The 122,341-nt window shown below is 41.1% G+C and overlaps 4 protein-coding genes and 1 long non-coding RNA gene across 19 annotated transcripts; 2 read left to right on the top strand and 3 right to left on the bottom strand.

Annotated features, from left to right (window-relative positions):
• Window positions 1-2,927: 2,927 nt before the first annotated feature.
• Window positions 2,928-22,773, bottom strand: GTF2B (general transcription factor IIB). Of its 2 annotated transcripts, none has more exons than XM_082766396.1 (7): window positions 22,711-22,773; window positions 20,628-20,734; window positions 11,648-11,781; window positions 5,436-5,582; window positions 5,170-5,299; window positions 4,524-4,805; window positions 2,928-3,407 (listed from the first exon to the last, which is right to left on the bottom strand). In XM_082766396.1, the coding sequence occupies exons 1-7, from the start codon at window positions 22,725-22,727 to the stop codon at window positions 3,274-3,276; spliced, it is 951 nt and encodes a 316-aa protein (XP_082622522.1). In that variant the 5' UTR covers window positions 22,728-22,773; the 3' UTR covers window positions 2,928-3,273. The 2 variants fall into 2 exon arrangements, with proteins under 2 accessions (XP_082622522.1, XP_082622523.1); XM_082766397.1 differs by lacking the exon at window positions 22,711-22,773 and adding an exon at window positions 22,010-22,209.
• LOC309880933 lies at window positions 16,740-20,574 on the bottom strand. The gene is made up of 2 exons (XR_014318047.1): window positions 18,352-20,574; window positions 16,740-17,090 (listed from the first exon to the last, which is right to left on the bottom strand). It is a non-coding gene; the product is annotated as an uncharacterized lncRNA (long non-coding RNA).
• Window positions 22,774-23,239: 466 nt separating the features above from the next.
• On the bottom strand, window positions 23,240-60,651 carry KYAT3 (kynurenine aminotransferase 3). Of its 6 annotated transcripts, XR_014317997.1 has the most exons (17): window positions 48,234-48,370; window positions 44,775-44,819; window positions 43,835-43,935; window positions 43,496-43,605; window positions 40,615-40,673; window positions 39,255-39,399; window positions 36,142-36,291; window positions 35,439-35,525; window positions 34,155-34,277; window positions 33,945-34,065; window positions 31,106-31,182; window positions 30,121-30,210; window positions 29,406-29,592; window positions 28,828-28,901; window positions 28,328-28,414; window positions 26,068-27,394; window positions 23,240-24,568 (listed from the first exon to the last, which is right to left on the bottom strand). XR_014317997.1 is itself a non-coding variant. In XM_082765654.1 (15 exons), the coding sequence occupies exons 3-15, from the start codon at window positions 43,931-43,933 to the stop codon at window positions 27,332-27,334; spliced, it is 1,362 nt and encodes a 453-aa protein (XP_082621780.1). In that variant the 5' UTR covers window positions 43,934-43,935; window positions 44,775-44,819; window positions 48,234-48,370; the 3' UTR covers window positions 24,594-27,331. The 6 variants fall into 6 exon arrangements, 2 of the variants coding, with proteins under 2 accessions (XP_082621780.1, XP_082621781.1); XR_014317996.1 differs by lacking the exons at window positions 43,496-43,605; window positions 48,234-48,370 and adding an exon at window positions 60,387-60,651; XR_014317998.1 differs by lacking the exon at window positions 43,496-43,605.
• LRRC8B (leucine rich repeat containing 8 VRAC subunit B) lies at window positions 60,649-91,611 on the top strand. 4 transcript variants are annotated; one of them, XR_014317994.1, is made up of 6 exons: window positions 60,649-60,904; window positions 73,975-74,029; window positions 74,738-74,833; window positions 75,489-77,650; window positions 78,648-80,514; window positions 91,597-91,611. XR_014317994.1 is itself a non-coding variant. In XM_082765640.1 (5 exons), exons 4-5 carry the CDS (start codon window positions 75,515-75,517, stop codon window positions 78,918-78,920), a joined length of 2,409 nt encoding a protein of 802 aa, XP_082621766.1. In that variant the 5' UTR covers window positions 60,649-60,904; window positions 73,975-74,029; window positions 74,738-74,833; window positions 75,489-75,514; the 3' UTR covers window positions 78,921-81,824. The 4 variants fall into 4 exon arrangements, 2 of the variants coding, with proteins under 2 accessions (XP_082621766.1, XP_082621767.1); XR_014317995.1 differs by lacking the exon at window positions 91,597-91,611 and adding an exon at window positions 89,258-89,585; XM_082765640.1 differs by lacking the exon at window positions 91,597-91,611 and having other exon boundaries at window positions 78,648-81,824.
• Window positions 91,612-95,125: 3,514 nt separating this feature from the next.
• Window positions 95,126-115,007, top strand: LRRC8C (leucine rich repeat containing 8 VRAC subunit C). 6 transcript variants are annotated; one of them, XM_082765643.1, is made up of 4 exons: window positions 95,126-95,273; window positions 101,306-101,518; window positions 110,220-110,361; window positions 112,556-115,007. In XM_082765643.1, the coding sequence occupies exons 3-4, from the start codon at window positions 110,224-110,226 to the stop codon at window positions 114,824-114,826; spliced, it is 2,409 nt and encodes an 802-aa protein (XP_082621769.1). In that variant the 5' UTR covers window positions 95,126-95,273; window positions 101,306-101,518; window positions 110,220-110,223; the 3' UTR covers window positions 114,827-115,007. The 6 variants fall into 6 exon arrangements, with proteins under 6 accessions (XP_082621769.1, XP_082621768.1, XP_082621772.1 ...); XM_082765642.1 differs by lacking the exon at window positions 95,126-95,273 and adding an exon at window positions 97,899-98,476; XM_082765646.1 differs by lacking the exon at window positions 95,126-95,273 and adding an exon at window positions 98,533-98,845.
• The last annotated feature ends 7,334 nt before the right edge of the window (window positions 115,008-122,341 follow it).

Genomic DNA, 122,341 nt, shown 5'->3' with positions numbered 1-122,341 from the left:
ACAAGGTAGTTAGCTAGGAGCCTGGAAGTGCTCAGAGACCTCTTTGAACCTAGGAATGTACCCCAAATCAGGCTGCTTAGGTGCCATGATTCTTCCCACTAACAGTAAACACCCAGCTCAGAAGCACACCACCAAGAAGGCACGGCTCCTGCTACACCATCAGAGAGTGGCTCTTCCTGCCATCCACCCCCACTAGCCTTTTCCCTTGCTGCTTTTATTCAGGAAATAGGAAGAGAGCAGCCTCATCATCTAGCAAGTGGTTGCCTTGTGTTTAGCTCAGTACTCAGATTGTCCACCAGGAAGTCTCTGGCACCCCAATAATGGGCTCTTTTTGCTGTTCCTAAAAAAACAGCACTACTCACTGCTTGCAGTTCCTGGAGGAAGACAGTCTGGGGCCATGTCCTTAACAGCAAAACGCAGACAAGCAAGCACATGTGCCTGTTCTCCATCTATCAAGTGACCACACAGAGCCAGCTGGCTCCCGTGCCACACTGAGCCTACGAGGACAGCTCGAGTCCCAGTAGAAAGGTTCTCACAGAACAGCATCTCTTCAGCCTCACGTCCAGCCACCACCAGTCCAGTTCACAGCAACTGAGTCCCTCTTCAAAGGCAAGAAGTGTCTGACCTAGATAAAACACACATGAGAAAGTATGGTAGCTTGCCTCAGGGACATGCATAAAGTTTAAACTCAATCTGAAGATACACAGCTATCGCTTGTGGCTTTAAGGAGATTTAAGATGCCAGCAGATGTTTAGAGTGTTTTTTCAAGGAGCTATGACTACTGCCCAGACCAAAGCTGCCTTTGAGTGATTGGAGGCTTCCAATTTGTGACTATTAACAGCAGTCTCTGCTGGACCAAAGCTGCTCTCAGCTTCCGTTGCTATAGCCTCAATCATCTCTTCCTTTATACAATTTCCAATTGACACAAGGTAAGAACACACCTCCCTTTCAACCAGCAGATGCAACATTTGCATCTTCTCCAGCTGAAGGCCTTGGAAGAAACCTGCCCACAGAGCATCCCAAAGCACTGCATTGCCCAAAACCCAGAAGAGGAAGGATGTCACCCTTCAGCACAGGGCCTTCAACGGCAAGACAAGGTGTCACAGCTCCAGAGGTCAGAGGCGATTACAACAGCTACAAGAGTGCAGCAGAGCTCCCAGAAGCCACAGAGCTTCCTTACAGAACAAAAACCTTGCCTCCAGCAGCTTGCACCTTTCCCTGCACTGAGAACTTCTGAGGGGGAACAGCCAGGAACACAAAGAGCTCATTCCTGAAGGAGAAGCTTCTGTGAGAAAAGACAAATTTCTTACCCTCATTAAAGCAGCTTACCAAAGTGGTCATAACTGCCCCAAAATGAATTCAAAGTTGTATTATTTTTTTCCCCTAAAATGCTATACATTAAGTTTAGTCTATCGGGATAAGAAATAACTGTTTTCCCAGAGCATACAGTCCCTTCAAGCATATTCCTCATTACACCTCTTCAGGCTGCAGTCAGTGCCATCTCCACAGCACAGGTGGCACCTGAACTGCCTGCACAAGTGCAGGAGGAGGCAGGGCCCAGCCAGGACAGCGTATCCCTGCCTCTATCTACTATATTCCCTTTTAAATTTCAATCCAGACAGCTTCTGCTGTATGTAACAAACTGCACTCACCCCTCATGTGTCAACTGATCATTCATAATACCTGAAAGCATTTCTAGTAAGAGCATTATCATAAACGTAAGGTTTCAGGAAAAGTACTCCATGTCTTTCACCTCTACATTTCCAAGCTCTAACAGGGCACTTAAGGCAGGACCCTGTCCCCTCAAAGCACCACGCCTGATCCCACAAAGGAGGCTGCAGAAGCATCGCAAACCAAGACCAGGAAAGCCCAGGTAACAGAAAAAGCTGCAACCAAGGTTAAGGAAATAGATGACATTAGAACCCTCCCAACAACAGAAATGCCACCTTTCACATCTGCACCACAATCATTTTTCACAACTGCAACCAACCGCCTCGGTGCTGTAAAACAACTGCACAGCCTTTGTAATTTAAGAAAAAATGGTGAGCTGCCACGTTTCAGTAGTCTCACTTGGCAGAACAGGATTAAAACCAAACCACCAGGAAAACAGCATGGCCTGTTGACAGTCAGTGCTGTTAGCTTTGGACACAAAGCCCTCCCTCTGGATGGCTCAGGACCAGATGTGAAGCAAGCTGACCCCTCAGATGTTCAGTTTGGAAATTAAAATGAATTTGCACCTGTGAGGCAAAATTAGTTCAGGAACCAGAAGACTCCCAGTTAAGGACATTTGTTGCTTTGCACACAAAAGGAACACTGTCAAGAAGCAGCCAGTTTTCGGAGCTATTACAGTTTGGGAAGGGCCGAACAATTTCTGGCCTTCGCTTTTTCGCATCTGATGCATTATTTCACAAGAGTCAAGTGCCCAAGTAGAACATAACAGTGCCAAAGCTTAACCACTGGCCAGCCAGACCACAAGGCAAAAAGACATGTCAGAACATTGAACAGCAGTATCAAAAATACTTTTGATCTTCCTTTGTACGAAACAAAGCACCACAAAATTGCCAGGAATTCAACCAAAACTAAGCCTGTTTTGTCATTACAAATTCAGAGAAGCAAAGCACTAAGACATCAGTGAAAATCAAGGAGAGTCTGATATTTCAATACAAGGTTAGAGACCTTCAGCAGCAGTTGTGCAAATATTCAAACTGCTTTTCACCAACTGCTTGCACTCTGGGTTAAGTCTCCCATAAATTGTAGCTCACTACAAATATTAAAGCCACTGCAGACATTTAAAATTGTGAGGAAGGTGAGCCTTGTGACTAAGTCTGTAAGCATGAAGCTAGCTCAACCATTCTCTGGCCTGCATTCCAGTTCTCAGTATGCAGAACAGCACGTGCACGTCCACTTGGAGTGATATTCACAAGATGTAAGTGTTTTTGGAAAACAGTTTATTCAGGAATTACAGAATATTTTCAATTTTCCAAAATACATTTTACTAGATCCCTACAAAAGAAATCTAAGTAAGTACAACAATATGAAATTAAGTTTGTTGCAAGTCATTAAATATTTACTTCCACTAATATATACATACAAAATGCCACACAACGAGCTTGTTTACCCTTGGAATGTGTGCTGCGTTCTGGCAGTATCCTCCAGTTCCACAACATGAAGACTCAATATTAACACTTTGTACATCCTTTATTATAGGCAAAAAAAAAAAAAATCAGAAGTTTTTCTTTTTGTTAATAGAAATTAAAGGAGCCTTCAGCAATCTCACAGCTGTGGTAGCTTGTCTACTGGGGTATCGAACTTGAAGTCTGCTGGGAAGAGATCAGGAGCCCGAGGATAGATCAGCCTATACGACTGTCTGATCGTAACATCAGCCACACCAGCAATATCACCAATTTCTAAGACAAAAAGCAAAAAAATGATTAACAGTTTTTATTTTGTTGCCATTTTTATTGAAGAAAACAGCAAACACCACCATTTACAAAAGGAACTTAAATTGATTCAAGATTTAACAAAGGTTGAAATTTCAAACCTTGAGATGACTGAAAGCCCCAGCATCATCCCAGGACTCTGCAGGAATATGAGGCATGTATGTGTCAACTGCAGACAGATGTATTCTCATTTAACAAAGACTCTTAAGAGATAATCAAATAGCTCGAGGTGAGCAAGGATGAAGGCACAGTACTGCTTGGGTTCTAGATCACTCTCATGCTCAGGAAACTGCCAACACAGTGAAAGTTCCAGGGACAGAATGAACAGCACTCGACGCAAAACAGAATATCACAACCCAACAGATAAAGACTATTACTTACCTAAAAGAATCTCTCCTCTAAAGGATTGCTAAATTTTTAACATCTCTGATCTGAACTGGACCAGACAAAGCGACAGAACTTCTATCCATGCACCACACCAAGTCCTAATCAAGGCAGCCATTGTTCCCTTCCCTCCCCACACGGGCCCAGTTCTCTTGCAACCCACAGGCCAATCACTGCTGTTCTGAAGCTCAGGAACAGGCCTGAGCTCTTCACTGGCTTTCTAAGGGCTACCCTACCAGAAGAGGATAATGCTGAGGTGATCCATGGCCAAGCTGCCCCACAATCTAGGTGATCTGGGGCTGCCAGAATGATTTGAGACCAGGAATGTAAGCTAAGGCCTCAATACTAGCTACAACTGCCACCGAGTTTGCATTTGGAGTATTTTGTAGCAGCAGAATGCACACGTGCCAACATTAGCATGGGTGAAGTTAAAGTTATGCTCATGTGAACATACTCAAATGCAGCAGAGCAGTAAGAATCCAATTCCTAGTGCCAGATAACGTGAGTTCAGTTTCACTAAGCACAGCTCACCATTCCATTTTTACTGGGGGGAGGGCAGAAGAGACATTCTGGTTTGGTCTCTGCCTCATGCTGCTATAACACCAGCTTACCACTACCTCCAGTGACTTCACTCAAGTTCTACAGTAACCTCAAATTCTCTTTTGAACCGTAAGACATTTGAATACAGTGAAGTTTTACCTTTTTGTGTCCTTTTCTCTGCAGAAGCTTGCGATGCCATATAAATCGCTGCAGCTGCTACGGAGATAGGGCTTCTCCCAGGAACCAAATCTAATTCCACGGCCTTACGGGCAATGTGCGTGGCCGCCATTTGCACTTGTTTCGGAAGACCCAGATTTGAACAGAATCTTGACATGAAGTCTCCAGTTGTAATCAGATCAACACTGGTTTCCAGAGCTTTCAAAATGAGTTTAAAACACCGGCCTATTTCCTTCTTTGAAATCCTGGACACTGCACATATTTCTAAACAAAGAGAAAAAATGAACTTTAGCTTGACAGCTTGCACATACTTACTGCAGAGCTGTTGGTTCAAATTCAGTTGGAAAAGTCCCCAATGTCCTCAGATCAAGCAATATCTTAAATTTCACCGACAATCAGAATGACCCTCAGGTGCCAATTTTTAAATGCATTATCACCAAAAATCCCGTGCCTGAGAGCCTTATGAACATAGCAATTTTTTTCTAGACTGCCTCCACCCCCCAACAAGGTGTACTACAGTGGAGAACAACCAATTCAGCAAAGTCCAGAAATGAGAAAATTACCTTCCTTCAGTAACAATGACTAGATAGTTCACAGCAAAATTGAATCTGTATCACTGAAAGCTTACCTTTAAATGTTCTTGGAACACCCTCTTGCCTACAGGCTATGTAGAGACAAGCAGAAGCAATAGCATCATTACTCCTTCCCTTCAGGCTCTTCTGCTCATACACTTGCTTGAATAAATTATTTGTTCTATCCTTCAAAGCAAAAAGACAAAATTTAATTAACTCTAGGCCACTTAATTAGCAGCAATATCAAAAATTCATGTGCTCATTATATTATGCTAACTAAGTCAATGCCAGAACAATTAAAGAAAGAGAGACATGAACTTACAACTATATTTCTAGGGAGGTTGATTCTGTCTGCCATATTCGTGATTTCTTTAAAAGCGTTCATCATTGCACGATCAGAGCTACTCATAGTTCTACGATTCTGGTACTTTGAATTCCCAAATTCATCAAAACTTGCTGCACCTGTGCCCTGAAAAGAAAAATTTTATTGTCAGTAAAACATAATCAACTTCCTCCTCATTTCAAGAACGAACAAGTTCCAGCTTTATAAATCCCAATTCATGACATTAGGTTGGAACAACTGCACAAATACACGACTGAAGTAAATCATACAATTGAGCACTGTGCCAACCATCACGCTCTATGCGATGCACAAGTCTCGAATCATGAATTGATTTCCAAGGACTACCAATTATGCAAGTATTTTTCTTTCCTAATGTAACAATGGCTTAAAATATGAGCAACACGTAGCCAGCGTATGCATTTCAATACTCCAATCACCAACACTGAGGTCCAAGACTCAGTTTTATGCAACCCATATGTCACTGGGCTACATCTGCAGCATGGCAGACTGGCAATTGAGAAAAACAAAACTTTATGGCCAACCGGAGACCACTTGTTACAATGACAACTCAAATATGGTAGTGAAGACGTGACCCAAGAGAACATCTAAATCAATGACCAATTCAAAACTAATTTGAGGCTTTGCCTACAAGCAGTAGCAAGTGTTCGTTGTGGCAAATGTAAAAACCCATATATTCTGCCTTTACAATACAACCAAAGGACCTCTTAAAAGAAAAGCTTCAAGTCTTAGGAGAAGTAAAAGCCACCGACTCAACCCAGGAGCTTCAAAACAAGGTTCTGACAGGCATTGTCTTGTACCTTGTAACTGACAGTGCAAATCACATACTTCTGAAAACTCCCAACTCTACCCAGCTAAGAGGGTTTAAAATGTTTAAGGTGTTCAATTACTTATCGTGCTGAAATATGCCTTTAACAAATAAAACCATGTCAGATTAGCAATGGCCGATAACAACAATGCAGCCTGTGAGTTCAGGGGAGCAATCTCTGTAATTGCACCACACCCTGGCACCACGTTACTCCCCTGAGCTGCCCAGGCAGAGCCAGAGCACTCATGTCTTCTTTCCCAACCCAAGCTCTCTGGAGCTGCTGCTCTATTTTAAAGCAGCCTCTAATTCCGTCCTCTCCCCTTGGTGTATCTGCACATAATATACGTTCTTTGGCTGACACTAACAGTGCTTGCTCCTTACATTCACTTACACTGTTCCACTTCGCTGTACTGAGGACTCCAGCTACATTCCATTCTCAGCGAACTCAGTGCATCCCTCTGTCATGAAGACCCACATCTCTGGTGCACACATACTTTGGTACTGCTGTGGAAAGCTATGGCTCTAGCTAAGAAACCTCTTTCTCATGTTTCCCTATAGGTTAGCCCCTTGAACAGGCCTTCTATGACAGCTGTTAGATCCCGAGACTGTTCTTGGCTTTTTTCCTACTCCTTCAAACATCCTTGCCAATTAAAGAACCACAGAGAAACAATCCTGGCACCAACACAGCAGAGGGAGCTCCAAAGGCAATCCTACTTCCCTGACTGGGTGAATACCTCCAGCTACGCAAAGGTTCCCAGAAAGGTTTAAAGGTAAACAATGAGCACAAAGAGGGCACAACAGCCTTCAGGCCTGTTCAGGCCTTTAAAGAGCTTTACAAACACATCTGCAGCGCTAGCCCTTTCTTTTAGAACCCATGCCAGAACAACACTCCTCAGCCCAGAACACGTCTCTGGTCAAAAGACTCCTTCCTGGTCATTGCTCACGTTCCTGCTCCCTACAACATTCCCTGCAACATTCACATGCATCACGGCCTCCTGGCCTAGTGCTATGCAGAAATACTTACCAGAATGGCATTTGCTCAAAATCTTGTGAATAATAGAGTAATGGCCGCAGCCAAAGGTCCCCTGTCCCTGTTCATTCAGACCTCACACCAGGTAACCCTTCGGAAACAGTGCTCTGTTCTCGTGCCATGAAGTACACCCTGTCACCACAGGGATTTTCACCAGTCCACCATACAGCACATGAAATATATATATGTTGTTGGTTTTTTTTTTTGTTTTGTTTTTTTAATGTTCTCGTTAACCTCCCCATTTTTAACTTTCTGGTTAGTTACTTTTTCCTTTGAATGTCTGCTTACACGTACCAAACCAACAGTGCAGCCACATGCAAGTACTGCTAGCCAGAGGACTTCACCCTGACTGCATCAACACCTTCCAAGAGTGATTCCAAGAGCGATCCCCAACATACAGCTTGCAACTATAAAAGGGTTGGAAAATACTCTTCCATTTCAACCGCTTAAGTTAAACCACAGCAATTCTCCCTGCATTTGCTATTTAAATGCATCATCTACTTTCCTTCTGAATCCTTCAATTGAGGGACAATGCTTCATTGGCTTCAGCTCCTGACAGCCATGTTAGGAGTCCCTTCCCCTACATGGGCAAAACCAGAAGCCATAGAGTTTTAACTAAAATCCAATAAGCTTTAAGAATTAAGCATCTTTTGGCCGTGTCCTTTATAAGATGTCTACTCAAACCTCAGCAAGAAAGGTGTGAAAGTCAGGAGTTCCAACTTTTTGGCTTTCAAACAGAGCTGAAACCTTCATGCACTATTTTTCTGTCCTGAAAACTGCCTCTAAGACAGCTGGAGTCAAAAACCAGTTCAATAAACAGTGGTGATCTCTGGAGACGCTCAGCGGAGGTTAGGTTTACAGCACTGGCATCCAACAGCTTTGCAGCCTAGCATATCTTCTTTAAGAGCAGAAGGGAGAAATATCTCCAGCATCACCAACTTGAGGCTATCCACAGCACCAAGGAATGCACCCATATCAGGCAGTTTGCTTGCCCAGTATAACCAGCTCATTATACAGTCTGGAGGTAACCATGGATCCTTTCTTCTTTCACATTCATCAGCCCTTGGTATCTTGCCACTGCTTATCAATACGGCACTTTGAGATCCAGGCCACGCCGTCTGACAACATCCAGCTTCCTTTCAGAGGCACCTGATCAAAGGATAGGAATTCTATACTAAGAGAATGCATTAGTTTCCTGTTCAGCCAACCTACATTCTCTTGTACCTGCAGTCACTACAAAAAGGACTAAATTAACAACAAAGCATGACAAAAGGCAACTTCTCCCACAAGATCGGTAGCAAAACTGCAAGTTTTCTTCTTAGACTCCGGGAAAAGGGGCTGATGTATTTAAGCTGCTTGCTCAGTTACTGCTCTTGAATTTTGCATGAAGATTTTAGAAATAACCACGATATCCTGGCAATCGAGTCACGACACCAGACCTCACCACGTCTCCAATTGATCTGCAGCATCACAGAATCAATCGCAGCACACTGCTTCAGAGGCATACAGTTCTGTGTCAATACCCTAAAGATCTGTCTGAAGAATGCCAGCCACTTCCACCACAGCCAGCTATGCTATTCATCCTCCTCTTCACAGACAAATTAATCTTTCTTCCAGCACAGGCTTTTGCTACTTCAGACAGATGGGTCCCATAAGTACTAAAACCAATTAGGAATTAATCCATTTGTACGGGCAGAACAGCCTCTCTCCTGCTGCTAGCAGACACAGACCATGCTCCTGCAGCAGGAGTCCCAGAGCAGGACCTCCTGGCTCCAAAGAGGACGACTAGCAAACCATTCTGAGAAGCAGAACTGACCCCCTTCTTTTACTATTTCAAGTTCCATTGTAACTGGCAAGTGGTTCGGACTCCGTTTTCCCCTATATCCTCAGAAGTTTGCAATGGATGTGTTTTGTTATTTGCTACATATAAAATAATTAATCTTCACTTCTGGCTTTTCCATAACACAGGTTATATTTCTGTTGCTGTTGTTTTATTCGCTTGTTTTGACAATTCCATTGCCAACAGCTCTACCCCAAGCAGACAGAAATAACTGTTTCCTGCCTCATGTGAAAGGCTAAAGGGATTTCAGACACAGACATCTGAAGTCCACTCCAAGCCATTCTAGGAATTGTTGTTAACCAAGAAAACAGGATCTCATCCTGCTTCATTGCCTGGAATTCCTGAAGGCTGTTCTTTGTTCTTTTGGATAGTATTTACCTTCCTCTTGATTACACCAATTTCACTGCTTGACTACTCTACACATTCAGGTCAATCCTCACACCAGACTACTGCTGGTGCAGACTCCGGAAGACTGCTTTAAAAGTGTGCTACTTGCTTGGTTTAGTTATTTTTGCTGCAAAATTCACTCTTCCTGCACTGACAGAAATCTTCAGCATCTTCTGATGAACTATCCTCTTCCTTCCAAATAACTGATGAAGAAGGCAGCTCCTGATACAAAGTTCACATCAGTGAGCTGACATTCCAGAGCTCCTGGTTCAGTGGCAACACAAAGACAGGAACTCTTGTCCAGAACATATCCTGGTTTGTCACAATTTCCTGTAGAAAACAACATCTCTTCTTTGGTTCCTCCCCTTCTAAATGAAATACCCACAGCAAGACAGACTGTACCCCAAAATTCTCCATGGCAGTTCTAGTGCTTGGACATTTTCACTCACAGTTCTCATAAGTTGTATCATGCCTCTGACACACCAACTTCACTGAATTGCACTCTGCTACTGCTAGTTTAGTCACGTCTGTCCTGGGGTGTTCTGGTTTAATGGCAAAGCTGTTTCACTCATTCAATCTTCCTCTCTGATCATTTTTATTTTTTTATTGAAAAAGCAAACTTTCACAGGTGTTTCTCTAGGTCTTTAATTCTCTCATTGAGGCTACTATCACTGTTAGTGATACGGATACAAATGCTCTCTAGTAGAAACATTTTTTTGTCTTCTCCAACATGCAGGTTCTGAGAAGGTCATCCTACCTACCGAATCAAACCAAGTTCCCAGAAACAAACCCTGTATTGGCACAGTCCCAGAAATAAGACAACCCTGTGTGAACCCAGAGCAAACTGGCTCTTTCTCTGCCTGTTTATAAAGGTGCATTTCTGATCTTTACCATAGCTCACCAAATCTATGACAGAAATCCAAGTCCTGAGGATTATAATCTTCATGGATCTATTAAGGAACCATTAAAACTCCAATGACTCATTTTTCCATTAGGATTTATTGAAAAGAGAACTAACATCATTCATAAAGGTGGTAATGACTCTCTCTAAGCACCCACCTGACTGCTACCAGAGTGGTTAATGCGTATATGTATTACACAATTATCTAATTCTTTCTAGGACTGCAAGAAATTCACTCAGTTACTAGAAGATTACCCAAACTTTGCACAGTTTTAAGAAAATAACTATTTCTTTGGCAATCATTAAGTATTACAGGATCCCAATTAATGGCTGAAGACCATCTCCCTAACATGTATGAATATCTACGAAATGGACACTTAAAATCAAATGGAAATAATCTACTAAAAACAGGCTATAATTGCATATGCTCATTTCATTAAGTTATTGGGAAAGATATCAGATGACATCTGTAAAGATTAGACAGAAAGAAACATTCAAGAAATGCACAAATATGAATTTGCAACTTGCAGTAGGAAATATAACAAAGTACAACAATGAAAGCTTGTCTGGGTCACTATTTCATTAAGGGCAGCGTATTTGTGCTATTAATCTTGCTCTCTCTCATGGGAAACATCAGGATAAGTCTGTATCACAAAACTTCAAGTGAAACATGCATCAAGTACTTTCTTCTGCAGCAGTTATGCTATAGAAAATTCTACATTTAGTGCTTTAATATTAACTGAGAGAGAAGGTACAACATGCATGTAGCTCTCAGGTTCTCATCCAATATAGATTTAATTACAAAAAGGTAGCTCGAGTTGGCAGTACAAGCCATTGAGACCCCAAAACTATGTCTCTGTTAATTCACAATTACCTCAAATACACAAAGTATTAGAATGCTAAGTCACAGTATTTGTTGTTTTGTTGGTTGTAATTAAACATTACAACATCAGCTCTTCTATTTATAGCAGCATATCAAGGGGTGGCAACTAACACCACAGCACTTAAAACTCTTCTTGAAGTGTTCAGCCCCTTCCTGCTACCAGCCAGAGCCAGCCCCTGTTACACACCGCTGAAATGCAAGTGTACCATTTAGACAGAACACTTCTGTAAATACATTCTCTGAATAGTTTCGGTATGGACATACAAATACATACTTGACATTAAAATGTTCAAACTCAGTAGAATTTTGTATTTTAAATTTTACCTTGCCAATCATTGTACTCAAGTCACCATCACTCAACAAAGGATTCTGGGTATCCCCAACTCGAGATGGGTCTTTTGTCGCTTTGTCATTGCTGAAAGTTCTCCATTCTGACCCAACGTCTATGACCCGGTCACCTGAGATCACAGAAAGCAATAGTTTGCATTAATGTATTATTCTGAAACATCAAGTCAGGCATCTGAGCCCTCAGTTATAAAAACGCAACCTTTGTCATTTGCAAACAGAACAGTAACTTGCAGGACAATGTACCAAAATGTTTAGGCTTTCCAAGTTAAGTAGAAGGCAATAATAAATAAAAAAATATGCAACAGGAGCTGTATAGAAAAATTAAATATCTAGAGAGATGCATCCAGAACACCAGGAGTTACAGCCATGCCTGACGAATACAACAGGTTATCTTCAATACAAAATAAGAATCAAGACTTTGACTTCCAGCTGCAGCTTATGGTTGCCTATGGACATCCTCAGCGCTTACACAAGTGAGTAAGTTATCTTACATTTTCCAAGTGATACAACTGCTTGTGAATTATCAGGCACCATGTCATCAAGCCGTAGCAAATCAGTTCTGTGTGTGAGCTCCAGGTCCTTGGTACTCCAAAATATATGCGCCACCTCTAACCCACGATACCATTTTGTAGCTCTATTTTGTTCCTTAAGGGAGTTCTTACCCTGCCCAACTCCATTTATGATACTTGACAGAATGAACTCAAAATCCATACACACAACCCTTTCTTAAACTTGAACTACCCCTAGAACTGTATCTGGAAGAGTTTAAATACAAATTCAGAGCAAGCAGAAAAAGCACTAAAGCCCCAGTCTCTGAATGAACGAAAACTTTCCTCGAGTCCTCTCCGATTCATCTAAACATTCCCAGCAGCAGCTATTCACGTTGACAAATATCTCTAATCAACACTCTGATACCAGCAAAAAAAAAAAAAAATCACAATGACACTAATTTAAAAAAATAATAATAATCCTGTTGGCAGTGCAGTTCATTCTATCCGCAGGTCTGGTAAAACCTGCATCTCAAAGGTGAGGTCTCCAGAGCAGTATTACAATACTACAGAGTTTTTAGGAATGCATGTACAAAAAAGCATCAAAAGAACACTTTTTTTGGTGTGTGTTTCGCAGTTAAACAGATTACAGCTCTGTGAAGGAGAGGGTATCAGGAGAAACTTCAATGTAATTGTCACCTCTGCTTTGCTAAACCTGAGGGAAAATTCACTACCTTCCTCAATGCTTACGTGTGTTATGAAGGGAACATTTGCAAGAAATAAACAGCACTGACAGCAAGAAAAACTTCTGGTATGAAGTCCAAATATGAACCCACAAAAGCTGGTTTATCCTAGTGAAAACATAAGCTGTCAGACAAAAGAACTCTCCACCAAACAATGATAATATAAAAGGTATGAAGTGGGGAAAAAATGCAAGAGCAATGGACAGAGCAGTGTAACTGCAAAATTACTGGTGGAAAAAGAAATATCTAATCTGAATCTAAGGAATATTATTCGTAACAAATGATGATGCAAGGAGTATGTTTGAAATTGAAAGGCGTGACTGAACCGTAAGAGATCACCACAGACTAAAAAGAATAAATTCAGATTAGAAGTGTTCTCACCAGTGTTTGTCCACTATACCCACAGCTATGTTCCAACTTTATTTATTTAATGCTCTAATGAAGACCAAGAGAGGTTGTGGAAATACCAAAAGCTAGAAGATCAAGAAGATAGCAAGGGGGCACACATCCATTCTTTCCACCATGAAGGTCTCTGCCTTGCAAGGTTAAATTAGCAGATGGCATGCTCCTCTGGCTCCCGGACTCTCTGTAAATATTTGATTCAGTAATGCTCCTTCTATGGCCTAGCAGTAACTTTACTTTAAGACAACCCCCCCAATACTGTTTACAGCATCTAAAAAAAGCAAAATGTACTTAAAATTCTGGCATGGTATAAATAGAACACTGAGTACAGAGCAATGATGTAATATTTTTTCCACACAAGTGGGAATGACCTAAATGACTCACTCAAGGATCTGCCTCTTGTGAGTTATGAACCATTCCTGCTCTAACAAAAAAGTGTTATATCACTGCCTGCTTTGGCAAACGTATTACAAACAGAGGATTGAGACTACTATTTCAGAGTGAGAAAAGATTAAGCAGAACAAATCGCTGGGTACAAAACATGTGCGAGGATGAGGTATGCAAATACCTTTACTTTGCCAAGACATCTAATATTGCAGAAAAATGGTTCTTCTGTATATTCTGTTTTACTTAAAATATACAGAGATCCTAGGGATTGCATTCCACCTTTCAGAAGGCTTCTATAAAAGTGTGACACAAGCTAGAAATACCAACAAAAATGCAACAAATACGCCAAGTATTTCCACAAATGGAAAACATATTCAACTACAAGCAACTAATTATCCAATTTTACACGCTCAAAAAAGCATGGCATTTACTATTTTTAACTTTTCAAAAAATAAAATTCGCTTTGAAACTGTCCTGTTAGTACAGATGCACTTAAGGCCCACCTGTAAGTGACAAAAACAAAACCTTAATATGCTAAAGTCAGTCCTCTCAGAAGTAGTGCAAAACAGTAGTGTTCAGAGAATGAGCCTTACACACTGCTCACTAAGCTGTCATTTCAAGCTCTGAGCTGGATTTCCTGGGTCATACCTTATTGATTGGCTGTCCCAAAGCACCTGGAAAATGGGTCTGGAGTGGCAAATGCCAGAGTAACAAAAGCTCCCCAGAACCACCACCTAAATTCTCTGCTTTCTCCCATTACTATTATATGGGTTTTGGCAACTGTATCCAGCTATGATTAAGGATGGGAGTGGTTGAATATTCCCTTCACTGCTTCCTTTTGATGCAGTCGTTTTGAACAGAAATAAAATCCACCAGATATGGTGATATTAGGCATATCTTTTCTTAATTTTCAGAAAAGAGATGAGCTCATCCTTTCCTCTCCTGAAGGGACAAAAACACAGTGTACAGGACTGAATCCTTGTGGAAACCCACCTCCAGACTAACAGCACGAAGCATCTTTACGAACACGTGAGTTTTTCTTCACTGCCCCATCTCATTTCATTTTGTTTGCCATTCTTCCAGTATAGAGCTACTCTTTAAAATTACAGTCTGGTTGACTGACATGTGAACCGTATTGGAAATAACCACAGCAACCTTCAGTGACTGGAGTTACCCACCATTGAAAAAATCAGTTAGTGAAACACAAAGCTGCTGTTACTCAGAAGAGAAGACCTCAGACCAAAGTTACTTTTCTTCATAACTGCCAAATGCAACAAGCAACTGCCGCAGAAGTGCAAGAGTAAATTCAGACCAGTATCAAAAATTTAAATGTCATTTTGAACAGATTTTAATAATTAGTTTTAAATGTGTACACATCACCAATTATGTTTGTTTACTTCCTCCCCCAATAGAAAGTGCTTTATGAAAGGGAAGCATTTTCACTTGACAAGCTCTGAACTCAGTTACATATTTTCAGAGAAATAATACAAGCTATTTTAGTGTCACACTCCACTCATGATACATATGTATTTTATTCTCTATTTGCATTTCGCATTTTTTTATATAAATAAAATAAAGCTGCAATCTGAAGATGCTTAATCAAAACAAGTGGGATGAAATTCAAGCCTCAAATGTTATCCTCCATATTCAGTCTTGAAGCAGTTCTGAGAAGTATGCCTTAAGTCTTCTTAAGAGGACTATAACATTAGCTGTACATTAAATCAAGTTACAAACATTAACAATTAGTACTTCAATCTTAAATACAGTATTATATTTATTTGCACTTTAAAATACCTACACCACTTGAACAGAATGTTTGTTTCATTCTTACAGTTAGCTAAGGAATCTGCTGCCATCTAGTGAACATATATATGGAAACACATTTTACAATGTTAAATTTAAAAATTTATAAGAATTATAATTAATTTGTCAGCTCCTTATTAAGGAAAGTACTGACATGCTGAGACAGAGTACAATGAAGAACTTAGGTGGCAGACTACAAACCAAGGAGAATTGTGAAGACTTTCAAGAGTGCCAAGAGACTTGTGAAGAGATTTGTGGAAACTTACCCTGCTTCCAGCAGAAACACAGCTGAAATGGGTTAGACTTAAGACAAACTATTTGAAATGCTTACTGCTAAATGGTAATGGATGGTTCTTTTGGTAATACAAATCACCTATGTAAATTAGGCAGCCACGAATACCCATGCATTCAACTGCTCAGAATTTCTGCAAGTATAAGCATACCTTATAATGAGCTTTTCTGTGGATGCAAAGCAGTTTACTTGCAAGCACAAACTTGTCAAACACTTTTTAGTGCTCTGGACACCAAGTGCAAAAGCAGTAACCAGACGCTAACGCAGCATCCATAACTATATGTTTTTGACTGTTCATGTAACATGTTAAATTAAAATCTTCATTTTTAAATGTTAATAATACTTACAGAAAGAGGTAGCCATAAAAAAAAAAAAAAACACAGAGATATGAAGAAGACTGTCACCATTTTGAGGTATAAAGGTATTAGAATAGCCATAAGTGCCATCTACTGGACCTAAGTCAGAAGTACTTACATTCCTTCACTTACAGGTTGCTCCAAAAAAAAAAAAAAAAAAAATAATAAAAAATTATTTGGTTTATTTTAGAAAAGCAGCATTTATGTACATGTGCAATCAATCTTATCCCTGACAATAGACATCATAACGTGCTGGCAGAGTAACAGTCAGGCCACCAGCCAATCATGAAACCCATTTCATCCTATATTGTGAAGAAAAAAGTATCTGTGGCAAAGTTAAATCTTACCTTTACCACGCAGACTACACCTAAATTTAAGACACACCATTTAGATCTTGAACTCTTGACCAACATTAGCCAACTAATAACGTGTCAATTTTATAACAGCATTACCTCTCTGACCAAAAGCCATTGAACCTTTTTCCCCAAAACTAAGTATTCAGGCACAAATGTCTGAATATAGGTCACAATCTGATTCAAACCTTTAACAAGTTGCTATGCATCCAAAGATTCCCATCAGGTGAAGACAGGCTTCAACTTTTTTTTTTTTTTTTTTTTTAATTTAAGAAGGTTATCCAGGAAGACTCCATACATGAGCTTGTTCTTCTCTATGCCACACCTGTCTCTTGAAGCAGAGGGAGCTAACCAGTTCAAGAAAAACTTACTGCTCACAGCTGCAACTCCTGCATGCTTTGACACAGTAGTTTAAGGAAAGTCCTCAGAAGTACTCCTGCCTAGCCGAGAAGCTACACAGCTGCACAGACTTAATCACCCTCTGAAAGCCAGCTCATCACTTCCCTGCAGCAAGAAGTCAGTGCTTCGTATTCCACTTCTGTTCTGCTTTCTTCCACCCCTTCTGGTATCAGCTGACTTCCAGCCTTTTTACTGCCTAAAAGGTAGCAAGCAAAATATTTACCTGTCAAGGAAGAGGATTTACTAGTTTACTAGCCTGTGTTCTTGAACAAAAGACTTCCCCACCACAAAGTGTACCTGAAGAATGACATAGGGTCAATATTTCTAAATTAACACAGACCTATTTATTCCTCCAAAGCCTAAGAACTGTGTTCGTGAGCTGTTGAGCCAGCACATTAACAATTACTGTACTACACATCCCAGAATGATTTGAGAAATTTAATGAAACACCAGACACACAACAGCAAATAATCTAGGACACACACTTGTCACAATTCAGATTTATGTCAATCCAGAATGCAAAAACACCACAGATAATTGCAATTTAATCTCTGATTGATTTTCATGCAAAAAAAAAAAAAAAAAAGTATCTAATGGGGGAAGTTAGCAAATTCAAAACAGTTACCAGGAAAAGACAAAACACATGCTATGGCAGAAAAAAGCTGCAGTAAGAAGGTAGATGGAAGTTTTTCATAAACAGAAGCTATATTTTGAAGCCACAATAAAACAACTATCAGCTTCACTTAAAATGTTCTTAAAAGATTTGATTACTTTAATGCTGCACAGTGAAGCAGTACGGTTTATTTAGAACAAGTGAAAATTACTGTGCAAAGAAAAAGCACCATACCAGATTTAACTTAAATTTGCACTCTCATTAAGACACTAAGACCACCTGATGAGTACAGAACGACACCAGGTAAAAAACCTTTTCCTGTTGCTTCACTCCTCCCTTTCAGCTACATACCCCATAAATGCAACCTCAGCCATAACACTAGTAGTACTGATTTCACCTCACACTCCCAGAAAAGATAGTTTTCACACTTTGGAATCGATGTACAAGCTGCTTTAACCACAGACACATTGTTTTAAATAACAACAAAAAAACCAACTTTTTCCTCAAATATGTGAAAAATTATTATCTTACCACAAGCAAGAAAAACATCAAGTGGAAACACACTTAGTTTAGTCAAAAGATTCTTTGACCTCATTTCCAGCCAAACTGTACTAAAAATCAGTCAAGTCACATACTACATACTTTATGGCAGTAGAATATGCACACGTTTAGTATGTACCCTTCTGCCACACCAGGACACTCACAGCACTCCCCAGGCACCAAAACCAGAGTATTTTTAAGTGAAACTGGAACATTTCTTTGAACACGGAGTGTATCAGATCTTTCCCTTTCTTTAACCTTTCTAATGGATCCCCTCCAGCGATCTCCCCAACTCTGTACCCACCTCCATCCAAACATACGAGGCAGACCTAACTCCCATCAGCTACACATCCCGACCACAAGTCTGAAGAAATCTGAACACAAATATGTGACTTCATTGTGTAGGAACAGGAAGTGAAATCACAACTCTCTAAGGGGAACCTGCAACAAATGTATAGAAGTTTGACAATTTGAAACAAAATTTTGTCTTCACTTTATACATCCTAGAAAACATCCCTATGCCATGAACCTCAAGAAAAACAGGCATCAACAATAGGAGCTGTTCTTCTCCTTCACTGAATTTCCTAACAAACCAGAAGAAATGTGCAATGTTCACACCTCTGTTTAGCCATGCACTCTTCAATTATTTACCTTCATCTCCTTTAATTAGTTTTCCAAACTAGCTGCTAGATACACCAGCTCATGAATTGGACATATGGAGGAAGACTCAATTACTCAAGGATGGAAAACAAAACAAGAGCAATCAGCACAAGAGAAAATGTTAAAACATTTTAATGATAAATCCATAGAAAGACCTGCTTAAAAAAAATCCATGCTTACAGGAGAAAAAACAAAAACAAAAAACAAAAAAACAAAAACAACAAAAAAAAACACACTTTTTTTACCCTACCAGTAATGTTAGCTCTAAAGAAGACTAGGTTCAGTTTATACACATTTTGAAAATTCAGCTCAGTGAAAGGCTGCATTACTAGTCTAAGGATTTTGTCCAAGAATACCGAGCATTTCAACTAAGAAAAGCTGCAAAGCTACTGAATCAGAAGAGAACAAAGAGCAAATCTCTAAAGCACAAAAACCTTGAGACTAGATAACAAGAAAATATGTGAAAGCAAGGTTTCTCATGTATTTCAAAAGTTCCTGAAAAAGAAATGTAACAACAGGCAAGCAAAACCTTTCCCCCTCTTCTTCTAAAGCGAGTATTATCTTAGAAGTTATGAAATGATCGAGATGGACTTCTAAACTTCGGTTCAACTTCCAGAGTGGCTGTGCCAAGAGCTTAACACAGACCAAATTATTGTAAATAACAGCTTAAGAACATGATAGTATGTTTTAACAGGAAATATTGTTGTGGATATTTGCGTTTTCTAACAGCAGATTTATCATAGTTCATACATTTTCATCAGAATTCACGCAATCTAAACCAGCCTTTCTGTAATAATGCAAGTAACAGTGGAGCTTTTTCAGCCTTTTATATGGGTTCATCATTTTAAATAAAACTGGTACCCAAGTTAAAATATTTTAGCAACTGTTTTAATAAAGCATATGAAAGTTTGTTTTCTGCATGAACAAAAATACGTATTTTAGTCACCTGGCTAAGTTAGTGCTGTATTTGTTGCAATTTATTAAGCCTTTAGCTTCACGCTAGAAGTTGTACAAGAACTTCATTGCAAGAGTAGAACCAGTATAAAATCATTGCAGTCTAGGAGAAAGGGTTATGATGCTATCAGAAAATTTTTGTACTATTGAATTGATTGAATATTAATTATTGAACACACACCCTCAAAGACAGAGTACTTTCTTTTGGTCACCGCATCTCTAAATAAAACTTAATAGACATAAATGATGTTTAAAGAATGACTATAACACAAGCACAAACAGTTTTCCCACAAAGAGTTGCATAAAAATGAATATACAACATATTTTATGATACAATTTTCTCTATCATTCAAATAAAGACAATGCCTAAAAAGCCTTTCATTTTAAATATGCGTTATACTTATAAATACAGTTTAGCCTGTGAAAGTTGCTGCCACATGAAGTAAGTGAAAGAGATCAGTAAAATTCCAGGAGAAAAACTGGATATTTACTTTGGATAGCGTTAAAAGCCTTTGGAGAAGTAATTAACAAATACAAGCAATGATATAAAGAATCATCCTTCAGGGCAGAAGATAACCTAGGAACAGATTTTTTTTTATTTTATAAGCAAGGTATTTGACTAAGAGCTTTGATTACAGTTCTTTTACTTTCCTATCTGAAACGGCAGTCATGATTAAAGATCAAGCACCGGACTAGACAGCACAATATTCTAGCTCAATATTGCAAAATAATTCAAGTTTTCAATCTTTAAAGCAAGTGTTTTTTTCACCATAATGCAAGTTACTAGAAGATAGACAATTCAAAATAGTACGCTCTTAGTCAACACAACATCATAAAAGCAAACATTTAGGTATCAAGAAAAAAGCTTTTAATACTGAAACTATACACCACTCTTGGGGAAAAAACAGAACTACATGCGAAATTTAAGTTACATGGTAAGTCATTAAAACATGAATACCTACTTACCTACTACTAGCCCACACTCAGAACAGATCATATCACCGGCTCTGTAATCCTCTACCAAAATGGAGTCCGGATGGTTTGGACAAGTCACTCGTGGAAGCACATCCAAACTAAGAAAAGGAAAAAAAAAAAAAGCATTAATTCTTAATCATGTTTAATCGAGCAGGTTGCATATCCAAGTATGAGTTCCTCCGCAAAAAAAGAATGATTTAGTAATACTGGATTTACTGTGTTTTGAATCATAGTATGTTAACCCAAACACCTGAACTTCACCTTCTATTCAAAGGCTGTAGCACTACATTTGACAATCAAGACTTCAGGTCATCTTAAATTCCAGAATTTTTGCAACAAAACTCATTATCAGAAACATAAAATGCCTCCAATTAGAACATCAAAAACTTAAATGTAGACATGATTAAGTGTAGTCTAACTCACAGTCTACCACTAAATGAAGGTCCCCAGGAAGTCAGTGGTGATTGCTTCACTCTAAATGACTGTTCCTACTTGTTCTTATCAGACCAATATTATTTATCAGGTTCTCTAATCAGCAAGTAATGCACACATACAACCTTTTTTTTTTTTTTAAAAGACAAAAAGAGAATACATGATTCTGACCTTATTTTTTCAAACATTTAAAGAAAAACACCCATTTTAAATAAAATCAGAACTAGATCATGCAAACTAGGCAAGCCATTACTTGTGAGATCTTCACAGAAAAACCATCAGCTCACAAAAGGGACTGCATGAAAACAAATTCTGAGAACAGGGAACTGCTTCTTGCACACCCATGCACATTCAAGAGCTACAGCAGATATAAAAACCTTCCCATAAAACATTAGCATTATTTAACGCATGCATAAACACAACAACTTTAGTTACTGGCTAGATCAGTGACCAATTGTTTCTAGTCAAATGTTTTAACAGCAAATGGCTCCTTCAAATTAATAGTGACCCCTCAGTAATTCCACTAGAAATGTTTCCTTTAAAAAATAGAACCATCTCTGCTTCCAGATGTAATCATTTACAATTACGTTCAACAAAGCCATTCTCCTTGAGCTGAAAACACCGGATACAGAGAGCGATCGCAAGAAAACTTCTCGCAGGTACTTGCCAACCTAAACGTGACTGTGTCATAAAATGTCTACTCATCTTTTAAACCGTAGAAAATGTCCTATTAAAGAGTTTGGTTAATCTGAGCTTCCCCCTTCCCAGTAGCTCGTTACTTCAGCCTAATCCGTGTACAGCCCCAGCTTAGTTTTCATGTTTTAGGTATTTCTGATATGTCAAAAAGAGAAAAACAACACTCTAACATTTTAACCCAATGGCTCTTCAGAAAACTCCAACCAAAACCGAAGAACAGCAGCAGCAGCATTAATATTAAAAACCTGCGGAAAGGACGTGTTCGTGCAGGCCACTCCGATGTAAACTGCGCTGGAAGCAGCGCACCAAACCCGCCCGCACCACCTCACTTCGCTGCTCCTCTCCGGGCGGCCGGCTCACACACACACCGCTGCTGACAAAGCGCCGTGCCCGGCACCTGGCGCTCGGCGTCATGCAAAATATCAGCGGCGCGGTAAGGGGGAGAAGAAAACCTAAACAGCTTCAGTGAGCCCGAAGAGCGTTGCGTTGAGGCTTCACCTCCACGAACTGCTGCCACAAAGGGGCTTTCCTGTGCGAGCAGTAACCGGGTTACCGGGAGACACAGGGCCGCGGGCCCAGCAGCCGCTCCGCGCGGCGCCGAGGGCGGCAGGAGCGCCGCCGCCTCCGCAGGCCGGCTCCCGGCGAGACGCGGCCTGGGCCCGCTCCTGGCGCGGGAGGGCAGCACCGGGCGAGGCCTGGGCCCGGCCGCCGGCAGCGCTGCCCCTCACACCGCGCCCCCCCTCCGGCACCCCTCCCCCAGCCCGTTCCGCAGGGTCAAGGCCGCGGAGGCCCGGCCGGCCGCCAGCCGGAGCGGCCCCAAGCCGGCCCCGCGGCTCCTCGGCTCAGCGGGGCGCTGCGGCCATTTTGTGCCGCGGGGACGTGGCGCAGCGGCCCCCCCCCCCCCCAAATGGCCCCCCCGCCCCGCCCGGCCCGGCCCGGCGCTCACCGGCTGGTGGACGCCATGTCAGCGCCCGGCCGCAGCGCTGCGTGGAGTCGGGCGGCCGCGCAGCGCTGCCCCTTATGTAGCGCCGCCGGGGGGCGGGGCCAGGCCGCTCGCTACGGGCCGCGCCAGGGCACATACCGCGGTGGGGGGGGGCCTCGCTGACAGGGCCGCGGCGGGGCTGAGACAGCCGGGGGGGGCCGGGGGTTACCCCAGGGGGCTGCTCACAGCCCTGAGGAGGGCTAAGCGGAGTATTTTCCCCGTGGGTAGCTCAAAGGAAATTCAGCAAGGCTGGAAAGTCCTGCTACTACCACCACTATTCACACAACTGCTGGGCACCCTTCTGCTTAGGGCTCTGTCCAGTTGTGGTAGAGTCCCATGGTAAAGGAGACAGAGGAAGAACCTTCACTTAGCCCTAAACAGAGCTTTATTGTGCTTACCAACATATATTTCACTAATAGAAGCAAAGAGGTAGAAATTATAAATGTGTAATAAAATTGCACTTCTTTTTATTCTTGGTGTGAGGGGTAAATAATTCCTGAAACTTGTATTCAACATTAACTTAAATGTCTTACTACATTAAAGACCTGATACAACTCTGAAATTAGTTTAACACAGACCAGAGCCCCCAAACAGCAACCACACCCAAACACACACTTTCAGTTTTCGTTTTAAAACTGGACAGCAGGGTTTCCGTTTGAAGAACGCCCCTGCCCCAGACTACACGGTAGTGTGCACACGCTGAGCTCAGGGTGGATTTGCCAAGAGCCTCTTTTTACTTCAGATAAATAAACAGAAGCTTTAGGATAAAAAGAAGATGAACTACTAGAAGATACGGACACTTAGAAAAATTTAGAATTTACTTTTTCCCCTTTGCAATGACCCTTTTCACAAATCCTCGATAAAACCAAAAGATGAAATAGTACTTAAAGCAGTTGGTTTTTGTTGTTTCCACCTCATCTCCCCCACTAAACACATCTTCCTATATTACATTTCCCTGTAACTTCTGAAATTTGGGTGTAGCTGTCTGCAACAGCTGTACCACATCAACACTGTCAGTCCCATCAAGCTTTCAAGGTTTGTCATGGCTTTTCATATAATCTGTTCTTTGAAAAAGGTCTTCTGCTGACAACCACTGTCAACAGCAGGTCCTTCCTGACCATATTGTCATTAATGAGAATTGAAAGAGTTTAACTTCCAGTACAGAAAGACAATCAGTTTTAGAACTGTTGCAAAAAATACAATAGATCATATCTCAGCACTTCTTTATTTCTTGTCTGCAGCAATTTTTCAAGTGCTTTGTCCCCAAGCAGCCAAAAATAGTGGTTGATACGGCAGATCAGAACAGCACTATTGACAGTCTCAACAACAGACTGTTTTCATAGCTTCTGGAAAGTTCACCTTGCTATCCCCAGCTGTTTCTGTTGTTTCTCATTGCTGTAGTTGCAACAATAATCCTATTTTCAAACCATTCTACTTCACTGGTCATTCTGGGGTTTCTTAAAATTTCATCCAAAGTTATCTCATGGTGGCTACTGTCAGTGATGAAAGCATAATTAAATTGCAATTCTTACATTACTAACAATACCAGCATCATTCCATCAAGAACGCAACGGGATATTCAGCTGCCTTTGTGAACACAATGAATAGTACATTAATGAAAATAAGTCATCAGATCTTACTTGTTTGTCTAAAAGTCCTTTGAAATTGGTTTGTTGATTTATCCAATGTTCATTTTGTTAAAATAGCAGATGTCAGTCAAATGTCTCAAAGGAGCAAACGAAGAAAACAATGGACAGCCAGAGCAGCTGAATTATGCTTGGTACATTAATTCATCTCTGTACTCTATCTTACATGTTCAAACCTTTGATGAAACAAAGAGATTAGCATATTAACAGCACCTGGACAACATGGGAAAAAAATAAAACTAACTGAAGACTAATACAATGGGTCCCATAGCATGAGAAAGTCTCTGGACCTGTACAAAATGCAGAGGTATCTTCAAACATCAGCCACCTGTGTGTCCCCACTCAGATTTGGTGCTTTAGCATATGAGTTATTAGCATACCAATGAAGTGTTTGAAACACAGTAAGATGTAGCAGTAGAAAAACAATTATTTTGCTGTACTTTCCTTAATTTCCTCTTGAGCCCTGCATATCATTTTTCTTTCATGCATATTCTAGACTGATTTTACACGATATCCCATTTGCCAATGAGAGTAATATAAGCAGAGATATTAATAGTCTTGTTGGATCAAGTCTTTTGGAAGCAGAGGGGCTTTTGTTTAAAGGGCAATGAAAACACAGTGAAGAGGTGACTAGAAGAACCCTTGGTACCTTTCTACTTTTGTGAGGATACATAACCTAGTTTTTATGGGTGCTCACACGCTAACAACTATCTCTTTTTGGGAAACCTTAGATAGCACAAACAGGGTTTTAAAAATACTTAGAGAATTGTGTTCTGTAGCTGCTATATTTAAGACAAGCATAATGACAAAAATAACATTACTGGCATAAGATTTAATTGCATTGCAAAGCACTGCTTCCATAGACAAGAAAACAAAATTCAAATATTTATTATTTTGTATCAAATGAGAGGCTAATCAGCTGGGAAGTTTTGATTCACATGATCATAACTGAAAACATTTCATAAAAGACCTACGTTTTAAATTTGCATTTATGCTAGCAAAGATTTGTTTAATGTTATGAGTATTCACTTTTCAATTAAAATAGTAGTCCATCTTACATTTTCTTTGCCCAAATTATCATGCAGCTCAACAGACTTGGGCTACCCCCTTAGTTCTTGCAACACCACAACTCTCTAGTGCAACTTATACAAATGGATTTTAAAGGCCCGGTAAAACAGTGTAAATTTCACAGAAATGCGGTATCTTAAAACAGCATATTCTTCCTGGAATTTCTGGGATTTTGTATAGGAATTTCCATGTGAAATTCATGCTGAAATTTCATTCAAGTCATTTTAATTACTAAATTTATTTTTCTACACAAAGACTACAGGCTCCCTTGAAAGTATCAGGTAACAATTTTCTGGTGAGATCTGGGGAATGGCAGTGCAAGACAAATGAAAAGAGACTACGGAACTCCCAGCTCCTGGCCTCAAAAAGCCAAAGAACTCCCAACAAAGCAGCCTAGCAGCTGTTCTCGCAGCCCAGTTTCCATCCTTTATTTTTAGGCCTTGCCATAGTCACAGACAAATGGAATTCTGCTAGATTCCAGCTCTGTGACCACAGAATAGCTGCAAAAACTAGCTATTGAGTTTGTTTAGACTTTCTACCATAAGGCCTGTGGGAACAATGTAAAATAACATGAAGAACATTAACACAGACTTAAAAGGTTACCTACCTGGATTGCTTCTGCTAGTGGAAAACCATCCAGAGATTAAGAAGATCGGACAGGAGGCAACAATGATAGAATTCTCCACATTGATCTCTTTTGAATCAGTCCTTTATCCACTGAGATTGAAATAGTCAAAAATGGATCTCCATAGCACAATATTAGGTTCATCTCCATGTTCCTAGATCTTAACGGTTTAAAATAAATTTGGTGTGAAGTTACCAATAGCTTTTGTGAACATGCAAAGAGCGGAAAAGGGATTACAGGATTAATTTTCTCACTGTACATCTGATTGTGAAGGAGCCTCTATAGCAAGTTCTTTTATTTCTCTTTGTAGGTTCATGCACGTAGTAAACAAGAGGGTAGACATAAACAAAAGAATTCCTATTCTAGATGTCACTTTTGTAATTTTATTAAGGAATGAATACCTTCCGAACAGCATGAGTACTGAGAGAAAATGAAATAGTGATTATGCAACTTAGCGTTTTATATCTTGCCTATATATAAACACTATATTGATTTAACTCAATCACTTTACCTAAACTGATGCCTTTTGTGCACAGATATGGTAGGCAGGTACTTTGCAGAAATTGCAGAAAGGTACTGCAATTACCTTATTTGTGATGTCTTAGTTTTCCTCCACTGCAAGCTATTGGGTTTCACAAATCACAATGTTGAAGTCTCACCCGTAATTCCTATATATAACCCCACACCAAAATTGTAGAATACCTGTATCATATATTTATTCTTACACAATCCCAGAAATCTTTGTATTTCAGTAAAAGATGTGAATACCACTTTTTTTTTTTTTTTTTTTTAATTAAGGAAAAAATAATTTTGAAAAGACTGAAAATAACTTGTGTTGCTATCCTGGGTCTGTCACCTCCCAGCTTCTGCTGCACCCCCAGCCTGCCACTGGCAGGACAGAGCAAGAAGGTGAAAAGTCCTTAGCTTGATGTAAGCACTGCTCTGCAACAACTAAAACATCAGTGTGTTATCAGCACTCTTCTCATCCTAAGCCAAAACAGAACACCCTACCAGCTACTAGGAGGAAAATTAACTCTATCCTAACTGAAACCAGGACAGCTGCATTATACATTTCAGTAAATCCACATTTTAACTCCTCAGCAGGTGGTAGCACAGTTATTTACAATATCATTAATTCTGTACTGTAAATTATTTAATAATTAAATCTTAAATTTGCAATAAAAAACTCTAGTGTAAGATAATTATACCAGATGGAAGAGTTAATTAATGTATATATATACATATATCAATTTTTCTGTTTAGTCCAGTTCTTCAGGATCACTTCAGCTGCATCCAGTGTGCTGTCTTCCTGCAAAAACATGGAATACCACTATTACTACAAGTACAGAGTTCTTGAAAACAGAGTAGAAGTCAGAATTACATGATCCCCAATCAGTATTTGGCAGTGTCACTTATATCCTGTAAATATCCCAGTCAGTTTTCCCATTAACAGTTATAGCTACAAGTCTATATTAGTAGAAATTAAAGAGTTTGCACACATTCCATCGTGTTAAGTCTGTGACAAAGCAATAGGAGAAACATCTATTAGGGGAGTCAATTTATCAAAGCTTATGCACATCCCCAAAGTCTTTCTTTTCAAGAACAGAAGCAGGTGAAACAGGAGTAAGAAAATGTGAAAAACAAGTGCTCACAAAATGGCAGATGTCAGCCAAGTCACAATTTCTGTTTTCTTCAAAAACAAAAATGGGTGAGATTCCTTCCTGTGTCTTTGTTTTCTTTTGTAATTTGCAGCCTCTGAAAAATCCTTGGTATTTTCAGGTAAGTGAGCTAAACTTGAAGCTGATCTACTAAAAAAAAACTATTTTTGTTTTTGGAAACTGAATGGACATGCGGTATACAAGTCTCCTATGCATTGTTATTGATTCTAGATTAGAGAATCCACCTTAATTGATAGCATACCTGCCTCATACATTTTCACTGTCACTGTCAGTCAAGAATGTTTTACAAATCAGTAGAAAAAGCTAAAAGACTAACCACCAAGTTGTTTTCTGGCAGCTGCCCTTCTTAACCACGCTGCCCATATTTATGGTTTCAAGTCTCTCAGGGAAAAAAAAAAAAAAAAAAGCTGAAGCTAATTTGTGCTGAATTTTACACCAAACTAACTTTCTGCCTCAAAAACCATCCAACTCAGATCCTGGGCAAAAACGTAACAAATAGCCTCTTACAGTTTTGGTACTGCATTGATTTTTGAGCCTCAGGTCTTCCCACAACACATATTTACCTTAATGAAGCAAAAACGTATATATTTTTCAAACTGCCCTTTTGTCTCAGGACCACAGAACGCTGAAAGAGGAATCGCTGAGAGTTTCTGGAAAATAAAACAGAAATATTATTTGTTTATACATACATACTTCAAAATAGTTTTAAGCATGATTTTACTATTCCATTTCTGTAACTCTCCAAACATTAAAAGGAAATACAAGGTTGGATTTTGTATTTACTAACTAGGCTTAACTAAATTCAAATTACTTTTCTGAGGCAAAACAGTTTAAAGGTACTTTTCTACAACTAGCATCTAAGCCCGGAGAAAGAACAAGTGCTGGGACTTAACACAAAGCATGCTTAGCAATATTTTAGCCACAACATTTCCAGCAGTTAGTATGAACAAACAATATTTTGGATGTAGTATCCCTACTATGTTATTGAGTAAGCATGGTTGCACTGCTCTTGGTTTCATTAGAAAAGCATTTCTAAAAACAGAGTACAACTAGGATACCTTACCTTAGATTTTATCATCCATCTGACAAATTTATAATCATAAGGTTGATTCCCATCTTCATCAGAGAGATCCACATCTAAAAAAAAAAATAAGTTTAAAACAGACATCATGTTGTAAGATTTCCTAGACTCCGGTGGGAAGGCATTCACTAACAGCACTCTTACAGTTAATGCTACAGAATAAAGATATAATTTAATAATATTTTTAAATAAAATCATATAACAATTGAGTACAAACTCAGGATATAAAGCCAGGTGCTTGGCTCCCAAACTTTTCATAATCATAGACTTATAAAAAAAAAAAAAAAAAAAAAAGAAATTGTTTTTATCGATCTCCTTTGCCCTTCCTAAAACTTTACCTAAGCTTTGCAAAACAAGGACAGTACTTAGAATCACAAATGTTTTGCTAAAGCTTGTAAAATCTAGCTCCTGGCTAAAGTCAAATAGAAAATTCCAGTCTCAGTATTTCTGACAAGCGTTATGTGACTATGAAATGAGAAGTTAAGCTGAAAATGGAGCTTTCATTTTGAACTAACTTCCCAACTGCTTTCCACACATTTTTGAATAAGCTTTTTACTAACGTAATGTAGAAACATCGGCAATCATAAAGTATCCTCCATCTGGAATGACAGGCTTCAGTCCAACTTCTTGAAGTAGCTGAGCCATCCGATCACGCTTGCTTTCCAGCTCTCGAGACAGTGAGTAAAAATAGCAGTCTGGGTCATCCATGCGTTTATAGTCTATCCAAAATGCTCGTGCCAAAGCCTCCTGGAAACACAAATGTTCAAAAACACTCAGACACACACGCCTCCTACTGAAATCATATAGATTTTTCCCTGATCCTGTAGCAGGATCTGGCCCTTATTAAGCAAATGAGCAAATTAGACAAGCTACATCCAGTAGCATCATTTGTTTGTCTCTTTGTACTGTGGCAACATCCCAAGCACCCAAGTACTCACTAGTCAGTAATCACATATATAATACTAATAAAAAAATGTGATCTAACAGGTAGAGATAATGCTCAGTAAAACAAGACCTTATTGCAACAACGTTTACTTCTGTTTGGTAGAAAACTACAAAGATTGTCATGTTTGTCTTATGCAACAAGCAGCAGTTTGTAGCTGAAAGAGTTCTGTTGTTCTTTAAAACATTTGGTGAGCTGATTGAGTTTATCTTCCTCTTTTAGCACCCCAGAAAATTAATTGCTGTGATTGTTTTATCATAGATTGTTTTATCATAGGCCTACAGATTTGCTATGCCCAGAAAAATAACCTCCTCGGCTTAATCTGTACCTACCTGTAATGGAGTTGGGCAAGTATACAGTGTATTTTGATGAACGACTTGCAAATGCTTAATCAGGTTCTGGGGGCCAATAGACCAACCAAGCTAAGGGAAGAAAACATGCATAAGTTATACTTACAGCAATGCTGTTACTTCAAATTAACATTAAAGTTAACAAACATCTTGAGTTTTTCTTTTTTTCAGAATTAGTCATAAAATAGTTATGATAAAGAATCCAGAAAAAGGCTAGCTTACCCAAACTTTGCTGAATGATGCCATTAAGAAAGTCTAAATATGAGGCAACAGTTACAGCTTCACCTACCCACATCTCTCAAATGGTACTGAGCAAACTTTGATTTCTAAACCCTGTTATACGAAGACTTAAAACAAAGTTTTCATTAGGAATGCTATTCCTTATTGGTTTAGGATCTTTCCATCTCACAGGGGTCCACATCCAGTGTAGTTTGAGCTTAAAACAAGGGCTTGCTATTGAATCAAACTCTTAACCAGATATAACTCAAATGTCATGTGTCAGTTGGACCACGGGTGGTGATAAAGAAAGAATTTAGCCGTCAAACGTTTAAATATTTTGTTTACTTTCTGATATGTATTTTAAAGTCAAGCAAAACATTATTATTAAATATTTACAGAAATATAAACCATTCTAAAATACTACCTCAATCTGAAAATAGCACCACAAAACTGGAATATTAAAATATGAGAGTGTTCTCCATTAATTTTGATTGATTTTGAACAAACCATGCAGTGTTTTTTTTTTTTTATTATTATTTTCTCACAAGAAAATATTAATCAAGAGGTAAGAATAGACTTAAAACATGGATGTTCTAAGTAGACAGTTGTTCCAATTGAATGTTATCTTCACTTTTTGGAGACACAGATATTTGCCAGATGCTTTCAAAAGACAGGTAACAAAAACAGAGCATGATAGATGCATTTTGTAATTCATATAACAAAATTCTTTTCTATTGATTCTTCTTACCTTCCAGCCAGTTACACTGTAAGTTTTTCCAGCACTTCCTATAGTTATTGTTCTTTCCCACATACCCGGCAATGTAGCTGTATATAAAATAAGAGGAATTGGTTACATGTACACTCACATATTCCATGTAATTAGAAAAACTGTACTGCCCCTAGCTAAGAACTACAGTATGTTCATACACCATTGCAGGGAGAACATTCTAAAATTACGGCAACTGTAAGAAGTGAGAAAGAATATATGGGCCAATGATTCTGGTATAAAAATAAGATCAGAATTAATGAAAGGAGAAAGAGAAAGTTTTCACTAACTGTGCCTCTATTTTTCTTATTTTTTCTCAGCTAAGATGCAAAATTATTCATAAGAGATATGATCTAGTAAGTGCTACACATTCATCTCAGTACAGCATTATTTCTGATGCCTGGTAACAACACTATACACAACATGAACTCAAGTACTCACAGCCATCTTAACAGACTTGTTTAGCAAACAGTTCAGCAATGGATATCTCAGAAATCAGAAAGTTTCTAAAGACGTCTAACCCGGAACCAAATGCCACAAAAATCAGAAAGTCAGCAGAGAGACATTACGTTTTGTTCAACAGGTCTGGGACTGACAAGCAATAAAAGCCAGCTAAGGATGTCTGCAAGGATTAAGGGATTCATGGAGGCCTATGTCCATCTCTGTATTTGTATCTTGTAGGAGACTAAAACCTCTGCTTCCTTTCAAAAGAGGTGACAGAGCAGAAGTCTTTTCTGTCAGCTTGCAATTTTCTTTTGTATATTGCTTCACAGTTTGGACTCTAACTCAACTCGTTTTCAGTAGAAACAGGTAAATCAAGACACACTTAAGTCTGAGAGAAAAAACTAAATAAGGTCATAACATTACTGCAGCTGCAGTTACAGTGCTCAACACCACCTGACTCCACCACACCTGTATATTACAATGCTACCAGTGAATTTGTCAATTGTTAAATTCCCTCTCTGGGGAAACCAGTGAACACAGATTTTTCCAAACAAAAACGCTGATTTTCATAAGGAAGTTTTTGCAGCAGTTACATTCATTAGCATGGTACAGGTCTTCGCAATTATTTGAAAACATGCATTGTACTCTTTTGAGCACACTTGCCAATAAAAGAACCAAAACAATTAGCAGGAAAGAGACTCATATTCTTATTAGCTCACCCATATTCACTCAACTGCTCTGTGACCTTGAAAACAGAAAGGCAGTTTGAACAGATGCATCTTCTAGCTAGCTAGGTCAAGTGTATATACATCACTTCCCAAAGATGACCAAACTAGTTCTCACAAACTGCAAAGACTTGAATTTCAAAGCAAATGCCCTCTAGTGATACTGTTTTGCCACACAGTCACAGGAATTCAACGTGGGAGACAGAAAGCATTTCAAACAATAGCTGCAGCAAAAGGGCACAGAGGAAAGATCAGCTCCATCACTTTTACAAGCAGCAGGTTTTAAATAGGCAAATTCTTTCATGCCATATGGCAGCATCATTATATGACACCACAGCCAACTCTGATTATAATTTATAACTAACAAAGTACAAACCGACACACATAAGCCTGTTACTTGGGCTTGCACTCAGCTTGTTGGGATGCTTGTTTTGAATCCTCAGTTACAACACGCAACCCCTAAATCTGCCAGTGCAACACTAATCATTACTTAGAGGAGGTTCACTGTTTTTACAGAAGTTGGATAGCGATGAGAAACATGACTGAGTGCTCCGCACAGCAGAAAACTGCCTCAGTGACAGCAGACTGCACTAATTTTATGACCTGTGGCTAGCAACTCCATGATTTCTTAATATAATTTAACAAATCAGACGCTAAATTGATGCAATAACCATTTTGTACCTCTCACAAAGGAAATGTCACTGCATTTGATGGAACATGTAAAGGTTAATATGGAAACAGGAGCTTTTAGAGACATAACGTTCATTTTTTTCTTGTATTATCTTTTTGTAGATTTAAAGAAGCCTAAGAAACTGAAGTTAATAGATCTTGTTTCTTTTACTGAAATAACGCTATTTTTCACAGTTTTATCCTGAAAGCTGTACGGTCATTTTAACAATAAAGTTAAAAGCTAATGTCATGGGATCCATTACAGAGTATATACCAAAACCAAGTTGACTAGCTTTCCAGGCTTTAACTTGCATTATCATCACAAGGGATTTTTACATTTTCTGCTAAACTACAGAATGTCTTTTGTTCAACTGTAAATGTTTTGGTTTGAAGCATTAACATGACAATACTGACACTAATGAACAATGAAGTTACTGTGCTTTAAGAATTCACCACCTGTCTACTAAGACAAAGTGCAACTGACAACATCAGTGTTCAAACTTGCTGCCATGGCAAAGGAAAATGGATTACCTTGCACCACCCACAGAGACTTTGGTTCTAAAGATGGCTATTTGCATGAACCACCTGCTAAGTCCACGAAGAAAGCTTTAATCTAACTCATTTTACTTTGTAATTGGGACAGGATAAAGCACCAGTTACTGTGGTAACTTCGTATGATGCACTAACTCAGATTACGATCGCATGAAGGTATCTCTATCAAGCCACCACAACAGCCATGAAGACAGGCCTTTCAAAACAGACTCAGCCCATGCATGGCCAATCCAATCAGCATAGTACAGCTGTATGATCAGCAGCTGTGTAGCTGAGCACTGCAAGGTCATTTAGATATGTTTTTTTTTTTGTTATTTTTAAGAATCAATTTCTACAGTAATGCCATGCTCCTACTATAGCCCTCACTAAATGGAGAAAATACCATTCCACAGCCACTTCTACAATACCACACACAAAAAAAAAATCAGTACCTATTTTGATGTGCTTTTTTCCTTTGTACACCAGCCATTCATACACCTCATCACTAATGCACAGGGTATCATGTTTAATGCAGAGATCAGCTATTACCTGGAGCTCTTCTCTGGTAAATACCTGGAATGCAAGAAAGCAAGGGCAATGCATTAATCATAGTCTTTAAGGCATGCTCTGAAATTACAATAGCGTTAAAAGAGGACTCTTACCTTGCCTATAGGGTTGTGTGGGGTATTCAGAATAATTGCTTTTGTTTTGGAGTTAAATTTCTTTGCAAGTTCAGCAGGATCCAAGACCCAATCAGCACTAGATGCAGAGTTTCCATCATTTTTCTTAAAAATAAATAAATAAGAACTTAACATGCATTACTGGGATGCAACATGTTACAGACTAAACAGAGATGCTCAAGTTATCACCCTCTGACACTTTACTAACCACACACAACTTATCCCACCTGTCCTGTTCTCCTGGGAGAAGGCACCTCCAGGAACAGGCAGTGAGGCAAAGAACAAGATACATTTCTATGACAGCGACAGTCTTCTCCTGGCCACTGTCTGTCTTACCCACACACTGACCATATAGTGTGTAATGCAGGAAGTCACACAACAGGAGAGTTTATGGCCTTCCCATACACTAGAACAAGTGTGTGCATGTTTGGCTGGAAAGACTTATCACTGCCTGCTGGACTAGGACATCAGCTCTTTCCTTCCTCATCTACAGGAAAACAGCCTAACAGTTAAAAATCCATTCCACTGAGACATTACATGAGGATGACAAAAGTTTGGGTCTGTTTCTGCTGAGAACAATGAGCCTGGCAGTAATAACTTTCTGACACCTGTGCATTACTGGGAGAGGGCCAAGCAAAGAAAGCATGAAACAGAAAATCCATGGAGGAACCCCATTCCTAAGAAGAAGGGCACCACAAGGAGTAGTCTCACCTACTCCCTCCAGTACTGCATAAACAGCCCCTCAGCCCTCCTCCGGTAACAGCATCAACACTTTGCATCCATAAAAGTCCTTCCAAGCTGCCAATAAGGAAAATGTCTACCACATAAATGCTTCTTATTTAGTAAGTGGATTTTAGAAAATAAATTACATTCTATCACTATACAAGTTGCTGAAGGGATCAGAAACCGAACATTTTGAGATGTGGCAGATACAGAAATTGCACTGATATGATCATCCTTCCTGTATTTCTACTGAAAACATTTTCTGATCACATCCAAACAAAGGAACATTAGCTTGTGCATTCTGAAAGCTGATTACACTAAATGAGAAATGTTGTCCTACTTTTACTAATACCAGGAAAATATTTTACCTGCTTTGGATTATCATCACTTTAGATCACTATAGCGTGAGTCTCTCTCATTTTTCTATAATTGGATATTATGAAAAACTATAGAGAAAAGCATCTCCTACAAGGTGTTCATCAAACTGTATTAGGTATGGAAGAACAGTTGAATATAATAAATATATTTTTAAAAGCTACTCACATTTCTCAAAGGAATAAAAACAGGCTTCGCACCCGCCATCTTTACCATTGGTTCATAACAGTCATAAAATGGCTCTATTATTATTACCTGAAATTATAATCATGAGTATCAGAAACAGAAAATCTTCAGTGTGTGATGCCATCATATTTCCAGATTTGCTTTGGTAATATAGCTTGATAATGTTTCTGGCACTCCTGCCTGGTTTTAAAATTGCAGAACGTTCCTCTTCCATCACATAACTTCATATAAAATGCCCTCAGTTTAAGTATGATAAGCACTACTCTTTGTTTTTTTTTTTTTTTTTTTGTTTTTGTTTTTTTTGACAAACACAGGCTGTTCTCTAGTTACTTTACAGATGTCAACATATAACATCAGGGTTGCTTGGATCTTGCACAGAGATGTGAAAGTGCCAGACAAAGATGGGAGATAACCAAAGATGGCAGATAAACAAACATGAAGAGCTAAGAGCAGAGAACTGTTAAAGAAAAAAAAGTGACTATCAGAGCAACAAAAAAGGAATAAAGGATACAGATGAGAATACGATATACAAATGAAACTGACGAAACACTGAAAGCAAAATGCAACAACAAACTCTTGTGCACTGTAGGCACAAGGAAATATCCCCCCCCCATTAATTTCAGTATCATTATCAACAAGGCATATGAGTTGTCATTTCAGTGAGAATTTTAAATAAAAAACTTACTTCATCTCCCTCTTCAATTAAAGCCTGTATTGTACTAAAGAGAGATCCATAACCTCCTACTGTCACCAGGATATCTGTGAGAGGGTCAATCTTTCTTCCACAAACTCTCTCATACACTTGAGACAAAGCTTTCACCAGCAACGGATGCCCCTGTCCAAAGCAAAGAAATGCAACTGATGGGCTTTGTACATTCTCAGGAATGCAACACATTTTTTGCTGTTTTTTCCCCTCCCAACATGGAAGGAAATTACACATTTTGGAGCATAAGAATGAGAGATGGATGCTCAGTATTAATGGTTTTTAACAGGTGGTATGGTTTAAAATTTTTATACATGGGGAAGAAAAGTTATTTGATTTTATTTGTATCTTCGGGGATTTTTTTTTATCTAGTTCTTTTGAATTTTTGTCTTACTATTTGTCTTAAGCTCAGGATAGCTTCAGGTAGCCTACAGAAGAGCTAGAACAAGAGATAGGAGGAGAGAAGCAAATACTAGTTCATCCTCATTCCTTTTAGAGTCTTTTTTTCCTACCTGACCATATCTCCATCTGAAGCTCCTTCTGTTTCTTTTGTTTTCTTTCAACTAAGTTTTTTTTGGTGCATTGGAAATTTATTTTAAACCTTTTTATATACTCCTGATAAACAGCACTTGTGATCAAAATTACGATTCCTATAATGATACCCCAAACCTCAGAGCACCATTTACCATTTGTCTCCTACAGGAACACAGTCGTTAATGTATTCTTCCCAAAATGTGCAAAGAACAATAAAACAATAAAACAAAGACCACCTACAACATATAAATAAGGCGGCACACTTCTATTTACTCAGGAGGACTAGAGATTTCCTGTTCTGAAAATCTCTTATCTTTTCTATCTTTATACCAAGTATAAAAAACAGCTCCGTAGGAAAATGCAGCTATGTAACAAAAAAGCCCTTCGCTAAAATATTGAATATTGTACCTCCACATGTAAGGTAAAAAATCTTGAACCCCTCCATAAACAAAAACATTACCACGAATTAAGGCTTGCAAATCATTGCTGATTCAAATGACAGCTATTTCTTCCCATGAGTGTGTCAACTGCACAGGAATGCTGCACCACCCAGCTCACATTAGGTCACTCTATAGACCACAGCCCTACAGGCAATGAGAGGCCCAAGTGCTGCAGAGACTTGGGACAACGTCTCAATTATCAGATGGATGTGCATCATTCATATTCCTCCCTCCCACATTTGCTATCCACAAATACTTGTGCTCAAAAAACCTTAGAATTGCAGGAGTTTGTAGAGAATGCACAAAAGCAGAAGATGAGAATATTGGTTAAAAAATCCTCTTTAATTACTATTCATAGTATAACAACTGCAAACATTCATAAATATCAAGGGAATTTAGAAGTAAGGAGCAAAAGGACAGAACTAAATACAACTAAATACTGAATAATTGCACACAGTGGAAAAATTATACTTATGCTTAACTCACAAATTGTTTTAGGGAATCGCTCTGTGGTTATTTGCTCAGCAGGGGACCGTAGCCCATTCTGTCTGTAACAATTCTGTGCCACAGCTCCTCCATAACGCAGTCTGGCTGGCAAGCATAGACTTTTCAGTTAACTTATTGTGGCTGGTAAACATATTCACATTTAGTCCAGAAGGTCACTAAATTCCGGCTGTCTTCTGAGTGCCATGAAACAATGGCTTTACACTTTTGAGATTTACACATACACACACACACACACTTGCCATCAGCTAAAGGTGACTAAACAAAGTGACCCAAATGGGGATGATAATGAGACTGTATTAAGTACGGAATTTTTTGTTCTATTCTTATCAGGGTCCCAAGTATCCTAATATGCCTTAATGACCCTCACCAGCCTCACCTGTGTCCTCTACCCATACAACTGCTCCTGGTCCAAAGGCTCCATGTAAGTGCTATGCTTTCGTATTTGCCGGCCTGCAATTGTTACAGCCATGCCTGTACCTGTCCACGGCCTCTGCTGATCCTAGGCCCCTACCTGCGGGCTTGACCTTGCACCCGCCTTCTTCCTCTAGACCTGCCCAGCAACCACTGGATTGTGTCTAACCGTGGTTAACACTGCTGGGCCTGGTTTGTGTGCTGACCCCCTGGCTTAACCTCAGACCATCTCACCACCACAAGCTTCCTGGCCATCTGGGCTCACCTCACCTCAGCTACCACCTCCTGGCCTGCCTTGCTCAGGTACCACAGCACTAGGCCCTGGCTGATGCAGCCTCTGCTCCGCTCATTGTGATAGTTTGTCCCTGAGGGAGCTGCTGGCCATTGCTGCTCCCTCCCAGTTCTAATACATGCTGATCCTCAGAAAACAGGCAAGAGGTTATATTGGAATATATGAGCAATGACGCTACAAGTACCAACTCAATCACTGGTTTACCAGTCTGTACGATGCTTTCCTATCACTGCTACATCATGTAATCATCTAGAAAAACATTAGATTGACTCCTTAGGATCTTGTAGCAACCCTAACACATGATTCTCAGTTGGGCAGTATGGTTTATCTTTACCACAAAAAGTGAGAAAGACAAACCAAACAGGAACAAGAAAACAATCATAGTAAAAGAGAGTAACAGGCATTGCCCTGCCTTGGACAATGACAAATGCCACACATTCACACTCAGCTCAGGACTTAAATGCTACAAGACAACTTATCCAACGTGTAGTGACTGTCCTCCAGAGGCAAAACCTTACTCTTTCAGCCACTTCCTCATTTCTACTAATGTTATGGGTGAATCTTTTCTTGATCCAGGAGGTTGTCTCAGCAAGTATTTCTGTCTCATTCTAGGCTTAGCCTATCTGACTCATGTTTACACTGACCATAATCAGCGGTAAATTTGTAATTTACAATCTTTAACCTTTGCATTGATTTATATAATCTTTGAAGGGTCATGCAATCTCATGCTCTACCATTTTGCTCTTGCTAAAAGTTTCTGCCTTGAAGAAGCCTATACAGAGGACGCTGGTTAGTAACTGATAAATCTGTTAAGAAAACTAGGGACATAAGAGTACAAACTACTGGTAAAACCAAGTTAAAGTCTTAAATTTTCTGCCTGAACTTGGATCCTCCAGTTTCACAGTACTTACAAAGCCTCGCGTGTACTGGTTCAGTCTGTCAACTGCTGCTACATTTGCCAGCTCTTCTTTAACATAGCTGGGAGGGGATATATCAGGAAGGCCTTGACCAAGATTAACAATTGAGGGATCTGCTGCCACCTTTGTAAATTCAACCCTAAAGGGAAAAAAACAGCTTAAATTTAACATACCAAACAGAATTATCTTCTCCTTCATCAACATTAGAAGACAAAAAAAAAGTATTTTGCTTTGCCAAACTCACAGCAGTGTAAACATCTTTAGGTAGAGTGCGAGACGGGTATTGGGACAATGTTAAGTAAGCAGAGGAGTCACACAAGAACCCAGTAAACGGTTTATTTCCTGCCTCCACAGAATAACTTTCTTGCCAGCAGAACTGTGCTTGGATGTGTGGTATCTCTGGACATGGGCAGAAATGAAATACTACCCTCTTCACAAAATGAAGTAGACCCAATTAGAACAGGTATGTTAAATGATTTAAAGGTTAGATACCGTCAAGTGAAGGTGTCACTTAAACTGTTGAGTCATCTCAGAGCACTATAATTTTGTGTGTGATTTTAGAGAACAAACTGCTGCAAGCTCTTTATTAACTGTTACTAGTTCCCTGCCAGAAACTAATGTTAGGATTCTTGAACAACTACTTTTTCCCTCGTTTCATGAAGGAGTCTTACATTTCACCCTTATCCACGTTAAAGACTAGAAAAAAAAAGAAAAAAACAACAACAACAAAAAATGCATCACAGCTCAATCAAAAACAAACACAAATTGCTAAAAAATGAGTCTGAGGACAGATGACAAAATACCTTACATGTGTATGTATATACGCACACGTACATACACACTAATGTAAGCCCAAAACATCATTATCATCATCTAACAAAATCCCATCTTTACCAATGATGGCAATAGTGCTTTGAGACCAATTTAATACCTACCAAAAAAAAGCGTATTGAAATGAACGATTTAAATTATCAAGGCAATTATAATGGTTTAAAAATAAAATCAGATTAATTTGGGAAACAAAAAGCGAGTGTAAGTGAAATAATTAGTCAACAATACTAGCATTTAAATTTGAAAGCCAGAAATACTACCACACCCAAGAGCCATCCTTCTCTCATGTGGTTTACTAAATACACAGAATCCTAAGCCTAATGCTAAAAGGTAAATTAAATTATTATTTTTGAGATTTAACAGAATTTATTTAATTGCTTCTGTCTTGAACAGATGCCAAATATATTTCAGCAGAGACAGCAAGTGCTATGCATGTTCTTATTAGTAGTAATTATGAATTTGGAAAGAAAATATATCCACCAAAGATATTTTCTGAATTTGCTGATATTTTCCTTTTACTTACCACACATTGCTGTCAAGGCCTTCAATTCGTCTTGTGTTTTTGTGTCTGAAGGCCATTGTCTGCAAGATCGAGATATACAGACATAAGGGTTTTGTTAAGAAAGACAAAATACTTTATTGTTGGATTATGCAGGACAAACCCTCTTTCATGCTTTCTCAAATACAGCATTGCCAGTTGCATTCAGTTGTTACCCACAATTATAGACATGGTCTTTCATTAAAGCTTCTATAATAGCTTGAATACGGACTAAGAAGAAAATACACAAAAATGTCCTAAATTCTCATTCATTATCATCTAAACCCACTGAACTTGCAGCAAGAATGGAGCAGAGGCATAATGTAGGTCAATTACTTGAGAAGATGACCTAAAAATAAAATAATTAAAAAAGGATACATTAATTCTTCTTCTTTTATATGATACGCTAAGGATTTAAAGACTGATTTATTTCTAGCCCAATCCAGTTTGGGAAGTGTGTTTTCTATGCAATTTTATTTGTTAAATTGGTAGCTAACAAGGAAATAGGATAGACATTTCATGTTTTCATTCAGACTTTCAACACTTTTAAGTATTTAATTACAACACAGCAAAATCACATTAGAGCATGTTTTTTTTGCTGTATATTCTGAACTTTAGCTAAGGCCTTAGACAACATAGTTAGAATAGCCTTTCATTGAGTCCTCCCTATAAAGGCAGAGCAAAACTTACTGACAGTTCAGGTATATTTAAGCTAAAAAAGAAAAAATGAAAATAAAATCAACAGATTTATTTGTATGTACAAACAACAACAACAAAAAAGCAGTGCATGCCCGTTTCTATCTGTAAACCAGCTAGATACTGAGGAGAAAAAAAAAAATCACACAGAAAACAAGTCCCGCAAAACTCCAGAATACTGCTGTTTCTTTTAGTCAGACTACTCATTTTAGTGGCTTTCATGTAAGACTGCTTGCTATTATCATACCGTGAGAAATTTTAAAAAAGCATAGTCCATCTAGCACACTGTGAGATGTCTGAGTTGCCATTACACTCAAAGTTTCAACTTTGAATTGATGGAATTAACTCGTAGTTGAAGTATTACACAGGCACACATTTGTACTCAACCTGTTTACAGTAAAAATAAAAATAAAAAAACTACCACATATGTAAAGTTTTGAAAAATGGAAAATCATATTATTAAGCTAACAGATATTTCTTTGCTTACTGTACATCTTCTGTACAAATTTAATTCTGACCTCATCTGTAAAACATAAGTACCAGAGGAACCAAACAGTGATATCTTTCATTTATCCTCAGGAAGAAAAAATATATATTTAAAGTAACTAGACAGGTGAAGTTGTACTTCCTGATATCTGTACTGCATCTATTGAAAAACACATATGGTTTAAAAGATGAATCCAATTTTCCAACGTTTGCCTTAGTAAATTAACCCCTGGCTATACTATATAAATATCAATAACACAAGTATTAGTCTGAGCCTCTCTAACACGCACTTTTTTTTTTCCACATACCAGACCACTACTCACACTACAAGGAAAAGGAAATCTCACCTTGAATCTTCACAGTTAAAAAATGAGAATTCTGTATGGTACCATGGGAAATTTGTTCTGTTGACAAACTCTTCTTGAAATTGCTTCAATTTACTAAAAGCTAAAGACTTATCCACACTGTAGGATGTTATCCTTAAATGTAACAGAAATTTTAATTGCAGTAACTAACTTTCCCTTGCCAAAAAAGTACAGTCAAGAAAAAAAGCCTTTGAGTGTTACAGCCCTCATACTATTTTAAGTTTAAATACTTAGTATTTTATGTCTTCCTATTTAGTTTTTCTTGTACCTTGAAACTAGCTTTAAAATGGAATAGCTGGACCTGCATTAGTCATCAGGGGTTCAACTTACAGCAGACTTCAGAGCCACCTCATTACCTTGAGAAAGTAAACAAAATACCTTGCATTTATAAATGATACCTTAAGAAGCATTCTTTCTCCCAGAAGAGATTCTCTCCTTAAGAATCTTTTTTGCTTTAACCTAGTTACATCATAGCTTGATCATCTTCAAGCCATTTTTAGGCACAAGGATAGGATTTCCATGACTTTAAGATCAGCATTAAACAAGAGAGGCATGTCCTCATCAAGTTCTAATTCCGACCTCCTGCTTTCCCTATCACTGATTGCTTTAGATGGAAAGTCAGATGCTACTTGTATTTATCTTTCCTCATAATACAAAGAAACTCATGATTAAATTGAATGGGAATATGTTTAATTACAAAAGTAAATACTTTTACATGGTATATAATTAAATTGTGAAATTCAATGTTGAAAATTACAGCTGAAGCCAAAATCTTAAGTAAATTCAAAAAGAAAAACAGGATTAGATTTCAGCATAGTCAGTAAGAACATCCAGGTACATTAAGTAGAATACAAATACTTACAGAAAACGAAAAACTGACTCAGGTAAAATCCAGTCCCCAAAGTGGCTTGTATGTTAAAAGAAGCCTCTCATATGAGCAAACTATGCTACAGTTGTCTGCATAAAAATTTCAACACCTGTTTTGGACAATCTCACATGTGCGTTGGCTGACACAAGCTGCTGACTAGATGAACTCCTGTTCTGACCTCGGAGGACAATTTACATTCCAGTCTTCTACATGCAATGCAGAGCATAACCTCCAGCCACCCATCATGTTGCAATGCTTTTTTCTCTCAACAAAACTGAAAGACTTAAACTGGAGTTACACAACCTCATAAGCAGTTAAGCTGGGAAATGAAGAAGATTCTGTATAAAATTAAGTTTGAGGTACTTATACATCCCTTGTTATTGCAGCATCAAGAAGCACAACTACTTGCGTTTCATTAGCAGAAAACTGACAAAAGAATTAACTGACTTACCAAGAGTCTGTGATAAAGGTGGGATCGAATCAGTCTCCTATATTTCAGGCTAGTGCCCTAACAACTAGGCGATCCTCCTGGCCTGGTACCTGCAGCTCTGACTTTAAAGACTGAAAAGGATACACAAAGCCATGATTGCCGAACTGTTGTGCTAGTGTGGCTAAGTATTTCACTGGTTGGAATAACTTACTGGAGTCTTAATGTTAAAAGTTTGAGTCAATGTAACAAGAAGTAAAGAAAGTACAGCTAATATATGTTTATTGGCAACATTACAAAATCAGTGCATCTCTAAAATATTGCGTTAAATAGTTTTATCTATGAAGTTGATGGAATACTTACATCAGAGGCTGAAAGCTTGATAGATCTAGAAAGCAAATCTGCTCGTAGCTGGTATGTTCTAATGCCAAGGTAACTGAAGCTTCGTGAAGCACATAGCATGCCTGTATAATAAATACATAACCTGAAAAAAACTTACAGATTCCAGGAACAAGTTTCCTAAACTAAGGAAACCTAAGTAAACTAAAGAATCACTAAGTAATTTTAAAAGATAAGACCTTCTTTTCCTCCTTTCAGCAATTTTCTTTCATTGAAATCAGTTCTAGTAAATTATTACCAGGGCTTAAAAATGTTTCTGAATGTCATACAAAGGAAAAGTTTCCTCTATCTGAAAACACTGTTTTGTTGTTGTCGTTGTTTTCCTTTGGATGAAAATTAAGACTAAATGCATTTCAAAGTCTCTGTTAGAATTGTGAAAATATGTTTGTGTAATAAAATTTGTTATCCGAGTTGCCAGTTAAGACGCGAAATAAAAATAATCTTTTTTTTTTTTTTTTAAAGTCACGCCCCATTAAAACTGGTCTCAATTTTCAAGTGTTTAAAATCATGCACTTTGCAACTGAGATACTCAAGATCACCAGTCACACTGCAGATGCAGGCCTACACAATTTATGTAACTATTCTAAGTTTTGCCTCAGTGACTGGGCAAACATCAAATATCTGCAATGGGAGAAAACAGAGAGCTAGGAAAGATGTTCCATGTGGTGTAACGGGTCATTCACGGACTACAGAAAACGAGCCCTGTTAATAAATAAGCGTAAAAAAGAAGTAAGAGCTAGGACTTAAGTTAACTGCTTTCAGGATGTATGTTTAAACATGTGCATTGGATGATGTTGTCAAAATGACTGGAATTTGTAAGAGAAAAATATATAACCCATACACCTAAATTAGAAATACAGTAGGCACAGATATACGATTATTAAATTTGTTTTCCAAAGCTTACTTATTTAGGAATAGGCAGCCCCCACTTCCCTCCAGACTTTGCTACCTGAAAACAGAAAGAAAATTAAAAAAGAAAAAATAATACACTACTTTTATTAGAAAATATTAACATTGTCACCTATAAAACAATACCATGCAAGCTTTGCAGAGAGAAGCTGAGAGGGTAATTAAATATAATAGTACAGCATGACTTTTTCATGAAGAATTGATTTATTACAACAAGAAAGTGTTCCTTCTATTTTAAATGTAAGCTAACATAAAAGGTCCACAAATATTCCTTTTAAAAGGTGCCCCATTGAATGAGTTAAGTTTTAAAAGTATGTTCATTTTGCCTCTTTTACACGAGTGCTACAAACTCAGCCTCAGCTCTGAAAATACAGGCTTTCCCACACACTACTGAGATGTAGCTAACTCAATTAGATCCTCAGTAATATCAGTGTTAGCCCACTTAGTGGCCTGCAAGTATGCAATTCACTGACATTTCCTTCAAAAGGAGAAACACTATCATTTTCCTCAACTCCGCTGGCCTAACAAGTAGCAAAAATAAACAAGAATTGAATATTTCACACTAGTCAGCAGATACTCTGAAAGAAACAAAATAAATATATATGTTTTATAAGACCTGCAAATACATTTTAAGTCACTTTTAATAATACAGTTTTAATAATACACCAATATGCACTTGGTATATTTGACATAATCTCTCACAAGTACAGAGTGAAGCCTTTCTCACTGCATATTTTGACAAAAACTACTTGCATAATGTATGGATATTATCTTATCTTATAATGTAACTGCAGCAGTGCTGTTCTCCCAAGAGTTAGCCTTACTTGTACTGCAAACAACTGCAGTAGTTACTGCAGTGTGACAAATATGCGTATCTTTACCTCTTTCATTTTGTACTGAGGAATAGCAAAATGAAATCCAAATTTTCCAAACAAAACTAACTTGCAACCTTAATTAAAAAATAAAAATAAAAATCTGTAAATATTTCTCACATTATTGCTGCATGAAAGTATGGTATGTGACAGGTCATTATTTCATGTGAGGCAATCACACAAAACCACATTGCATGAGGGGCACCAGATCCGTATCACACCAATCTCTGAAGGTACCTGGAACACCTGAGTTAAAAACTAATATCCATGTTTAATTTAACTCCACAGAACTGTAGAAATTGTCAAAACTTTATAAGGAACATAATGGAAAAAATATTTTGTAAAACAACCTCAAAAAGCCAAGTCCAGGCCCCAGTATGGAAAATTTGTCCTGCTGCATTTAAATCTTTATGATGCTTTTCCAGGAAATACTCTTCTCTCTGCAGTTCTGCAACACTGAATGCTTCCATTTAAGCTACTCACGGAAGTAAAGGCAAAGGCCTCCTTAATATACCCAGACAATTCCCCACACTGATGTCAAAAAGCAAGCACGACCTGCTCTTTTTTTCCACACACACACATTCACACTATTATTTTATATGACATAGTAACACATATTACAGGGTCAAGAGAATTATTGTTACTTTTAGGATGATTGCATGCTTAATTATTACCTCTACACATTTTGTAAATGGGATGTTTTATAATGTCCTATGGTAAGTTTTTCTCATCCAGACAGAAAGTTTCTTCCACTTCAGGAAAGTTACACAGTGCTTGACAGCTACAAGAGTGTTGCAAATCCTATTCAACTCTTCTAAAAATTTGTAAGGTTACTTCAAACACAGACAACACACTGGTCTTTGTGGGGAAATGGAAAGGTATTAATTTTTTCTTTCTTAATGTTTCCTTTTTCAATCTTGGAACCAGACACAAACTTTTTGACCAAGAGTCATGTCTGAAATTCAGAAATTAACGTTTAGGAATACTTTTCATCTCATTCTAATTTTCAGTGCTCTAAAGTATTCATGCTTTTAGTCATAGTCAGTCCTTCTGGAATTTAGGCTTGCATAGTCGTACAGAAAACAGGAAAGTCAACATACTTGGGAAAGAAGGATAAAAAATGACTATTCCTGCAGCTTCCTTTATTTTTATTTAGTTATTTATTCAGGGTTGAGAAGCTAAGAAGGCTATTAGAAAGACCAACATGATGTTTTTAGTGGGGCTGAGAGGAAGATACACGTGTTTTTGATTCTGGTTGTCAATCTGGTTTAAACTCAGGAGATTTGGTGACTTCAACCAACCTAGAATATGCAAGAAGACTTTGTCATGTGAACTCTGAGAATACATCTGTGCATTAACAACCATTTAGCTCATGCTGTGCTTTATAAGCACTCAAATAGAGACAGCCTCAGAGTTGTAGGGTCTCTAACTCACTTTACAGCAGCTGCACAGCTTCCTGGACATACAGTGCCCTAACCTGTGATGCTGCTGTAGCACTGGAAAATCTTTTGTGAAGTTACATGTTTCTGATTAAGTCATTTTTTTTTCCCTGTTGAAACTGTACCAAATGCCACTGTCCCTTAATTTTTGAACTTCAGTTGTACCATCTCTATAATAACGCCTTTGAGTTTGAAAAACTTATGGTCAGCTCTCTTCAGCTGGTGCATTTTCTCCATGCAGAAAGTAGTCTCATTTACTCTGCACTCTCAGTAACAATCAAGGTATTAAAACCAGAGCCAGTCCTTCAGCCACCACAGTAATCTAAATGCAATCACTATTATGCTTGAGTTGGATTTAGTACCCATTGGATATGCCAACGTGTAGGTTTCTCAGCCAAACTTTGTGAAGTCTTTGAAGGACTGCATCTTCATACGTGCCCAGAGTGCAAAAGCTTCAGAGAAGGAAAGGGCGCCATCTCACCAGCCCCTCTCCACAGATTTTTTGTGCCACATAAAACTAATTCCTGACAGGACAAGCCAACAGAACTTGTTAAACACGCTGGCCTGAGGGAAGCTGCTTATTCTTACTAAGGACACTGAACTTAAAAAGTGCCGTATGCGGAGATTTGCCACACTACGGTATTTTGTCACTTCACCTTCTGTAGCCTCCACGAAATGGAGAAAACCAAGCATGGAAAAACAAACTTTACAATGTAAAGGGAGGAAATGGATCAGGTTTTGTTTTACTCTTCTCCCTCATGCCGCAGCTGTGGCACTCGGACATTTTACACGGCACTTGGCATGCTTTCACTGGCAGCTCGGAGCACTCCGCGTTCGCAGTACGAAGTCTGAAAGGCCACAAAGCGCCGGCCACTAGCGGACCTCCCTCGCTCCCTCCCTCCCTGACGGGCCCTGCTCCATCGGCTCCGGCTGGGTTTTGGGGAAAAGGCACGCGCCCGGCGCAGCGACACAACTCAGGGCGGACCGAGGCCGCCACGAGGGCTCCAGGCCCCGCTCCCTGCACGGGGCAGCGGCCGGCCGCCACCCCACCGCCGGCCGGGAGCGGACTACGAGGCCCAGCTCGCCCCGGGGCCCCTTCCCCCGCCGGGCCGGGCCGGGCCGCAGCCTGCCGCCACAACTCACCGCCCGTAGCCGCCGCGCTCCCGCCCGCAAGGGGAGGGCGCGGAGCCGCCAGGGCGGAGCCGGTCACCGGTACGGCCCTGAGGAGCCGGGGGAGCGAGGAGCGGGGCGCCACGGCGGCGGTGCCTGGGCGAGCGGGGGCTGTGGTGGGGCCGGAGGTTTCCCTCCCGAGGGGAAGGTGGGCGGGGAGCGCGCAATAGCTCGGGACATGGCGACAGGCAAGCGAGTGGGACTGCACACGGGGCTCGGCGGAGTGTGGTGAAACAGCGGGTGAAAGGCTGGTGAAAGGCTCGCAAGGACGCAATCAGCTTGGCTGAACCTTTTAGAAAAGCCTCTGAATTTTCAAGTTCTGGTTGTTATAAATGAAGTCTCAACTCAATCTGAATTTAGTAATATTTATAAAAGAATATTTATAAAAGGTATAAAAGGCAACTAAAAAGCGCTGGGTGTGCAGAGAGTCTACACTCCACCAACACGCACACACAAACATCAAACATTCTAAATATACAGAACATTGCTTTTACATACTAAACCCAAGTATGCCTATACATATGTACAATCAGAAAAGGTAACAAACAATCCTTTAAGTTCCATGACTTAGCAGTCTCCATTTTCCGTTCCTTTTGAGCAATATCTCTTGCTTTAAGTTGTCAAGCAACTCAGCCTTCAGGCCTTATGTATCCCGTTCTTCCCGGATCAAAGAAAAGCATATCCATCTCCTTTTCAAGGCCAATAGGGCCTGGCTCAAAAGGCACGTCCAGGTCACCAGGGGGCGTAACAGCAAAAGCCTTCGATGGCTGTAGCGGCAGAGGGGTCGGTGGCGTAGCAGTCGGATCAGTAAAGGAGCCCGCAGCTCCCTCACTATCTGGCAAACCACACGTTTCTGACTGTGGTCCCACAGGGCTCTTCAAGGCCTCAGGGACTGCTCGCCAGGTGCTGAGCAATCCTGCCGCAATCTTGTCATTTTTAGATGCAGAGTCCCATACCTTGACCTCAATTTGGTCCCATAATTCAGGATCGCAAACTGTCCGACTGTTAATAAAGAGAATAAGCTGTAAGGGTACCAGGACAGCCTTTGTTTCTAAGGACGTATGATTCCCCATAATGCCCGGCTGCTTACCAGCGAGGGGCAGTTGTGTGTGCGGGTCCGCTTCTCTCAGCTTGAGCTTCTTCCCAGCTCCGGTGTGCCTGTTTCCAGTGACTTTCAGTACGAGCTTCTCTGAGTGGTTTGCTGAGTTTGGCTGAACCTATCTTCATGAGGCGATCAATGTGCCTGCTCCCGTCCTGATCTCCGTTCTACTAGCCTGTTCCTTTTCATTCCTTCTTTCTACTTCTTTATTGATGACGTAACTTCATCGTGTTTCCTTTTTTTTTTTTATTATTTTTTTTATCTCAAGGACAGGCTCCCCTCTTATACCCTTCTCCCCACAGCAATGCTTTTCAAAAACAACTTCTCATTGGTCAAACAACTTTGCATATAACAACAACAGCAAACACCCAGAAACTTCTATGCCTCAACGGCCAGAGAACAAGAAACCCGAAACTGCATGGAGTCTCCTGAATCACCCTTCTTAGTTCCCTCTAAACTCTTTTATATTCCTGATGGCCTCATCGTTAAGAGTCTGATGTTATCATCAACCACGGGGCTTTCTGACTCCCATGGCCACACTCCCACATCTCCCCCTTCTTTATTAATATCAATCATCTTATCAACATGAATTACCACTCCATATATAACATGGTGGATTTATATTTTTTTTTTGGCCAAAGCTTAATTTATAATTTTCCCAATCAACTTGTGCACAATACTTCTTGATGTGAACCCACACGCATGCAGTGTCCCGAAAAATGTAAGAATTGGTGCTAGGCTGGTGTAAACTGGGCTGGTTACCCAACTCATTACCCTCTTGGGACATTCTGTCAGGAAGGAATGAAACGTCTAACTTGTTAACAACGATGTCATATGAGAGTTCACCCCTTACTGAGAAAATAAGGGATTTGCGGGATTCTCAAGGTATTCCACGAATTCACAGGATTTACATTTCTAAGATTCTTTTCATATCCACATAGGGCAAATAGAACCTTACTTAATTTTTAACTGAAGGCTGAAGTCAGAGGAGAAAAAGAGCTGTTGGTACCCGTGTTGGGGCACACCCAGATTGTTCCTGAATCTTGCTCCAAATAGGTGTATGTGGTTCCCTTTAATCAGCACCTCATCATCGCTAAATTAATGAGGGAAAATGTGTTTCAAATATCTCTTTGCAACCTTTTTCTGCTTTTTTATAAAACCTCACAAAAACAGTTTGCCTTAATACCAGCATCACCATAGAGAGTTTTGAGAAAGGACATATGCGTTCTTTAACGTGGTGATCTTAACATCCAGGGTCTTAGACCACTGCAGAGTTGAGGGAGCCTCACACACCAGATTTCTGTGGGGCCCTGTGGAAGTGGCAAGACATTACATGTCAAATTCATCTCTTGTTCTAAAATATCCGGTAATACAGATAAATATTTTTAGAGGAACTGTGTGTGACAGAAATAAAACACTTAACCTAGCAAGTCTTCATGGTTTTATTTTTAAACATTAATGCTAAACTGAGGTCTAGGATATCAATAATAATCATGAAGAGATTATTAGCAGGCAGAATGCAGGTATCAGATGCAATACTGGGATATCATTACTGCACCGAGGCTGTCTGAATTTAAGAAGAGATTGGACTGTGAACTTAGGCACATGGTCTGAACTTTTGGGTAGACCTGTGCGGTGTCAAGAGTTGGACTTGATGATCCTTAAGGGTCCCTTCCAACTTAGGATATTCTATGATTCTATGAATGCGTTATGTTACATATGTAATCATAATGAAAGAGTGAGAGCTGATTGAAAAGGATCGATGTGTCATAGAACGAACTAGAAAATGTCTACTTGGATGTAAAAGTGCCCTGACCAAAAAAAAAAAAAAAAAGGCAATATTAAGAAATGAGACCCAGATATGATTTTTGATGCTAAATGTGGTACACAATATGTACCACATATAATATAATATGTACCTATATATATATAATATAATATAATTAGCACTTTATTAATTTTTTTTCTTTTTCTTTTTTTTTTTTTTTTTTTCCTGTAGTGCTTTTTAAAGAAGTTTAATGGTCTCAAGCATGGTGCTCCTGCTGTGCCTGCACAGTCCTGCTCTTTTAGACGTAACCTCTGTAAGTATCCATCGGAGGGCAGCAGATCACAAACCTTGTCGCACCACAAGGAGGTTCCAAAAAAAATCAAGCAAGAAAAATTCAGCCTTCCATTGGCCATTCATGACATTAATGCCCAGATTTTTCACTTAATTTGTTGTACAAAGCAGACATAATTGGGAAATCCGTACAATGACATATTCTCTGGGGTAACCTCTGCACAACAGCACTACTCTAGGTCCGTGATGCAGATAGTTGAAGAGATGTTATTAAGATCCTGCTGATTCATCCTCAGCTGATGAAACAAGCACTACTTTATTCTTTCTCCCTTTACGTGATGATTAGTGTCTACCAGATCAGCTGATACAGTGAAGAATAAAGGGGGTTTTAAAGGCTCGTCTACCCCATCTCCTCTCTGGTTCTGACATTTAATGTCTTGCAAGACATCTGATTATTTGACTTTAACAAACAACACATCTATTAAATGGAATCTTAAGAGAACATGAGTTAATAGAACTCACTGTAGTTAATTAATGTGGTAAAGGCAATATTGTCTGCTTTTTTAGTTTTAATTTTGTAGTATCTGGTGCAACAGTTTTGGTTTAAATTTCAGTTGAAATAATAAGAAAAAATTATAGCAGTTCTGACTTAAGCAACAAACAAAGCCTGCTGTAATGATAGACAACTATGAAAACCTTAGTTGCTTCTATACTGAGTAGTGTTTTTTCAAGTTATCACCCAAAATTTACAATTTAATTTAACTTAATGGAATTTTGTGCTTTAAGTGGGAAAGTCTCACTTCATATCTCAATCAGGTCTTGCAGGGGCCTGTCTCCTGGTGTTAAAGAAATGGATTGAATAGTTCAGTCTTGACAGTGTCATCAGCGTGAGGGCCTAAAGCTTCTGTTTCAAAGACTGCTAACTCTAAAGGCTCTTCCAAGTTCTGTCATGGCAGGGAAAATGGGGACACCAAGTGAGCCTAATGATTAAATAAGTTAAATCTTTTAAATTCAGCGTTCAATATTGTTCATAAAATGAAAATGGTCCAGCATCACAGGACTCAGCTGAAGTAATAAATTTAGGCATAGTGAGGTATTTGCATTTTCAAATTCACCTAAGTGAATTTGAAGTAATATTTATCATCATATTTAAAATAATAATTATTTTTCCCAGCACCCTCATTAAATTGTTCTGGCTTTATTTAAGCACCCCAACTACCTCATACTGACTTTCAATTTAGAGTCATCTCATTCATTCTGTGACTGCATTGTATGACCTATTCTTTTTTTTTTTATATATATATATATAAAAGTCTTGCATGGATGGTCTAGCTGTTTAACACATTCTCATTCTTTGAAAGTGAGAATTTGTGCATTTTTAGATTAATTTATTCTAATATAACTCAAGTAAGTCTTATTTATAAAGGAGGAACAGTAACCAGGAATCTCTACACTTCAAAAAAGATTAGTGAGAGGCATCCCAGCTGAAAAGGAAAAAATTCCTTGGCAGGACTTGGATGCACAAATGCTACTGAGAGTCCATAGAAAATCAGCTGATTTCAGCTAAGTTTTGTCTGTTAGAGTTTTCTAGCCTAGCTGCAGTACGTAAGTTTTTAATGAACCTGGATATTGGTCAAATCAAGGTAGAGATGAAAAAAAAAAATGTAGATCAGCTTTCCCTTGGGATATTGCCAGTGCTTTCCAAAGTGGTGTTATGCAAATCATAAAAATAAAACTTTTCACTTAATGGTTCAAAAAGGCACATATGTGTTGTAATTTCCTTTTTATGTGAATTTAGGACCCCAAGATTGTGAGTTTGTGGTTTTGTTTTGTTTTTTGACAAAAGGAAAAAGTATTAAATTACCAAAGGGGCATTGAGGTCTTTGACAGTTTTTTTTTGCTAACAAGAAATGATAACAAGAATGCTAACAAGATAATCCTGTTTTTCTGTTCCTAAAAGCAGCTGGACAGCAGATGAGAGACTTTCTTTGCTCGTCATTTCTGTTCTTAGTGTTTTCTTCTATTCCTCTTCTTCCTCGGGACTGCACAACTATGTTGTACTACCAGTCCTGCTTTTCAAGCAAAAGCACAGGAAGACATGCTGATGTCTGCAGCAGTTTATTGCCCAGTCCTATACCCATGCCTCTGCAGTAGGTTAGGCAGGACATCCCCATGCCTTTTAACCACAAATAACTTGGAGTCTCTCAGCTGGGAGGTACCCTCCTTATTCCCAGCCCATTGCTAAGATGATACTTTACAGTCTGCCTTGTGGCTGTAAGCCCTGTTCAAGAAAAATAGTATGAATCTTTTCTTCAGGAACTGTTTATTAAAGAGATGTTCTGAGAAATCAGTGAGCTATTTTAAATAAAATGTATGATAAGGCAGGTGAAGGAATACAGCCCAAATATCTCACAGCTTTATTGCTAAAGGCTGAATTCAGCCAGCATCTGAATCAGGGAAGAGGATGTGGCTATCTGAGTGCTCCCACACCGTGTGACTAACACTGGATTGCATCAGGGGACTCTACTAAGCTGGAAATACTTCAGGGAGAATTTCCTGTATTACTCACGGTACACAGTATTAAACAAATGCATAAGATTTTTCAGTCATTTGGGGTGAGCTGTATGACTCGTGTCTAACTACATTTTTTTATGATTAAACATTCCAATTATGTGCCAAAGAACTCCTCATATCACACTGTGCTTTATGCATTTATTATTTACTTTGATTCTCATTCAAAAATAATATTTGGGATTTGTATGTGCATTTTTTTTTTTTTTTTTTGTCTGGTAGGCTGCACTGGAACAATTTACTTATCAGATAGTAGCTACAGTATATGCTTGGCACTGTTTTAAAAAAGGCATCATAGCCAATTAGCTTGATCCTGGAGTTCAGATTATGCTGGCTTTATTGCCTCTAAAGATCTAATCTTAGCAGGTGCTGAGAATGCTCCAATTCTAAATGACCTCATACATTTTGTATATCTCAGAGAAAATTGAATACAATTGCAGAGTGAAGCAGGTGGTGGGTAATTCTGGCATTTCTTATCATTATCTATATCCAAATTAATATTCATTTATTTGTATATTGTTCACACTGCCAAGGCTGATTATGTGCTGACAAATTCCAGAGGTGCCTTCTCTGCTTATAAATTTGGAAAGAGATGCTTAAGTCAACCTTTTCATGTTTTCTTTTTCATATTCTCCAGAAAGAAAAAGGTGAGTTTCTGCTTGAGATGTAGGATCTGATCATCTACCAGAAAGTAAGTCTGTGGCATTTTTGTTGTCAGGGGCTGCAAATAGCACAGAACTGATGTTTTCACTTTCTGTAGGGGCATTGGGAATATATTTTTCAGATAAATCACTGACCAAACCACACTGAAATGACCGAGAAATAAAGGCCCAGAATGAAAGTGTGCTGAAAGACAAAGATACTGGTTTTGGTCATTTGATCCAACATCTCTGAGGATCTGAGGCTGCAGAGTGCAGAGCAAGTCCTTCTCTATTGTAAGGGCAAATTAAATGGGAAAAATGTTGTATTGGTTGATCCCAAATTGTTTCTTTAATTGATCAGATCAGTTTTGGTCAAACCAAACTGGGGAGTGACATCACACAAACAAAACTGCAGTTCTGACAGTAACTTTTGGTGAAAAAATAGTCGGGGACTACCAGCAGCAGCAGGAAATTAGTTGAAGGAGGTGACCGTCTTGAGTTGTCTCAACTGAAATCAGAGCTGCATGTCTGCAGCCTAACAATTAAAGCAACAGTGATTTCATAAAACAGCACAACAAGTAGTTTCCTACTGGAGAACTTCCGATTTCTAGTCTGTGAACTTCTACAGTAAGCATAAAGCTGTCTCCAGACAAGTTCTGGATTAACTAGAAACACAAGACTTCGCAAGAGGGCTGAGCAAACAGAAACTGACATTAATGAAATAGTTACTCAGTGTAAAATTCTTTCATCTCCGTACAAGGCAAGTGAAATACAAAAACTAGCATAGCATAAAAGAAGGTAAGATCTAGTATGCTTGTGAGAAATCTGAGTCTGCATAAGAATTTCCTGTGTTTTCTGCAGAAAATAAAGTGATGTAGAGTTTCAAGAGCTAGAATCGTATTTTTATTGACTTGTAGTTTCAATGTACAGTAGAGTCAAAGCATTTGTAAACAACAGAAGTGAATGGCAGGGGAATCCCTAAGCACTGAAAAAAAAAAAAAACCACACTTAAATTTCGTTAGTAACTATCTAGTAGGCACTCATCAATGATTAGCAATGCAGTATTGTGTCATGTGTGAACTGTTTATGCCTATAGGTTTTGTAGAGCTAATAAATGTTTACTTTGTGTTGAAAGCAATTAGGGGGCAAGTACTCATCATTAGTTGCTCTGTTTACTGGGAGTCCATCTCATATATGTTTTCTTGAAAATCATCAGAAAAGACTTCATGATTAGTCAGTAAGAATAAGATAGCAGGAGACAAGAATGCAATACTGTTGAAGAGAAGCAGAAAGCAATCCATATTCTTCAGCATTTAAAATGTAAGTGATGGCTGGAGAACATCCTGCTTAGAAAAGCATTGTCTATGCTACATTATGCTGTACGTTTTTTTATTTCCTTTACTTCATGCTGTTACTTAGGATTTCACCTGGATTCCAGCATTATGGTTTCTTCCTTATTCAAGCCTTTTGTTTCCTCTCCACGTTCTTTGAAAACATTATTTCATGAGAAATATTTCTTATCCAATCTTTTCTAACTAGACCTTCAGTATGCTTAGTACAGGCTTTGTTCTGAACACAATTCAGGAATTACTTACTGTATAATCATCTGTTTCCTGCTTTCTTGTGAACGTTTATTCCATTTAACCTCAGCCTTAAGCACTGTTCTCTCTTCTACGTTTTAACACTGAGTACTACTTTGATCCAATCTTTTGATGATTTTTTCTGGGGAACTTCTCTGCTTCCTGTTTCAAAGTAAATTTCTCTGACTGGGAATATTGTTTTAGGAATATATATCTGTATTGTCTACTCCTCTTCCTCCATGTTTCATTTATTCATCATCTTCCTATGTTTTGACATCCACCAAAATCCTTCATTCAGCAGAGTATGTGAATGGAATCTTTGTGCAGCAGAATGCTTAGTTACGAGTTTGAGTTGTGCTTGTACAAGTGAGTTAGGAGCACGTGTACTATTGCACTGGGACCAGTTCCTGTCCACGGAGAACATGAATGAAGCACAACTTTAGTCAGTTGTCTCCACAATCGTCTCTCTCCCCTCTCTCTGACTCTCCCTCCTCCCTCAGTTATGGACATTGTTCCTGTAATAGTAAAATTCGAACTCAGGCTGTATCTGAATATGGTAGTTTCCATCAAAAACTACCATAAAATGTCATACTCTGGTTATTACTAGCAGTTTTGAACAGATGGCCAGATAGGAAGTATAGCACCCAATTAAAATTCAGTGTACCACTCTTTCTCGGTTTCTATCAGAGTCATAAAAACTGTGGCCAATATTTCTCTCTGAAAAAAGTTAACCTTTTCCTGTAGTGCTGTATATACACACACTCTACAAAAGAATGCCTGTTTGTCTGAGTAAAAGGTATTTTCACTTAGTTTTATCTGGCCTGAGGCTCCCTTTGTCACTTAAGAATGAAAACTCCTTAATTTGTCAATTAAAATCAGCACTGGCTGCATAAGAAAGTCTTTGCAGACAATGGATCCATATGTAGGCATTGTCTGCCAAGCAGGGTTCATGCTAACAGCCCTGTATGTTACATGTTTCTGTTTTTTATGCTGCTGGCTTTCTAACAGGACAAAAAATGATGTTAACATGCTGCTGTCGCTTTGTCCGTGCTCACTTCCTCACAGATGAAAAGGTAGCAGCACATAACAGGGAATGAAGAAGAACAAGCTTTCTTCTCAAACACCCTGTATTTCGCAGGATGTCCTGTGTATGGTGTCTTTCTTGGGATACCCTAAGATCCTAATGCTTTTTCACTGAAGTACATCCAGCCAAGGTACATCTCCTATTCCAGTTCTCTTATGCTTAAATGTTTTTGTATTATCAGAGTTTATCTGGTCTCTCTTTATTCTATAAACTATTGCAGCTCAAGATCCAATGTGTCTGGGTTTTAGCCTGAATAAAAAATGACAGGCCCTACGACTCCTGATTTTAGTAATATCTACAGCTTTGAGATAGTTCTGTGTTGAACAGAAATTAAATTCATATTCCTGATCAGCTGATGCTGGATTAAACTGTTATCATATTTATTTGATAAATTAAGAATACCCTTACTAGTGCCTTACTGTCCAAAGCTGTCTGGAAGGAGCAGGGATCCTGCCTAAGCCAGTGGCACAGAATTTGGGCAGATCCCTCCAGCGCAGGGACAGCTGTCGCTGCCCACAGATCCAGCAGAGGGAAGTGTTGTTCTAAAATACCCACCCCTGCGGTGAGTGCCTTATTTACAAGCTGCAAGTCACAGTATTGCACCAGGAGATCAGTGATCTGGAGCCTGTGTAATGTGTGATTTATAAATTCTCAGCAGGAGACAAAGAAGCTTTAGCAATGCCAGAAATAGTAAGCATGGTAACAATTGGGATGTGCCAAGGACTGATAGGAAATTATCTTTATATCTATGGAGCTTAAATGTGTTTTATTCCCTTCAGGAGAACAAATGTTTGTATGGCATTTTAGAGGTTGAAGGGTTATGATGTGTTGGTTCATGCTTCAGCTAACTTTGAAGCTGTAGCCTTTCATATGAAAAGATGGGATCTTGAAAAACAGATGGTCAGGAGTCCACTTGGTGATCACAAGGCAAGTCATCACAGAGTGCTTTATTCAAAAGGACTGGCCCAGTTTCAGATAACTGCTTCCAGAGCAATTGTCAATCACGATGCTTTTGCTCCTGCAAATCCAAGCGGTGCTGGAGGGTTAAAAGTCAAGTCACCTGTCTGATCTGAGAAAGAATATTTATTTAGAGATATTTTAAAGTGAAATTTCAACTCCAAATATTACCCTCTTAAGTATACAGGACGCTGCCATGTAGCTTTCCCTTTCTTACTGCATCAGATTTCCCAGAGTTGTGCATGTGGAGGGACTGAAGTACATGCTCAAGACACCCCTTGGTCACACTGAGCATAGCATTTGAAACTGTTAATTCTTTTGAGATTCAAAGCTGGTTTTGTAACATCTAAATATCAAGTTAAAAAAGATGAAGGGATGGCATGATGTGTGAAATGAAACTCAACTTTTCTTGGATTGTCAAGCTGTTGTTTTTCAGTATCTTATAAATGTCTGTGATGAACAACTAGAAAGGGTGTTAGAACTTGAAGAATGTTTTCTGGATAGTGCTGCTTGAAAAAGACTGGAAGAAATTAATCCTAATGTAATAGCACTAAAATAACTCTGAAGATGAACTTGATCTGCTGGATTTACAGTCAGGAGCTGCACAGCTAAAAACAGAGTTGGTTTTGAGTAGGTGGGTAACAGAATATTCCCTTTGCTCAGGTATCATCACTGGGAGATTTGTGGAGAGTGATCGGTGAGAGGAGTGCTCCCCTTGTGGATCCCCAGGAGCCACTCAGCAGTGGAGTAAATAAAAACCAAACCTAGAAAGTTAGGTTTCAGTCTGTTACTCAAGCAATTATGAGCCTTATAGCCATTGGGTTTTGTGTTCTGACTTAATATTTTCCTTTTATTTTTAGCACAACAAAGTGTTCCTGGTTTTATAATTTAATGAAATATTAATTTGTCCTCCTAGCCTATTGCTGACAAAAAAAGAAAAGCGTGACAGATCATAGAGACAGACATCTCATTTTAAGTAAGTAGAAATAAAAATTATAGAATAAGATATACTTTTATTTACTTTGCTCACAGAAAGGGTAAACAGTTCCAAGAAGGGAAAACGGATGAAATCATTAATCAGGCAAATGCTAGCAGAGCAGATGATTTATCTTGATGGTGGAAGTCAAGATACATGAAGGGTATGAAGGTGGCAGGTCAGGAGACGGAAGGGTCTCTTAGGAAGATTGCTGGCCTAGCTAATGCTTACCAAACTTTAAGAATGCTTCTTAGAGAAGAAATTGCAGAAAATGTCTCACTACTGTCACCTCTGACATTAAATTACTATTCATCAAATTGTATCATCATAAGTAACACCAATCAGCCTGAAACAAACGCAAAACACACACATTCTCTACTATGCTACCAATATGGCTGCAAACTGGAAAAACAAATGTGTGCTTTTTTTACAACATACATATTTGCATTGGCAGGTCTGTACGTTTGGGTTAAAACACCAGTTTCACTTTTATTTGTAAGTAGTTTCAGTTTTGGCTCAACGGCAACGTTTGTGTTCCAAAACTTGTTTTGCACAGAAATATGTTGTATTTTAATAGTTCTTTTAAGTTGAATAATAATAGATAATTGTGTGCTCCATACAATTTGCAATTTATTTCCACAAAATCTAGAGCCTGTGCTGCTTAAACGAAGGGGGGGTTGTTAAGCTGTGAGGAAAAGGGTTTTGGTGTTTTGTGGGGGAAAAGCAGTATTTTGAAAACAGATCCTTTTTCCTAGCTGACGACTAGACAATTAACAAACATTATTGTAGCAGAATGAATGTAAGGAGTATAATTATGTTGTAAATATGTTTCTGAATAGATTTGTTGCAGTGGGGTGGCTAAGAATGAAAATATTGCAGGAAAATTTATTGAGCAGAATGAGATGTTTGTGCGTGTGACTAAGAGGAGGCAGAAACACCCCATTTGCTGAGGTATTGAGAGGAATACGGGCAGAAATCAGCCCTTTTTTTCAGGCTTTCTCGCATTTAGCCCTGCAGAAGCAGCTTTTCAGACAGGGCTGAGGGTGGGAATTGCACTGTCAGCTGGAGAAAGAGGAAGTGAGGCAGGAAAGTCAAAAAACTTACGGTGCGTGGGTTGGTTTTTTAAGCGTGCATACTTGTGAAGTTCTGTACGCGTTACCTGCTTTGGGCTGGATCTGACCGGCCGCGGTAGGGTCTGGCCCCGCAGCAGCGCGGCGTTGGGCTGTGCCTCTCAGCAGGAGGACGGGCACCGCGCGCACCCGACCCGGTGACGGGACCGGTGCCGGACGAGCCTGGTTGCGCCCACAGGGCCCCGGGGGGGGTCTCCGGGGCCGGGCGGGGCGGGCCCTTCCCTCGGCCGAGCCTCCCGCCCGGTGCCTGCCGGGCTGCCCTCAGGCCGGGCCGGGCCGCAGGTGCGCGGCGCCGCCTTTGTCCGCCCGGGCCGCCGCCGCCCCGCGGCCTGTCAGCGGGCCCGCCGGCCGCAAGCCCCATTGGGCGGCGCGGGCGGTGACGCGCGGCGGGGCGGGTCCGGAGCCGAGGAGCGCCGGTTGCAGCCGGTGCCTCGCGCTGCGCTGCGCTGCGCTGCGGGCTGGCGGGCGCTGGCGGGCGGCGGGCGCGGCTCGGGGCGGCTCGGCTCGGGGCGAGGAGAGACGAGGCGAGGCTCGGCGGCGCGGCCAGGTGAGCGCGGGGCAGCCGCCGCCGGCAGGTGCCGCATCGCCACGGCCTGCGGGGAGCGGCCCCGCGCCCTCCCGCTCGCCCCAGGGGAGCGGGGCTGGGGCTGGGGCTGGGGCTGGCGCCGTGCGGGTGGGGCCGGGAGGAGGCGCCGCGCCCGGGGCCGGTAGCGCCGCGCGCCCGCCTCCAGGGCCAGGTGTGGCGGCGGCACCTGCCCCTGCCCTGCCCCGCCCCGGGCTCCGCTGGGCCCTGGCCGCGGCCTCCGCGCTGCCGCCCGGCCCGGCTGCTCCGCCCGGACACCGGGGAACCCTCCTGGCGCCCGGTGGCCGCGTGTCCGGGGGGCGATCAGCCCGTGCTGCGGGGCCTGGGGGATAAAGCACCGAACCGGGCTTCCCCGGGGCTCGGGTCTACGTGGAGGCTGTCGTTAACCGCGCCGCTGGGCTCGCTGTGCTCGCCTTAGCACCTGGTGCGGTCCTGTCAAGCAGCAGCCCTGGGTAACGCTGCAGCGAGCCGGGAGCTCCGTGCTCACTTGCGTTTTCAGGCGTTTCAGCGGCGTGTTCTGCTGACTCCTGGCTTCCCCTGCCTGCTAGCTGAAGCGATAAGATAAGGCATCGCTCCCTTCCCCGTGTCTCACAAGTCTCCTCTCTGTACCTGCTTAGCAGGGAGAGCGACTGGTCAAAGGGTTGCTTATCTGTTTTGTCTGCGTTCATAAAGTTTTTTTGGGGGGAGGGAGAGAGCTCACAAAGCTTAAGTAATGTAACATTACAATATATCACTCATATAATTTATTATGTATTGTCTCTGTAAATTGTATGCATTTTCTTCGCTCAGCAGGCCCTGGGAGGAGTGGAAGAGTTCTCCCAAGTAGGACTTTTCTTCAGCAGCTGCGGTGCTGACCACAGCGAGGGATGTGGTAGGAGAGAGAGCGGGAGGGAGAAGGGCTGCAGTGTAGAACCGGGAGTTAGGATAGGCTACAAGTTCTCTTAAGGGTTTTCCCTAGTGTTTTTAAAACATCCTGTTGTAGCTAGGTAACAGTGCTTATCGCAGAGTTTCATGCTAGCACATATTTTACGTAGTAACCATTTCAATTTCAGTAGGTTTCATGTAATTCATTGAAATTTGCATGTTTGTTCTCTTACAGTCTTGAGAGAAAAAAGTTGTTGGTCTGACCACTATTTTTTTTTTTTTAAGGAAGATAGTATTATCATGGGGACAAAAGTAAAATTAATTTCCTTTTGTTTCTCACAAGGTACCTGTACAAGTGCTCTTTGAAGTTGGTGACAGCATGTTGTATAAATTTAAGGCAGAGCAGTAATACTAAAGAGGCATCTATCTGTAATTCAATATTATAAAATGAGCCTCGCAGAGCAGTATATCACTGCCAAAGAAGCATTCTTATAATGGATTTCTTGAATGAGAGGAGGGAGGAAGAAAGTCTTGGGTTCCTTTAGTTGCTTTTGCACTTGCCCTGCCTGCCACACTAGAGGTAGCGAAGGAGGCTGTAGCTCTAGTAATACTACTACAGGCTGCTAAAGCCATAAAGCTTTACTCTGCTGGGATTAGAAATGGGTATTTCATGTGACTAAGGGGGATACAGCATGGTTTGTACTGGTCTCAGCTGCCTGTTTCACACTGCTGCCTTTATTTCCTCCTCTAACCTGTGGGCTGTATTTATCCTTCCTGTAGGCATCCTCACAACAGCTGTTCAGCTGTTTTCTTGCAAATAGCATTATTCTGCCAGTTGCTCTTGCAGTCTTTTTTTCTTTTTAAGAAGTTAGAAGCCTGTGCTATGATTACAGAGATGATTGGTTAGATTACTAGGGTAGCTACGTAAAAGGAGAGGGAATGTAAAGTGGAATTAATATTTGAATCTTTAAATATGCTGGAATGTTAATGTTTGAGTGGGATAGGCTATGCTACTTTAGGAACAGAGGAATCTATTCTTAATTTGCTAATTAACTAATGAAACATTCTCTTGATTCTTCTTAACTGGTGACAAGCTATGGCAAGTCCTATCTGACCAAGGTTTGTGTTCTGTATGGAGTGAGTTCAGAGCCACGTACTAGGAGCTCGTAACTCAGCTTTGTTGTAGCTGGTAAATGTAGCTTTACATTCACACCCCTGTTACCATGTGGACGTTCAGTCTCAATGTCAGGTTGTTATGAATCATGTGGTCTTAACTTATTGATAACTAAATTGCATATTTGTGCGCGCTCTCTCTCTCTCTCTCTCTCTCTTCATACATATATATATATAGTGTCTATGTCCCGGTTAGAGTTGTAGCAGACTTGGTATGCAGACTTCATTTCATCATAGTTATGCTTGGATTTGTTGTTGCTTTTCACCAAGAGATGCTAGCATGCTGTGTGCTGGTTCTGGATTCAGGTTTGAACTTGTTGAAATCAAATTGTGTTCTATATTGAACTAAAGCTTTAGAATTCATATGAATAGTTTCCCCAGTTAATTGGTATGAGAAGACTAATTTCTATTGATGTTGTACTTTGCAAGAAAGGTAGACAGTACAGCTATCAAGGAAGCCATTGCAAATGTAGTTTGGTGCATGACACAGGCATGCTCTCCTCCAGTGTACACCAGAGAGGGTTCTATGGTCTTCCAACAATCAGAAAGGAATTGCGGAGAGAACACCTAATGGAGTGTCTTCCATTTAATTCCTACTGGTGCCATTCTGTGTCAAAGTAATGCATGTCTGAATTAGATGGTGTAAGTGCACTTCCATGAGAAGTGTTCAACTTTTCATTGTGTTCTAGTATTGTAAGCTGGAATGCAGTTTCTCATAAATAAATTGTGGACTTTCAATGTAGGAAACTGGCCTTTTTGATCCCTTCAATAAGGAATCCAGTGATACCAATAAAAAATGTTAGCAAGGCAATCTTTTTTTTGTTGTTGCTAATTGTTAGTGGGCTTAGGAGTTGTTTTGGGTTGCTGTGTTGCAAACACTATTTGCTTGCTTGGGAGATACTTGCTTGAGTTGTGGCTTTTGTTTAATATGGAAGCCAAATTTCAGTTTTATGCAATAACAACTACAAAGCTATGGTCATGTAGTTCATTTAGCAATAATTAGTGACATCAATTTTAATGCTCTCACTTAAAAACCTTGGAAATATAACCCATGATTTCCCAGACCTTACTGCTATAGTTTGCTCGGGAAAATATTGGTATTTTGTGAGTAGTTGAGGTTTTCAGATATTTATCTAGATATTTTATGGTAGGTTAAATTCTCCTGCATGTAAACGTAGATATCTACTGAGCTGGAATTTGAGAACTGCAAATTTAGATTCTGTTGTTAATGTATTTATCCTTAAAATTCTTTTTTGTGAATGAAGGCAAAATCTTGATATGCAGTTGTAGTGTAATCCAAAATACTTGAAGAAGGGAGGTGCTTGAAAACCTTCAACAGAAACTGCCTGTTTCTGGGCTGTTTAAATTATTAACAGGGGTGATAATCTATTGCTTTCCACCCCCAACAAATGGAAGTGTGAAAGTGATTATTACTCAGCCAGTGTCCTTGCAAGTAAAGGCACTTGTTTTCTAAGTAAATGTCTTTTATTAAACATTAACGCTGTTTAAATACTAATTTTACAATGACACTGGCTCAAAGTCAGGAAAGCACCAAAACATTGCCTAGTTGACTCCGGGCACATCCTGGCTCAGTTCAAGTGCATTTTCAAACAGGAGTTCAGTAACGTTGGCTTTGCTTGGAGCTGTTAACTCAGTTTCGTATAAACTGGGGGGTGGAGGTTTTTTTTGTTTTGTTTTGTTTTTTCTCACTTCAAAGCTCTTAATTGACTCAAGCGGTGGTAAAACCTTGACTTCTGTTTTTGAAGTTACTACATTTGGCTTCATACTGAAAAGTGGCATTTGTTCTTGTAGAAATGCTGTCTGGAAGGAAAAAAAAAACAAAACAACGTTGCCAGTTGTTAGGTTTGCTCAGACAGCCTGCTCATAAAGGGGATTTGGTGTGGTGGAGGACTGTTGTGCAGCATGCTTTAACTTGACAGAAGTATAAAGAGAAAGTTTAAGTACTAAGCTAACTGTCTGTCAAGGTATCAAAGCAGGATTACTGCAGATTTACTGTAGTGCTCAATACTGATCACTTGTACCTTGTTCTGAAACAGCATTTTTCTAGGAGATGCTTCTGGTAGGTAACTGTAACCGTGCTTTTAGCTCTAGTGATTGCATGCAGACGTGTTCTCAGAAAATGTAGTATTGCGTAGGACATGCAATGTGGAAACTTGTCCTTCAGTCCTTTAATTTCATTAAAGAAAAATGGCTGCTTGGTTGAATAGATAATACAGAGAAATATAGAGATGGAAAAGATGCTTAGGAGATTGAGGGGATTGTGCAGTCAGTATGCACCCTGCTGGATGGTTAGTAAAACCTATTCCGCTTCCATTTCAGGGGAGTTTTTTATTAGAGCTTCACAACTTGTTGTGTGTGTTTTTTTTTTTTTTTTTTTTTTTTTTTTTTTTTAATTTTAACTTTGAGGTGTGGAGGTTCTATAAAATGTTAGCAAGATGGGTTTGGGGAGAATTCACATACACAGAGTAGCTGAGTTTGAATCAGATGTATGTTGGATATTTATCTGTTCTTGTTAATTTTTATAGGTATTTAGTTGGAATATCTAGAATCGAGTGTTTCAGCTTGTCATCTGGCTTTTGGCAGTAACTGTCTTTCCAATTAAACAAGAAGAAATGCTTTTTCTTCTAAGAAGAGATACTAGCCATGCTGTATGTTTGTTCTTAAGTCTTGTGTTTATGTTTAAGTGTGGTAATAATTATCTTGCACAGGCAGAGTGTATTTATTTTTCATTTGTTAACTTGATGCTTCTGTTTTTTTTAAAATCTGTTATCCTGATAGGACATGTTTGGTCTTGGCAGTCTATAACTATTGAAAAATCATCAGTTTCCCTAACTAAAAACTTTCCCAACATAAAATAATTACTTAAATACATTGAATTTCAATACTCTGCTCTCAGCAAAACAGGCAAGATTTCCCATCATGTGTCGCACGTTGGCCACTTTGTTCTTGATCTCAGCTCAGTGCTGCTGAATTCCTCCTAGGCCCTTTATCCAGAAGTACCAAATCAGAACATGACCGTGCTTAGTGAATGCATCAGTACCCACGGTGCTGATTTACAGCAGCATGTATGCTGCTGTGCTGCCTAGCCGTAGCACCACAATATCCTTGTGGATTGCAAAACTGGCCCAATGCTTACTAGGATTTGTAGTCCACTCTGTTGTGCTGTGACAGCAGCACTGCTGGTGCTGGTTGGAAAACTAATTCAGAGCTAGCTCAGGTGTGTGTACATACTCTATGGTTCCTCTTTCTCAGAATACTTCTTTACTTAGACTTGATTTCTGTAGACTCACTGGGAACATCTTGGATATTACTAGGGTTTCTAGCCATTTACAGTTTTTTCAAGAGTCAGTTTATTGGAAAGTACACTGAAAATGGAAGGGCACGTACGCATAATTCCCTGCCTTTTCCCAGGGGAGGATGGTCTTTTGTTAAGTATTCTTAACTTCTTTATGCAGCTGGCCTCTCTTGTACTTGTACTGCTCTTGAAGACTGAAGATAATAAACTATATTATAATTAAAGAATCTGCTGGTAGAGGAACCCTGTAGCATTTAAGTAATGAGTATTCTCTAGTGTTATCTTGGTATGCTTTGCTTTCTGATGTCCTGAGCATAGCAGCACAATGAATGGACGTGGTGAGTATCTGTCTGATTTCTGGAAACTAAGAGGATAAGAATTAATTTTCTATTGTAGCACTTATCTTGGTATGCAGAATTCAGTAGATACTATTGAGACTTCCTTTAGTATGCTGGAGGGATCCTGCTGATACCATTGTTTTATGGTTATGTATTCATATTTCTCAGCATGAGGAAGACTTGGGGATGTGGATACAAGAATAAAAAGGCATTAAAAGTGAGCTTGAAAAGCTAGTTCCATGCGTTGAGAGATGTCTGACTGTGCTAGCCACGTCAGTATTGGGATGAAAGACTTGGTGTACTGTTCTATAAGATGGTTTCTGAGAAAGTTATAAAAGGTACAGCATGCCACAGATACTGGTCCCAGTCTAGACATGTTGAGATTTCTTCCCTAAGCAAGATTACACCAAAGGCATGGGTGAAGAGCCAAGGAGACTTTTCGTACTTACTGCTTCAAACTTGCTCAGATGTTTCTTTGGAACTCAGAAGCATGGACTGCTTGTAGTATTGGCAAAGAATTTCTGTCTTCAGCATTGCAGTACTGATTTCAAAGCCGGGACTTGAGGGGACAGCAAAGGAGGCCCATTCTTACCTCTTTCTAGGCACCACTTGAGAGTGTAATCTGTGCTGCTTCCCTGATACCTTCCATGGCACGCTTGGGCTGGAATGTCTGACTGCTTGACATGCCTGCAGTCATCCCTGGAGAGAGTGGTCTCCTCCCACGCTGGTTGGAATAAGCATTAGCTGAGCACAGATGGGCTGTGTGCATCTGTCCTGAGAAGGCAGATGTGTTTCCCAGGCTGTTCTGTTCTCGCCTCTTCACCCCCAGTAATTTCTCACTCATCTCTTCTGTACTAGAAAGACAGCTTCCTGTAATCTACTTGCTTAAGAACCACCAGTCCTCTGAGCGTTCTTAGTCTTGCAGTCCTGATTGTTTTTTTTTGTTTTGTTTTTTTTCCTAAATGAGATGCTAATGATCTTTCATAATGCAAATGAGGTTTGTACAGGGATGTTACCCTTCTATGGTGGAAGTGTTTTCTTTGGTACTAATGTAGGACAGCCTTTCCTGCTCCTAGGGCTGCATCCTTGGTGGTGTGTATCTTTCCTACCAAAGATCAGTCCAGGCAGGATTTTTCCCCTCTTCTGGTTGCTTCCAACACATGGCTCAAGTCACAGCAAAAATATGTAGTTCTTTGCCTGTTTCAATTCAATCTCTTATGTTTGGCTTGTTTAGAAAAACATTTACTTTATCAAAGAAATGCACCTAGCTGGTCTGGCAAGCTCCATTTAATTTTTGCTTCCACATCTACAATGTTGACTGCCATAGTTTTTTTTTTTGTTTTTTGTTTTTTGTTTTTTTTAAGTGGACTTATTAAAGTTTATGTGAAGTTCATGATTGTATGCTTGGGTGATAGCATGAGCTGTTCTAGGGTGATGTTGATAATGAGAGTACATTGCTGTGGTTAACGCAATCTGGTTCCTCAGTGCTGTCAATCCTATTCCACAAATCCATTACCAATTCACAAAAAGGTAGCTTGTCTACAAAGGGATCTTTCATACATTCTTTGAACATTCTTGGCTTCAAATTTATATTTAAATGAGTCTTGTGTACAGTTTGGGTGCTGATCCTGCTTATGAATCTGTGTCCCCTTTTTGAGACTAATGTGAACTGACTTTTCTGTTGTGTACGTCATTATGGGCTAATGCCAAGCTTAAAAGAATAGACTTCTTTGGGTTCTTACAAGTGTGTATGTCTTCAGAAATAGCAGATCTTTTGCTAGCAAGAATCCATGCCCTTCTCCTATATTTTTCTTAATACTGAAAAATTTTGTTTACTTCAAAATGTTATGGGGCTGAAAAAGAAGCTGCTGGAAGACAGTGCTTCACTGTGGATACTGACCTCTTTGTGTTAAAAATGAATGAATGTGACTAGACTGCATGGTGCTGCACAACAAATATTTGGGACTTATTTTTTGTTGGGTGGTCCTAGGCTCCCCAATGCCCTCCTCTTCCAGTCAGCAGTGCTACACTTTGTTATGCTCACTTAAAAATATATATATATAAATAAATAAAAATAATAAGAATTTAAATCCTCATGGAACTCTGCAGTTACTTGTCATGCGTTAATAGGTTTTGCTGTTCCTTCAGCAATTGCCAAGCAGACTCTTGATGGTAGATCTTCAAGTGGCTGATACTTTCAAGTTTGGAATGCCAATGTGAAACTTTTGGTGCACTACTTATAATTTCCTTTTACAGGGAAATAAGTGAAACATACAAGTGTCTGAAGAAATGGAGATTAATGGAGTGCAAAAAACCCACTCTGTTTTCTATGGAAGAAGTGCTGGTTTCCTGTGAGAATACAAACTAAATAAGTTGGTTGAATCACTAATTAAATATTAGGGTGAAACAAAACACGTCTCTAACTGAATTTACCATTTGGCTTCTCTGCTTTTTCCATATTGACTGTAATCAATATTTTAGATGCTAATATGTATTTTATTAATTTTAAGCTAATGTATTTATATTGTTAATTAAAGATGAGAGCACAAGCTGAAAATAAATCCATAGTCCAGGGAAGTTACTGCATACAGCTTGGCTGAAGATTTACATTGCCTCCTTAAGGAAGGTAGAGGCCACAATGCTAACATCTGTCAGTTTAGTGGAAACCCTTCCTCTGTTATACTACCATCACTATCTGATATAACCTTAATTTATAGATTTTTAAATATATGTGTCTGAGTTTGAAAATATTGCTGGGCCACTGAAGCTATACAAACTACTACTCACTAGAAAAGTAAATCAGAATTGATGCAGAGTCCAGATTTTGTGTGGGTTGGTAGGGATCTCAGAAAGCACCCTGCGTGGTGAGAAAGCATCCCTGTGAGGATCACTGCCCAGAATGTAGAAAGCTTACTTTCAGAGAGGTCAGTCATGATGCAATGACTTGCAAGACAGACAAAGCAGGTCTACTTCTCAATTTCCTTGCATGTTCATTACCATCAGGTTGCTGTTCAGCTCAAACGTGCCCATCCAGAAATGTAGCTTTGTGCCTACTCGCCACTTCTGTTTTGCAGTGATTTTTCTGTAAGCTCCCAACTACTGTCTGTCTAGCCTTAAACTTGGATTTAAACTGGGTAGTTTGTTTTTATTTTTAGCTTGCGTGCATAAATGTTTCTCAGCAGTACAGTCCTTTCTAGGAGCATAGGTTGTGACCTTCTGGTTTGGCTAGAAGGCAACATCTTGAGGAGAGGGCCGGAGAAGTGCTTTTACTAAAGTTGAAGCATGTATTTAGAATTGTTCTCCAAGCTAACTTAGTATGAGACTAAAAGTACTGTTTTTCCCTAAATGTATGTGTCTTGATGACTTGTAATATGACTTCATTAGAAAGTTTAACCCTCAAAATATTTAACTTGGTTTCTCCCTCCCATCCAGTATTGAGAATTAAGCCCAGGTAACCCCATGCACTTGGGCAGACCTCACTGATGCAATCCATTGTCATGTGCCTACAGGCAGGTAACGGGAACTGGCTGTGTGACCAGACTGTTGGGAGGTGATCCACCTCCTAGTGAGCATTTGACCAGGGACCTGTTTTAATACCACAGACTAATTCTTTACTGGACTTTCTTAAACACGGAACAGATTAAATCCTTGCATATTGATGACATTTAAGGAGAAGTTAGCTACCTATGGTTTGAGGAAGACTGGTGTTTTCAGGAGTGCTGCAGCATAGCTTGGAAATGTATAATGTGATGCAGGTAATCCTGCTCAGTCAGATTTCAAGAATAAGGCTTTTGCTTGTAAAGCAAGTCAATTTGGAATAAAGCTTACTTCTAATTTAGATTAGGTGGCAAGATAAAGTATTTCCCTTGAATTAAGCATAGCAGAGAAAGGAAGTAATAAAAATCAACACTGATATTCTGTGTTTAGGTGAAGCTGCCTTCAAGACACCTTTTTTCACCTGCTCAAAGGCCTGTGTTGAGCCTAGGAATGTTCAAGCTATTGGGTAGTTGGGGAAACTACTTATTATATCCTTGCCAAATTACATGCTAATCTAGTTTCTCAGCTTACGGAAGTTTTGGTAGTGGCAGTGTTAGATAGTTTAATTTTGCAAGGCTTTTTTTCTTTTATCAGCTTGTGTGCTAGGCAGTTAACTTTGAAGCAGTAGCAGGGAAGGAGGGCAACCCATGTAAAGTGAAAGTGTAAGCATAGCCTAATTTACTAAATTTTTGTACTAAAAACATGTTTGACTTCCCAGAAATGAATGTCTAAATAGCTTGATATAAGTAGCCTTCTCTAGAGAGAAAGGACTACCTTAAACAGTGGAAGACTTTGCAATTACTGGTCCACATTTTATGTTCAGCAGTACTGTCCTGAGCACAGCAGTGCTTAAGGACTAGCTGGTCTGTATGCAGAGAGTTGAGGTTGCCTACTTGTGGTTAAGATCCTAGACTGTTTGAAAGGTCTTCAGGTATTCAATGGTTTGAAAGTTTGTAAAACTTGTAACACTGTTGTTACTGTAGTATTGAACATCCAGTGCTTGAGCAACATTTATTGTAGAGTTTGGGAGTGTCTTGAGGCTTATTTTGAATACAGAAGGATAATCACTTAAGTTTAATCATCACTTGTGACCTTCTTCAGAAGGAGCTAGAAAGAAGCTTTCTCTAATCTTGTTTGCATGTTGTTTGGCATTCAGTGGAATTCAGATGCAAAAATACAGTCCCCATCTAAAAGATCCTAAAACTACATCTCTGTGCATGCAAGTGACCAAAGTACAGGTTTTGGAAGACCATATATCAAATGGATTGGATTGAGTATTCTATCACTTGGATTGAGTATTCTATCACTTCTCAGTAGAAAGCTGAAACAAAAAGCAGTAGGTGTGTGAAGGCATCTGCTGAGGCTGTGCAGCAGTTGCATTCTTCATGAATTCTGAGCTGCCCTAGAACACTTGCAGTACCTGGGCTTTTTGTTGTTTTGGGATGCTTAAAAAAGGAGATGGTGGCATGCCTATAGATGGGGAAGTTCTAACCAGAAAAGACATGTTGGGGGTGAATGAGCAAGGTTTGTGCCTTTTTTTTGCTTTTGTAATATTCATGAGGATTTATTTACTTATCTATTCCAGTGTCACTGGGATACCTGTCAAAGTATACTTTAGTTGTGTAAAATATATTTTGATTAAGTGTCAGAAAAATCTGTTCAATACTGAAGGTTATTTTTTTGAGTTGTGTAAAACAAAACCTCCTGTCAGGTATTGGCTTTTGTAGCCCATCATCATCTGGGGACAAGTGTCACGTGTCAGAGCCACCCCAACCAAGTGTGCCTACAGTTATATAAGCATTGACCAAGGGGAGGAGTAATGCAATACTAAGCAACCTTTTGGAGGAAGATAGAGTTTCTAGTGGTAATAGGTAATATTTTTTCAGAATGATAGCCTCTTATTCATATGCTGGATTTGTTTCTATTGAAGTTGTAAGTAATTAAAAATTGCCTAGTTAGTAGTGAATGCTACTATTTTATTTTTCTGGCCTGAGACATGGTTCCAGCCTGGGGTAACTCCTGAAGTCATCACTTAGCTTGGGGCTAAATTTCTTTCTCTCATCTTCTGAGAAAGAGTGCCAATTGAATTAGGCCACTTTGAAAAGCTTTTATGGCTCTGATATGGGTTGAAAGCAGCTGGAGATGAGAGTCATCAAGCCCATTACACTTCAGCTTCTTTCCATTTGATTAGTCAGTCTTGGCATACAGATAAGATCTGAAAGAAAACTGTCTTGAGCAAAATTATCATTAATAATTCACATGTTTATATTATACTTGTATATACTGTGTATTTCTCCAATAGGGGAGTTTATTTTGCATACATGGAATTGTAATAAATACACGTTTCATCAGGAGGTTTCAAAAGTGGTCATTAGGATAACTGGAGTTTAAGTATCTAAGCACTTAATACTGTGACACTCACTTTCTGCTAGAAACAGTTCTAAAACCCCAGTAAGAACTTTTCTTTTCTAGGATATGTGATAGGGACTAACAATTTTCTAGTGTGAGGCAGAGAGATGACAAAGAAAGCATTTTTGTAGGAAGCAAACCTGATGGAATTACATGGGTCAGTCTCACTCTGAGTTCTCTGACTACATAAGCACAAACCACTTTGAGCATTAAAGCATTGCTTGAAGATGATGTACTGGGTTATGCATATACTCAAGTACAGACAGTATGTTTTTAGCAGAATTGACTTAAGTTCAGTTTTTCTGGTTTTCTTTGTAATTTAAATACAAAGCTAAAATAACAAAACCAACCAGTGTTAATTGTTGTAGTATAAGTTAATATTTTTTCATACTCTGAATTCTGTGCCTTGATTATTCCCCAAGACAAGTCTGTTACCAGGAGAGTTTTCTTCCATGTATCAAAATACACATGCATTATTAAGTTGTATTACTTGTAGCTTTCTCTAGGTGCTTAGTTATAAAAGCAATTTCTTAAAATGTTAGTATGCGCCCGTGCCCTTGGCAAGGTCCATGCGTTTGTCAGGAAAAACATACTTCCATCCTTCTGCAAATGATTTTTCACATTATTCCAGACTCTCAGCCAATTCTGCTATCACCTCAACTTTTCAAATTTTCTTTGTTAAATATATACTATTTATGGTTTTTGCACTTCTGTTTCATCTTCAACATATTAATCTCTTGGTGTGTTCTTTACAACTTTAACAGGGGTCCTAAATACTTCTTTTTATTATAAAGTTCTGTTTTAATTCTAGGTTAGAAATGGGAAAAAAAAAAACTTTTTTTTTGAACTTTGTTCAAATCAAGCATTTATGGCTTGAGTAGAGACAGTATCCAGATACTTTTAGTGAAATGAGAGCCTTAATTTGATGTGTTTAGTACCTTTCTGTGTTTTTACACCTGTGAATTTATGTCCAAGTGCCAAAGAATTATTCCAAAAGAGCTGATTTTAGAGATACTTACAGATCTGTTTTTGCAAGTTGAGCTGCAGTGAATGAAAAAATTGCTATTTCTCAGCTGTGGTTATAACACCTCAGCTGCAGGAGTAGCAACTTCTTATGTAAATGCAAAACCGTTTGTGCTTAAATGGCTTTTAGCACTTAGGTGACAATGACAAGGGCTGTTACTCCATCTCTACTTCAGGGAAAGCAATGCTTGGTTAGTGACCCAGTAAATATTTCACAGGGATGGTATCTTAAAGGATTCTAACTAGAACTTTGGCTTATTAAATGTTAGATTTTTTAAAACACTGCTGTGGAAAGACGACTGAAGTGCTGTTGAATTACTCAGTTGTGGAGAACCAAATGTTTCATGATCTGATGAAACCTTTTTTCTCTCCAGGAGCATATTACAACCATCCTGTCCTTCTTCAGCTGCTTTACCTTGAGCAGGCCTGGTAAGTTTCTGCATTTTGTTAAAAGCTGCCTTGTCAAATGAAGAAATACTAATTTAATTTTGGCCATTCCTCTCTCTTCAAACGTGAATGTAGGATAAGAATAGGGTTCTGCCTCAGTCCTGCTATTTGTATTTTTATAGCAGCTTGTCAATTGTGTTGGAAATTAAAAGTGCAGTAAGAGTACATCAGGACAAATACAGAACATCATCAGTCCTTGTTATCTGTAGTGCTTAACAAAATTGTGTAGTAAGTTTGCCTCGAAACTGGTAGTGTCTGTGGTATTGCTTTTGACAGTGGATAATTTGTTTTATGAAGTAAAATATGGCCCTCAATTTTTGAGAAACCTACCTTTCTGCCAAACTTTGGTGTATCAAAACTGACTGAACTATTTCTCAGAGTAATGTATGGTGCATATTTTATTTTCACAGAGCTGTTTGGCTGAAAAAAAAAATACTTTCCAGTGAAATAGTTAGCTGTAGGCTGTTTGCTCTTTTTTCTTGTGTTGATATGATGGTGTAAAACTTTGACTTTACGCTCAAGATGTTCATGTCCAAGTGTGCTCTGTTCCATTTTGTGTAGCTGTAGCAGTGCAGAGCTTACCAGCTCCTGATGTCTGCAGTAAGGCAGTAGTTGTGCTGAAAGCTGAATATTTGCTCTGTATTTTAATGGCTTCACCCAAGTAAGTATATTCAATGTTTTTCCATGCAGAATGAAGACAAATGTAAAGATGGCATGTCCAAGGAATTTTAAAAGGTGTAGACCTCCTGACTGAGAGGTGCTGTATATTTCATTCTCTTTAATAAAGTAAGTATTAATCAAATGTATGCTGCTAGGGGTTAAATTTGACAATTACATACATGTGTGTGCATGAGAATGACAATAATGCACAATAAAAATGTTAGAAAAGCTACATTTTCAAATCTCTTGGTAGGAGAAGGGGAATTATATGTAAGGATATGTAATGCAGAACTGTTCTTACAAGAAATTTTGTTCACTCGTTATTCTTTACGAATTGGGTGGAATGATTTAATTCAGTAGAAAATTCTAAATTACAAGAGCAGTCCTGTTACCATATTGCTCTGATTTTTGGCATTCTTAATAAAAGATAAATAACTTTAGTTACATAAACTTAGGATAGAGGTCAAGGACTGCTAGTAATATCTCAGGCACTCAACTCGTACCTGCTTGTTCTTGACTAGTACCCAAATGCAAAAAAGCATTTCTACTAATTTCTGATGCTATTTTAATATTAAATAAAAAATAAAATAAAATGAAATCATGGCTATGGTGTTAAGTACCAGGAATTCTTGGATCCTTTCGCTGTACTTTGAATACTAGGCCAATATTTCATATTAGATCTACAAATCATGAAAACAGTGATAAGCTTCAAGTGTTTAATGGTGAAATAAATTGTTTTTAACCATTCTCTAAGGATGTCTTTTCTTTTTTCCTCTACCAGCTGCTGTTCTCTCACAGGTGAAAGTCATGATCACGCTAACAGAACTCAAATACTTAGCAGATGCCCAGTCATCCTACCACATACTAAAACCATGGTGGGATGTCTTCTGGTATTACCTCACCATGATAATGCTGCTAGTTGCTGTGCTTGCTGGGGCTCTCCAGCTTACTCAAACCAGAGTGTTGTGTTGTCTTCCTTGCAAGCTAGAATTTGACAATCATTGTGCCGTGCCTTGGGATTTAGTTAAAACCAACCTTAACATGTCTGCTAGCTCTACAGCACAGATAATCATCCCGCTTAAAATCCAGAATGATCTCCATCGGCAGCAGTATTCCTATATTGACGCAGTATGTTATGAGAGAGAACTTCATTGGTTTGCCAAATTTTTTCCATACCTAGTGCTTCTGCATACCTTTATTTTTGCAGCTTGCAGTAATTTCTGGCTTTACTATCCTAGTACAAGTTCCAGGCTTGAGCACTTTGTAGCAATTCTTCAGAAGTGTTTTGATTCTCCATGGACAACGCGTGCCCTCTCAGAAACAGTTGCCGAGCAGTCTGTGAGGAAGTTGCCAATATCCAAATCCAAAGCAGTGATTTCATCACCTGGGAGTTCAGTAGATATAGGGGCTAGCAGACAGTCCCTGCCATATACGCAGCCTGGCTTGGAAACAACTGGAAGAGAAAATTCCTCAAGTGTTCTTGACAAAAAAGAAGGGGAACAAGCTAAAGCTATATTTGAAAAAGTGAAGAAATTCAGAGTACACGTTGAAGAGAAGGATGTCATATATAAAGTGTATATGAAACAGATCATAGTCAAAGTCATTGTGTTTGTAATAATAATAATTTATGTTCCCTATTATTTATCTTTTATTACACTTGAAATAGATTGTGTAGTTAATGTTCAAGCCTTTACAGGCTACAAAAGGTACCAGTGTGTTTATTCACTAGCAGAAATTTTTAAAGTTCTGGCTTCGTTTTATGTTGTTTTAGTGATCTTCTATGGCTTAACTTGTACGTACAGTTTGTGGTGGATGTTAAGAAGTTCACTTAAGCAATATTCTTTTGAGAAGCTGAGAGAGAAAAGTAACTACAGCGATATACCTGATGTAAAGAATGACTTTGCATTTATTCTCCACTTGGCAGATCAGTATGATCCTCTTTATTCCCAACGATTCTCAATATTCCTGTCTGATTTGAGTGAAAACAAACTGAAACAGATTAATCTGAACAATGAATGGTCAGTGGAAAAACTGAAAAATAAACTAGTAAGAAATGCCCAGGACAATATTGAACTTAACCTTTTTATGTTAAACGGTCTTCCAGACAGTGTATTTGAACTGACAGAAATAGAAGTCCTAAGCTTGGAACTTATTCCCGAAGCCAAACTTCCTTCAGCTGTGACCCAGCTAGTCAATCTCAAAGAACTCAACGTTTATCATTCATCACTAACTATGGATTATCCAGCAGTGAGCTTTTTAGAAGAAAATCTGAAAACATTGCGTCTGAAATCAAGTGAGATGGGAAGAATTCCCTTTTGGGTCTTTCATCTGAAAAACCTTAAAGAATTGTGCTTAACGGGATATTTTGTGCTAGATCATCACAACTCCATTTACAATGAAAGCTTTCAGGGACTAAAAAATCTGAGATCAATTCACTTAAAAACCAACCTTTCCCGTATACCTCAAGTGGTTACAGATCTTCTGCCTTCTTTGCAACACTTGTCTATCAACAACGAGGGAAATAAATTGATAGTGCTAAATAACTTGAAGAAGCTGGTAAACCTGAGAACCTTGGAATTAATCTGCTGTGATCTAGAGCGCATACCCCATTCTATTTTTACCCTAAACAATTTGCATGAAATTGACTTAAAAGAAAATAATCTCAGAACAGTGGAAGAAATAATTAGTTTTCAGCATCTTAAGAACCTTTCTTGCTTAAAACTGTGGCACAACAGCATTTCATATGTTCCAGTGCAGATTGGTGCGTTATCAAACCTGGAACAACTGTATCTAAATTACAATAATATTAAAAATGTTCCATTGCAGCTATTTCTTTGCAAAAAGTTGCAATATTTGGATCTTAGCTATAATAAGCTAACCTCTATACCTGAAGAAATCAGTTATCTGACCAATCTGCAGTACTTGGCTTTGACAAAAAACCATGTAAGTAGAACTTTGAATTACTACTTAAAAAAAGAAAATCAAATATTGACTTTAACCTCCTGTTCCTTCTGGAGCAGTCCTGATTCAAAATGTTTTTGTAGTGCTGATGATTGAAGTAAACAAGGTGGAGCTGAGAGAAGGTGGTACTTGTTTATTTGCTAGAACTTCAGTATCATGAAAGCTTGTTTGATACTAAGTGCTATCTTAGTCCTAAAGTGTCTTCAGGGCTCTGTTCCATAATCACAGATAGCATAGGCTGGGATGGGTGCTAAAATGTACCTTCCGTTTCCCTGCGCCTGTCTATCCTATGTAGTATATTAATGGCAATGATCCGTGTTAAATTTTTACCTGAAGTGGCTAAAGTGAAAGCTTTAGTGAATCAGCAGCTAGCTCATGAGCAGCGCAGCTGTCTGACTGGGAGGAGGGAAATAGCTGGTAACCTCAGCAGCAGTGCTAAACTGAGAGGCTTGTTATTGTAGGGTTTATGACCTGAGGACTTCTGTTCAGGTTTCAAATTGCTTTCACTTGTAAGGTTGTTTTTATATGTTAATAGTGTGGACCGGGATTAATTACCACTGTGCTGTTTGTACAGGTTTCACAACACTGGAGCTGCTAATGTCTCTCCACAGAATCTGTGCTTTGTCTTCGTTAAATGGTTCTTAGGAGATGGCGGTCTATTTATCTCCCCTATCACCTGCACATGTTTGTACACAATCCTACGTGTGCACACATGCATATGCTCACCCATGCCATGCTTCTGCCTTGACTTCTGCCAGTAACTAAGCATTTCCTTAACAAAAAATTGTATATAAAATGTTGTAGCGTTCTCAAGCACTTTCTCATCTAATGACAAAAGCATTAGTTATCCTTTCCATGTACCTCCATGAACTAAGAGCTTTCTTACCCTTAAATGAAATCGGGAAATGTGAAAACTTGAAGCTTAAGTGCAGGTTAACATATTTTAACATAGGTTATTTTTGTTTTTTCCTTTTTCTAGATTGAAATGCTGCCTGATGGATTATTTCAGTGCAAAAAGCTGCAATTTCTTCTTCTGGGAAATAACAGTCTGATGAATTTGTCCCCTTGCGTGGGTCAGCTACTGAATCTTGTTCAATTAGAGCTCGTTGGAAACTATCTTGAATCACTTCCCACTGAACTAGAAGAATGTCAGTTCCTAAAACGGAATAGTCTAATCGTAGAAGAAAGGTTGTTAAAAACGCTTCCACCTCGTGTAAGAGAGCGTTTGCAGACATGCTCAGATAAGTGCTAAACTTGAAATGAAACTCTACATCAGTGCATCCTCTAAGCCTTTTCACTTAATACTCTCTAAAGATCTGTATAGATGGAGAGAATAGCAGTTTACAGATTAGTCTTAAACCTAAATGCATTGAACAGAGTTGATTGTATTGGAAAAGAAAAATTTGTTTGGACTTGAACAAAAAAATACAGCCTTTAACAGGTAATCATATGTGGAAAGTCTGAAATATGAATTGCCAGTTTGATTCTACTATTTGAAATAACTTAGTTAAATGTTTATGATAGTACTGGAATGGAAGAGTTGATTGCCTGGTTATAGTGAGTGTGTGTATATACTTTTTTTTTTCTTATGGGGAATTTATTTCTGTTGGTAGTAACAATTTTAAACAGTTTCATCTCCTGCCATATGAGGCCTAAAAACTGTCTGGAATTAGTTTTTAAATGTGAACTCTTCACTAACGTAGAATATCTTAAATTGAGAATTTAAGCTATTTGAGCAGTTCAATTGCATGGGATATACTGAAAATCATTTTTCAAGATGATACCTTAATTTTTGAAGATTTTTTGACAAGTACTAAGCATTAATTTTATAATTGTGGAAGATGCCATTTATGTCTTGCTAGTAAAACCAGCTGGGCAATAATATCTGAAATCAGTTTCAGTATTTTTGTCTTATATAGTAAGTACAAAATGTTGCCTAGAAATTGGGAGTAACCAGAAGAATCTGGAATAACTATTGTGCACGTGTACTAGTCAAATTTTACAGTACTGATTTTCGTAGATAATGATGGCAAACAGAACACGATAAGGTTATAAAGCTGTCTTCTGTGTGTTGTGAGCATCCCAGGTGTCAGTGTAATGTGTGTTGCTATTTAATGTTTTTTATAACCTCTCACTTACTGACTGCCTCAGTGCTTCTCCATGCCCAGTTATGGTATTTTGGTGGCTGAGGAGAGGAAGAAAGAGGTATGTGTTAGATAGGAACTGAAAAACAAAGTTAAAATAAACCAAATAGTCACACAGTTCATAAGTACCTGGGAGGGAAAACCAGGAAAGCATTATAAACTTTGTCTCTTCAAGGGATGGAATAATTTCATAATTAACAGTGGTGAAATAAGTTTTCATGCCATCCTTAATACTTGCAAAGCTGGATGGAAATAAAATGGTTCCTGACTTTATTAATTTTTCTACTGTGCGCTGTTTTATTGTACTTGAAGACTTAACGCTGCAGACATTTATTATGCTCACTTAAGAAGTTCTGCCCCTGGAGGAAAAAAAAAGAGCAAGCTTTCCAAAAAACACAGGTTTGAAAACTTCTTGTAGTATATTAAAGTTTTCAAAAACAATCTTAATTATAGTAAAATAAATGTGGTAAATTGTGCTCTTAAAGACTTCATTGTCATCAAGTGTGCTAACTATACATTCCAGTTTGCAATAACAAATAATCACAGATAAGCCAGTTTTAGTATTAGACTGTTTCTAGTCATCTCTTGCTTCCATTTCAGTGACACTTCTATGGAGAGTAAGGTTTATTTTGAAGGAAAATACCAAAAGTGAGTCTGATCAACGTGGAACTATGAGATGTCTCTGCAGTAGCAGTGCAAGAGGTACCTCTTTATTCACTGTACTGATGGCATTCCAAAGACCTCTGTAGTTAGAGCACTGTTCTTCTCAGGGAACCAAAATATGTAATTATTATGTTTTATGTAGTTCTAGAAATAGTGTAAGCTGATTAGTTGTTTTTATGTGCAGATCAGTACAGTTGGAATAGTCCTTCATAGCAACCATATGTAGCTCTCCCAGGCTCTATTTCCATCTAAATCTGAGTTGTGTAATAGTTCCACGGGAATTGACGTGGTTCACAAACGGAGCCAGTCGTGGTAGATGTGATCGATTAAACTGGAGTATGCTGATTTGCACCCCTCTGGCTGGAGCTTTGTTAATAATTGCAATAGATCTATTAGAACTTGGTAAATTAACACTGGGGAATGCTTCATGCCATAATTTGACACCTGAGACTTGCGGCTTAGAATTTTTTTTTTTTAAATAGGCAAGTATTTTCTTTAAAGGTTTTTTGAAATTGGCAAGTTGTATTGAAAAAGTTGAATAAGCAAGTAAACTGTACACATGGTTTTGGCCAATAACTTCATTTTTTTAGCAGTGAATCTGCCCTTTGCCACAATCAACACAACTGATAGGTGAGCAATGATCTTAAGTATGCATTTTATGATAGTTCTGCCAGACTGAAATAACACCAAACTTTGAAAGGTACTTAATTTCTCTAATGTGTAATCTCAAATCCCTTAAGGAAATGGTAAAAGAAAAAAATGCATAAGTATACAATGTTTTACAATTTAAGTAGTTTACATTTTTTCATTCAGACATCTTTTTCAATGTGCACCACTTTAAGAGGGTTGGATTTTTTCACTGTATGTTTGTTTACAAGACACCCAGAGAAAAGCCAGAAAGGTTAAAGGCTAGAATCTCTAGCCTTGCTTTCAATCCACAGTGTGCCTTTATTATCTGCTTTCTACCATTAAGCCCAATCCCAATGTTTAGAAGTGAGGGCGGAGACAAATACAACCCTGAATTTCTTGTATTTATTTCAGCCGTGACCTTAATATTCAGTATTTCTTCAAAGAGAGGAGGTTTTCAGGGAATCAATCTGAATCCATTGTCATAAGCTTTACACAATAAGCGGTACTGGCATCTAGTCTTTGTATTAAACAATCGCTTCCAATCGAAAAAAGGCTTTTCAAGTTGTTTGTGTTGTGTTGTTTGAGAACTTTGTATTGTGCCCTTCCGTATCACGAATGCTTTTTTTAAAAAAATTAAATTTTTTTGCATTACAATTCTATGAACTGTTCTTTTATTTCCTAAATGAGATGTTGCATTTAATGCAAAGCTCAGGAGTTTGCTTCCAGCTATCTGTATCAATGTGCCTAGTAGGCATGTCTGCTTCAGGAAGGTGTGGAAAAAATGGATGCTCTGCTCTTCCATTTTCAATGCAGTTCTCATGCTCGGGGCCAGGAGAGAAACTCTTGTGTGAATTAGAACTAAACTTTTGTCTTAATCACAGAATCACTGCAGGTCTCTCAGTTTGATTTTTGGGGAGCTGGATAAATACAGAATGCAGCCTGGACTTGTACTGACAGAAGTGGGAAAGCAATGATTCTCTTCCCAGCTTGTATTTTTCTCCCCCCCCAAAAAATGCTGCATGTAGTGAGCCATGCATATGTTTTAAGTATTGTGTATTCTGTGAGTTTGAGGTTCAAGCATCTCTTGAAACACAAGATGGTACCTGATAGTGTGTGGTTTTTTTTTGTTTGTTTGTTTGTTTGTTTTCTGGTGGTGGTAAACCATGGTTTGGCTCTTCTGTTTTGAAAAGAAGGAGGCAAAAATAAACAAACCATGCAGGTGATGTTACATGTTCAAGTGTTAGCTGTGTATCTTTCAAAATAAGAACCTTCCTAGCCAGTTTTACAGACTTATCTCTATTTCTTCTTGGAGGTCAAATTAAATAACTAATAAAAAATGACACGCAGCTTACTTTCTTGGATGGTGATAGCGTTACTAAAATCAGGCAAACCTTCTTTCAGCTGTTGTTTCAGGCTTCTTCAGATCCATATATTCTGTCTTCATGGGAATTTATATGTATTCTAATGCCTTTGGTAGACTTGCATCATCATTGGTATATAGACTTACCATCTTCAGAATGAGAGTTGAAGTTCTCTCTGTAATCACTTACAATTAAATCTTTCCCTCTTCCCTTTCCACCCCAATAAATGCTGGGATTATAGAGGGCAATATGGGACCAACTGAAGTAGAATTTACTAGTAAGCACCTGATCCCAAATCCTGAAATCAGAAGGCAGTGCATGGCATCCTATGGATTGCTTATCAAAGATTTTATGGAGCTCTGGCTATTTCTAGAGATCACTAATTGCCCAAGTTCTTACTTTATTCAGCCTTATTGACTGAACAAGTTCCTCAAATGCCCAATCATGGCAATTTGTTTCCCAGAGAGTAGTACAGGCTTTATTGTAGTGCTTGAGGCTTTCTGGAACAATGCTGGATGTTTTACGGTGGAATGGTTTCAGACATGGCTGATCAGGAAAGCGAAACTGAACCTTATTTTAATCAATGGATACCAATGTGTTTAAACTAGCACTGAACATTTAAGTTGTGTTTTTAGCTTTGATTTGTTCTTTTTTGTTTGTTCCCAAGGGTTGAGCTCTGCACTTCAGATACCCTTCACACCCAATGGGAGAATTTGTATATCTTAGTTGAGATCTAGGATATTGAAGGGGTCCCTTTCACTCACAGCAGTAAACTAAGGGGTTTCCAGCTCCTCAGATCACTTGCTCTGGGGCTCTTTGTGTGTAGGGTATTTGGGGGAGTGGCGTGAATAGTTCTGTATGTTTTCCAGCTAGCATCAAAATGGTTCCAATCTGGCTGTTTCTGCCAGCTAAAAGCAGGAGCTGTCACTGCAGCATACTGTTTAGTTCCTAGTGGAGGCTGTTGGCAGTAGCTTGTGCATCTCAGAAGGCGAATTTCAATTGAGATGCAGAGACTGCAGCTTGCTTGCTGTCATGATGAAATTGGCAGCTAATGTGGACTGGCAACAGAGGGGGGATTGTAGCTGACAGATAGGAAGCATCAAGCAGTAATACTACAGTACTGTGCGCTTGTAGGACATGGCAATGTTGCTGGAATTCCTGTGTCTGGAGAGGCGCCGTCCTGGCGTTACACGAAGAGTTTGGCCCTGTCCTCTGCTGCCAGGACGCGTAGGTGATGGAGGGGGCAGTAGCAGCCCGCTCCAGGGCTGGACTGGCTTCTGAAAGGGCTTAGGCAGTAACTCAGTTCAGTGTGTTTATTAATTGAGCTGTTATGCTTCTGTCTTGTTGCTTCCTTATGTTCCTCCACTTATGTGAATATATCTGTTCTTTGTCCTACCTCTTAAAACTTTCAATCCATTTTCATTATATTTTGTACCACAGTGTGCTGCTCTTTGCTAAGCGACAGATAAAACTTCCTTTGTCTTTTCCACTCATACTTTCATATCTGTCCATTGCAGAACAAATGCTCTTGTGAAAATACTCTGTAAAGCAACTAACAGAATTAGTATTTGAAAAGTGTGCAAGGATGAAAGCTGTCTGTAGTGGAAGTCTGTAGAAATGCCAGTCACTGCGAACTCACTGCAGTCTCAGTAGCAGCAAAACATTAATTATTTTGCTAGTTCTCTGCTCTTTTAACAAGCTGAATTATCTTGCTACAGTCTGATAGGCACCAAAGTCAATAGCAAAATGGGATAAGGACAAAACCTCCTATTGTGATGGTTGCTTAGGGTGCAGCTTTGCACTTGCTTGCGAAGTAATCATGCTTTGCTGCTGCTCCTTATACATGTAGTACTTTCTTACAACCAAATGGTAATGCCCTCTGTGGGTGAGCTATAATGCACATATGTATCTGGCTTCAGGGGCATGCACATAGAATCTGGATCTAGTATTAAGCATGTCTAGCACACAGTAATATACTGAATATGTTCTTTTATTTTAATAATATCTTTAAGATATTAATGAAGTGGAAAGTATAAGCATAAAAGATACTTAAAACTTATCAAGAATTCATAAGTAGCATGTCTTGAAATAATCCCATTGGATGACACATGCTCAGTTACCTCGGCTGCAATGGTTGCATAAAACTTTAGGAATATGAGGAGAAAGCAATCAGACCAATCAAGGTGTGCAACCTGTGATAGTTGGTTGTAAAGCAAGATGCTTCTACTCCTGAATCAGTTCCTTATTCTGGCTGGTGAGAGACACAGCCTGTTCTTATTCAAAGCAGTCTGTCTTGTTACAAAAAACACATGAAGTAACTTGATAGCTATGCAGGGATTTACTCTGTAAGGTGCTGAGTTTTTGAGTAACTGCTCATGTGAATGAGCTTGACTCCTACCCAAAGTCAGTGGGAGTTCAGGGTATTCATACTACTTCAAATAACCCTTGTTATTCTCTAAGATGCCTTGATAAAAGGAGCTTGTAAAACAATGATTTGTTTTCTGTCTGTTCTGTGGGTATAAATCGTAACACATGCATGAAAAGGAAATGGGGAACAGTTATCTCTTTTTAAAAATGGCTAGAAACAAGCAACAATGTCAAAGGCAAGGACACATGAATCTTATTTGTTTTAAATCTCTCTTCGTGCCAAGTGTGTGTGGTTTTGCTAGCTTGAGAAATAAATCAACTAACTAGTCTTAACTGATAGCATTCTTCCCTGCATTGGTTCAGAGGAAACTTTGATATACTTTAGGTACAAACTCAGTTCTAAATTCACTGAGTTTTAACTATAGCTGCGTATTTTTCTGGATTTAATAATTTTAGTGGTTTATGAAGAAGGAATGATTTTCTGCTCATTTACATGGATATATCAAGAGTATAAGCACAGCATTGTATGCAGTGGGTGAAGGAATATGAAATTCTCCATCAAGCTTCTAGTTTCTCTAGGCTACAATACAGTTACATTATGTACATTAAAAATGGAGGCTTTTAAGTTTAGCTCACAAATAAAAATTAATAGTAAGTGGTACTTCAGATATTTTGATGAAAGGCTCTGCATGTTTTATGCTGCCCTCACTTAGTTCTTAATATATCAAAGATGTTTATGTTGGAAATGCACAACTGTCAGTGAGAAGCTGGAGCAATGGGCAGACGGGGAAGAAGAAAAAGCACGGGAACTGAGTGTACTCAAGTCAGCAATGTAACAGCAAATAGTGCATGACAAGCTGTCTTTTAAGACTTCAGGCTTAATCAGTCAAGATCTCAGTCATTTGCTTCACTTGGAGTATTGCTCTAGTACCTTGCAGACTCAAGAAAACAGAACTAGAGGATAGGACAAGTCAAGGTTCAGGGATCTTCCTTCACTGGAAAAAGCCATCACCTTTTCTTTAAAGGAAAACAACAAAGTCGTGATGCAGAAGTCTAGTATGTTCAATAAGGCTTTGAGTTCGTTCCTTCAAATTGCGATATCCCTTTTGAATTTTTCAGAATTCTCTATTTAAGGAAAACCTGTGTGCAAGTTGATTTCAACCCTGCCTTTTCTCTGTAATGGTCCATTCTTGAGTGAGTTTTAGTGTTAGTTATAATTGCATAGGACAAAGGAATCCCTTACAGCTTCTAGGTGTCAGTGAAAGTCATCTTTGTGCCTAGGTAAACAGTGATCTGGTTTCTGTGTCAAGGGCAGGGAGATGCTAATCACTGTGGCTTCTGAGTCCAGCTGCTGCTTACTTCACGCTTGTGCTGCACAAGAGAAGGAGCTGGGAGGGGCACAATAGGACTGATTATTTTGGTGGCTGTGCCAGTTCATGTGAGTTTTGATTGTTTGTAGGTAGAACTGTAACCTAAGTAGCGTAGACTCCAAGTATAGAACGTTGAGTAAAAAACAACCAGACTGGGAGGCAAACTCAGTACTTCTCTGGAAGTTGTGCCTGGTACACATTGTAGGAACCGAACTGGCAAAGAATGGTGGGGGTGGGTGGAGGGGAATTCTGTTTGGAGAGGAAAGCTTTAAAGGGCTGAGTCCCTCCCGATGTGAGCATTTCTCAATTTGCATTCTTAGCATGCAGTTAGCTAATGGCTTTATTTTTGCCATCTTCATAAGATTAAACCAGTAGCTTCTTTATTTAACACTACCCAAGTCCATAGGTCAGTGGGAAGGGAGTAACACTTACTTTAATTCTTTCTCAGCCAAAGTAATATGCTACAAAGTCAGAGAGCTTTAGCATGAGCTGTACATGCTGATATTAGATTGGATTGCTAGTGAAGTGTGGGACGTGCATCCTGCACAGCTAGTGACCTGATGCATTTGGATATGCTAAGTAATGTCTTTGCCTTTCCCTCCCGAATGCTACATGTGCTGAGAATATAACCAGCTGAGAGGTTATACCTTGAGGAACACTAAGAAAAGGATTGTAGGTATTTACAAATACTTGCACAACCATATAAGGTATGCGTGTATAACTGTTTATTAAAATTCGAAAATTAAGCTGCTAGGTAAGAGTTCAGAAGTAATCAGCTATACCCAGAAAATTAAAACAACTGTTTGCAGAGAAACTGTTTGCATATTTACTTTGTGCTCTTGCTTGTTAGCAATTTGTTTTTCACTTGTTTCATTTTTAAATCCCTTACTTAAATTACAGATTCTTTTGTTTATAAATGTTATTTACTGCATAAAGCATTTCATTGTAAAACTTCGTCCTACCTGTGCTTTATGCAGCCAGAGGCATAGCTTGCTCTTTGTCTCCCTCTGTCGGCACTATCTCATGACTGAATTGGTACAGTAGGATGCTTCCAGGCATGGACGATCTCATTGAAAAGACAGTTTTTAAAATATTTTAGTAAATTCAATGCAAATAATAATTTAAGAAGATCCAAATTATAAGTTTCTGAAATATGAATACAGAACAATGTATTTCTGAATCTTTCTGAAATTTGGATGTAAACACACCCCAGATTTCAAGTTGCTGCAGTATGGAGCAAAACCATTTGTGGCACACAGCAGCACCAGTTCATCTTCATGCTGCCAGTTAACCACTGTGCGCAAAGCAAATGCAATACCCAAATAGCTGAAAAAAAACTGTTATGTATTTGAGTATCAAGATGTGTATTTTCAGTTTACTTTTTGTTGGCAGGTTGTCTTTACTCTGTTTTGATGTTGATTAGTGCAAGCTGAGAATTAAACAGTGATATTAAGATGTATGTTAAGCTCTATAAGAAGAGTTGTATTAAATGTGTAAATTCTCCAAAAAATGGGAAAAGTCATTTTCCATTGGGAAACAACTACCTTTAATTTGTGAGGAACTAGATTTTCTCCCTACTTCAAATCCATGTCACAGTTGTTGCGGGTAAGCATACTACTCATGTTTCCTTTTGCTGTAAAGTCAGTATGCTACTCTGCTGTGTTATTAGTGTGGAGTGTCTTCTCCTTCCCAATCCTTTCTTTAACTTTTTTTTCCTGAAAATCTGCTGTTTCCTTGGTATGCTTGGAATGGCTTTCCTGAGAAGAGTGTTTTTCTTCGTTTCTTTTGAAGTAGTAGGGAAATAGAGTACTTGTTATTTTGAAACTGTGGCTAAGATCTGAGTAACTTCCAAAGAAATCTGTCTTCTGGACTTCTTAATATTTATTATGAATGTGCAGCATAAAATACTGTACATGATTTTTCAAACATAATTAAGCAGTCCTGTTAAGCAGAATGGATGAGATTGAAAAAACAAGTGTATACACTGCTGATGTCCAGTATTTATGTTTAACTACTTTCTGTTAGATCCAATATTTTTCCAGATTATTACTAATAGGTTATTTCTGGTAAGAAACAGAAGCATTCCGTTGCTGTCTTGCTTATTTACAGGAAGTCACAGTTACCTCCTCCTGCTTCATTTCTGTGTTTTGGAAAATGTATTTAATCCACCAGTTTCATGTCAAGTCTCTTCCTTAACTGACTCCTCACCCTTGATATTCTTCTAAAACTATACCACAGTGTCTGTCTCTGGGGACCGCTTTGTCCAGTCCTCTCACTGAGTGCATTTTTCTCTCATAGTTGCAGCCATTGTACAGCTGAAGGCATCTGTGCACCATTGTTCTGTATTCAAATATATCTGTGCATGCATAATTTATGCTATGTAGCAGCTTTTCTGGGCTCATTGTTTCAGCTGGGGGTTTCTGTTCCATCAAAGGGACATGCAATTACTCATCTGCCTGAGGAGGATGAATGGTTTTCTGTGCCAGCTTCAGTGAAATTTTTGGCTAGCTGCTTGCAGAAACATTTTGCTGTAATCGTGTCACCAGGTATCCCCAGACTAGTCACTAGAGGTCAACATTATCATCTCCTAATAGAGCATTAACTCACACAATTAAAAGGCAGTGTCTGGTAGCAGTTCATGCTTCTGTATGTTAGATGTTCATGACAGGATGTTACTGATTCTGCCACTTCTCGAGGTTAAGAGAAAGCGTAAAGACAGGAGACAGTCATTTCTTACAGTGTGGGCTTTTTAAGGATAGCAGGAGCAAGGAGGGGTGGGGGGGAGCTGAAGGCTGTTGCTTATTTGAGCCTGAGGTTGCTTTTGGTGAGTGCTTTGGAACAGTGACAAAGGCAACAGGGCAGATCAGTGAAGAAGACTCTTTTTCTGAGGCCGTTGCTGTGTGTCAGATTTGTGGGGTCTCCCAGCTAACACATGTAGCCGGGGATCCCGTTCAGCACAATGCCAGCATCATAAGAACTCCTGGGGATCCCAAAAGCAGAAGTGTTCTTTGCATTCCTTCTTTAAGTTTTTTTTTTTTTTTTTACTGTTTCTAGCTTGGAAAAGCATGCAGGCTCTTTCTGAAGTCTCTGACTTACTGCTCCATAACTGGATGAAGTTAAGAAAATTGAAATCAGAGAGGAAGAGCCCAGAACTGCATCATTTAACAAGCAGCGGAAAGAAGCCTAGCCTACAGATCAGTGTCCCTGAAGATTTCCTCATAGTTAGAGTATTTAGAAGTGACCTCCCTCTTCCAGATTTTCTGCTGTGTTCTGATCTTGCAGGCTTTTTCTTGGCTGGAGGACTTGCAGGATCTTTGTCCCCTACATATCCAGTTGCATATTTTCATGCAACTCAAAGGAAATCAGTTTTTTTGAGATTTCTATTCTGTTGTTGCATCTGTTTGAAATCAACTAGTACACTCAGTATTTATTAAGGGGATGACACAAATCACATTATTTTAATGCTTTTTTTGTTACCTCATTTTCTATGAGAATATGATATAAATAGTTTTCATCTTAAGAAATCTGCAGAAACTGTCTGTTATGAATGCAGTATTCTCTGGGCTAAATCATCCACTCCACATCTCATGAATTGTGGAAGAGGTAGAAGAATGCAACATTTTTCAGAGAACATGGATTAGAGTTTCAGGTGTGCATCTCTGTATACAAAATCTGTTTTTGACTTAAAACTTTCCCTGGTAGGTCTAAGAAGAACACTGAGGGAGAAGGGAGGACTGACCTGCCTAAAAAGGCAAAGAATGAGGTTGCCTGAGTGGCCCTGAGTGTAATTTTCAAGGACTTACCTAGGCAGGGTTTTTGTTGCTGTTCCTTTTATTGTAAAGTTGCTCATAATTTACTGTGTTCCTGTTACACCACATAAAAGTGTGGTGTTCCTGAAAAATTTATGGAACTTAAGCTGGCATTCCTTACACTGGAAGGAAAAGAACAAAAACAGTACTTTACAAACACTTTTTTGTTATAGTTGTTTTTTTCCTAATTGTAGTCAAGAGACTTGCCAGGAGTGGGAATGCAAACTGCCCTCCGTTCTAACCGGGGTGCTGTGCCCTGCTTTCTCATTCTTAGCTAATGCACCTCTGCTGCTTCTGGGCCATAAGCTGTGCCGTGGGCTGTGCCAGGCAGTGCTTCCAGCTCATCTGGACTAGCTCAGGATCTTTGCGTGGTGGTGCCTTGAATGGGGGGAGTTGCACAGGCATGAGGATACTGAAGTCTGTGCCAGAGAGATGCTGTGGATGTGATGGCAAAGCAGAGGTGCTGGTGGGAGAAATGTTTGTTCCTATTTTCTGGTGCATCACCTTTGGTAGACTGACACCTGTGTTTCTTCTGAATGCAGGTCTGGGGGAGGGCTGTTTAACTGTCATATGACGCTGTTGCAGGGCTAAGCTGAAATTCCCTGCATAGTTTGAGCTGGCACAAACTGATGGCACAGCAGAGGGAGGTAGCCCTGCTGCCCTCTTTCCGCTCCCTCCTATATCTGCAACTATTTCTGCAGCTGTGTAGGCTATGTGTGTGTGCATGGGTAAGCTAAATAGGCCTGAGGCAGAAGCCAAAGCACTCACATCTGCTATATCCATGCTGCAAGTTGTAATGTTGTCCACAGCACAACCCTGGCCCAGTTAACATCCTTTGCAGCTGCATGCAAGCGTGGCTCTGGTTGGCACAGGCCAGCTGGTAGTTTGATTTTAGTCCTGGTGGTGGCAATAAGGGAGTTTAACTGTGTGGGCACAGGCTGTTCTTGGCAATACATAGATATGAAAAGTATCTGTAGTATCATGTCACTGTTTGCTATTTAAACATCAATAAGCTTTCTGTAACTGGTTGCATATCCTTGGACTCCTGTAAGTGGGTTTTCATATTCCTGCTTCTCTCTGTGTGGATCCAAAAAGTAACAACAGAAAAACAGGCATCTTTGTATATGGTGAAAAGACCATCAGAAATTGTAGTATGCAAGCACTGTGCAGTAAGCATGAAGTCACCTGGATCTGATGCTTCACAATCACAGAATCGTCTAGGTTGGAAGAGACCTCCAAGATCACCTAGTCCAACCTCTGACCTAATACGAACAAGTCCTCCACTAAACCATATCACTAAGACTTGATTCCTTATTAGAAGTTGCAATCTTTACTCACCAGTAGTCAGCTTCAGGACCTGAGCTGCACTTGATAAAGCTGAGAAGCAAATATTTCCGGGGTGGAAAATGTACTAGATTTACACACCTCTGAGACTGACCTTATTTGAAAGTAAGATTCCCTCCAGCTTGTTGGAGCAGAGGTTTCTTGAAGGAAGAGAGCAGAAGGCTTGAACTGGGAGGTTTGTATTCGTTATATCCAGAGGCCACACTTCTGCTCATGCTGTGTGGTACTTTTCTTTGACAGTGCTCTGCTTCGCCGCCACTTCAGAGTAGTTTCGAGTCAGCATGAATCAAGGCAGCAGAACGGATTTCTTCATGAACCTGAATGGACATGTCTCCTCTTGCTTTTGCACCCCCAGATGCACTATTCTTCTTTCCTTTCAGAACTGCAGAGTTCACCTGTTTATATAGCATTATTGCCTCTGTCCTCATATCTAACAACCACCAGTTACTCCTTTATTGTTGCTGGATGGAAGCATTTACGTAGAGCTCTTAACAGTGAGTTCAAGCTAAAAATGGATTTGATTTCATAAGATGAAGTCACGGACAGCTAACATCTTATGCTGAGATCATTTTGTACTGTTTTATTTCATGGTTTGCTTTTGACATAAAGGCTTCCTGTTACTCTGGTAAAATATGCTTTCTTCATTCTTCTTTTCACAAACTAAAATAGCCTTGTAGTGCAGAGACCATTGGCGTTACCTTTGTTCCCTGGTTCTGCTTGTATTCTACACAATCTCCGGGAAACAGTCCTATTCCTGGAAATCCATCACATTCCACACAGTTGTGTGGCCTCGCTGATGGTGTTCTTCAACTGCTTAAAATGATTCAGTGGAGCTTCCATTTGTGTTTGGGATTCCTGGAAGGTTTGTCATATACAGTGCTCTAAAAATGCCATACAGCAGTTAAAGCCAGACATAGGGACTGAACTGTGCATTTTTCTTAAATTGTTACTAGCCAATCTAAAGGGGAAGTTGTCTACTGCGTAGTCTTTTGGCTATTAAAGGTCTCCAGTACAAACACATCTGTAGCCTTTTGCTGAGCAAAGAGTCATCTTACTGTATACAGCCCAATCAGCAGCTAGCTTGGATTCATCTTCTTATGTTTGTGGTATAAGAAGCAATCCTCTCTCTCATCTCAGCTGCATGCAGGCTTGTTTCAGTAAGCATACATGTGTGTACCCACATACACACAGCCTGAACTCTAAATACTTCAGTGTGATAGTTGTTCATACAGATACAAACTTCTGGCAGTGTAACCTGGACTGTTTGGACAGCTCTGCAAATTGCATCCACCAGGAACGCTAACAGCTGTGAGAAGGGAAGAACGAAGCCTTTGGACTGCACGCTTTCAACTGTGTGAATGGCTCGTAGCCAGAGCCCAGAGGACTGAAAAGCACTTCTAGAAGTAAAGACAGACTTGAACGTGCAGTTGCTGAAGTAGCTGAATCAGGTGTAGTTCCAGTGGCGAGCCAACCTTTAACAACCTGGAGAAAGTGAAAATGAAAAAGAAGCTGCGTGCCTTGTGTATGGTAACTGAATGGTTGGACTGACTGTTCGAGTTGTCCACAGGTTGCTGTAATTGATGCCCACTCATGTCAGAAGGCCGTTACAAGTTCCCTAATGCTGCTCACTTTCCTGTGCAGTCACCCTCTTCAGAGACTGCCCACTGGGGCTTTTTCACCAAAGAAGTCCTGAAGCAATGATGTATCCTGTCATTTGGGTTGGTTTCCTCCTGAAGAAGCGTGAAATAGGCAGAGCTGAAATTGTGAACTTAAGTTCTGTTTTTTTCCTAAGAGTTGGATTCAAGTTGATTTGTTGTAAAGTACAAGGCTCAAAACTGCAATTGAAAAACAAGAGAGGGAAGAACACCTCTTTACCATATGCGCTGAAATAAGGGCAAGTCTGAACATTAAGAGTTGGAGTGGGGTCAGATGCATTCCATGTAAGCAACTGTCAGTGATGAACAAGCCCAAGGCCCAGGACAGGATGTATGCTGGCTTCCTCTGTTGAAGTAGTGTTGGCCTGGACCTGTGTCATATGTAGGCAGCAAAGCATGCATCCGTTCATCTGGTGTGAGGGCCTCGTCTAATGACGCAGGAAAACGTTGGGACCTGTCTTCTGCTGTTACACTACTGATTTGAAGAATCGCTGGCATCCAGCTAGCGTGATGGCGAGGTTTTCATTCTGTTGTGCCTCCTTTGGCAGCAGGACGGCCTGAGAGCTGTGCTTCCACACTGTGCCAGAACATAATTTTAGTGCCTAGTATCTCAGTGGCATTATAAATCCAAGATGTGATTGCTTTTATCTGACCTGACACTTCTGCATCCCATGCAGAATCCCATGGCTCTTAGAGCTCCTGAGCTCACAGAGAAACCACCAAAAAAACTTCACGTTTTGTTCCTTATTAGCTATGTCTGTATCAGCTAATCACCTTTGCAGGTAAATTGACTAGCTCATCCCCAGTCTACCAAGCCTTCTCCCTGTCAGGCACCAAATTTCAAGGAATCATTTAGTCATGTGTTTGTTTTTTTTCTCAGTGTTGATCTGTTCCAGCGATTAACACAAAGCATTGTTTATTTGAAGTTTAGGCAGCCAAGATTGCTGCTATATTTTAGTACTTTCTAATTCTGAGAGTCTGTTCTAATCCTGACCCTTTCCTGGCTAATAAGCATACCATATGTCTGATTACTCAAGTTCCCATGCAAAATAGGAAATTAAAAATTCCAGATGATCAATAAACATTTCTTTTTGTTTATTTTGAGGTGTCTTTTAAAATACCACAAACGTTTAGGGACCTGTTTCTCAAATGTTCACTCCGTCATTGTTAGATGCGTAAGATGATATTTTCATTAAGTGCACGCTGTTTGTTTTTAATTTGATTTATTGACACAGATTTGCTAGCAGTAAAAGATCTGCAAATAACTGTTGAAAGAGAGTGGACAAAAAGATGAGTAGTTTGGCAGTGGAATTTCATGGGGGGGGGAGGACATAGGGAAAAAAATCCAAGCTGAGGTCTAATGACAAGAAAAAAATCGGTTCATCTTTGAGAGATCCAAGCACAAAGCATGATGCAGAGTATACCATAACTGCCAGTCTGTTACCTCTTTCCATGATGTAAACCAGGGGAGTGTGCCATGGAGCCAGTGATTCAGCCCCATACAGCATCACAACCAGGATACCAGTCAGGGTATGTCACCGTTCTGACAAACAGACACTCCCCTTTAAGTCGAGCTGTTCTGTACTAATTTATATTCTATGCATTAATTTGGTTACAAGCAGGCTGGCAGTGTGAGCATCGTGGTTTGGCTTCTGTGAGGGATAGGAGGCTGTTGAGGAAACCAAGTATAAGAGAGAAGTGATCACCTGAGTTAAGCTATCTGATGTATGAATGAGGGTAAGAGAAGGTGCCCATAGAGGAAAAGAAAAAAAGCCAGTATGTATGTGAGCAGTTTAGCAGGGAGTGTCAGAGGGGGCAGGACCTCAGGCAGCCAAAGGTGTCACGACTGCCCCAGCTACCCCTCATCCTAAAATCCTCCCCCAGAAGATGTCCTTGCTCCTGCTTGCTTATTCAGTCATGCCAATGAAGATGCACTGGTAGTAATAAAACCAGCCACTGTTTGGATAGCAGTGTTTAGTAATTATAAAGTGCTGCTTCTGAGCTCTGATTGCTGGGCTCCATCCCTCCTGCCTTGTGTGAGCTACCCCCCTCACTGCGTCACCTCTAAAATTAGATGATAACATGCTGCATCCTGTGAAGCACGTGGCTTGGTGGCTTAGAGCTGCAGTAGGTGTACTGAGCATAGCTGCACGGCTCCCCACTTAAGAAGTTTGCAGACGGATCACTGAAGAAAACTTAACAAACAGAAGCCTAACAGAGGTAAAGCGCCTTTCAAATCCAGGAGCTCCAGTTCAGCCAAAGGTCAGAAAACGGGAGTTAGTCCTATTTCTTTTGGCATGTCTTCTGCTCTCTGTTTTCTGAACAATACAAGGTACATGCTGTCAATACAGCACTTCACAGAGAACTAGTTAGGCTGAATTCTTCCCTGCTATAATTGTACTGCTTTCGTTGTAATTGTAGCAGTGCTGAATGTGGCTCCTCTGTACTTAGGAACAACAAAAGCGTCCATGAGATTAAAAATCCTTTGTGTTTTCCTTCTGATTAAAGTGGCTGTTAATATATGAAATAAAAAACAAAAATGTTGCAGGCTTAAGAAATGGTAGCATACTGCTCACCTTGCTCTGAAGCTTTGCTTCTCCTACCTGGATTCAATCCATAGCATCCACGTGATCTATTTTAAAAGTCTGCATTTCCAGGACATTGCTGTTGTTTAAGCATATGGTGGTGTAAAATCAAAATCGTGTTTCAAAAACATTGCTGTGGAGGGAGAGGGGTTAAAATGTAAATCTGGAGAACAAAGTAGAGGAAAAGATAAACTGACAAACTTCAAGTAGCTGAGAAGCACTTGAGCTGTCAGAGCATGCAGCTTGGATGCGAGTTAAATCACAAGTAATTTTTCAGTACTTTGTCTGAAAGCAATTTAGCATTCTGTGTTAGCAGATTATGCTGTTTTCAACAGTTGTTGGAAAGAGATGACTGATGGAAAGCATTTTCATTGTGGGTCTGTTTCCAAGTATAGTCAAAGCTCTTGCACTCTGGCCTCTGTTCTCTTGCCCCAGTTTCTCTCCTGAGGCTGAGGGGAGATGGGATCTGCCAAGCTCTGAGCGTCACCATCCCTTGTCCCCAATTTCAGGGCTGCTCTTGGGAGCCAAGAGGCTTGGGGATTTTGAGGGGGAATAGGAACTGTGGGGCAGTATCCCTGCAGATGCTGTGCTGGCGCTGTGCACCTTGACCCTGGATCACGCCAAGGGGTCAGCCCATGGGTAGCTGCATGGGGTGAGTGCTGACGGTGCCGGCTGTCCCTGCAGCCGGCTGGTCGGCTGTGGGTTTAACTCGGCGCAAACCAGCGCTGCACTGTTTCTTTTTGCAGTGTAAATGCTGTGAGGCAGCACACAGTAGCAGCAATAACACTTCCGGAATTTGTAAAATATGAATGATAGAATAGGCCAATTGACAAAAAAGGCAAATACACAAAGTCTGCAGCAATGGCATTTCTTAGGTGGCCTGTCCCACATTCCTTCGGCGTCAATGGAAACCAAAGAGGCTATCTGAAATCAAAGCAAGCAAAAACTTGCCGTCACACAAGTGGTTGAATCCAGTTTCATTGTGGTAGAAATGATGCTTTCAGTAAAATAAAGACACTGAAAGGACTTCAGGCTTCAACTGCCTGGATGGCCTTAAAACAATGGGGGAACTTTCCAAATAAAGTACACATTTTTTTGCAGGTAGCAAAGGAGTGTTTAATTTCAGATGTGAATTTTGGGCCTTCTCCCACCAAGAGCTCGCGCAGCAGAAGTGCACTAAGCCTCCAACCCACTGGGTGTAATTATCCGTGGACTGTCTTTTCTGTTGCAGTATCAGTGACCTTGCCTGTGATTATTCTTCTTGGGGAAGTTTAGCTCAACCCTCAGAGTACATCAGCAACTCCGAACAAAAATAGCCCAAAAGTCCACAACAGGAAACGTTAACAATGGCAGGATTACTGGCCACCATGTCACTGTGAAATAAATGAGCAACCGAGAGGGACTTCAGGGAAAAGCAGCAATGTGATTAGGTAACGGGAGGGACTGGCTTATGAGAAAAGATTAAATGAGCTAAGTGATGACGAAAGGGTGAACAGAACAACTGCAGATGGCTGAAAGAAGAAACCATCCAGGACAGGGAGGGATTCTCTTAAGCTGCTGCCAGGAGTTAAGAGTAATGGAAAGAAACCAATAAAAAGAAAATGAATGCAGCAGTCACGGTAACGGTTTCTTTAGCTCAAAAAAAGAAACCCAGTGCATTTGTCCGTATGGAAATCTTGCTCATTTGTTTTAATCTTCTGCCATATCCCCCGGTGCCTGGGGACAAGCATTAAAATTATATAATGGTGAATTACTGCGGAAATCTTTTAGGCAGGCGGCTCCACAGGGCCAGAAGTGGGTTGTGCCAGCTTCAGCCCCTTGGTTCTTGAGGTTCCTCAGAAAACACAGCCCAACCGGGGGCTTCTGCCAAGGGAAGCAGCTCTGCGCAGCAAAGCACTTAACTAAACGCATCGGTCGGGTGATGAGCTGAACTTCCACTGCTACACATCACATCAGCGGCTCCCAGATGAGGAACCTACGCCTGCCCTCAGCAGCCCCTGGAGCAGATGGCTCAGAAGGACGCGAAGCCAGAGCTGCCCGCAGCAGTCCCTCGGTCCACATCCTGATCCAGTTAGTGTTTGTGCAGTAAGACAGCTGGGATGCCTCATGGCCTATTTGTTGCCATTAACTCCCCCCAGGGGGGTTATATATTTTGAGTTTCTCCGTGTTTACATATTTGCGTGTCCCTGAGGGCATACACACGCTATCCCTAAGGCTCGGGGCAAGTCATCGGAGGAAAAGGAAGCACCTCCCTCTGATGCTGAGCCCGGCCCGGCCCGGCTCTGCCAGAGCCGTGACTCTGCCCTGGCAGCGCCGGGCACCCGTCCCTCGCAGCAGCAGCCTGCAGTGCGCGCCTCGGGAGGCGCCGGCTGCGAGTTTGTGTTTCCAATTGTCACCCTCCGAGGCGCTTGGCCGCCGGCAGCGCGCTGCCAGCCCGCTCTCCTCGCAGCCTTTCCAGGCCGCCCCGCCGGAGGCCGAGGCCTCGCCCGGCTCCCCCCGCCGCCACCCTCCCCGCGGCCGGACCCCTCCCGCCCGCCCCGCGCCGGGACCCGGCGCCGCCGCGGGCCGCCCCCAGGGAGGCGCCGGCTGCCCCTGCCCGGCGCGGCCCCCTCCCGGGGCCCGGGGCGGAGCGCGGCCGGGCCCGAGGGGGCTGCGCTGCCCGGCGCGGCCCCGCCGCGGGCTGGAGACGTGGCCCCGCGGCGGCGAAGGCGGAGCGCGGCTGCCGGCGGCCTCCCCGCCCCGCCCGGCCCCGCCCGGCCCGGCCCTGCCCTGCCCGGCCCGCTCGGCTCGGCTCGGCTCCGCACCGCTCCGCTCCGCACCGCGGCGTGAGCGCCCGGCCGCCGCCCGTGACCCCGCGCCGAGGCGGCAGGCGGCAGGCAGGTAGGCCCCGCGGCGCCGGGAGCGGGCTCCGGGAGGCTCCGTGCCCCGGGCCCGCCGCTGCGCGGGGGCGGCCCCGGGGAGATGCCGAGCCCCGGCGGCTCCGCGCTGCCCGCCCCGGGACGGGGCAGCCCCGGAGGGCGGCTGCGGGGGACCCCGGCCGCCGGCTCGTCCCCCGCGGCTCAGGCAGCGGGGCCCCGGGGGGGTGCTGGGGGCTCGCGGCCCGCCCCAGCCCGCCGGGGACACGGAGCGGGGGCGTCCCGGTGCCGCTGCACCGGCTGCGGGCAGCGCAGCCCCGCCTCGCCTCGCCCTGCCCTAGCGGGTGCTCGCCAGCAGCCGCTGCAGCTCGCCGGGGAGAGTTGGCCGAGCGCGGTGAGAGGCTGGGCAAGGCTGCGGGATGCGTCGGGTGGGGTTTCGTCGGGACGAAAACGCGTGGAAGCGGGGAATGTGCAGAGATGAGGTGCGGCCCGGTGGGGTTTTGTTGTCTCTTGCTCCGGGGTCGGGCGCGGGGTCTCGCCACGCACGTGTGCCGATCGCTGCCGGCAGCGCCGCAGCCCCGCGGGGGTCTGGAGGAGAGCCCGCGGGGGCAGGGGGCTGCCTTGCGAGGTGGCGGGGGAAGGAGAAAAGATGGCAGTGCGGGGAAAACGGGAAAAACGCCTTCGCTGTTCAGCCGAGGGGGCGCGTCCCCCCTCCCCCCTGCGATTTCAGAGCCGCTTTTACTTTTCTTTCTGGCGCGGTGGAAGCAGTGCGGGGGCAGCGCTCCCGTTCTCGTTGTTTCCCGGAGCCGGGCCCAGCAGCGCTCCCGGCCCCGCGACCTGGCCCCGGGTTCCCGGCACCTCGCCTGTGCCCAGGGCTGCCGGCGAGGCGCAGCAGCCCGCGCAGAGCACCTGTGGTTTCTGAATCATTTCCTTTTCCAGTTGCGCTCTGAGTTTGCTAAAACGTGTGGCAGCGGTGATGCTGCTTTCCTCCCGTCTGGGTAGTCACAGGCCCTGCTGTTGGTTTTACGGTAATAACACCGTTCTGTGGTGGCTTTTTTTTTTTTTTTTTTTTTAATTGCTTGTTTACTGTTGGAATAACTTTCAAGAAGAAACTTTCTGACAGAAACCCTGAAAATCCATTACTTTGTGTGCCCAGCATCAGCCGCAGCCAGCGCTGGCTGCCGGAGAGGACCAGCACTGGAGACTCCTGAGCTCCAGAGAAGTTCCTCGCTTCAGCGCCCGGCGCTATCAGGCAGCCGGATCCCGCAACAGCCCGGGCTGCTTCCTGCGGCGGGGCCGCCACCTGGGGCTGGAGGCCCCCCGTAAGGGCTCTGCCCGTGAGTGGGGCAGCGTCACAGCTGGTGGCAGGGAGGTGAAATGGCATCGGGGTCACCCGAGTGACCGCAGGGTCCGAAACAAAATGGGCCGGAGGCTGTTGGGAGCAGCAGTTCCCCTGATTGTCCGTTGACCTCTTAGCATTGATTCAAGTGGCCCCGATTTGTTGCCAAAAAGGCATTTCCCAGCCCAAGCCTCTTTGAATGCTGCAGGAAGTGAAAAATCTCCAATGGTACTCCAAACAATTCACAATAGCAGGAGCTAGAGTTTAATTTTACAGGCTTTTTTTTCCATCTTGAGAAAACTGAGTGAAAAGATCCTGTCCTTGCTGCCGGGGAGCTGTGAAGGGCAGCGGAGGAGGGCGTGTGGTAAAGAACGGCCTGAAGAGGAAATGTTGTACGTCAGGGAAAAAAGACAGGAACTCCAAAATACTTCCCCCAAAATCTTAGTACAGCAAAGAAGCCTCTCTCTTTCCGAAACAGTTTGTCAGGAGACTGTTAGCCAGTGTTGGATTTTACGTGTTTGACATAATGGAAACTTTTCCCTCTGCTTCGTCCCTGAGCTGTGCTCCCATCGGTTCTATGCAACCCAGCGCTGGTGCAAGCTCAAGCCATAGCACGATGGCTTTGGTTGGGTTCTGTGCTCCTGAGACCTCTGTCCCCTGAGGAAGATGGGAGGTTTGGTTCACTCCCTGGGCAGATGTGACAGTGGCGTTTGCTGTGTCGCTTCCCACTGCAGCAGAGGGCAGGCCTAGTGCTGCCCCCTCCCCAGGCAGGCACAACATCTCAGGCTGCCTGCGAGGCTGGCGCCCCAGGCTCAGCCTTCCCACACCGCGCTCCTTTGGTGCCTGATGCAGTGGCTGGTCAGGCACGGGACAGACCCTACAGCTGCATCATCTGGAGACTCGAAGCTTGGATCGGGATGGTGGGGTTTTTCTCTGTTTTTTCTGTTGTGTTTTTTTTTTATTATTATTATTTTTATTTTATTTTATTTTATTTTATTTTATTTTATTTTATTTTATTTTATTTTATTTTATTTTATTTTATTTTATTTTATTTTATTTTATTTTATTTTATTTTATTTTATTTTATTTTATTTTATTTTATTTTTTCCAGTGTGGAGGTTGTGTCAGCTGTTTCCATAAAGGGCTGATTTGCAATCAAGTGTTTGATCGGGTAGGTAGGGCAGTGCCATGTATGTGCTTTGTGTGTTTTCTAATCGTTTGGGAGAATCCCGCTTTAAGCTGGAGTTCTGGGTTCTTCTTGGCTGTGTTATCTCAGATAAGCTCGTAGTAATGTGCAGGGTCTGCTTCTTGGTGTGTCAGTGGTGAGAGAAATGCCCCCTGCAGGGCACCATGCCGCAGCTCTCCTGGAAAGTTGCTGGCACTGCTGCTGGGGTGAGTGTGGAGATCCCCAGGGTCTGAACCAGAATGGGTGGCAGAGCCTGCTCCTGCAGAGTGATATAAAAGGCATGTTTCTTTCTGTTGGAGTCAACTTTCAACTTTTCCATTGACCCTTAGGCAAGCAGCACCGGGCCTTGTATACCAACTTCAAATTCTGGACTAAAGGATGCTCTGCTGAAAACACCGAGACACCAGCCCACGTTTCCCTTCAGTGGCGACAGCACCCAGTGACTTTGTGTTGATGGGAATCCAAAATTCAACAAGCCAGCAATGAGACTGCTAACGTGCTGAGAACACTTCAAGTTTTGTCTGCTCACCATTGGAAACAAGGTAGGAGCTCGGACTGCATGCTTGCTCTGGAGCTGGCAGTGAAGCAGAGCACAGGTTGGGTGCTGCTCTGTGGGGGGCTGACACGTGCCGGCTTCATGTCGCCCTGCGGCAGCTCGGGACCACGGGTTGCTGTAAGGAAGCAGTTCGGTGCTCTGAGAGAGTGCTGCCAGTGTGCATGCCTGAGCAGTAGTCCCAGTGGCAGGCCGCTCTCATGCGAGCACACAGGGCGAAGTGGGTGTTCGTGGACGGTATTGTCAGAAAGGGCCCCGCATGCCGCAGCCGGGTCTGAGCCCCGTGTGATGGCTTTGATCTGGTGAAGCTGGGGCTCAGTGGATACAGCCTTTTGTTCTGTGGGGCACCAGTGGGCCTTCTGATGGAGTGTGTTTCGAGCTAATCCCTCCAGTGGGCCACGGCTGGGCGCTGCTCTGAAAACGTCTGGTAAAGAATTTAGGCAGGTAGCTCTGGTTTTCCAAACCTTGGTTTGTGATCTTTAAAAGTCTTCCTGCGTGAGTAGCAAGTCAGGTTCTGTAGCTGTTCATGCTTACCTTTGAGCGTGCAAGGATCATACCTATTGTGAGAATACCCATGCTTGACTTTCTATATGTTAGTCTTTCCATTTTTTCAGGAGTGCGGGTGGGACTGAGCTGTGTTTTCATTGTTGGAGATTTTTGTCACAAAGGATGGTTAGGGGGTAGGAAAATGCATCAGCTGTGCTTCAGAGCTGAGAATACCCACATGTTTATTTGGGCGTTTGGGGATTCGTGTTTTACGAGACTATTGCAAAGTTTAGAAAGCTCTCTTGTGTAGCATGCGAGCAGGAGCAGAAAAGATCCCTTATGCGAAGTAGTCTCACAAATCATGAAAGCAGCATTTCTTTAATGTTTTTGGCTCAATCACTGCATAAAAAGTTTTTAACTAACTTTTCAGATGGTTGAGCTGCTTAGGCTCAGAATGGACCCTTTGTGCTTCATGTCCCAATTAGGAATTAACTTTTAATTATATCATCTGAACGTTTTTTATTCTCAGCACTTGTTTTAGCCTGGAGTCCCTGAATATTCCTTTGACAATGACTGTCACTAGTTTATGTAATATTCTCTATCCTATGACATGGTTCCTGTCTTCATTATCTGAGTGTATCAGTAAGTGTTTGTGGAAAGCCTGCTGTAGCTTCGATTAAAACTTGATCAGCATTTCCTTTTCTCGGTCATTCAAACGTATTTCAGCAGTACTAAAATAGTACTTTCTGGATAGTTTCTTGCTCTTGGGGTTGCTGTTAAAGGTTTTCACATGCATTAAGAACGTTTTGCAGCTCTGGAAAGAGGGGCCTAGCCTTGAGTGATAGCCCTGATAAACTAAGAATGTGACTGTCAAAGCCAAAAAGTAGAGAGTATCACATGGAAATATACAGAGTTCACTTTTCTTTAAATTTGGACAAAGAGTTCAGCAAAGCTAGACCTCCACACAGTGCTGTGGTACAAAAGAGCTGCTATCAATTCCACTGAGATTTTATCTGGCAGAATCTGGCCCTGGACATTTTTTTTGTCTTCAGTCCAGCCAAACAGAAGTCAAAGAGCTGCTGACAATAGGAAGTATTCTTGGTGTGTAATGCATGAAAAAGGACTGAGGCTCAATTAAAACAACAAGGGTATTGTATGGGATGCTGTCGCCAAGGCGGCGCTTACTGGATGTGTAGGTGGAAATTGCAGCATATACTTTGATGCGCAATTACTAAAGTCGCTTCCTCATTACATTCTTCAGGTCTGCTCCGAGCTCTGGATTCGGGGCTGGGAGTGGCTCCCCAGGCACCGCAGCAGGGACAGGGCGGTCACTGTCGCCTCTGAACCCACAATGCTGGCTGCGGGCGTTGGGCAGGGCATGGGCTGTAGGGCCACCAAACTGGGCGCAGGAATAACGCATCCTACGGGTTGGCTGTGTTTTGTCCGCTCCCCGCGTGGCAGCCTAACAGCGGCTGTGGTTACGTGTAGCATCAGCGCAGCTCTGGTGGCTCTACCGAGGAGTTTGGGCTTGCTGTGAGTTCAGACTCGATCACTTGCAGAGACATGGAAAAAGCAATATATTGTGATTTTGTATTCACCCCTCCCAGTAAAGGCAGTAGGCACCTTTCTGCTTGCAGCTGGAGGCACGGCAGGGTGATGTGGCGTGCCCAAGGCAGGGAGTCCATGGCCAAGTCTGATGGGAGGCCTGACTCATGCTCTGTCCTTCCTTCTGGCCAGGTTTCCTTGCCAGCCTCACCCCCAAGAAGACAAATGTCAAGTGGTTTGTTTGATGATACAGTAAACATATGTCTCTTAAAAATAACTTGTTTGGATGCAAATGGATTGTTTTTAATGACTTTCCAGTTCCTTAACGTGGGATTTATGTTTAAGCAACAGCATCATTTGTTTGTATCTCTTCCAAATGATGGTATTTCTTCCTATGAAAACCTCTGATATGATCAACAGAACAAAAAGTAGCCCATCATGTTTGAAGAAATGGCAACGTGCGACCTTTTTGCTGTATTTCCAAATACTCAGTTTTCAAAGAAATTTTTCCAACCCCTATTTCCCCCTCACCTCCTCCCCCTCCCCCCCCCCAAAAAAAAAAAAAGGCAGTTTTTATTTTATTTTACAGGAAACACCGATGGCTGGAGGGCCTGACAGGGGACACTAGTTTCCTGAAATGCTTCAAAGCCAGGGAGATATTACTAGTAGAGGTATTACTGTATGTTACATGGGAGCAGACCATTGCTGGACATCTAGGTCAGTGCAAACAGATAGCAAGGTAATTACCAGAGCTCAGTATCAGGGTAGTTCAGGTACTGTTCCACCACATGTACGATTTCTGTAAGAACTCAGATAAAGGCACAGCATCAAACTCTTGGGAATTAGGAGTTGCTAATTCCAGCCCTTATCATCTTATTGCCCCCTTAGCCTAATCAGTGCTGTTTCAGACTGGAGGCCTTGTCCATGGGTCCACTTTTGGTCTCCTCCCAGTTAGGTGACGAAGTGGAGAGGGTTCATTATCTAAGTCTGCAGTGCCAGCACAAGCAGTGCCAGGAGCTGTGGGGGACTCCAGGGCAAGCTGTGGAGACAAGGATCAGCCTTTGTAGCTGCCACAACCAGCAGACATGCAAAACCACAGTTTCCAAGGTTTATAAATTAAAATTAGTCAGCTGTGGGCAGCTGTTTACAGTGCAGTAAAAAATGCTTCCCCAATACACAGGCCAAATTTTGGGTCACAGGGGTCTGGAAAGTTCAAAATAAAAAGACAGCAAGTTCTGTAACATGCATAGTCTAGTGCTGTTCCCCTAAGCCTGTTTCTAGAAGTGGTTAGAACAATTTTTGGTGCCACCTGAAAAGTGGCTTGACAGTATTTCTGTGGAGCAGTGACCACTTACAGCCAGCTGCAGGGTGCTGGGGATTCGTGATACCAGTTCCATGTGCCCTAGGGCTCAGCAAGTCCCTGCCACCAAGTCACGAGCTCATCGCTTCCTGTAATTGCTGCGGCCTCTGTTACATATGTGCTGTGCTCTGTTCCTTTAATGAAGATGAATATGCTATAAATCATGTATGGGAACCAGCCCAGAGACCTACTTGCAGTGGTATTCCCAAAAGCCATTTCATAATTTATCCTAACACATGCAATATATTTAAATCAGCAAGGAGAGCTAGTTTTACCCAGCCCAATGCTTTCCCCACTTGATAGATCTCTGATATGAAGGACTGCACAGTCCCAGTCTGAGTTTTCTCTTGTGGAAACCCATCTCTGCCAGTGGCTCGGGGCCATGGCTGTGGTGCCCAGGGCTGGGCTTAGCCTTTGTGGCTGCTTTAGGAGGTGGTGGTGCCGGTCTTCTGCCCAAGGTGGGGTTGATGCAATGGTGGGGAAATATGGTTCAGTGTCAGCTGGCAAATAATACTCACATCTTTTCTGATTAGTTTAAGAGATATCACCACGTTCTTGTGCTTCCTCATTCTAAACTTCACTGTTTCTGCAATTTTACCGCTCTCCTAGTGCTGTGTTCCTCCTCCTTTTGCCCTCTGGCCTGCTATTTACACCCTGCCCTAACTGAATTGGTGCAACTTTGACATTAGCTGCCTGCCCAGTGCTCAGGGGCCCTGACTGTGGTGCGAGGCTTTGTATGTTACCTAAAACAAGGCTTTGTATGTTACCTAAAACAAGCCATGGATGACAGCCATTGCCCGGGGGCACAGCAACATGGTTGAATACCTACTGGAAGAGTAAGACAGCAGTAAGAGTAAGACAGCTTGCCTTCTGGGGAATGATGTCTGTAGTCTGACAAACACAGCGCTGCCAAGCCCCAGTCTCTCACATACAGCACAGCAAGCAGCCGTGCCACCACCATTTTGTCAGATGGTGGGTTGGGTTGGGCCCAAAGCATGGGGCATGTCTTCAGGCTTTGCTCAGCAAGGATGTGGTAGCTGGGATGGTGGCAGCAGGCCTTGCTGCTCAGCAGCTTTCTCAGCAGTCTGGAGGTCGTCTTTCCCCTCACGGCCAGGCCAGTCCCCAGCCTGAGGACGGTGAGGGAGGGACAGCAGGTGATGGCCCACGGCTATCCCGCTGTGCCCTGCTGGGGTCTGGGCACTGACAGACCTGCACCAAGAGATGGAATAGAGGCAGGGATGCCCAGTTATCTGTGTCCATTCAGAGTTACGTTGCCTAAAACGAGTTAAGTCGCTCCACAAGCATCTACTTAAAAATAGCAACGGTCACCTAGCAATAGCTGGAGCGTGGGGAGCCGCCAGGAGCCAGCAGCGTTTTTATTGAGGGCTGTATTGGAGGTGAGCAGCTGCAAGCATTAACGTGTCTGTACCCTGTAATCGTGCTGCATCCCTCAGAGCACGGGCTGAGGCGAGGAGCTCTGGCAGCCTGTGGTGCAATGGCAGGAGGGCTCTGGTGTGTCCACCGTTGTCACTGGGGGTGGCAGGGTGGCCGCAGCTGGAAGCAGTGTCTGTTGGCCTGCCCCCGTCCAGCCACTGATGCAGCCGTTCCTCAGAGCATGAAGCCCTGCACAACCACAGATCCCACCGGCAGCCCTGCCTGCCCGCTCCTGCAGGCTGCCAGCGCCAAGCAGCTAATTAATTAATTTCCTTTACATTCTGCAGTGTGTCCACACGGCTTCCCCGCGTTTCCCCTGGTGAAGGCCAATTGCTCAGGAGGTGCTTTGTGACGTGGCTGTTTTGGAATCATCCCCTGATTTAATCTCTCATTTATTAAGTCTAACTTGTGTCTAGTACTTTGCTTTCCCACTTGAATCTATTTATTCTCTTTAGCTCTTTCAGGTCATGTTAAGTCATCATGCTGTGCTTCTCATTGCCCATGCATGAGCTGATTTCTGTGGTTAGATTTCTGCAGGAGTAAATATCCATTTGGCTGGAAGCTGTTCCTGTTTACATCAGCGAAGAGTTTGGACCTGAAAGTTGTGGGTGTTCTTTTTGTTTTTGTTTTGTTTTTGGTGTTCTTCCACATCTCTATTTCCAGTGAAAGCCATATCTGCTTATTATCTTCAAGTCTTTGCGCATGCCTTCAGGGTACTTTATTTGACCCTCCTTTTCCTTTGCAGGGGGATTCAGGTATTCTTTGCACATCTCCCTGGATTCCAGCATTTCATCACATACTTACTTTCATTCATTGACTCTTTGTATCCTAGATAATTTAAAATAATAAAAACCTACTAGTTTCTCTCCCCTTCCATTTTGTTGTTGTTTTTGTTTTTCATCTGGCACACTCAGCACTTTTTTGCAGCACTGTTCAATGAGACAGTACAGCTCTTAATCCAAGTCTCTTTCTGATTTCATACTGGTAGCAGAATGCCAGATGGTTTGTCTCATGTGCAGTTTTCTTTTCTCTAGAGATTGAGGATTGTTAGAAATACGGAAGAGATGAAAAAAGAACAAATTCTGGTTGTAATTGGAAAAGTTACTCCAATATTTAGAATTCAAAGTTTCCTAAGGTGGGTTAAAAGAGTGTTTAATTTAAGTCACGTTTCACGTTTGGGGTACCATAAATTGTGCCATAAAGTAGCATTTTGAATGTAGGTGAGCTGAAATCAGTCATGCTGTCTTACTTTCCACCAGCTGAAATTTTGAACTCATGTTCTTCCATCTGCATGTGGTAAGAGGAGGTAGTGACCTACAGTGGATGGTGTGCTGTTCCAGAGATGGCTCTTTGGGCTGCGGTAGGAATTTTTACCATCTCTGGTTTGATTTGTTTAGATGAATGTAAAGATTGACAGAATCACTTTGTTTTGAGAGAATTACAACAGGCCTTGTTTGTGCATGTGGACCCAGGTGTCTGCAGGGGACAGGAGGGTTATGTCAGAGTTGTGTGGACCTGCTGTGTCTCTGCTGGGGCTCTGAAGCCATTGCTAATGGATGTCCTCCTGGTCACTGGACAGGCCAGAGTGTGGAAGCAGTTACAGGGAAGAAGGAGATGAAGACTGCACAATTTTGTATAACTATGTCATGCCATTACAGCAGTGCTGGCAAGCCCTTGCTCCTCTACATTTCTTTCCAGTGTTTTTTCTTTATTGCTGGTGTCACAATGAAAGAAGAACTAGGGTTTCTACAGAGAATCTTGGAAAATGGTTATCCATCTTCTTTGTGTCCAATCTCCATTTAAAGCTTCTTGTGAATGTCTTTTTTTCTGAAACTAAAAAAAAAAAAGTAGCCTGTCATCAGACACTGCTAGTTTATTTACCATCATTATGTGCAGTACTACTGCCATTGTTCAGTAAATGTTTCATTAAAAAAAAAAAAATAAAGGAAAATTTAAGTGGCAAACAGATTGTGGTGTTGCTCTGCAGACCTGGCATGGCTCAGAGAGAGGCTGGCTGTGCACAGGTCTCCCCACTTGGACCATTAACCAGGGTGACAGTAAGTGCACTGTGCTAATGAGGAGTCACACAATGCAAATAGTGACCACAACAGAGAACAAGGGATGGGAGCAGCATGTATTTGTGCTACCAGGAACTATCTGCCTTCATTTAAATTCTCCACACATCACTTACAAGAAACAAAGCAACCAGGGAACACAACAAAGGCCCCTAAAAATACAGAGTGGAGCCCATCGGACGGAACAGCCGCTCTGTGTGGTGCAGGTCCTGAGGGCTGTCCCTGTGCTGTGTGTCCAAGAGAGTCCCCAGCCCCTGCTGCAGCCTGGCCCAGCGCACGTGGACCAGGGGAGTGGCTCTGGGGTGTACATGGCACTGATGGCTGCGTTCATCCATTCAGGCAGCTTAATAAAATTAATAATAAATTAATTTTCATGTGCTGCAGGGGACTGCTGGCTGTGCAAGGGAGGTGCATGGGTTCACCTGGTTTCATAGCCTGCATCGTGTCTTGGGGACTACTTGAAGACAAGAAGCTGACAGTGACTCTCTTGTCTGCCAAAGTGATGCTAAAAGCAACACAAAAGTGTTAAAAGAGGGCAGGGAGCGGGGGCTAGGAGGTGTTTATGCTCCCCACTCAGGAAGTGGTGAAGCCCCAGCCCAGCTATTAACCCAAGCACATTTACAGGCATTACCTCTGTGTGCTGCTGCTTTTGGGGATGGGTCCAGCTCCTGAGGAGGTGCTGGGCAAGCAGAGACATGGTGCTCCTTAAGGGGGCATTGAGCTGGATATCTATTCACCCAAGTACAGCCAGTGCAGTGGGAGCAGTGATACATTTGTAAGATGACCATACACTTGCAGTTAGGGCTGCGTCCTTCCCTGTCTGGCTCAGGATCTGCCAAATCCTCACAGTCCCCAGGAGGTGTGTCAGCACGTGCACCCTCATGGCTGAGCCTTCTTGCTGCTGGGTGGCACCAAAGCCACCCCATGAGTTCCAGCACACAGCTGAACTGGGACTGTAAACTCTTAAAATATGTCTGTGACACGAGGTGATTGTGGTGAGCGTTTATGGTATTAGTTAAAGGACATTCTTCATAAATTGTCCTTGGGAGTACTTTTGTTACATTCCCATGTGGATTTATCTTTCCACTGTAACTTACTGGGGAGTTTCAGTGCTGGTTTGATCTCAAGGATTCAGTTACACAACTCGCTGTGGACTTACAGATCGGTGTCTGTGTGTACATGCTCGTGCGGGAGCTGATTTCTCCGAGGAGGTGATGATGTAAGCCTAGACATCTGAGGTGAAGATAAAGCCCTTGATCTGCCCATACTGCCTGTAGTTCTGGTTAGCTGAAGCACTTTAGCAACTTGCACTCAAAACATAGTAGATTTAAAACTGTAGTGAGTATGCACACAAATATTCAAGAGCATCCCAGAAACCACTATGAATACAACGGAAGTGAATGAAACATGATAGCTAAACAGGCCTGTGAAATCTGAGCACCGGATAACTGCTTTAGCCAGGCCTTTGAGATCAAGGCTAGTGTGTACGGAGCTGGCAGCGTTCAGAAGGCTGTGCCGACCCATCAGGTGGGGTGGGAGTCAGTGCAGAGCACGTTGGTGTCCCTGCATGTACGGGGCATGGTGGTGCTGGGTGGCAGCACGAGCATCCCTTGTCAGGTGGGTGTCCGAGGGACCTCATGGGAGGCAACTAGGGACTTTGTGCCACATCCCAGGCCTCTCATGTCCAGACTGGATTGTGTCAAACCTCTTGGAAGAACTTTCTCGCTGTCTTGCATAGACCAGTGGGTGCTGGCTGCAGGAGGCTGATCGCTGGCCTTGCTCTTTTCCAGGAGGATGATTCCCGTGACCGAGTTTCGCCAGTTCTCGGAGCAGCAGCCAGCATTCAGGGTGCTGAAGCCCTGGTGGGATGTGTTCACGGACTATCTCTCCGTCGCCATGCTGATGATCGGTGTGTTTGGGTGCACGCTGCAGGTAAATCGGCCGAGGGAGGTGCTCTCAGGGGCACTGAGAGAGCAGTGAGGACAGTCCTCATGAGTACAGTGCCACACATTGTTTATCTCTTGAATTTGCAGTGAACAAAGCAAAAATTTGCTAGTCGTGGGTTTAAAGCTGCTATAACACAGACCAGACTTTCTGCAGCTGTAAATCAGTAGAGCTGCACCAGAGTCAGTGGAGTGATGCCAACTCAGATAAGAGCTGTTGCTTTGGCTTGTGCATGTATGCCTGTTTTCACCGCAATCTGACATAACAAAACAGATGATCAAATATAAGTTCTTCTTTGTACTACTTTTTTATTATTATTATTATTTTTGCTTAGAAGCTTGGAAAAATGTGATTCTGTAATTTCTGTTTTTCTTTATTTGGCAAATGTTAATACTTTTTGCTTTTGTGTTTCAAAGGGATTTGAAATGCATGTGCTTATTTTATTAACACCACCCACAACTAATATTACGCCTCCTCCATTCCAAAGCATCTCTGAGGATGCTGACACATAAACAATTGACATTACTGTCACTCACTGTAGCTAAATTTTGCTGAAGAGCCAAAAGCTGAAAAGAAATGGAAAGTGCTGTTTGGGATGGACTCCACAGGAGCAGAAAGTTGTAGTACTGGCTCAAACGTGGGTCTCACATATTTTTGCATGACTCAGAAATGGAGCTAAAGGGACACACTGACAGAGCTCTTACATGTATTTCAGGAGGATTTGCTCACCTCTGTGGCCTAAGATTTTCACTTACCTTGTCCCAAGTTTCATGTGAAATCAACTATGGTTTCACCTGTATTCACCATTTTAAATATTTTCAGTTGAAAAGATAGGATGTCCATGTTTAAAAATCTCTGTACAGTACTGTGTTTTGCATCATAACCTAAGTGTTTGCTTAAGCACATGAAGTAGAGCTTCTGTTGTTTTTAAGTTTACCTGCTTGACTGGATGAAGCATGCTGGAACATAATGCATGGAAACACTTCAAATGACGGGCAGGTTCTTTTTATTTCATCTTACTACCAGAGGTATGAATCCAGAGTGTAACTAACAGCAGTGTAAGAAATACCAGAATAGCATTTACAGACAAAAATTAATGGTAGGAGTTTCTGAAGTGTCAACAGTTACAGTTAAAAATGTGCAATCTCATCTCAGCATCTCCCTACACCACAGTGGATTGTCAAGGATGTTCTGCACTTGGAAGCTCTTGTTGCATACCCTATTTTTAGTGCTTTCAACAACCATGATGTCAAAGGATACATTCATACTACAGTAGAAAACATGTTCTTAGTTTGGCTAATCCCAGTTAGTTGTTCAGGGAAAATTACAGATCTCTTTGGTTTATCACACGGATTAGTATTTTAAAATTAAGACCTCTGGGGAGCATGGCCCTGAACTCAGACTGTTATCCCAACTTAAACCAAAGGTGATTGGTCCCTGAAGGTAATCTCACCTGAGTTTACCAACGTGAATGGCGAGCCCAAATTAAGGAAGTTGCTCTTTTTTTTTCATTATAGACAGTCAAGGACAGGTACTTTGTTTCCATAGGTGTGTACTGTGAGAACTGTCTCTGTATGAGACACTGAATAAAAATGATATCCGTGCACGTACATGTATAAAATGCCATTGACTCTCTAATATCACTATCTGTATTTATTAAGACTGAAGATAAACAGCGTCTTCCCAGCATAGATATGCCCGCGTTGGCTCTTTGTCAGCCATTTTGGGTGTGATAGACATCACAGTTTAAGTGTAAAGCCACATGAATGCAGTTATGCTGCTTTCAAAGCCTGAGCTCTTTCTGAATACTGTGTAGCACTTACCAGGATGAATACACCCATCAAGAACAGTCTGTCTCTGGGGAGAGCAGGGCAGGAGATCCCTGGTCTTTTCTGGAAGCATTTCCCATACTTCTGCTTTTTCTGGATCGTCTCAGTGCCCTTTTATCCAAATTACGGAAAGCTAATCATTGATGAAAAGGGGTGACCTAGTTCCTTGCATATAGGACAAGTATCTTGTTGGGACTAACAACAATAATAATAAAAGCACAGACAGTGAGATCAAGTGCCAGGCTATGGGAAGGAATGCCTGACAGCTGGAGGAACTCCAAGGACAGCTACCCAGTGGTACTGCCGCCATTGTTTGTACATCAGTTTAAAAGATATCTTTTTGTGTGTTTCAGGTCATGCAAGACAAGATAATATGCCTTCCAAAACGAGTACAGCCTTGCCAGAACCAATCCAATAGTTCAAACGTGCTTAGTACAATCCCAGATACAACCCCTCTTCCTCCACCCAAGCCATCCACTCCTCCAGCTACAGTTGAAATGAAAGGGCTGAAGACTGATTTGGACCTTCAGCAATACAGTTTTATAAATCAGGTGTGCTATGAACGTGCCCTACACTGGTATGCCAAGTACTTCCCTTACCTTGTCCTTATACACACGCTGGTCTTCATGCTGTGTAGTAACTTTTGGTTCAAGTTCCCTGGGTCGAGCTCCAAAATCGAACACTTCATTTCAATACTTGGGAAATGTTTTGATTCTCCTTGGACAACAAGAGCCTTATCTGAAGTATCAGGAGAAGACTCTGAAGAGAAAGATAACAGGAAGAACAACATAAACAAGTCTAATACTATCCAGCCAAGCGCTGAAGGCACTCTGGTCAAGACACAGTCTTTAAAATCAATCCCTGAGAAGCTGGTTGTGGATAAGGGAACGCCTGGGGCATTAGACAAGAAAGAAGGTGAGCAGGCCAAAGCACTGTTTGAAAAGGTGAAGAAATTTAGACTGCATGTTGAGGAGGGTGATATACTCTATGTCATGTATGTTCGCCAGACTGTGCTTAAGGTAATTAAATTCCTTATTATTATTGCATACAACACAGCACTCGTCTCAGAAGTTAATTTTACAGTAGTCTGTAATGTTGATATAGAAGACATGACAGGATACAAGAATTTTTGCTGTAATCACACGATGGCACATCTGTTCTCTAAACTCTCCTACTGCTACCTGTGCTTTGTAAGCATCTATGGTCTCACATGCCTTTATACTTTATACTGGTTGTTCTATCGCTCGCTGAAAGAATATTCCTTTGAATATGTTCGGCAAGAGACAGGAATCGATGATATCCCAGATGTCAAGAACGACTTTGCTTTTATGCTTCATATGATAGATCAATATGATCCTCTCTATTCCAAGAGGTTTGCTGTCTTCCTGTCTGAAGTCAGTGAAAATAAGCTGAAACAGCTGAACTTAAACAATGAATGGACCGCGGATAAACTGAGACAGCGGCTACAGATGAACTCCCATAGCCATTTGGAGCTACAGCTTTTCATGCTCTCTGGACTACCAGACACTGTTTTTGAAATTACTGAGCTGCAGTCTTTAAAGCTTGAAATTATTAACAATGTAATGATACCAGCAACCATTGCACAGTTGGACAATCTCCAGGAGCTCTCATTGCACCAATGTTCTGTGAAGATCCACAGCGCTGCCTTGGCATTTCTGAAGGAGAATCTCAAGATCTTGAGCGTCAAGTTTGATGACATCAGAGAACTTCCCCACTGGATGTATGGCCTCAGAAATCTGGAAGAACTCTATTTAATTGGCTCCCTAAGTCATGATATTTCCAAAAACATTACGTTGGAGTCTTTTCGGGAACTTAAAAGCCTTAAAGTTCTTTACATAAAAAGTAACTTGTCTAAAATCCCACAATCTGCTGTCGATGTTTCAAGTCACCTTCAAAAATTGTGCATCCATAATGATGGCACTAAGCTGGTGATGCTCAACAACCTGAAGAAGATGGTCAACTTGACACAGCTGGAATTGGTTCACTGTGATTTAGAACGCATACCTCATGCAGTCTTCAGCCTTCTCAGTCTTCAGGAATTGGATTTAAAAGAAAACAACCTCAAATCAATTGAAGAAATAGTAAGTTTTCAACATCTGAGAAAACTGACGATCCTAAAGCTGTGGTACAACAGTATAACATACATCCCGGAGCATATAAAGAAACTCACTAGTCTTGAACGGCTTTCCTTCAGCCATAACAAAATAGAGGTTCTTCCATCCCACCTATTCCTATGCAACAAAATCAGATATTTGGATTTGTCTTACAATGACATTCGCTTTATCCCACCTGAAATAGGAGTTCTTCAGAGTTTACAGTACTTTTCCATTACTTGCAACAAAGTGGAGAGTGTGCCAGATGAACTATACTTTTGCAAAAAACTTAAGACTCTGAAAATTGGGAAAAATAACTTGTCAGTCCTTTCACCTAAAATTGGTAATTTGGTATTCCTCTCCCACTTGGATATTAAAGGCAATCACTTTGAAATTCTCCCAGCTGAACTTGGTGAATGTAGATCTCTGAAGCGGACTGGTTTCACTGTAGAGGACACCTTGTTTGAAACGTTGCCTTCTGATGTCAGGGAACAAATGAAAGCTGAATAACTAACTTCCTCTTGCTCAGTTTTACAGAAATAATGCTTCTACCAAATATGCTGTAGAAAGTGCATACTCTGAATATGCATTTAGTTTGTGATTATTTTTTTTCTTTTTCAAGAAGTCCTTTCTGTACAAAGCAATTTGGAGTAAGGAGTACATATATTTTTAATAAAATTTTCTCGTATTTTTTCACTGTTTTAAGATATTTTAAGTTTATTTTACCCTGAGAACAAGGGTGTCTGTAACTTAATTTTTACTGGCAAAAGTAAATGTTTTTATCTGATGACTTTTCTTTTTTTTTTTTTTTTTTTTTTTCCCTTTGGCTAATCCCAACAGGGGAACTATGTATAAGTTGTATGCTTTGAATTGCATAATTTGTAACAGGTGATTATATTGTCTTCCTGGTTATTGTTTGTCCCTTAGGATGTGGTCTTCAACGGGTAATCCTGCAGGTGTTGGGTGCCCTGTTCCCTCTTTTCTTCAGTGGGAGCTGAAGGTGTTCAACATCTAACAAGATCTGGGTTGACCTTCCTTTTACTTATGACACTGTTTTCTCACACGGTCAAAGCAGATAGGAAAGGTTCTTTATGTACAAAGGCTGGAGGTATTTTAATGGGTCTGAGGGATCATGCAGAATTCCTCCAGGGCCTTCTGGAAAATTTAGTCCAGGTCTCCATTCACATGCAGCACCAAACAGGAGGCACTGACTGCAGTTTCCTCCCCAGAGCTGGAAGAGTAAGGCCACAGGTCACAGAGGAGTCACTACCAAAATGACTCATGCTGAAGGTTTTCTGAACAATGCAGAGAGGTTCAGGGGCCAATTTCCTGCTGACTTAAGTTTAAGGGGTACAACAAACTCACTGTTTTGGAAAAGTCAATGCAGGGAGACAAAACACTAATTTCAAAAATCCCCTACCTATCTTCCACTAAAAGCCCAGTACTGCAAATGAGCAAGTGTCCTCTGTGTCCCTCAAGGATGCTGGGCACCTTGCAGGACTGGGATTCAGAAAAAGTGCAATCATGTTTAGTTTGTAAAGTTTCTGGCAAGGAAATGATAGTATTTTTAGCAGCTAATATGCTCCTTTTTTTGAGCTTTGGTATTGTATTACAAGCTCAACACAGGAACATTTGCAGATTTGGAAAAATGAGGTTAAATTAATACATTAACTTCTCAAAACTCTCAGCCTACCAAAGGGCAGTGATGAAGGCTATATTTTCATCTCCCAAATAGTAATTAAATTGGAAATCATACAGTTGGATGTCAGCTTTTTAAAATATTTTAATAATCTGTAATATCTTTAATGCATCAGGCTGGGAACTTTGTCCTCTGAAACCATTCTCAGTTGTTTGTTTATCCAGCTTTTTTTAAAATTTATCCAGCCTTTTATTTATCCATCCTTTCTCTTAGGCAAGTTTGGCAGGTATAGTCTTTGATAACTCTTGTGCTACTCACAAACTAATTTAAGCTAATAAAAATAACCATATAAAAAATCACCAAGCAAAATATCTTGCCGGGAGGAGATTTCTTCATCCTCTCCAACGACGCATATTTGAGTCAGATGCAGGCACTGGATAAAAGCTTTGCAAGAATATCTAGGAGTAACTACTTTCTGTAGGAGGCAATGCTGTTTATAAATTGCAGAGGTTGAGTTGCAGATTGTTTAAAGTTATGTAAAATAATTTTTGATGATTGTCAGGTTGGTTGCTTTTCAATGTTCTCTAACTGCCATTGCATGTCTTGAACTCCAGTTAATCTGGGTTCTTGAGTTTATTGTTATTTTGAGTCTGATTTATAAAGGTGGGGAGACAATCTAAAATAAATATTTCCTAGTTAATCCAGGGTATGCTGCGCAATCTGGTAAGTGGGCTTGCTACATTACCAAGTCAGACTTGCTTTTTGCGCTTGGCTATGTTCTGCAGAGAATCTGTGTGATTAATCAGAAATGGGTCAGGCGTGAAAGAATCAGAACAAGCTTTTTTTAAAGTGGTTTAATTTAGTTCTGTAAAAGACCTATAACTGATGTAGCTGTTGCAAGAGTTACTCTTACTCATATGGAATGCACTTATTGGAACAGCTTGGCAGTATATATATATATATATATTCTAAATGTATTTCGCTTTGATGTAATGTGAGGGAGAGAAATGTTTCATTGCTCATATTAACCTAATTATGTAAACCAAAGTGCTGTTGTCTCTGATGAATGTAAACTGTTTAAAATGTCCAAGTAATCGTTGGAGCTATATGGTTATCTTATTTAGATTTGAAATATGGGAATACATTTGACGTGTTTTTTTTTTTTTTAAATCTTTATATTCCTAGATGTAGCATTTTAAATCCATAATTTATTTTATGTCTAATGTTTTATGTGTAGTGGTCTATCTTCTGAATGGAAATTATGCACACCTCATAACTGAAGGTTGGAGACTGGTTCTACACCTTTTTTTTTTTTTTTTATTTAAATACATCACTTAGAGGATGTGGAGGTTTTGTTTGCCACTGATTATATTTATGTCAGGGCAATCCCTCATGTGGGCACAGTTACATGAGTATAAAGTGCCTTGTGCTGGTATTTCTTTATTTACCTTCTAGATAGCAAGAAACTATACCAGTGTAAGCACTTTCACACTAATAACTGTATCTCCTCCAAGGGTTTGGTCTGCTGAGACAGCTTAGTCAATTGAACAGCTAATAACTATCCCCTCCAAAAAGGGGCAGTTTCCTTTGTCCACCCCTGCTCCCATCCCTGGCTACATGGTCCAGCCGCTTCTCTCGTACCTCTACGGGTCTGGTGCTTGTCTGATCCCTCCACAGGATGAATCAATTTACTATGCCAGCAGAAAACTAAGCCAGTAAAAAAAAAAAAAAAGGCAAATCTGCTGGATTGATGGACGCTAGGGTAGGAGCAGCAAGGAAACAGGACTCTGCAGCCAGGGTCTGGGCAAGGAGGAGAAAGGATAGGGCACTTTAGAGGTGCTAGGTCAGCTCGTCGTCATGCCGAGCCACGTGCTTGGAGAGCTGTGCTGTTGCATCTATAGCAGGGTTAGGCAGCATGCCTTTTGTGAGTAGAAAACCCTCAGGCTCACAGTGAGTGATAAAATATCAAATTACTGTTAATTGCTTAAACTTAATGGAACAAACTCAGGTAGCTGCACTGTTGACTTTTTCTAAACTTCTTACTGTCTGGTCTGTGGGGTGTATTTTCCAAAACCATATTACAGTATTTTAGAAGCGCATCAGCTAAGAGAAGATTGTTTCTTAATTCTGTATGACCTCCAGAAAAATCTGTAAAAGTGCCATGTTTACTCAGTGATTCATGTACTGCTCATATGTATATTCACATGCAATTGCATAATAGAAGACTTTTCTGTGAACTATAGTATTTGACTTAGAATGGATGGACTTTTTGTGGATAATACTTCAGGCATGGTTTCTATGAGTTTATATAATCAGTTACAGTAATCAGGTGCCTAACAAATAATACAATTGCCAGAATATAATCAAAGCATTTTATGTTATTGCTCAAAAATAATGTAAATCTTCCTTGGTAATGGAAGCAGAGATGACAGAGTGCCTCAAAAATACGAAGACAACTTTCATAGTATATTAAGCCTGAATAACAGATCTACCATGTGATCAAAATCTGGAGATGTACACTTCCCCCTTTGTCACAATTAGGATTTGTGCTGACCTCGTGCATCCAGCCAGTCCAGCAACTTTTGCAAGTTCGGATTGGAAAGCGCCCGTTCCAAGTCTCATATCACATTTCTGGCACTTCCACTAATTCATGTGCTTAAGTGGTGACAAGTCCTGTAAGAATGCCAAGGAAAAACTTTGAAATTTGACCAAACGGACAAACACCTTAATTCTGTAGCAAGAATCTTTATATGATAAAAGACCTGCCTAGTGTTAAATTGCAATATAGTACACCCAGGAAAAAAGTGAAATAAAATGTTCTTTTGTAATAATGAACATTGTCAGACTGCAATGTGATTATTTGTTTTGGAAACACTTTGTTTCTGGGTTACCTAAAGATCAGACATAACCATCTTTTGGGTTTATTCTCTCGGGAGGGAAGTCAGGAAAACACACTTGAGAAAACATCGTTAGACTTGACAGGATTTACAGTGACGGTCTGGCTTCCTGCGCTCCCCCTTCCATCCAGTCTCTCCGCAGCCAGCTCAAGGGCACACAAAGAGGCTGTCCCTGCGGGAGCAGCTCCCTATGCTCCACAGGGGCTGGGGGGCCCGGTGCCCACCTGCGCTGTGCGGGAAATGATGCTGCAAGCCCTCACGGCTGATGCAACCCCCTATAAATCTCCCTCCTGAAGGCAACAGGCTCGTGCTGCCTGTGTTTGGTATGGTATGTGTTCCTCCTTTCTTTAGGTTGGGATCAGTGGTGTGTGTTGATGTGTGCAAGGATGTGAAGGGCCAGGAGAGCTGGCCCACTCCCAAAAGGCACACAGGAGGCAGCATTTTGGGGCTACACCCAGCGGGATGGGCACAACAGCACTGGCAAAACCATTGCAGGGTCCTGGCGTGTTTATTCAGCACTGTGGTTGTAGGACAAGCTCACAGCCTGAGCAAGCTGAGCTCTGACAAACCTCATCTTTCAGTTTGGTTAGGACATGTCCTGGGAAGTGGGACATGAGGGACTCGCAGGGTTGCCTACTTAACAGTGAACAGCAACATGAAAGCCAGGCTGTCCTTCATTGCGTGCCAAATAGCTACTGGGAATTTTCAATAGCTGTGATGGATGCTTTGTTTTTAGGTATTGCATTCAATAGTGAAGGCCATGGTAAGGAAATCACACGTCTGTCCTCTTTTCTCCTTTGGAATGTACATGAAGCCATGAAGAGCCAGGTGAAGAAGAAAAAGGTGGTTTTTCTTTTTTTTTCTCTCTCTTTTTTTTTTTTTTTTTTTTCTCTCTTGTGATTGCCTCCAAAATGCCCCTCCTGCCAAGGGTGCAGGTCTTCCCCCAGCCATCTCCTTCCCTGTGAATGGCGGGCAGGTGGGAACAGTGATCCTCAGGCGAAGGCCAGGGCCACCACAGGAGCATGGAGGCAGGACCAGGCCTCGGCCGGATGAGCCCTCGGCCTCCTCCTCCTCTCCCAGCTAGGGCAGTACCAGGGCAGGTAGTGTCCCACCATCAGGGCGGCTCAGCGTGGCAGGTCCCTGCAGGCCCTCCATACACTGGCGCCCGTGTGCTCCAGGCTCTGCTCCCGGTTTCCTGTCGCACGTCCTGCCCTCCTCTGTAGCAGAGGACCTGGCAGGCTAGTCCAAGCTGGACCTGCCCTGTCCCCACTGGGATGAGAGAGGGCTGACGTGCTACAGGCGGACATGAGGTTTGGCAGGCGTGCAGTGGGCGGCAACAGGCCCAGAGCTTCCACATAAGGAATCCCAGACCACTGTGAGGACCTTGCTCCAGTCGTCTGGCTCCAGGCATGCGTTTGAAGGAGCTTGTGCTGGCAGAGAAGTTGTTTTTATCACTGTCTCAATGCTAAATAGGCTGTCTTGTGACTGGGCTGTGGCCGACTGCTTTGGCTCTGTCTAGTAAACTGTGATGCTACTCATGGTGGTTTGTAGGGCCGTGATGGGTCCTCACACATGGGCTGTTGGCAGGTGACTGCCTTTAAGAGCATGGCTTCCTGCACTGGGCCCGTGAGGGCCTGGATGTACCCAGAGGTACTTCCTGTGAGAAAACAAATGCAGTAACCTCAAGGAGCACTACCATCATGTGGGGTTTGGTGGCTCTTGGCCAGGGCAAAATTTGCAGGTATTACCATGGGCAGTGCTGGCAAGATGCGTAATCCCAGGGCGTGGAGTTAAAACACCTACACTGCAGGCAAGCATGAGCCTTTCTGCTGTCAAGCATGATTTTATCAGCCCCTCCTCTCATCTGCTGCGAAGGCTCATGAAGCTGCACCTAAAGTGAGGTGTCTGCGTGGCACATCCAGCAGCACCCTTGATGTGGCAAAGTGACACAGGAATGGGTGTTGGGAAAGGACAGGGCAAGATGGTGCTTCCTTCAAAGCCATTGGGATGTGGGTGGGCTTGTTGCTTGTCTGTGTGCCTTTACAGTGCTGCCATGGCTGGCATATGACACAGGTGGACCCTTATCTGCTTTGGACAATTGGCAGGTCCCTCAGGAGCACAGGTTGCAAGGGAATTTGTGACAGCCAGATGCACTGACAGCCACAGAGCACGTGGCGATTGCAGCGAGGAATCACTTGCTAATGTGTGTTGCTGCCAGCCTTGTGTGGTACTGCAGAACATGCACTGACTTGATTTGTTGTGCTTTTACATTTCTGGAGTAAGAGGGATACTAATCTGTCAGAGGTATTTTGTCACATTAGATTTATGGAGTGTGGTAAATAAGTGTTGATATTTTGCTGCATTAAAATTGAATTTAAATGTAACCCTTGTCTTTTGCCAGTTGGGGTCATATGGTACTGCTAGATTGGCTTGTGGAGACTGCCTGCAGTTCTATTTATTTAGGAAAATATTTTGGCAAAGCTGTGACATCCTGTTTCCTTACTGTGAGCAGAGAAAAGAAAGTAGTTAAATGAGCACAGAGTTTCAGCATGGTAGCAAGGTTACCCTTCAGAACAAGTTGACGGCTACAGCTAGAAGCTAAATGAGATTTTTACAACTCCAGAACAAGTTGCAAACCAAACCAAAGTGCAAAGTAATCCCCTCGGCAAAGAGTAACTTTGGAAAGCTGAAGTGCCAGAAGTGAAAGCAGGCAGGATCACTGCTGGTGAGCTCTTCAACCCCATTTCCCCTGTGCCATCCTCTGTCTGAAGGTGATGCCAACAGTAAGCCAGTTTCTTTGCCTTCTTGGCTGCACTAGGCATGCTGAGCAGGAGGGGACTGCCAGGCTCAGTGGGACAGAATTTATTATTTTCTTTAAATATCCTCACTACACAGACTCAGTGTGCAAACCATGACATTTTGGGAACACTGATCATTCTCACTGTCACCACCAGCATGTCAAAACTTGCACTCTGCATGGGGTAAGATGTGGTAAATAAATAACATCACATCTGTGCTCCCAGCTGGTGGCTACGCTGCTCCTTTAAAGCACAGTGAGCCTTTGGTGGGATTTTTACCAGAGTTGCTTCAATGAGATGAAGAGCTTCAACCAAGCCAAGGACCTGGCCATTGGTTTCACACCGTCAAAGAGAAATTTGACTTTCTGGGCTAGGCTCTGCAAAGCCTGGCACTTGCCCAGTGGAAGAGCAACCAAGCGGTCCCGCTGGTTCAGGGCTGGGCCGGCTGGCGCCAGCTCCTCCTGCGCCCGCAGCCCTGCTGGGGTCTCTTTGCAAGCGGCCTGATGGGCTGCCAGAGGAGCCAAGCCCTCGCCTTGCCTAGGCCAGTGACTATTTCTGCAGGAGTTGTGAAAGCTGAGAGGAGCCACTTCCACCCTGCTGACTGCACCCAACCGCAGGAACCAGCCACACGAGGGCTCGCCCAGCCGGCTCTGCTGCAGGAGCTGTGCTGTTTGGGGCTGCGCAACCCCTC

The sequence above is a fragment of the Aythya marila genome (genome assembly GCF_965140915.1).
Source record: "Aythya marila genome assembly, chromosome: 8".
Taxonomy (NCBI): domain Eukaryota; kingdom Metazoa; phylum Chordata; class Aves; order Anseriformes; family Anatidae; genus Aythya; species Aythya marila.
This window is presented reverse-complemented; position numbering and strand designations above follow the sequence as displayed.

Bases quoted from the DNA above. Each gene is read 5' to 3' on its own strand.
- GTF2B (XM_082766396.1), bottom strand. The intron at 11,782-20,627 runs GTAAGTAGGTAT...CTGTGATCTCAG, and splicing joins TGAGTGTGGGCTAGTAGTAG to GTGACCGGGTCATAGACGTT. The intron at 5,300-5,435 runs GTAAGTTCATGT...TTTGCTTTGAAG, and splicing joins ACCTCCCTAGAAATATAGTT to GATAGAACAAATAATTTATT.
- KYAT3 (XM_082765654.1), bottom strand. From the start codon at position 43,933: ATGCTATGTGCTTCACGAAGCTTCAGTTACCTTGGCATTAGAACATAC. The intron at 40,674-43,834 runs GTAAGTATTCCA...TCGATCTTGCAG, and splicing joins TCAAGCTTTCAGCCTCTGAT to ACAATGGCCTTCAGACACAA. The intron at 34,278-35,438 runs GTGAGTAGCTTT...TTTATTTTTAAG, and splicing joins TTTTTATTCCTTTGAGAAAT to AAAAATGATGGAAACTCTGC.
- LRRC8B (XM_082765640.1), top strand. From the start codon at position 75,515: ATGATCACGCTAACAGAACTCAAATACTTAGCAGATGCCCAGTCATCC. The intron at 77,651-78,647 runs GTAAGTAGAACT...TCCTTTTTCTAG, and splicing joins TGGCTTTGACAAAAAACCAT to ATTGAAATGCTGCCTGATGG.
- LRRC8C (XM_082765643.1), top strand. From the start codon at position 110,224: ATGATTCCCGTGACCGAGTTTCGCCAGTTCTCGGAGCAGCAGCCAGCA. The intron at 110,362-112,555 runs GTAAATCGGCCG...TGTGTGTTTCAG, and splicing joins TGTTTGGGTGCACGCTGCAG to GTCATGCAAGACAAGATAAT.